Source organism: Cynocephalus volans, chromosome 1, assembly GCF_027409185.1.
Source record: "Cynocephalus volans isolate mCynVol1 chromosome 1, mCynVol1.pri, whole genome shotgun sequence".
NCBI lineage: Eukaryota > Metazoa > Chordata > Mammalia > Dermoptera > Cynocephalidae > Cynocephalus > Cynocephalus volans.
Window position 1 is genome coordinate 95,042,590 of NC_084460.1, and position 138,764 is coordinate 95,181,353.

At 37.8% G+C, this 138,764-nt stretch overlaps 2 protein-coding genes and 1 pseudogene across 6 annotated transcripts; 2 read left to right on the forward strand and 1 right to left on the reverse strand.

Moving 5' to 3' along the window:
* The first annotated feature begins 37,847 nt into the window (after positions 1–37,847).
* GPR160 (G protein-coupled receptor 160) lies at positions 37,848–40,766 on the forward strand. Its single transcript, XM_063115774.1, has 2 exons — positions 37,848–37,916; positions 39,673–40,766. Exon 2 carries the CDS (start codon positions 39,747–39,749, stop codon positions 40,761–40,763), a length of 1,017 nt encoding a protein of 338 aa, XP_062971844.1. The 5' UTR covers positions 37,848–37,916; positions 39,673–39,746; the 3' UTR covers positions 40,764–40,766.
* Positions 40,767–51,437: 10,671 nt separating this feature from the next.
* PHC3 (polyhomeotic homolog 3) lies at positions 51,438–112,791 on the reverse strand. 5 transcript variants are annotated; one of them, XR_010023624.1, is made up of 16 exons: positions 112,598–112,787; positions 110,014–110,179; positions 106,316–106,471; positions 105,093–105,170; positions 94,234–94,392; positions 92,302–92,400; positions 85,030–85,276; positions 78,343–79,211; positions 73,837–73,990; positions 68,173–68,423; positions 65,247–65,406; positions 59,845–59,959; positions 57,305–57,437; positions 56,982–57,213; positions 56,678–56,805; positions 51,823–51,851 (listed from the first exon to the last, which is right to left on the reverse strand). XR_010023624.1 is itself a non-coding variant. In XM_063097270.1 (15 exons), the coding sequence occupies exons 1-15, from the start codon at positions 112,784–112,786 to the stop codon at positions 51,697–51,699; spliced, it is 2,988 nt and encodes a 995-aa protein (XP_062953340.1). In that variant the 5' UTR covers positions 112,787–112,791; the 3' UTR covers positions 51,438–51,696. The 5 variants fall into 5 exon arrangements, 4 of the variants coding, with proteins under 4 accessions (XP_062953340.1, XP_062953334.1, XP_062953349.1 ...); XM_063097270.1 differs by lacking the exon at positions 56,678–56,805 and having other exon boundaries at positions 51,438–51,851; positions 112,773–112,791; XM_063097264.1 differs by lacking the exon at positions 56,678–56,805 and having other exon boundaries at positions 51,438–51,851.
* LOC134385976 (translation machinery-associated protein 7-like) lies at positions 71,090–71,301 on the forward strand (annotated as a pseudogene).
* Positions 112,792–138,764: the final 25,973 nt, after the last annotated feature.

Sequence of the window (138,764 nt, forward strand, 5' to 3'; positions counted from 1 at the left end):
CAAAGATTACTACTCCACATGAGAAGACAGGACACTGCCACATTTCAGAACAAATGCCTTGTTGGGGCATAGAATGTGGAAAGTGTAAGAAATCTTCTTTGGGTTAACAGCAGGAAATCAGCACTACAAAGCTAATAATGGTCAGAAATTTGGGAACTCAGAGGACTGAGATGGGACAGGTTATTCAGGTTTAGGCAACAGGAAAATGTCACCATCAGTGAAGGGCAGCTGCAGAGGTGAATCTGGTAATCTTCAGAAATGGAAAGCTGAGTGAAAATCAGAGCTATCAAGCATCTCAGATCTCTTACCTCCTAGACTGATGACTTGAAGTGATTGCCTTGAAATACAGTAAGGTAATTGAAAAGTGGAGCATTAGCTACCTCTCCAGAAATGTTTGGATAGGAAGAATTTTATTTGAATTGGATTTTGTGTTTTGAATAAATTTAAAGGATTGCGTATCAATTTTAGCCTTTGTAACAATAATGGTGTGTAACAAATCACTCAAATTCAGTGTTTTTTTAAAAACCAGGGTGGACCTCGGATTTGGTGATGAATTTTTATATATAATACCAAAAGCACAGTCCACCAAAGAAAAAACTGATAAGTTGGACTTCATTAATAATTAAAAACGTCTGCTCTGCAAAAGACACTCCAAAAGAGAACGAAAACACAAGCCACAGACTGGGAGAAACATTTGCAAAGCACTTATCTGATAAAGCACTTGAATCCAAAGTATGCAAAGAACTCTTAAAACTCAACAAGAAAAGAAACAGCCCAATTTTAAAATGAGCAAAGAAGATGTACAGATGGCAAATAGCATATGAAAAGATGCTCCACATCATATGTCATTAAAGAACTGCTAATTAAAACAATGAGCTACCACTACACACTTATTACAATAGCCAAAATCCAGAGCACTGACAACACCAAATCCCGGCAAGGAGGTGAAATAACACAAACTCTCATTGATTGCTGGTGGGGATGCAAAATGGTACGGCCACTTTTGAAGACAGCTGAGCAGTTTCTTACCAGATGGAAATATGGATCTACGCAAAGGAATGAAGAACACAAGAAACAGGCAGTAATTCTCAACAGGTGATCTGGGAGTTCCTTGTTCTCCCTTTCCAGGTTATCTACAAGGTCAAATTATTTCCATAGTGATGCTAAGATGTGATTGCCTTTTCACTCTCATTGTCTCATAAGTGCACAGTAGAATTTTCTAGTGTGACATGACAACAGATGGAATGCAGAGACATATATGAGAATCTAGCTTTCTTCTATTAAGCCAGACATTCAATGTATTTCTTTAAAATGTAAAATAGTCCCACTTGTGTCACAAGATTTTTGTTTTGAGAAAGTTACTTTTCATAAAGACGTGTTATTTATGTTAACGTGTAATCTCTTATTCTTTTTAAATTAATATTTTAAATTTTCTTTTTAAATTTTTTAAAAATATCTTTTTTGTTCGTTTGTTTTTGGAGGCTGGCTAGTACGGGGATTGAACCCTGGACCTTGATATTACCAGCACCACGCTCTAACCGGCTGAGCTAACAGGCCAGCCCTCTCATAGTTAATTTCTAATGTAGTAAATATTGATAGAAATAATCCACATAAACAGAACTCTTTGGCATTCTTAATCATTTTTAAGAGTAGTTAAGGGGTCCTGAGACCAAATAGTGTGAGAGGTGCTGTTCTAGAGCCACTTGGCATTGACAGTTCTTTGACAAAGCTGACTGAAAATAAGGAGCATTTGATGACACATAGAACCATGTGGTAGAAATAAAGGATGAAGGAAAGGCTTTCAGAACGAAGGCAGACAGGATAGGACCAGATTACTGCAAAAGGGAGGAGGGGTCAAAGCTTTGAGAAAGTTGTCTCTGGAGTGTAAATCATTTACTTGCTCGCTGCAGACCAGTTGTGCCTGGCAAACATAATTGCCTGGCAACCTCAGTGATTAGTTGTTTGAGGCACAGATATGATTGCAGATTATGGCTGCATTTAATAATAATACCACTTAAATTGCATCTGGCACTTAGGGACACTGTCCAAATCCCTTGTGGCATCTTATTTACAGTTATCTTTCTGCCATCACGTATCCATTTTACTTATAAAGAAATTGCAAACTCATAGAAGAAAGAGTGTGGGGTTTGGGGTTCAGGTAGTACTGGATTCAAAATCCTGCCTAATCCTGTCTTCATCTAGAAATTGCTGTGAGATGATAACCATTTCAAGCCTGCTCTGCTGAAGGGGCTTGCTTCAGAAGCAACAGTGTCCTTGCCAGCCACCTCCTGTGTTGTGACTTTGGCTTTCGGTCTGGCAGTGTGGCTTTCCTTGTTGTTTCCCACAGTTTGGGCTTGATTCTTAGCCTTTCTAATAAATCCTGGGGCCACCCTAACTTGTACAATAAATTCCTTTTCTTTTTACAGCAATGAATGAGGTTGTTTTCCATTTCTCCATGCTCTCACCAACGCTTGTTATTATCCATCTTTTTTATTATAGCCATCTGCTAGGGTTGAATGTGACCCCCAAAAGTTCATGTATTGAAACTTAATCCCACTGTAATAGCGTTAAGGGGGTGGGAAATTCAATTATGTAATTGAAGGGCAGAGCCTTTTAGAGGTGATTAGATTGTGAGGACTGTGCCCTTGTGAATGGATTGATCCATTCATGGAGTGATGGGCATGGTTCAGATGGCTTTAAAAAGAGAGCAAGTGAGGAGGTTAGTTGTCTTGCTCACACCATTCTCACCATGTGATAGCCTGCATCGCTGTGGAGGGTCACCACCAAGAACAAGGCCTTCACCAGATGTCTTCCCTGGTCATTGGACTTCACAGCTTCTGAAACAGTAAGCACTAAATTTTGTTTCTTCACAAATTACCCAGTTTCAGGTATTCTGTTATAAGCAGCAGAAACAAACTAGTACACCATCCTAACCAGGATTGATTGCCACTGTTTGTAGCTAAGTTAAAACTGTAGATAATCTCAGAATGAATTGAATCATAAACACTTCATGAAATGCCCTCATATGTAATGTTTCAATTTTCAAATTTAGTAACTATTTTTGACATTCATGAGGCCAGAGCAGCAAAAAGTCAATACTGTATAACCCCAGAAGGCAAGTAGCTTTTGTCCATGCTCCATAGGGAATGGTCAACACTTTGGGAATGCCAGCACTTCCAAGTCTTTGCCTGAAGGATCTGTCTGGATCCTGAAGTTCACATACAAATCAGGCCACGAGCTCCAGGGAATTGATACATCCTGAGAACAACCTTCAAAATTGACTATTGGAAGGGAGCTAGATAAATACTCCAGCTCCCTCCCCTCTGGCAGGATAATTTTAAATAATATTTTATTGCTCTTATTGTTTTATTGAAATATAGTTCACATACCATTTAAAGTGTACAATTAAGTGCTTTTTAGTATATTCACACAATTGTGCAACCATCACCACTATCTAATTCCATAACATTTTTATCACTCCAAAAAAAACCCTGTACTCATTAGCAATCATTCCCCATTCTACCTTCCCATCAGCCCCTAGCAACCAGTAATCTACTTTCTGTCTCTATGGATTTGCCTTTCTGGAAATTTCATATAAATGGAATCATACAGTACGTGGCCTATTTTTTTTATTTTTAAGTTTATTTATTAATTTTTTTTTTTTTTTTACATTCTAAGATGTTGTTGCAGAACAGTTGTGGGGACAGGGAGAGGAGAAGGGGAAAGGAAATAGAGTGGGAGAAGGAAGAAGGAGGAAGGAGGTGAGGCATGGTTTAGGCCTGTGTCACCCCCCTCATTCTTGCAGGGGAGACAAGGGGGCTTCCATCAGTGGATTGGTCATTACTGGGCTTGATGCAGATGTCGGGGGGTGTGGCTGAAGCACTCTGCCCCTCAGTGCCCTGGCTTGAGAGCCTGGGGTGCTTCCTGCGGTGGCCTGGTGGTCATTGCTGGGCTGGTTGTGGGTGCTGGGAGGGCATGGGCAAGGCCCTCTGCCCCTCACTGCCCTGGCTTGGGGGCCAGGGGTGCTTCTTGCAGCTGGCCGGTGGTTGTCACTGGGCTGGTTGCAGGTGTTGGGGGGGACATGGTCAAGGCCCAAGACCCCCCACCACCCCAGTTCAGGGACCAGGGGCACTTCCTGCAGCTGCCTGATAGTAATCGCTGGGCTGGTTGCAGATGTTGGTGGGCATGGGTGACGCCCCCACCCCTCCCAGCTCCCTGGCTTGGGAGCCTAGGGGGCTTCCAGTCCTTCTAGGTTTTATAGGTATTCTTTGGTGGTGTTAGACCTTTACTAGTTAATATCAAACTTTGTCTCTGATCTGTGGGCATTTTGTTTTTTCTTTCAGTTCTGGGTTGGATTATTTGCTGTTCCCACCACTTAAACTCTGTACTGGAACTAATTGGTTGTCCTTTGCTTACTTCTAAAAGGGAGGAACTTCCTGTGGGGACAAGCATTTGAACCTTGTAGTTGAGCTAAATTGCTGCTTTGCTACTGATTCCCTGAGGAAGGCTTTTTGTGCAGCTCATGTTTTAATTGTTGACTTCTGGGTCTTGTGAGTTCTGGTGCACCTGGGTTGTGTGGAAACTGTGGACTGGGCCTGAGTCTTTTCAGCAAACTGCAACCCCTACAATTCTATATTCCTGACCAGTATCCACTGAGTGGTCCTGTGCTGATTGGGGGGCAGATCAGCTGTCCATGCTGTGCTTCAATATTCCCCTGGTGGGCCTGTCTCCCCAACCCCTGCACTCCAAACACTTCCCATGGGACAAGCCGTGCACCATTCCCTTGCAATGACTCACCAGTCTCTGAGTGGCTCATTTTTTCAGTTGTTGTGGCTCCTTGCTCCAAGTGGGCCCATGGGAACCCCGTTAGTGGTCTCGCTGGCCTGGGAGCCACCAAGGCTCTCCTTCCCCTGCCACATCCTGGCAGCTTCATCTGAAGGACACAGCAGTGGCTTTTGCCAGCTTTTGCCCCATGTACTCACCAGCTCCAGCTGGGATTAGAAATGGTGGGAGCAATCCTTTCTTTTTCTTATCATGGCTTCTCCTGCCTTCATGAACTCTGTAGGTCTCTCCTCCTCTTCCCCTGAGCTCTAGTGGCCCCAGCTTGGCTGTTATTGCTTTTTAATAGTTGTAAATTGGTTGGTTTGTGGCAGACAGTGATGCTGGGGACTGTCTATTCTGCCATCTTGACTGGAAGCCCAATATGTGAACTTTTGTGACTGGCTTCTTTCACTTCACATGTTTTTAAGATTCATTAACATTGTAGAATGTATCAGTACTTCATTCCTTTTTATTGCTAAATAATGTTTCATTGCATGGACATACAGCATTTAGTTTATCCATTTATCAACTGATGGAAACTTGGGTTATTTCCACTTTTGCCTGTTATAAAATAATGCTATTAATATTCATGTACACTTTTTTTGTGTGGACATATTTTCTCTATTCTCTTGGGTATGTAGTACCTAGCTGTGGAATTGCTGGGTCATAGGCAACTCTATGTTTAACTTTCTGAGAAATAGAAAACGGTTTTCCAAATGCAGCTACACAATCTTTCAGTCCTACCAGCAATGAATGAGAGTTCTAATTCCTCCACATTCTCACTAACACTTGCTATCATCTTTTTAATAAAAGCCATCCTAGTGGGCATGAAGTGATATCTCATTGTGGTTTTGATTTTCATTTCCCTAATGATGAATGATGTTGAGCATCTTTTCTTATACTTATTGGTCATTTGTATATTTTCTCTGGAGAAATATTGATTTAAATCTTTGCCCATTTTTAAATTGCATTTCTTGTCTTTTAAAATTTTTTTAGTTAAAATTTTTTATTTATTATTAGCATATTCATTCTTAAGAATCATGATATTTCTTTAAGCCCTTTGCCCAACCTTTCACTTCCCAAACCCTCTCCCTCCCTTCCCCCACCTCTAGTATCCTTAGGTTTGTTCTCTCCTTCTGAAAGTTCAATGTATTGTTGTGGTCTTGTCTTTCTTTCTTTTCTTCATTCCTTCCTTCTTCCCTCCTTCCTAGTAGCCAGTTATGAGTGAGGACATGCAGTATTTCTGTTTCTTTGTCTGGCTTATTTCACTTAACATAATTTTCTCCAGACTCATCCAAGTTGCTGCAAATGGCAGGATTTCATTCTTTTTTATGGCTGAGTAGTATTCCATTTGTGTATATATACCACATTTTCCTGATCCAGTCATCCATCCTTGAACACTTAGGTTGGTTCCATATTCTGGCTATTGTAAATAGAGCTGCAATGAACATGGGAGTGCAGGTATCCCTTTGACAGGATGATTTCCATTACTTTGGATATATACCCAATAGTGGGATTGCTGGATCATGTGGTAGCTCTATCTGTAGTTGTATGAGAAACCTCCATACTGTTTTCCATAATGACTTTGCTCATCCTAAATGGGGAAAAGCTGAAAGTTTTTCCTTTAAGAACAGGAACAAGACAAGGATGCCCACTCTCACCACTCCTGTTTAACATAGTACTGGAAGTATTAGCCAGAGCAATCAGGCAAGAGAAAGAAATAAAGGGCATCCAGATTGGAGAGAATGAAGTCAAACTGTCCTTGTTTGCTGATGATATGATCTTATATACAGAAAAACCTATAGACTCTACCAAAAAACTCTTACAGCTGATTAACAATTTCAGTCATGTTTCAGGATACAAAACCAACACCCCAAAATCAATAGTGTTTTTATACTCCAATAACAAACTAGCAGAAAATGAAATCAAGAAAGCAAGCTCATTTACAATAGTCACCAAAAAAGTAAAATACCTAGGTATCAATTTAACCAAGGAGGAGAAAGATCTCTACAATAAGAACTACAAAACACTACTGAAAGAAATTAAAAAGGACACAAAAAAGTAGAAAGACATACCATGCTCTTAGATGGGAAGAATTAACACTGTGAAAATATCCATTCTATCCAAAGCAATCTACAGATTCAATGCAATCCCCATCAAAATACCAATGACATTCTTCACAGAAATAGAAAAAGCAATCCACATATTCATATGGAACAACCAAAGACCCTGAATAGCCATAGCAATCCTAAGCAAAAGAAAAAAAGTAAGGAAGCCAGAGGCATAATGCTACCCAACTTTAAATTATATTATAAAGTTATTGTAACTCAAAACATCATGGTACTGGCATAAAAACAGACACTCGGAACAATGGAACAGAACAGAAAACCTGGGAATCAACCCACATACTTACAGCCAACTGATCTTTGACAAAGGCAGTAGTAAGAACATACATTGGGGAAAAGACTGCCTCTTCAATAAATGGTGCTGGGAAAATTGGACATCCATATGCAGAAAATCGAAACTGAACCTGTACCTCTCACCATATACCAAAATCAACTCAAAATGGATTAGAGACTTAACTATAAGGCCTGAAACCATAAAATTACTAAAGGAAAATATAGGGGAAACATTCCAGGTAATAGGACTGGGCCAGAGACTTTATGAATAACACCCCAAAAATACAAGCAACAAAAGAAAAAAATAAATAAATGGGATTATATCAAACTAAAAAGCTTCTGCCCAGTAAAAGAAACAATAAATAGAGTGGAAAGACAGCCAATGGAATGGGAGAAAATATTTGCCAACTATACATCCAACAAGGGATTAATATCCAGAATATACAAATAACTCAAACAACTATACAGTAAGAAAACAAATGATCCAATTAAAAAATGGGCAAAGGAGATGAATAGACACTTTTCAAAGGAAGGCATACAAATGGCCAACAGGTACATGAAAAAATGCTCAGCATCACTAGTCATCAGAGAAATGCAAATCAAAACCACATTGAGATATCATGTCACTCCAGTTGGACTGGCCATTATTAATAAAGACCAAGAATAGCAAATGCTGGCGAGGATCTTGGGAAAGGAGAACTCTTCTACATTTCTTGTCTTTTTATTGTTGAGTTGCATCTGGCAGGATAATTTTGAGGTATATGTTCTACACTGTCTGCTAGAGTTCTCCAGTGGGATTAAGATCTATTTGCTTACACTAGTAACTTGCTTGATAACACATTCTTTATTGTTACTTCTCCTTCTGTATTAGTTTGCTAAGAACTGCCTTAACAAAGTACCACATACCAGATGGCTTAAACCACAGAAATTTATTGTCTAATAGTTCTAGAGTCCAGTAATGAGATCAAGGTATCAGCTGAGTAGGCTCCTTCTGAGACCTGTGAGGGAAGGCACTGTCCCATGCCTCTCACCTAGCTTATGGTGGTTTTCTGGCAACCTGTGGCATTCCTTGTCTTGTAGGAGCATCACCCCAATTTCTGCCTTCATCTTCACATGGTATTTTCCTTGTGTGCATGTCCGTGTCCAAATTTCCCCTTTTTAGAAGGACACCAGTCATATTGGATTGGGACCCATCCTACTCTAGTGTGTCCTCACCCTAACTTAACTAATTACATCTGCAATGACACTATTTCCAAATAAGATCACATTCTGAAGTACTAGGGCTTAGAACTTATGAATTTGGGGGGACACAATTCAACCCATAACACCTTCGTTGTCTCACTTCCTTACTACCCAACCAGTGATTCCTGAGATCACTGCCCAGTAAACTACAGGCACTCAAATCCATCTTTTGGGGCCTGCTTCCAGGAAGCCAAAGTCAAAACAAACAGAAACCATCAGGGCCTTGTAAGGGTTAAAGGGCATCATCACCCCCTCTGATTGTTGTCTTCTGACAGCTTGGGGACTTCCAGTAACACTCACCCTTCTTAAAAGGACCAGGAGGTTTGGGCTGGAAATATTAACTCCTTAGCTACTTTTCTTAAGAACTTAATACAACTTGGTAATTCTGGGGTGGGGGTCTCTGTCAATCAAGTTTTTGCAGTTTATGTAGTGACATATTCAATATATAAAAGGAATCACAAATGAGGTAGGTAAATTAGAAGGAAAGATTTTAAACAAAATTACGTAGATTGGGTATGGATGCTTTCTAAAATTTTGGATGAAAATCAGACACTTCACTATTCACCACCTCCAATGCCCACCACACATGCCTCTGATGAATCGGAGTTTTGGACTTCCCCAAACATGCCAAGCTCTCGCATATCTTTATGTCTTTACCCCAGCTGTTCTCTCTGTCCTGCCACCCATTCACAAATTCTCATGCTTCCTTTAAGTTCCAGCTCAAATATCACTTCTTGTTTTATGTAATTCCCAAATAAATCTAATCAGAGTGAATTCCAGGGCCTGTGTAGAGCTATCAGTTCAAATCAGCAGGAAGCCTGTAGCTGGCAGCCATCTTGCCACCATGTGGAGCCTGAGAATGAAGCCAAACAGAGAAGCCAAGTTCTGGGGACATCACGTGAATATCTGAATCAATCTATGCCAAGCCCTGCTAATACCTTGATAGTTCAGTGTCATATGAAGAGACAACAGGATTGTCCTAAAGCATATTCTAAACACTTTTGGTAGAGTCTCCTATGCCTTGGTTTGTAATGTTTTCATCACGTACCTTGCAAAGAAACTAAGTCAAGACTGCCCAAACTCTGTTACTTTGTGGTTGCTGTAACAAATTACTACCAATTCAATGGCTTAAATCAACACATATTTATCATCTTACAGTTCTGGAAGTCAGAAGTCTGAAATGCATATTGAAGGACTAAAACCAAGGTGTCAGCAGAGCTGGTTTCTGGAGACTCTAGAGAAGAATCTGTTTCCTTGCCTTTCCCAACTTCTAGTGGCTGCCACCTTGCCTGGCTCACAACCCCTTCCTCCATCTTCAAAGCCAGCCCTAGCATCACTCCAACTCCTGCTTCCATCACCACATCTCCTTCTCTGACTCTCTTTCCTCCCTCTTTCATTTACAAGGACCCTTGTAATCACATTGAGCTCATCTGGATAATTCAAGATATCTCTCCATCTCAAGATTTTTAACTTTTTTACATCTGCACAGATCCTTTTGCCATGTGTATTAGTTCATTTTTGTTGCTTATGGCAAAATACTTGGAACTGGGTAATTTATAAAGAAAAACAACATTTATTGCTTACAGTTTCTGAGGCTGGGAAGTCCAAAGTCCATCTGGTGGTGGCAACAGTGACCCAGGGGTCTCACATTGCAAGATAGTGGAAGCAGAGAGAGCAAAGAGAGAGAGAAAGACAAGCTCTCCTCTTCATTTAAAGCCCTCAGACCCACACCCCTGACCACCATTTTTAATCCATTCACTACTGCATGGTCCTACAATCCAATCACCTCTTTAAGGCTCCACCTTTCAATTACTATAATAGGATTTCCCACCCTCTTAACACAGTGGGGGCTGTTTCTAATACATAAAACTTGGGGGACACAATTCAAGCTTCAATGAGTTTTGGGGGGCATAATTCAATCTACTGCACCATGTTAAGTAAGATATTCACAGGTTCTGGGGATTAGAACGTGGACATCTTTGTGGGGGAGCATTATTCTGCCTCTTCGTAGATTTTTTTTCTTGCTGTCTTGTTTGTTGTCACATTTAACCATTTCTAAAACTCTGGCATTCTTTCAATTAGTTATTCCTTCTTTTCCTCCTTTCTTTATCCAACAACCATTTTCTTTTCTTTCTTTCTTTTTCTTTTTCTTTTCTTTTTTTTTTTTTGTCCTTTTTGTGACCGGTAAGGGGATTGCAACCCTTGGCTTGTTGTCGCCCTCACCGCGCTCAACCAGTGAGCGCACAGGCCATCCCTATACAGGATCCGAACCCGCGGTGGGAGTTCCGCTGCGCTCCCAAGCGCTGCACTCTCCCGAGTGCACCACGGGGCCGGCCCCAACAACCATTTTCTGAGCACCTACTATAGCTAAGCTCTGTACCAGGTATTGTGTGGGTACAACCATGTATCTAGACTCTACCCTCAAGGGATTTATAGTCAGTTTCCTGGATGGCTTTGTTACTGGTCCAAATTAAAATGAGCTAGACTTCATGAAAGTTTACTGCAAACAGAGTGGGCACAAAAGGTAGGTACCACCTCTGCTGATCTTCTGCGCTGGGGTCATTAAAGCACCATCTGAGACTCAGCAGGAAGCATCAATAGGTTCACCAAATACGGACATAGCTGACAACAAAGAGTGTGGTCCAAGATTTGAAGACCCGGTTTTCACAAAGCATAGGACTGACTTTACCTAAGTGGGCACTGGTGCCGTGGAGGCTGTTCATACCCTCACCCAAAGGCTTTCATGGTCAACCTCACCATCACCTCCGACCCTGCTCCCTGCCCCTCCAAGGAGAAATGCAAAACATGTGAGCCACTTCTTGGCAAATGTTCCCACAAACCAGTCTCAGGAAAATGCTTGACAAAACACTTGGCCCCCAAAGAGTCCTTATCTTTTAGAGATACACACTGAAATATTTACAGGTGAAATGATATGATGTCTGATATCTGGGATTTGCTTCAGAACAAAACATGTGGGAGGAAGCAGGTGGGGTACAGATGAAACAAGACTGGCCATGCCATGAGTTAATAATTGTTGAAGCTGGATGATGGGAACACGGGGCTCATTATACCATCCTTTTTTTTTTTTTTTTTTTTTACGTTTAAAATTTTCCATAGTAAAAGAAGTTAAGGGGGAAAGTGTCCCTACATTTCACCTTGTGTCATTAAAACAAAATTATTTGGGTATATTTTGCTGCATAAACATTTGCCTAGATTTCTTTTTAAAATGAAGATTTATGAATATTTGACAAAAGAGTCATTTTCTATGGTCACTCAAGTCACAGCAGGGAAGAGAAAGTGCTAGATGTCTTGTCTGCTGCTCTCCTTGAAACAATTATGGTTCTGTCCTCCAGAGAAGACACACATAAAACTCTTGAACATCATTCCAGTAATTGGAGTTAAAGGGCTAAAGATATCATCTGGGAAAGACAGTTTAACTTGATTAAGAGATAATTGTGGCTCTTTATAATAGAGGTGATGAACTGGCTTGAGCTGTCTCAGAATTTTCATATATTAGTTTCCAGGCAGCCTATTAGCATTAGCTTGGGATCAAGAAACTGTGGTTTTCAGCCTCAGTACAAATCTGAGAAAAAAACTGTGAAATGGATAGAATTTTCTTTGGAACTTCTTCATTTGCCTTTTTGGCACTGCCTTGAGTTGGCATTGTATAGTAGAAAGACCACAAGCATTAGAGCCAAAAATTTGATTTGACATCCATCTCAGACCTCAGGCAAATTCCACAACCTCTCCAAACCTCAGTTTTCTCATCCATAAAATACAAAATGGTGTCTACTTTGCAGAGTTGCTGTGAGGGTTCTGGGTAAGAAATGCAATTAATGGAGCTTATTGTATTTATAACTGCAGATTCCTCTTCACTGTACCCCACATCTCCAATACAGCGTTCAGCACATGACAAAAATTCAACAAACGTTTGTTGAATTAAATTAAAGCTGAAATGGTAGATAGAAGGAGTTAGTGGGAGGAAGTATTAAGACTATACCAGAATCCTCCCGTGGCTGGTTACTCGTCCTCACGACAGCTTCTCCACCTAACTGCTTAAGCCAGAACATGAGAACCCCCTCATGACATCTCCCTCTTCCTCTTCCTCACATCTAATCAGTCACCAAGTTCAATCTGCTCAAGTTTCCAGCATCCCTAGAATCTATTCACTTCCCTTAAATCCTTCTGCTACCACTTTAGTTCAAGACTTTTTCTTCTCTCTCACCTGGTCAGCAGAGGCTGGTCTCCTCATGTTTGTTCTCACTCTTCTACAGCCCTTTCTCTTCACTGTAGCTGGAGGGATTTTCTTTCCTTTTTTTTTTTAGAACTATGGAAACTTTTAAAAATTCACAAAAACAAAGAATATAATAAACTCCCCTGTACCTATCACCCAGATTCAATAATTATCAATGAGTGGCCAATTTTGTTTCACACATACCCCACCCACTTTCCCCAATGTTGTTGGATTCTTTGAAACAAATTCCAGAAGTCATAGCTTTGGGAGTGGGGGGGTGGATCTTTTCACGCATTCAGAAGAAAATTCTAAACACGTCACATCACTTGCAAGGCCCACGTGATCTGATCCTTGTTGACTTCTCCAACTACAGATTACAATTTTCTATTTCCCCTCCCTGATCCAGTCAAACCAGCCCTCTCTCAGTTTCTCCAACATTTTATGTTGTTTCATTCCAGTCCTGAAGCCTTCATGCTGTTTTCGGTGCCCAGAAAGCCATCCTTTATCGTCTTTTTTCCCTCTTGCTCAGGTTTAGCTACCCACACTCCTGCCATCTGTGTGTCACTTCCTCAGAGGCCCCCAGGTGCAGGCTAGGTGCCCCTTGCCTGCTCTCTCAATACCCTCTGCTCCTCCTGCAATTATTAATACTTAATTTTGTAATTAATCATGTAAAGCTGTCTCCCCTATTAAGAATAAGTTCCATGGACATAGGAACTGTGTTTTTTTCCCAACACGCATCTCAATACCTTCCCTAAAGGAGGCACTTAATAAATATTGGTTGAATGAGGTCCCCAAGAAAGCTAAACTCAAAAGCCATATCCATTTCATGTTATAAATTATTTACATATTGAGACCAGTGTCTTAAACCTTTTTAACCACAAGAACAATGCTCAGACCTTTAAGTGTATTTTGTTATAGTCAATATGACTTAAAAAATATTATGAGCTGCATATTATGCCTAGACACTGAGAATTCAAAGGTATTAATATACAGACCCTGTGGAATATACTAAAAAGCATATGTACTTCACAGGGTCTGGTTTTCCAAAGTCTGTCAGTTTCAAATATTGACCTTGCAAGGACAGGAAATTTTCCTCAGGCTATAAGTCTCTGGTGTGAGATAAAGACTTGTGGCACAGCAGGTTGCTGGCTCAAAGACAGACTAGTTACTGATTGTTATGTAAAGATACTGAGAAACTGTTGGAGGGAGAAGGAATGTTTGCTAAGATCAAACTGTTGTTGATAAGATCACTTAATTGCCTACTGGAATGTCATCTGGCTTGTTTCTCTGAAAGTTAGCAGCCTATATTGTTAAACTATAACCCCACCTTTGTTCTTTTCCTGTAACTTCCTGGTCTGGAAAATAAATGCAGGAAGAGAACCCCAATTCGGCATTAATTTTCCCAAGGAAGGGATGCCTCTTGCTGGAGGGTCCTGGGAAAGTTAACCACTTCTCAGGCTTAACTAGCCTCTCACTGCTCAGAAGAGATGGGCTTTGAGTAATCCTTTGCGTCTCCGTCACCCAGGAGAAGTGGGGTGACAAATCCATGGGGGGCGAAGCAACACAAAGCAACAAGACCCTGCCCTCAAGAGTTGCGTTTAAAGGAAAAAACAGTCATTTAATAATCTGAAAATTGGTCATTTGTCATGCTATATGTAGAATCCAGAAGGCTTAATTAGCCAGAAAATCTGTAAAGTGTCAAAAAAACTAAGAATAAACAGGAGTTTGCTATAAAAAACAGCTAACATTTACTGGGTTCTTCTTTTGGGCCAGGTATGGTGCAAAGGTTTTTTCTCACGTGATTTCTTTAACCGACAACACCCTTTGAAATATGCCTTATTATTTCCATTTTACAGTTTAAAACAAAACAAAAAACCTACAAAAGCATTAAACACTTATGCAATTCTAAGTGACCTAGGATTTGAAACTAGGGAGTTTGACCCCAGAACTGTTACCCTCTGGGCTGCATCTGATAAGTAATCTTTCCGTACTGCTGCAAGAAAAAAAATAAATAAAGGACACTTTTCAATTCATCAGTGCTTCCCGCTCAGTGTCCTGGTTTCAGAGCTATGTGTGCACACTTTCCTAGGAAAACAGCAGATACTGAGAAACCTGTTCCTGTGTGCCCAAGGCACTTAGACTTGAATTTGGACTTTGTACCACATCTTTCCCATAGAGAGAAATAAACTAAAAACTCTCAAGCTGTGAAGCTACTACCTACCATGAGCTTAGCCTGTCTTGGCCAAATTAAAAGCTCTACACTCGTTTTTCTTATTGTCCAGGGTATCTTGTCTGCTTACCTCCTACAGATGGGTTCTAACCAAGGGGAAATTATATATATATATTTTTTTCATAACTGATATTTTATTGGTTGTACTGAGGGTCATTACACAGACATTTCAATTTGTACACAATTCTTAACATACATACCGAAACTCTAAAAAGCCACGTATCATGATTTTTTTAAAAAGTTTTTCCAATGACCTTCCAGCTTCAAATTTGGAGGCAAATTTTCCTTAAGAAGATATCAAGTACCAGTATCTCCAGATGTTGGTAAGCTGTTACATAAGTCCCACCAATTCACAATATCATATACACTACATATTCAAATTTTCAATCATTCACAACACATTCACAAAATTATTAGGAAAACTGGACTACCATGATCAAAGATGTTACAGAGTGCACACAATTCTGACCGGAAGAGCAATGACTAAAGAGTGGTTTTCTTTAAGAAACAATTCTGCTAAAAAAAAAATGGGAATTTTAAATGTTCAGGACACATTAAGCGTACGACTGTGACTCCAAATTGCCATTTAGTATGCTTTGTATTACAGGATATAAAAACTACCCCCCATCTATGGAATGTTAAGCCAACACCCAAGACAGTCAAAGCCTCCCAGAATTCAATATTCCACTATTTTCTGATTGTACCAAAAAATAAACAACCAGCAAATGATTTAACCTCTTAAAAAAAAAAAAAAAAAGCATTTACACTTAAAAAATGGGATGAGGTGGGACTCCCTCCTTCTTAAAAATGTTTCTAGAACTTCTAAAAAATTTTAATTTGCAAACTAGTTGAGAAAAATATTCCTTCGGATTATACAAAGGTGACAGGGACCACTGGTAAGGCTGGACTCTCCTCATTTTTAGTTTCTCCATTTTCTGCAGGTAAATCTTTTGTTTCTTGGTTTGTCACTGTAGCCTGTTTTTCTTTTTGACCCTCTTTTCCCTTTGGTTTGCACTTTTTTGTCTGAGGATTTATCCTTTGCTGCTGCCTTTTTTGGCTTCGTTTCTAGTTTTGCAGGAGCAGGTTTAGCTGTCTACCTCACCGATCTCCACTTGGGCCCTTCCTTTGCTGCCCCTGGGGCTGAGCTGACCTTCCTCTTGGGCATCTTGGCAGCAGGGAGGACACATGCCAGGTGCCTGGGGGCTGTGGCCTGCCCAGAGCCTTTGCAAAGCTGGGCTGTCTGGCTGCTGCCACTCCTCCCCCAAATTTATTATATTTTAAAAGGGAGAAATTGTTACAGTAAGTTACCTGTGTGAAATTTAAATGATGAAAAAAGGTTCTGTGTAAATTATGCATATTTGGGAGTTTGGTTTTAACTTTTTATTAAGGAAGTTTTCAGTCATATACAAAAGTAGATTGAATCAACCACCATGTACCTATCATCCTGCTCCAACAATGATCAACTCATGGCTGATCTGTTTTATTTACATTGCCATCAACTTCTACCCTTGTTTTATTTTGAAGCAAACATGTTGGGAATAATTTAAATGTTATGTTCTATTGGTAAAAAAGTAGAATATATGGAATCAATAAATAAGCATGACTTCATCAGCAAGATACTGAGGGAAACAGAAACAAGAAAGAGGATGGACTGTGATTTTGGCTACAGAAAAGACAGGACTGGGGTGAATTATTGGAGGCATTTGCACAGGCAGAAAATAACGTATAGTTTTCAATGAAACTCTCTGAGTTTCATTATTAACTTCATTGGTGTAGTCGGCAGGATTGCAATAGCAGCTTGGTCACTACAATCCTAGTCAGTGTCTGTCTACTGCAACTGGCTTACTGACTTTCTGTGTCAGACAGCCCAGTGAGTCCGAGATGGTGTGACTGCTTGCTGTCGTTTGATCTTGCTGCTTTGTACCACTGTGTACTGCTGCTGGTGAGTGTTACCTTGGGGAGTCTCCTGAAATTGCAGCAGCTGTAGACAGCTGAGCAGGGAAACCTAGCATGTCCACATGTAAGGAGGGTGTATCTTCCTGTGCAGCCTTCCTGAGATTGTGGTGACCCTAAGCAGCAGGCCACTATTCAAGGGTGTGTTGCCTTGAGCCAGGTATACTGTTCCAGTGATCTGGGATCTTGGGAGTGGTCAAGGCTGTATTGGCTATAAATGGTGAAATCCTGGTGTCGAGCCAGAGTGAACTGGACAGGACAGTGGAACTGTACCTCCATCTCACAGGTGATAGAGACTCAGGCTACGAGGCTCTAGCGGAGCATAGATTCCCCTCTAGTATGGTCAGAGAGCGTGATTTGACATTGGGCTTCACTGTGTCAGTGCAGTGGTAAAAGTATCGAATCGCCTACCCCTAACCCGTGAAGGAACTGACTTCACAAGAGTAAGTGGAGCTGAGGCCAGCACCTGCTTTGTTACTGCATTCCTTGCTCCTATTACTCCTGTCTTCCAACTTCTTAGGGGTCCTCTGGGACACCCTGGAAAGGGAAGTGGCTGCTTGCAAGGCCGATACACACAGAGGTCCTCCCAAATTTTTCCCAGCTACAATTTGTAAGATCAAAACAACAAAGGGCTACTCAACATCACCAAGAACTTGTCAGGCAAACAGCCCAAAAGAGAGGAAAGAAGAAAAAGTGTTTTAGCCATGTAGAAATACAAGCCATTCTAAAGATTTTACTTAAAGAAAAGAAAGAAAGAAATGGACTGATTATTTCACTATGAGGGGCTGACCCAGAGAGAGAGAGGCTACTGCCTAGAGGAAAGAGGCCTCTTTTTCCTCCCTCTTTTTTCCTCTTATCAACAGACAGAAATTAAGAACCTCAGCTGCAGGTGACTAAAAGCCTGAAATAGAAAAAGGAGACAGAGAGCAAAAGAAAAAAAAGAGTGAGAGAGAAAGGCTGCCACCTTAGGTATTTACAAGTCCAAGGGGAAAAGAAAAAAAGAAACTTTAAACTTTAAGTACTGAGCGAACTCTGGGTCTAGCAAACATAATGCTGCTGGCCCTACATTACTTATTGACTTCTGCACAAATCCCTAATACAGGAGAGAAATAAAAAGTAATTAAATTATATATAACATTTTAATATAATATGTAATCAATAGATAAATTGTGTATATAATTACATTCATTTTCCATAATTTGACTCAATTGGAAATTCAAAATTTATATACTAAAGATTTTATATAGCAAAAAGATAAAAGGGGCACTGATTGGCTTTTGTGCCTCTACAACATTTATAGGCTCTAATTCAAGTTTAACATCTAAAATGCACTGATTAACAAAAATTCATGGACTTAACCAATATTGGGGCTCAAGTTATAGTTATACCTGGGGACTCCACTAAATTTAAACACTCTGCCCTTATAATCTTGAGAAAGTAACTACTTTTTAAAAATGAGTATGCCTGATGAACTATAGCCTTGCCTCTATTTCCCATAGTCATATACCCATGCTGTAAAATATTCTATGCTGGACATAGATGCTCAGATACAATAAGTAATAAATTAAAATTAAAGTAAGTTTTTGGCACTCACAAACTGGCCCAATGCAATTTAAGGCAAGGCCTTAAGTATTAAAATTTGTTATAGAAAAACTAATTAATAAAGTAATGATTATCCCCACTGCTTTTCTATTTAAACAGCCCAGTTTTTCCCTGTTGCCAAATCAGGGAGTGGGGAGGAACAACATATAGTGAATGCCTTATGATGAGTTACCGCAACCTTAATGCTGTGGTCTCACCCATCAGGGTACCCACACCCAATACCTGATATTATTAAGATTACTGATTCTATTCAATCAACAACTGGTAAATATTTTGCCCTTATAGATTTGGCTAACATGTTCAGCTTAGTGTCTATTTCAGTAAACTTTCAGCTGTAGTTTGCCTCTAACTTTGAAGGGACACAGTGTCCCTTTCCATGCCCCTTGTGGGGAACTTCACAGCTCCATCATCACAATCTTTGCAAACAAGATCTTAATGACATCCACCTTCTCCAGGAGCACAGGTGTGACATTACACTGAGAATATCTTCCTCTGAGAAGATTTGATACACTCATTAAGGACATTTATTTTATTTATTTATATCTTTTAATTATTTAATTAATTAATTATTTATTTTTAATTTTATTTTGTCGATATACATTGTGGTTGATTATTGTTGCCCCTTACCCAAACCTCCCTCCCTCCTCCCTCTCCTCCCTCCCCCCCAACAATGTCCTTTCTGTTTGCTTGTCGTATCAATTTCAAGTAATTGTGGTTGTTATATCTTCTTCCCACCCCCACCCCCGGTTTTTTTTGTGTGTGTGTGTGAATTTATATATTAATTTTTAGCTCCCACCAATAAGTGAGAACATGTGCTATTTCTCTTTCTGTGCCTGACTCGTTTCACTTAATATAATTCTCTCTAGGTCCATCCATGTTGTTGCAAATGGCAGTATTTCATTTGTTTTTATAGCTGAGTAGTATCCCAGAGGAATGGAAATCATCAAGTCGAAGGTATACCTCTTCCCCAATGTTCACTGCAGCACTCTTTACAATAGCCAAGAGTTGGAACCAGCCCAAATGTCCATCATCGGATGAGTGGATACGGAAACTGTGGTATAACATTAAGGACATTTAAATCCAGTATTTCTTAATACTTTTGGGTTTTCCTCGTTTACAAGTTTTGCTTCTAAATTAAAATCAACAGGCACCCCTGTTAGTACTCTCGAAAAACTTCTTCACTGTAGAGGCTTTAACAACCCTTGCAGTGCCTCCTGGAGTCTCTGGCCATTTATGATGGCCATTGTTTGCCGCAGGGCTTCTGATGCAACATTAAAACAACAAATGACTGGCTACCCTCTGGGCTCTCTTGGAAATAGAGGCTCTCACAGACCCTGAGTCTGTGACCCTCCATACCCAGCTGCCTGTTATGCTTTGTGTCATGGAAACAGCAGCCCACAAGCGCAGCATGGCTGCCAAGGCCTCCCTGAGACAGGATGGAGCCAAACCTGGGCCCTCTGGTACATTCCACCTGCAGGAGTGGGTGTTTCCCCTGTCCTCAGTCAGTCTCTTGCTACATACCGGGGTCTGAAGGAGGTCATTCCTCCCCTAGATCTCTTAACTACCTGGGAGGCCCATTGGGAATAACTGAGTGAACAGTAATGGGAGTTTGTAGACTATGAGAATAGCACTGCCTACCGTCATGTGCGATGGAGATTAGTGGAACGTGCTGTTTTCCATTCCTTAGCCAGGATGTCCCTAGGAAAGGATGGTGCCCAAAAAACAACACACTTGGTCAAAACTTCAAGAACTTATCTTAGCACTGTATACCCTGGTCAACAAATGACCCCATCTTCATGTTTATTATAAACTATTAGGCCATTACCTAAAAATTATCCCCTTCAAGGTTAAAAAAAACAAAACAAAACAAAAAACAACTCTGGGAATCTCTTGCCTCTCAGACACCCAAAGTATAAATCTAAACCACACATCTCCACATTTCCTGAGGCCCCAGTGCAAGACCTCGATAGGACACTCAGAGTTAGACATTACTAGTAGTAACCAAGGCACACATTTCACTTCTTAGAACATGCAATGCTGGGCTCTTGAAAGAGACATGCAATAGAACTTTCATGTCCCTGATAGGTCCCAAATAACTCGTTTAATTGAGAGACATAATGAAGTCTGCAAACAATTCCCTTTCAAATCCCAATACCACAAATAAAGTCCTAAAGTACTCTAGTTTGCTCCAGGCCTTAACCCATTTCTCATAAATTTTCAGTCTTGCACCCAATCCCCTAAAGGCAGGAGGCCAGATGGAGGAGGCATACTCTCCTGGGACTCATTAACCATAGATTGTCTCACAGGCCAGGCAGCTGCTGGTCTGATATGGAACCCATCTGAACCTGAACTTCCATCCAAAACAAAGCCCTGTCAGGTGCAGCTGCATACTATCCTGTTGATTGTTGGTCTTATTACTACTGGTTTCGGTCTTTCACTGGTTTACAATCAGGCAAACCCTGATGGTTTCAACCAATTATGAAAAATGCTGAGGCTCACGTCAAGTCAAGTGGGAGCCACTTGAAAAAGATATCTAATCTCACATTCCAGATGAAATCTATCCTTAGCCAAAAATCTCACCACTGGAGATGACATTGCCTCAGTCAAAATCACCCCAAGACCTCAATGGTGGAAATGACTTTGCCCCTTATCTCTACGCAGTATCCTCCACCCAGTAACGCCCACGGACTGCCTCTCCTAAGGCAGAAAATGGACACAGGACAGTTGTTTTTCCCCCTGAACTCACTGAATTCCTCTTATTCTCTGCTACCCTCACACTTCCTTGCCTAAAGGGAACCCTGATAAAGGTTACTAAAATTAATGAAGAGGGGCTGGCCAGTTTGCTCAGCTGGTTAGAATGGGGTGCTGACAACACCAAGAGTGAGAGTTTGATACCTGTACTGACCAGCTGCCAAAGGAAAAAAAAAAAAGAAGATTATTGCTGTCCCCAGAAGTCACCAGGCCCATGTCAATCAACTGTTTGACCCCCTGGGGAAAGGACCACTGTATAGCTACGCGACTATGCCAATTGTTGGGTTATAACAATAGCTATGCTAAAGCCAAAATGTTTCATTATTTTAGTTATACTAAGTTTCCATTTGTATTGTCAGGGCTAGGGCTCAAACCCTTCAAACCCATTGTACAGAATAGGTCACCAGACCCCTCACACTCAGGTCCACGCTAGGTAATTGGGAAAGATCCCAGGAGCCGTTGGCAGATGACACGAGTTCAGTCCTCAGCTTCTTCAGCAGCCTCCAGCAGCAGCCGCAGTGGCCTCTGAGGGTCCCAGGGGCACTAGCAGCAACAGCCTCCAGCAACCATAGCGACCTCCCCATGGTCCCCCAGGGATGGACGGCCCTGTATATCAGGGCCACTCATCCTTTATACTTAAGTCCATAACCCAGGACACCTGGGTGCACATGTGCAATTACATTAGACAATAACCAACAGACACCTGGGTGCACGTGCATATTTACGTCACATGCTCAGCAAGATTCTGAACATCTGAGGGGCCCTGACCATTTTCCTTCACTTTCCCTACCCATTCCCTGATGTCTTTCCTACTATCTCCCTCCAGCTTTCTACCACAATTTCTCTTTCCACTTACAGTCAACAGATCTCCACACTCAACTGCCTTACTTTTGAATATGATGCCCAGGCACCAAGGGGTGAATTATAGTGAATGCTTATAATTTTATGTTGCCTCGGCATCTGTTTTGAATAGAAGTTTCACTTTCTTATATCAGAAGCAGGGCTCAGTCACCCTTGTCAGTTTCCGATACTATACCCCACCCAAATGGCTCTAGCCAGTGGCCAGAGATAAAGACAAAGAGGCATCTCCCCTACCTAGCAGACTCAGCTCCCCACTTTCCCCCAGCTTCCTTCAAATGGACCAATCAGGCATTTGCCCATGAACTTAATGTGAGCCAGACCCTATTCCCTTACTTTAAGGGGTTCATGGAAAGATTCGTATTATCTGTCACTTCTGTTTTTCCACAAACTTTTTGAAGTACCCTTGTATATGCTTCTAGTTGTCATATGCTCTCTCTCTTTGCCTGTGCTCCCTGATCTGTGTGTGTGGGTGTCCATCCTCAGGGAGTGCCTTGTATCCTCTAAGTGTGAAAAACTCTTATTAAACTTTGCCATTGTGGTTGTGTCATTCAAACTGTGCTAGCAATTGACTTCTGACCCATGCAGGTGGATCCCCTGCTGGTGCTCTTTTGTCTGGGCCTGCTGGGGACAGTATTTACCAGCTAAGTTGATAGAATTTCATCCAGAACACATTCCATATGGGGAGAGTTTTGACTGCAGACAAGGGTGGTTCTACAGGTCAGCGTCTTGAACATACCATCTTTGTCTAGTGTTCTTTCCACTGCACATTCACCGCCAATGTAAAGTCCCTCGTTTGTGCATCCTTATTGCCTGCGCTGTCTTAACTAAGCCATTGCCGCATGAAAAGAGACCTTAGAGCAGCACTGTCCAAGCAAAATATAATGTGAGCCACATATTTTACATTTCTAATAGCCACGTTTAAAAAAGATACAAGTAAAATTTTAATAATATATTTTATTTAACCTAGTATATCCAAAATATTATTCCAATGATCAATATAAAAAATTGAGTTTACTTCCTTTTATTTGTACTGTCTTTGAAATGCAGTGCACATTTAACAGTTACAGCATATCTCAATTTGGATCAGCAATATTTTAAGGGTTTAATAGCCGTATGTGATTAGTGGCTACTATATCAGACACAACAGCCCTAGTGTGCCCAGGCTTCGGGGGGTTGACATCTACTTTGCAATTTATCTGAAAATAATCCTGTTAGAGACTTCTGGCAAAAGTTGAAGTACAGTGTACACATACTTGGCTTCTCCAGGAAATCCACCGACATGAACAAAAGAAAACAGCAAGGTTAGACAAGTCCGTCTACAAACAAGGAAATAACTACAACCTCTAGAACCAGGCCATACAGAAATGTGGCTCTTCAGATCTTGAGTAAGTCTATTTACAGCCAGTAGAAAGTCTATTGGCAGGCAGCTCCTGAGAAGTTCTTGACTCACAGTGAGCATGGTGGAGTCAAAGGCTGTAGACACCCAAGCCCTGGTTCTGAGTCAAGGCTGTGTGGCTTGGGCAAGTTATTCGGTCTCTCTGTACCTCAGGTCCCTCATCTATAAAATGGGAATCATAAAATCTAAGAAGGTTTTGAGGATTAAATGAGGCAATACATGTAAAATACTTAGAACCATGCCTGGCCCATGTTAACCCTTCATAAGTGTTAGTCGTTAATAACAAAAGGAAAACAAAACTAACAGCAACAGAATTCTGCGGGCAGACCAAGAGGAGAGCAGGGACTGCGGATGGGATTGCTTGAAGGTGGGAGTGAGAAGAAAAGAGAAAACCAAATCTGGTTCCTACTCGGCAACTTGCTCACCTGGAAGAAAAAAGGACAACATAGGTAACTGGGGGAGAGCGTTCCGAGGTCGCTGTGGGCAGCGGTTAAGATTCCTAGGTAACAGATGCTTTGTCTAGTGATTTTGTGCTTCACTCTGCTTAAGGGACTCTGGTCAGCACCTGCAAAGCCAGTTTTGGTGAGTCCTGCAGTCCTTCCCGATTCGGCCGGTCTCCCCCTTCTCCAGGAAGTGCTCTGTGACTTCCCCAGGCTGGGTGAAGCCGCTCCTCCGCTTTCTGGCAGCCCACACGACTCCTGTCACGGCTCGTACCGCACCCGCGGGCGTTTACTGAGCGCCTCGCGGGGCCAGTCCCGACCCTGGGAGGTTACGAGGCCCAGGCCACGCCCCTTGCTCCACGTTCTGCGCGGGGAGGAGACAACTGCCAAAGTCTAGATTTGCGGGCGGCGGTTAGGAAGAGAGGCTGTGACCCAGAGGTCCCCTGCCCGCCCTGCCTCCTGGGGAGACGGGGAGCTGTAAAGCTAGGGCTTACGGACCCCTCGAGTCTGCTGCACATATTGGGTCACGAACCCTCCACACGCAGATCTCTGAGCGAGGTAATAGAAGAAAAAGGTTCTGGGAGCTGTGGGTATAGAAAAAGGAATGGGTTTTAATTCAGATCTTGGAGCAACTGTCCTACTGGCTTCTCTGAGAGTTCTGAGAGGCACTGTGGATCAGAGCTGTTAGTCTTTTATACTTAAGTCCACAGCCCTGGACACCTGGGTGCCCATAAACAATTTACATTAAGCAGTGACAAGAAACATCTGAGGATATTTACAGCAAATGCTGGGCAAGACTCTGAACATCCGAGGGGCCCTGACATTTTCCTATTTTCCCAACAGGAGCTCCTGGGGCTGGGGCTCGGTCCTGAAGGCGCGGCACGAGGAAGGGTGTCTCACTAAGATCCCAGTGGCCCCCGCACCCACGGTGCGTTCCTCTGCCCGCCTCAACCCCTGCCCCTTTCCGGCCTGCCAGGGGTGGCTACCTCCGTCGCACGTCGCCGCCCCGCCGGCAGGCGGCGCCCTCCCGCCCGTCTCCCGCCGGCGCCCAGAAGGGGCGTGCGCTCTGGAAGGCTGCCCGGCGTGGGCGACCGCATTTCCTGGTAGGGACCGGGTAGTAGTCGCCGCGGGGTCCGAGGAAGCGTGGTCCCGCCGTTCCCGGGAGCGCAGGGGGAGGCGCCGGGCGGGCGCGGGGGGGAGGTGGCTCCCGCCACACTTCGGGCAGTCACCTGGGGCCGGGCGCGGCAGGTGCCGGACGGCGCCCTCGCCGCGAGTGTGGTGGGGCCCCGGAGCCCGGTGCGCTGAGCGCTGGCCTCCAGCCGCCGACCCGCGGGTGAGTGCGGGGACCGTGGGACGTGCCCGGCGTGCTCGCCGCTCGCCACCCCGCCCCGGGGGGCTTCCCGGGCGGGGCGCTCAGCGCGTCTGGAAGGGGAAGGAACGTCCCTGGCGGGAACTCAGGGGCTGTGGGGCCACCGACGCCCGAGCCTTCCTGTTTGGGGGTGGGGGTGACTGAGCAGCCTTAGTGACTGGGGTCTGTCGTGGGTTTGGGGGCAGCGGGTCTGGGTAATGGGCGAATACCCACACCCGGACACTCACTACCTTTGGCTTCCAGGGGAGACGGTTTTAAAACCGGCAGTGTTACAGATGGGTGTGCAGTTCTTCACTCTCCGCCTGGCACACACAGGTGTGTGTACACAGTCACGTACACGCGCACCTGTATTCGTTGGGGCCGACTTTGTGTCCCCTGCTCTGGCCTCGGGCGCTGGGGACGGCGCCCCCGCGGGCGCCGGCACTGGGATTAAGCCTCGGGCTTTGCAGAGGTGTTTGTTCTCGGAGACCGTAGCGTCCGGGTTGGTTCCTCGACGATGAGCCTGGCTGGCTCAAAATTCCCTGTGCATAACTTCGGACCGCTCTCGGGAACTCGGCGGCTTAAGCTGCTTTTCTCACCTGCGCAGGTGGCCTCGGCAAGTGGCGGCTGGACCTCTCCCCCCTGCTTTCTGGAGGCGACCGCGCGGACCCGGCCTCCGGAGGAACGTTCACCTGGGAGGAAATCCGCTGGCTTCGTCCCACACTCGTGCAGATAACTTGGGTAAGGCGGGTGATTGCTCAAATTCCAGAAATAACCCACAGCGAGAATTGCCAAAGACACGCGAATGATTGGCTTTCGGGATGAATTGCTGCGGTTGAAATGGTTTCGCGTGTGCTTTATGTTTATAAACTTATATGTAACATAAATACAAATATATATATGTATAAACAAGCTCTAAATATATAGAGACAGACAAGACCGGCGTTTCTTTGTAGTATCCCCAGAATAGTTATTGGAGTTACTGGGAATTGGTAGTGGCGATCAGCCTGGCTGCTGTGAGAATCACGGGAACCGGGAACCTGTGGTTTAAAAAGGATTTGAGAGACACAGCTCAGCGATACAACGCGTGGACCTTCGTTGCATTCTGATTTGACGAAAGAACGTTTTTTAAAACTTGAGACGATGGAGGAAATTTGTAATTATTTGATGGGATTAAGGATATTTTTTGTTACTTTGGGTAATGGTATGATTATGGTTTTTAGAAACCCTTCTTTTGGGCTGGCCAGTTAGCTCACTAGAGAGAGCTGGTGCTGATACCAGGGTCAAGGGTTTGGATGCTTGTACCGGCCAGGCACCAAAAAAAACCAAAAAAACAAAAAAACCAAAAAACCCCCACAAAACAAGAAACCCCCTATTTTTTGGAGGTTCAGACTGAAGTTGAAATATAGGTTGGGGATTTGCTTCAAAATAATCCAGTGTTGGAGAGCGCTGCTAGCAGAGAAGTAGGGAGAAGATGAGAGGAGATTGGCCATTAATCGTTAATAGTTGAAGCTGAATAAGGGATATGGCAGTCCTTACTCTCTTGTTTCTATTTTGTGTGTGTGTTTGGCATTTTCCTTTAAAAGTACCAGGACACCACCTGTGAAGTTTTTTTGCGGTGGTTTTTGGGGGTTTTTTGGGGGTTTTTTTGGTTTTTTTTTTTTTGCAGAAGGTAGGTTTCACACTGCAGGTAATTCTAGATTCAAGGCCCTTCACAGTCCTTCATCCTTTATACATTGGGTATCAAGGCTGCCTCTCTAGACTGGAGTCATAAAAAGTCCTCTTTTTTCCCTCCTGAGGGTGTCGATTTATTTTGCTCAGAAGGCAGAGGGTGTTTGCTGAGCATGACAAAGCTGAGCGGATCAAGTTGATGCAGGTGGATGCTGGGTCAGCTTTTTTTTTATGCAAAGGGTATTAGCAAGCCTGGGGGCTGAGTTGCCTCCAGTCCGGCAGATTGTATAAAATATGTTAGCAGTTTTTCCAAATTGCCCAAATCCCTTCCAAGTTATGCTCATCAGAAAACAGAGTTCAGGGTAGTGAACACACCCAGTATACACTTAGGATTTTCATACACTTCTGGGAGCATTGTATACATTAATGAAAGGTTTACATTAGAAAAACAAAGCACAAGATGAGTGGAGATGAGCTCTACTTATTACTTGAAAGAGGTAACTGTTCTTTTTTCATATCATTACCTTGTTTGCTTCCGGGATCATGACATGTAAATACTTAGCAAAGAACTGACTCCTAAAAATTAAGAATGGTGTTAACACCAATCTTTTCCTTTTCAAGAACGCTGCTGGGGTTAGGGAGAGGGCAGAGAGTATCTATCCTCGGATATTCATCCAGCTTGCTCTTCTGTTATTTTTTTCCCTCCGGATCTATAATTCCTACTCATCCTATCCTGCTTAATTCATAATTTGGAAAAGTGGTGATTCTAAGAGGGAGGAAGGGAGGCATACTTCTGAAAGGTAAACCCACAGTTTTTAGTAGCTTCAGTGCACCTGAATTTAATGCCTCTGATTTAATGAGAAAATAAACCACAATAAATGATATCTGTAACAGTTAAAAGTTGAAGTTTTGGATGAATCCCCTCAGCCTAGACCTTGCCCATGTAGATTCACTAGTGTAAGGGAAGTTGGAAAGATGTTTTAAGATTCGGTTGAGGAATGCCGAAGCATGTCCTGGTTTCACTGCAATGTGTGGGGAAAATAATGAGAGAACCGGTAACAGTCCAACTGAAAGTTGGGAAATAAAGGGAATTCATGCTGGTACTTAAGTGAAGGTGTTTGGCTTGCGGTTCAGTTTTCTTTGAATGAATAAAGGAAATATGCAACTATTCAGTGACTTTATTTTCTACTTCAGCTTCCTCTCTAGTCTCTAAAACGACAGCATGGAGAGAGAGAAACTTGCTGGGCCTTTCGGTGACCAGGCGGTGACCTAATGTTTACTCTCCTCTGTAGAAGGATGGTGGGATTGGACTCTGGAGAGTTGATTGCTAATAGCCGTTTTAAGGAATTACCGCAAATGTGGCACTATCTCCCCCCCCTCCCCCCGTTGTTGAGGGTGTAAACACATTAGGAAACAAATTGCTCCTTGCTGGGCTAGAAGTGAGAGGGAAGGGTGTTGGCAGTCAGGTGAGCAGTGTTCTGCATTTGCAAGCACTCTGCTTTCACCCACATCACCTCATCCTGTCCTGGGAGGTGGGGCAGGGGTGATGGAGGCTTGATTTTGGTTTTTAACAGATGAGAACATTGAAATCTAAAGAAGCTAAGACTTGCCTTGAGTTGTTTCTTTTAGGAGCCTGGGGGGAAGGAAATTTAGCTTTTATTGAGTGCTCATGGTAGTCTTCATACATGTTTTTAATTCTCACAGATCTCTCTAAGTTGGGTATTAGCTCGTTTTCCATATGGAAATTGTAGCTGGAGATAGTTTGCTTGAGGTCTTGCAGCTAGTAAAAGAAAAGCCAAGATTCAAACTCACACTGTCAGACTTGTCTGTGTTATTTCTGTCCTCTCTGCAGTCCCACACTATCTTTAGCAGACAGCAGAGCTACAAACCCAAGAGCTGACTGGTATAGGCAAATTGTCTTTTTTGCCACACCCGACTGCCCTAGTGAAACAGGGCATGGGCCACATCCAACCATCAGAGGTGTTTTATCAGGCCAGCATTAGAGTTAAACAGAAAAAACTGAGCCAGCATTGAAAATTGCGAAACGTCAAATATTCGCCCCCAAAGATGCCTGAAGGCAGTACTACCAGAGCAGCCTCCTCTTTAGGGAAGGGTGGCATTCCAGTTCCCCCTGGACTCCAGTCCCTGAAGTGTACCCCATCTTTGAGGTTGCACTGTTATTTCTCTTACAGTAAGAGATCTGTGTGTGTTTCTATCCAAAATGAGATAACAAAAGATATGTTGAGAGGCTCTTGTCCCAAGAAAAATTGGAAAGAGTACATTCCTTTGAGGAAACGTTTACTGTGCAGTGCTTTTGTGACAGAAGGATACAAGTTATCATCATTTTTCTCACACCCTGACTGCTTTTCTCATTTACAGACAACTTCTGAGTTTGCTACCCCTGCAGCACAGAAATGGAATAGATGTGTGGGCAGGCCTCAGTAGGGAAGAGAAATGCCTCCAGAGTCCCACACCATTCATTCTTTGTGAGTAGTAGGTGGGTCTTGTGCACCTTGGGGGTTCCCCAGGTGTCCTGCAGGGGTGGGGCACCAAGAAATCCTCCCTCCTTACACAGCCTGACTTTGGGATCCAGTGGACCCAGAGGTTGTGGTCAGCTCTCTGTAGCAGCCCTGAGCAGGATCCTAGACACTCTGAGGGTTTCCTAGGACATAGGAGGGTCCCCTCTCCTCTCTCCTTCTCTGTCCACTGCCCTCCTGCTGATAAGTCTGTCCTACACTGCTTTGGCACGGTCCCCTCAGAAAGCTCTGCAGGTATGAGGAGCTGAGGCACCTATGCATAGGCCAGCCTTCTAGAGGTTTTGGTGATGCAAGTCCAGAGTGGCTTAATTTCCTCCGGTTGAGGGTCATGGGACAGATGGTCTCACTTCCCGCCATACCTGGAGTTTCATTACAGCCGAAGCTTCTGTTTAGATCTTTGTTTCCTTCGCCTGAGTTCTGAATGTTCACAGCCCTGTGTGCCGGGGTGGGGAGAAGGAGAAGAGGAAATACCACAAAAATGAACCTTGTGGAGTGGTTTCAAGGAAATTCTGGTGCTGTTTTGAGGACTTTGTCACTAGAACTGTCAGTCTAGGCTTGTCTGTACCCCACTGTGGTAAGAAGGGTAGAACAAACACGGCTGCCAGTGGAACCCCTTGTTTTGGCCCAGAGAAGGAGGCTTAGAGGCTGAGGTGTTTTGTAAATGCCAGGCCACCTGGTTGAGGGCTCCTTGCGGGAGAACTCAGGGATTCAGGTTTGTGGATTTGTGCTCCTTCAGGTGATTATTAACAAGGAAAAGTGAGTTGATTGATTATTAGCCAGAGCAAACAAAGGCCAGGCAGAGTGATCCTAAGTGTGGGTTTGATATCCGGCTCTCCCGCCACCTGACTCTGTGACTTGGATGTATGTTTAACCTCTCTGCACCTCAGTTTCTTCCTGTGTAAAATGGAAGTAGTGAGGATTAAACGGCCCACCAAATGCTCATAACAGTGCCTGGCATGGAATAAGAGGTTCACTGTAGGTTAGCTATTATTGTTGTTGTTAGAGCCCAGCATCCTTTACTTTCACTTTTATTTGAGAGACTTTGCCCCCATGAATATCGCAAGGAGGACTACTGGGTAGAGATGTTTCCAGCTCTGGCCTCTCTCTTTTCAGAGTGAGCAGTGGGCTGCCCATCTGGGCTGGCATGCAGCCTTAGGGAAACATTCTCCATGACAAATGCTAACAGCGTGTTTGGTGCAGCAGCAGCTTTGGGATTGACGAGAGCTGGGCCAGAGCGTGTGGCTTTGAACTCAGCGCTTTGGCTCCATTGTATGGGGATTAAAATCCTCACTGACTATGGAAAGGAGATGGAATCCTCTGGCATTCATGTGGGTATAAAGCCCACCCTATTGTGGAGGGGCAGATTGGTGTCAGTGTGGAATAGGGGTCTGGCACAGGAGTCCCAGCCCTAAGTACGCCACCACCTGGCAGGGTTGTGTGGCTCCTGAATCAGAGTCCGTCTGTTAACAAGATCCACAGTCAAGTTTGAGAAGTATTGGTCTACACGGCTGTGACCTTACCAACCACAGGTGGCCTGGCATTAATTACTTCTGATCTGTGTAGATACATACGTTTTTCCTCCTTACCTGCTAGTGGGATGATACTGTGTGTGCCACTGGTTTTCATCCTCCCGTCCCCCTGACTGTAGGACTGTCTGAGGACAACAGCAGGCTCCCCTCGGTAACACTGATTCGGGGATCAGCAGGATCCCTGGGAGGCTGGGGAATTCCATCATGCTCCCCTGTAAGAAGCCCTGGTATATGCAGCGTTATCTTCTGTCATTGAACATTATATTTTCAGCATTTTCTCCTTATTTAATTTTTTTCAAAAGCATGTCTTTCATGGCTGCAGGTAATAGTCCATCTTAATGACTGTAATTCATTTGAGTAGTTCCCTGTTGTTAGACATTAAATTGTTTTGATTTCTTTTGTGGGGGAGGGCGTTCTGTGGGCTATTGTAAGTATGCTGAAGTGAGCTGCTTATGCAGTAATATTTCCTTCAACTCTGATTATTTCCTTATGATAAATTCCTGCAGTGCAGATACAGAGTCAAAGACATGAACATTTTAAACACTCCTTAAAATGCCCAGCAGTGTAGGAAGTGCCCTGGCACCACTCTTCCAGGCACTGCGTAGTGGTCCATAGACAAACTGTGGGAAGCAGGGCCATGCCTCATCCATCGTCCCACCTCCCGGCCTGGCTTAGGGCAGACTTTGAGATGTCACTCTAAGAGGTACCAGGGGAGTGGAAGGGAAGTGGCGGAAGGGCAGACAGCTAGCTGCCTGTGGTGGTGGTGGCACTCCTTTCCTCCCAGCCTGAGTCCTAGTAGATGCCGCTGACCAGGCAGCAGCCTCCCTTGGGGAGGGTCCCCACAGTTCAGCCTCTCCTCCCAGGGCCCATCTTCCAGTGGCTCTGGGACATGGGAGGTGGAGTAGATGGGCCTGCAGTTCCTGAAGGCCTGAAATGACCACCCAGAAAGACCTGACTCTGCTGGACCTGATTGGCACCAAACTTGTTTTTGCTTCTGAAGTCTGAGACTGTTAGGTTACCCAATACTTTCTTCCTCCTATAAACAGACCAGGAACCTCATGTTAACTTTATTTTGAAAGGTACTCTCAGATTCTTACATTTAGAAAAAATGGAATATGTGCACTGTATTTGTGATTGAGTCACAATTTGAACTGGGATGCCTAGAATATATTTTTGGCCCTCCATAAATATTTTTGGAGTAAATGAGTGAATGAATGTACGGTGAGTTTATGTTTCATAACTTACATATAGTTAAGTATATTTTTGTGTGTCTCATGGTATAATTAAAACATTTAAAAATGAGAATTAAATCATTAGCCACCTGTACATTAACTACCTACATGTTATGGTGACCAAATAGAGACAGAGACAGACAACACACACACACACACACACACACACACACACACACACACACACACACACACACACACACACACACACACACACACACACACACACACACACACACACACACACACACACACACACACACACACATCTGTGGCTTCTGAATATATGTGTAAATTAATCAGTGTGTTGGGGGGGGCATTTTTTAAGCATTTAAAAATTTTATCAAGGTACATACAGTAAAATGCACAGATCTTAAATGCTGAGTTTTGATAAATGTATGCACTGTAAACAACAATCAAGATCCAAAGATCCAGAACGTTTTCATACTCCAGAAGTTTCTCTCATGAGCATTTACAGTCACTCTCTCTACCCCAGAGGCACTTTTTTGTGTGTTATTGACCATTTGTACATATTCTTTTTGAAGTGTCTTTTCAAGTACTTTGCCCATTTTTGTTTGAGTAGTTTGACTTTTTACTATGCATTTGTAGGCTTTTTTTTTTATATATGTATAGTCTGGTGGTCTGGACCCAAGTCTTTTGTTAGATGTATGTGTTGTAAAGATTTTCTCCCAGTCAGTTTCTTGCCATTTTCTTATGATGTGCAGAAGATTCTAATTTTAATGAGTCCACTTTATCAATTTCTTTCTTTTATGTTTGGTGCTTTCTGTGTTTTGCTTAAGAATTCTTTATTCTAATGTTGCAAAGATACTCTCCTTTGTTTTCCATCTAGAGTCTTAGCTTTTATGTTTAGGCCTGTGACTGATCCTGAATTAATTTGTATTTACGATGTGAGGTGGGACTGAGGTCCTTTTTCTTCATACAGTTAAGTTGCATTGGTAGTTTCTTGTAAATCAAGTGGATTGGTTTGAACTCTCTACTCTGTTCTGTCGATCAATTTGTGTTTTTAAGCCAACAGCTCATTGTCTTGCGTTTTATAATTTGTAAGTCTTGAACTCAGAAAAGTCCTTGAACTTTGGCTTTTTCTTTCCAAAATTTTTTGACTATTCTGGCCCTTTTTGTTTCCATATACATTTCAGAATCAGCTTGAAAATTTTTTTTTTTTTTTTCCAAAAGATGACCAGTAAGGGGATCTTAACCCTTGACTTGGTGGTGTTAGCACCTCGCTCTCCCAAGTGAGCTAACTGGCCATCCCTATATAGGGATCTGAACCCTGGCCTTGGTGTTATCAGCACCGCACTCTCCCAAGTGAGCCACAGGTCAGCCCTATTTAATGGTTTCCTATTGATGGATATTTAAGTTCATAATAACTTGTTTAAGTTATAAGTTTTCCAATCTTTTATTATTATAAATAATGCTTGTATGAATACTCTTATAAACACTTAATTTTTCATGCATGCAAGTAAATCTATGGGATAAATCCTGAGGAGCAGTGTTGTTGGCTCACAGGAACCGCATTACACATTTGTAATTTTAATATTGTCAGATTGCCTTTCTCAGGAGTTACACCAGTTATACTCCTCAGTCTTACTAGTGGTTGAGAGTACCCATTTATTCCACAGCCTCACCAAAGACATTTTGTTGACAAATTTTGGGGTTTTGCCTATCTTTTAAGAGCAAACAGTAGAGTTTAAATTTCCACTTTTCATTTTATGAGTGATGCTCACCCTCCTTTCATATGTTTAATAGCCCATTTATCCTTTCTTATGAATCGTCTCTTCAAATCCTTTGCTCATTTTACTATTTCACTAATGGGCTTTTGGTCTTTTTTTTTGTTTGATTTCCAAGAACCCTTTCTAAATGAGGGAGATTAGTATTTTGTCATTTTTTCCTCCAGTTTGTTTTTTGATTTTGCCTACGGTTTTTATGCCAAGCATTATTTTGATTTAGTTGAACTTATCAATCCCTTAGAATTGAAGACCTCTCTGGCTTCCAGTGTTGCTGAGAAGCCTGACACCATTCTGATTCTTTTTTCTTAAATTTTTTTCTCAAAAAATAATGACTTTAAAAATTACCGTATGTATTTGTTTTCTAGGGCTGTCATAACAAAATACCACACACTGGGTGGTTTAAAGAACAAATTTGTTTTCTCACAGTTCTGGAGGGTAGAAGTCTGAGATCAAGGCATCAGCTGGACCAGTTTCTCCCAAGGCCTCTCTGCTTGGCTTACAGACAGCAGCCTTCTCTCTCTGTCCTCACATGGCCTTTCCTCTGTGCTTGAGCATCCCTGGTGTCTCTTTTTGTGTGTTTATATTTCTTCTTGTAAGGACACCAGTCAGATTGGATTAGGGCCCACCCATATGACTTCATTTAATCTTAATTACCTGTTTAAAAGCTCTATCTCCAAATATAGTCACATTCTGAAATACTGGGGGTCAGGGCTTCAATGTATGAATTTGGGGGGAACACTATTCAGCCCATCACACCATAATACTGTTGTCATACCAATTCCATAATGTCCTAAATCTTGTCAGTGTTCAAATTTCTAGCTGTCTTATGTTATTCTTTGTTTCATTGAATTCAAATAAGTTCTACACATTGCACTTGTTGACATTAATTTTTTGTGGGGTTTTTTTTTTTTTTTTTTTTTTTTGTGACTGGTAAGGGGATAGCAACCCTTGGCGTGGTGTCGCCCGCACCACGCTCAGCCAGTGAGCGCACCGGCCATCCCTATATAGGATCCGAACCCGCGGCCTCGGAGCTCCCAGCGCCGCACTCTCCCGAGTGAGCCACGGGGCCGGCCCAATTTTTTATGGTATTGATACAGTTTATTGAAGAAACAAGTTGTTTGTCCTGTAGAGTTTACCACCATCTGGATTTTGTTTACTTCATCCAGTGGGGTTAACATGTTCTTCTGTCCTGTTTTTCTTGTAAATCAGTAGTTGAATCTACAGGTTCCATCGGGTTTTAATTTTTGGGCAAGACTACTTCATAGGTGGTGGTGTATTCTTCCATCTCTCTCTTTGGGTATCAGAATCCCTTGCTAGTTGCCTTAACCACAAGGAAATTTCAAATTTCTTTTAAAAATCTTGCTTTAGAATATCTCTGGAAAGATATACAAGTTACTGGTTAGAGTGGTTTTATCTAGGGAGGAAAACTGGTCTGGATAGTGATGGGCATGGTGGGGGTACTAGAGAATTATGTAGGACTGGTAATTTTCACTGTATATACTTCTGTAACTCAAGTTTTGTACCATGTAAATTATATAACCTGTTTTTAAAATAAGTTAAATAAAAACCTTTATCCTATGTAAAAGAATGAATATAAAACATCTGTTTCTTAAATTATCAGAGTTAAGTGACATTTTACTTTTTTCACTGAATTTGGTTACATATCAAGCAAGGACCACATATTAAAGAGTTTATATTTACCTTTTAGAAGAATAAAATCACATTATCCAAATGGATCAGTTAGTCATATCTTGTGATTATCTTGGATGTTACTTTTTTAGAGAACTCTTTCACATATATAAATTGGGTCTCTCTACATTCCCAGTTGAGTTGAGCCATAATTGTGGTGTACTGAAGAACATGAGCTTTGAAATCAGACCTGAGGTTGAACTTCAGCTCCAACACTTAACTAGTCATGAGATCCAGGGAAATGTGCTTATTAACCCCAAGCCTGTTTCCTCATGGGGGAAAATAATATATGCCTTTCATGATTGTTGTAAGGATTAGATAAATAGTATGTAAAACCTCTGACAAGCCTCAATATATTATTTCTCCCACAGGCTTTGTCCATTCAACAGGCTCAGCAAATACAGCTGCAGTAATAATTCCATTTTCTTCACAGCAGGAGACCAGAATGTTAATGTTAACAGTGTTCATTTTTCCATTCTGTTTAATACATATACATGGTTTTGTTAAACTTTTCTGAGATTGCATGAGATTATGCAGCACAACTATTTGATTATAATAATACTTGAAGATGTTAACCTTTTTTTTTTTTTTTTTTTTTTTTTTACTCTCCATCTCTCATGAATGTACAGAGGATTTTCCAGAAGCTATATGATGTGTGATATACCAACTGATTTTGAGAACTGCTGGTTTAGCCCATGGGTGAAACTGCAAAGGAAAGCGAGATTTCTTTGCATGGGTACTATGTTATATGCACTCTGAGAGATCTCAGAGTCTTTGGTGTACTTTTAATCTAAGTATCCTCTTTCTTCCTTTTGCTGGGAAGAAACTAAGAATATAAGCAGTTAGTTACTGGCTCCAATCGCATAGAAAGTGATAGTTTTTCTAAGCAGGGATCTGGAGCCAGTTACACTGGACTCCAGTTATTAAGATGGCTATTAATGATGGCTATTTTTGTTTTCTGTCTTTTACACAGAGCTTACTCACATGGCATTTTGGTATAGCAAAATGAAATGCAAGAACCAAAAGTAACATAATTGAAGGCAGTAAAACCCACTGGAGAGTAAGTATGGTGTATTATTAAAAAATCACTGGATTATAAATAGAAAAGCAGAGACTGAGTCAGTGAAAAGAAATCATGGTTTGTTTCCCTGAGGCTCTGCTTATACTTCCAAACTGGGCTGGATCACGAAGGAAGCCCATGGAAGAGACAAGATGCCCTGAAAAGGACTTCCACATTAACTTTTTAGGTTGCATATGAGGCATATAAATTGATTTATAAGTAATTCAAAAAATCATGCAGGAAAAGGACCATAACTTAAAAATATCTGAATTCCTGTAGTTACTGTGAACATTTTTTTAGGGAAAATTTGGAACACACAGCTTATCAAAGGGTTTTTGTCTTGTCCTGAAAGCTGGTTTAAAGAACAAAATATTGGAATTTTAGTGGTTATGGGGGAAGTGGTCTCGTCTAAAAAAGTTTTGATTGGTTTCCATGACCGTGGTACGCAGAAATCATTGCAAAATGACAAATCTTGTTTTCTAGTGTACTTCCTTTCAATTGCTTTTTATTGCTTCAAGTTCCATATCTTCCTTGAGTCTTATTTTTCTTTTAGCTTTATGATTCTCACATATTCCATTTCAGACTTGTCTTCTTTCTTCCAATCCTCTTCTGAAGAGGTTCTTAGTTAGTGCCTTGGTGTCTATGGCTGATCTGCCTCCTCCTCTTCAGACCTTCCTTAGCTCCGAGGAGACACTAGAGTCCTCCTCTAGGCCCGAGTCCTCCTCCAGGGACTAGCCTGCTTTTCTGGCCTTCTAGTTAGTTGGCTCTCCACCTGTGAGAGTCAATGATGAAATGGAAACTTGGAAACCACCCATCAGATATTGCCTACTTAGCTTTATGTATTTAATTTTGGACAGGACTAATAAAACATAAAATCATTTGATAAAGACAATTCTTTTTTATTTCTTTATCCTAAAGATACATTTTTTAAAAATGGCTCTTTATAAATATGAACCCACACTATTTCCCTTCCTTACACTCATTTTAAACCAACATTGGCTGTTTAACAGAAGGACTGTTTTTTTCTTAGCACAAAGAGGACTTCTTATGGTCTTATCTTTCCATCAGGCTTCCTTGTCCAAGCAACACCACTTAAAAGGCCAAGGGCTCTTGTCAAGTTGGCAGCTGTTTCTGTGCCTTTTGTACATCAAATCTGGAGTGGAACTTTTTCAGGTAAGAAAAGTTTTAGAAAAGTGGAACTTTTTCAAGTTAAATTGTAGTATGAGTATAGAAAAAAACTTATGTAGGAAAGTATTTGTTTTACTGGTTCTTTTATACCTATAATTATGGAAATAGTGTATTTTTTATGACTATCTTTACATATAAACGTGTGTGTATAAATAGATACATTACTTGTGTACCTTAATGAGTGAGCTTATGACATAGTAGATTTATGGACATGAAAGTAAGGAAGGGTTCGGTCTGTCAACAGAAATGATAGCCCTCTTTCACACCGATTTATTTTCTTTACCTTCAGACAATCTCCTCACTACTCCCTAATCATCAGTGATCTGTTCTTAGGCAAATTCAGTTTCCTCACTTTTCAGACTCCATGCTCCCTCATTTTTTTCATTAAAGATTGGGAAATACAGAAAAACCTACACATGTAATACTACCATATTGAGAACTTGATGTGTAGCTTTTTAGTCTTTTTCTATGCATGTATAATTTCTTACAAAAAATTAGATGGCATGTTGCTGCATAATTTAGTAACCTGCATTTCACTTAACACATTGTGTAAATTTATCATGACATTTAAAAAATATATTAGAAATTTCCAAGGCTTAAAATTTAACAAGTATAGAAAAGGTAGAGTGAAAACTAAGTCTTCCTCCTGTCCTGAGAAACATTTTCAATGGCTCCATAATAGTAAATCATAAGGATGTACCATATATTTTGTTCCAACCCATCTCCAGTTGTGGACATCTGTGAGTGGGTCTGTTGTCATTGTTTGAGTTAAGTTGCTATTTATAAACACTGTGATTGAACAGTATGCAGAATCAACTTTAGATTAACTTTGATTTTTTTTTTAAGGATAAATTTTTTTTTTAAAGGAAAAATTTCTTAAGTCTCCTTCTTTTCCTTCTATCTTTTCCCGATTTCTTCCTCTCTGACCTCTTTCATCATCTCCTTTTTCCTGCTTCCAGATGCATTTATCACTTAAGTCTCAACTCCTGCTCCTTTGCCTAAAACCAACTGCAGCTTAATTTCTGGGGTATCCATACTTAGTCCCTATTCCTTCCCTGTATTCCCTGTCTCTCCAGGTGATATACCTGAAAGTTCATATCCAGAAGATAAACCGTTATCTTTCCTTCCTTTACCTATGATCCTATTGTTTTCAGCTGAATCATCTGTTTTAAATCTTTGAGCTTCAGAGAAGGATTTAATCTGAATGATTGCAGCTAAAAAGCTTTAAAAAATGCTATGCTGAAGGGCACCATAAACATGGCCTCTAAATTTCACTGACAAAAAGACAAAAAAGCAGGTTAGGGTAATGTCTGCAGTCAGAGTGGGACTGGATTAAAGGCTATCGGTAATTTTTTTTTGAGTATTACTATCATTCTGCTATTTTAGGCATGAGTTTTGGCTCTAGTAGATAAATGTATTTCTCTGTCTCTTTTATAAGTTATTAAATCCTATACTTATATAGAAGTTAAGTAGTTTATATGTAACATTTTGGTTTAAAAATCTGAGAGTTCTGGACCATCTGGGTCTCAAAAAATGACCTAAATATATAATTAATTCCTTTTCATTATGTTCTATAGTCTATAAGAATTATGAGAAATACATTCCTATTTATATATTTAATCATTTGGGGAAAGAATTGAATTAAATTAGATTCTTGAGAACATAAGTACTTGCTTTGTAGTTTTAAAATGGAGATAGCATCAAGATGACATCAAGGTTTTCTTTTCATTTTTTTTTGCAGGGAGGGATGGAAAATAAAGTGAAGCAGTGTTTTATATGTATTTCAGCAGGGCTTCTTGAAATTTAACTAAAAATATGACTGCTCTTTCTTCAGAGAACTGCTCTTTTCAGTCCCAGTTACATCAAACAAACCAGCCCCTAGATGTTAACTGTCTGCTGTTCTTGATCATACTTGGGAAAATATTGTTAAATATCTTCACGCTAGGAATGAGAAGAAAAAACATCTGTCAAAATTTTATGGAATGTTTTTGCATTTCACTAGCATTTGTTGATCTTTTACTTTTGGTAAATATTTCCATTATATCCTATTTCAGGGATTTTGTACTTTTAGGCTTTAGGTTTACTAAATACCATATCTGCCTGTTTACTCAAATTATTTCCTTTACTTATGGCTTTTTGCATTATCCAGTTTTCCTGATAGCTTGTATAGATTATTGCCTGAATTTCTCTAAAACCACCATGCTTTCATTTAAGTGTCAAAAATTATTATATTTCTTCACGGTCATTTTAATTTGGATTTCAGTTCTTGTTTATGTTTTGGGAGATCCAGCTATCTACCAAAGCCTAAAGGCACAGAATGTTTATTCTTATCAATGCCCTTTCTATATCAGCATTCAGACTTATTGGCTGTCATTTTTCATGATGGTGATTTTATTTGTGGCTTTTGTAACCTCCTGGTCAGAAGTTATTACCTTGGTACAGGCTATTAGGATAACTTCCTATATGAATGAGACTATCCTATATTTTCCGTTTTCATCCCACTCTAGTTATACTGTGAGCTCTAAAAAAATACTCTTGTCCAGGCTCATAGTTTGCTTTTTGGGTACCTGGTTACCATTTGTACTACTTCAAGTAATCGTTCTTTTACTTAAAGTACAGATTCCAGCATATATTGAGATGAACATTCCCTGGTTGTACTTTGTCAATAGTTTTCTCATTGCCATAGTTTACTGGTTTAATTGTCACAAGCTTAATTTAAGAGACATTGCATTACCTGTGGATCCATTTGTCAACTGGAAATACTGCTTCATTCCACTTACAATTCATAATCTTGAGCAAACTGAGAAGCCTATATCAATAATAATTTGTTAATATGTTGCCATGTTAAAACTAAAACTTACAACTATAATAAGCATCATTAATTTTACAAACAGGAAAGAATGGCAACTTAAGATATACAAAAAAAAAACAAACAAAAAAACAAGCTTTTTCTCCCTCACCTTCAAATCTTTTCAGAATGTGTCTTTTGGGGCTATATTATTTATTAAATAGTGTTTTCTTTTAAAAACAAAATAATTACAAGAAGTTTTTATTCTTGTTCAGGAACACTGTATGTTACAATATTACTTTATTAATACAGAGGTGAAATGAATTGTTTGGCCATACTGATGTTTTTGTTACCCAGAAAACTGCTGGATGTAATCTGTTATGTAAATCTGAGATCTCACTGCCAACTTTAAGATATGAACTTCAATAAACATTTTAATCAAATTCAGAGCAAGAACGTCAAGACCCTTCTCTTTAAGTGATTTGGTATAAACAATGTATCACACCAGATGTCAGTAGCACCTCCTTCCCCAGCACTGATCATCAGAACTATCTCCAGACATTGTCAAATGTCCCCTGGTGAGTAGGCACCACTGCCCATGGTCAAGAACCAATGAAGTAAAGCAATATGAGTGGCAGAGTAATCTGAGGTCACTTTATGAATTAAGCTACATACTTTGGTCAACAAATACTAATATATGTTGCATGAATCTAAACCTAGCGTTTCCTAAATTGGTAGCTTCTAATTTTTTTGACACTTATAGTAAGATGTATTTTTTTCATCATGTCCCATATATGTATGTAAGTGTATGTCATAATAATTCTTACCTTTACATGTTATGCAGACACTTTTTGTGTCATTTTTTAAAAATGCTGGTTGAGACCCACTAAATTGAGTTCATGATCCACAAATAGATTACTTTCCATTATTTGAAAAATGCTCTAAAACAAATGTTACAGAACACTAAGAATAGCAAAGATTTAGGAAGTCCTTTCAGGTGCCAGGCATTGTTTTAAGTGTTTTACATGCAGCAGCTGATTTAATCCTCACAACTCTCTGGGTGCTATTACTATCCCCTTCTTATAAGTGAGGAAATTAAAACAAAATCGAGAAGCTCACTTAAGGTTATACAGCTAGCAATTGGGGGATCTGGGATTCAAACGCAGAAGTCTGGCTCCAGAGTTTGTGCTCTTTACCACTGCGCTACACTGCCTTTCATTAGTCTCACTGTTTCTCAAAAGAATTCATTTCAAAAGGTTCATTTCAGTTAGATGTGAAGAATGTTGTACCCACGAACATTTTAAGGCTTTGAATTCCTATAATGAAGAAACCCATTTATTGAGACTAGTAACTCTTTAACACTAGCCATCTAGAAAGACAAGTTGGGAAATGCTACTGGATAAATTAGTCAGAATTCTTTGGGTTGCAAGTAATACAAACCCAATCTGAGCCATTATAAGAAGAAGCTGGATATTGGAAAGACAACATGGTAAACTACTAGGAGATCTCTCTGGGATGTCAATTTCCATTTTGTTTGTCCACGTGGTGGGCATTCTGGCTGCCAAGCTCAGGACTTGTTATTCCAACTTAAAGCATCTTCTAACTTCAAATATAAAATCTCAGGGAATGACTGAGTAGTCTGACGAATCATAAGCCCACCCCTGTGTCAGGGTCTGTTAAGACACTGCAGGAAAGAGAAATAACCACTATACTGGGTGCTACAATATTTTAAAATACTTGAGAAAATACGAATAAAAATCACATTGTTCTATAAAACCAAATGCATAGAGAGGGCCAACTGCATCCACAGTTCAGTAAAAATCCTGTGTTCAAGGGAACAGGACGTGTTTAAACAGTTTAGAACGTCTAAACCTGGTCCCTTTTACTTCTCTGTGTTATTACATTTTCCTCTGAATGCTTCGCCTTCTAATTGGCCACAATATGGGACTAAAATATTTTTAAATATGTTGGATTTAGTTAAAGATTTATACTCTTTGCAGATTTTAAATCAGGAGACTTTATTTCAAACCCCTCATTAAAGCTTTGTTTTTGTTACAAAGGATTCCCTATGTCTCAGAAGCTTAAAGAAAAACAATTATTCAATAGGCCAACTAAATGGAAGAGGCTTTTATTTGTAAAGAAATGAACTTACAAGTGGTCTACAATATATTATTGTAATATAAACAATATAAATAAATGATCCTGCAGGCCCAATAACCTTCCATCCAGACCCACATGAAGCAATGTTACAATATATGTGGAAATGTGCAGGTAACAAAGGTGCAATTACAAGCAAGTTTAAGCAGCAGAGTATAAGGTGCTTTAATTTAATAGTTAATGTTGCCATCAATAAACATTTGAATGCTCAATTTTACTTCACTGAATACAGACACAACAAATATGAAAATCTAAAATTCATACACATGCTACTTGTTAATATGAAAGTGCTTTCTCTTTTTAAAAAAATACACCAATGGACACTTTTTACATAGATCAGGTGTGCTCTTATAATGCAAAATTAACTTCATTTTCAGGTTATGCATTTTAAAACTGTAGCTATAGACACCAGTCTAGGAACTCTAATGCTAAGAGTACTAAAACTATTTCATTTCCTGTAAGGAGGACTCTAATACAATATCCAATGTAAATAATACATCTACATATAATCTTAACATTTGTTTTCTGTAAAGATAAAAAGTTTTCTTTCCCCTTGGTGATGCTTTGTTCATCTGGGGTGGATCATCTTTTGTGGTTTTAATAATACTGAAGTCCTACTTTAGAACAATGGGAGGAAACAAAATGAGGAATTAAAAAAATCAGTTAACATGCCCTTAATGCATCAAAAATTAAAAACCAACAAGACAAAAAAAGTTTATTACAACAGTTTGCCTTTGTTAAAAAAAAAATAAGCAAGAAGACAAAAAGCACTAATAAAGGGACCACCACTGTCACAATCCATTGCTGTATGCTGCTGTCTCCAGCCTTCAACTTCCACTACAAGCATAATCTTTTACTTACTTTGAGGATAGTCTTTGGAACTTACTTTGACTTTTTTCCCCCTCATGGGAAAAACAAAATGACCAAGCTTTTGAATGAGGTGACTGGAAATCTAGTTAAACTACTTAGAAATTACACATCCAAAATTATACCACCTTTGCACAGTCAACTGCTTAAAATTTAAGAATACATATACAAAAAGTATTTATGCAATAGATAATAGCATAAAATATTTGAAAAATTAGGTATACTTTAAAAATTAAAACACTTTAAAAGTAATTTTTAACCAGTACCATGGAACAATTTTTTAAAACCCAGACTATCTGGCTACTTAGATGTTAGTGTTTCTGTTTTCAATATGTTTGAAAGATTGAAATATAGATTCTAATCCAACACTTATTTGAACATTTTCCTGCCTTAAAAAGCTGTAGCTATAATGCACAAAAGATTTTCTTAATATTATGTATTTTCATTTTGTATCTTTACAGAGAATGTTAGTATCAACATATAAACATTTAAAGCCGTGTCAGTGGGAATTGCAACGTGATTCACGGAATCCCAGAGTGATAAGGGACTTTAACCCAATTAATAATCTATTATCAATTCTCTCATTCAACATTTCTTCCCCAAATACTTGTTAATCAAGCGTGGAACTGTTTTATGTTTTCTAGTTATTTTAAAGGACATCCTTTTACTATGCAATACACATTCTTTCTATTACTGATTCTTATGCATCTTTAAGAGGTGGGTATTTTTAATAACCTTAAAATACAACACAATTTATTCTGTGTAACCTTTCTTGCTTTAAAAACAAACAAAAAATAAGCCTGCTCCAGCGATCTCCTTTGAAATTTTTCAGTTTGGAAAGTTGCTACACTCAATACTGGGTAAAAAGCTTTTGTAGTTAAAAAATGTATAGTAAGTCAACACCAGCTTCTTTTGTTCTGCCATACACCCAGTATAGGAACAGATTCAAGTGTCAAAATAATGCTGTGAAATATGGGCTGTGACGACAGTCTCAAAATGTAAATCCTTAATGTTAGGTACCCTTAATTTTGTAGCCTGGTCAGGTAAATGGTCAATTGATGTTTAGTATGTGAAATGTGTTATAGGAATTGTGATGTGATTCACTCAGCCCCCTTAGATGTCTGTCATCTAGCCTAATCCTCTATCTGTAAAAAAAAAAAAAAAAACTCCCTTTCATTTCCAACTTTACAATCAGCACATTAAGTACTAATAATTATGATTGTTTATTTAAGCCACAATGAATTTTGTTTGGGAAGATTTTACTTATTACTAGTTCCTTAAGTCATGTATACCACACATTGCACATATCAGGTATTCAAATGTTTTGCTAAATGAATGTATAAGTGCATGAGTGACAATATTCACGTGTTCTTATGTTCAGTGGTTAACCAATAAGTAGCATTTATAAAACTGTCCTCATTTGCTTGTGTGTATGAATTTTCTAACTTAATCCTTAGGAGAACAAAGACTGTATATAGGTGACCCATGAAATGGATGCTTAATAAATAATTATCTTTTAGCAAAAGCTCTTAAGTATAAAATAAACCATTATAAAGGAAAGGAGGGCCCACTGGTTAGCTCAGTTGGTTGGAGCGTGGTGTTATAACACCAAGGTTCAGGGTTCGGATCTCCGTCCCGGCCAGCCACCAAGAACAATTTAAAAACAACAACAAAAAACATGGAAGGAGAACTAAGTAGGAGAAACTTTAAATATACTCCACAATGGGGCCTAGAATCATAGTTTTAGAGCTAAGAGATACCTTAAAGATGATTTAAGCCAAAATCAACATTTTGAGTAGTGTAGGCACCATACTGTATATTCAAAAGAGATGAAAAACAAAGTAATTGCCCAAGATGTCACAACAGCTAATTAACCAAGTGGAAGTAAAACCCATCTCCAGACCACTGTGTTTTATCTTCACTCATCATGTTAATGAATGTATTCATCTGTTATTCACTATTGAAGTAGATTATTTACTTATTATTTAATACTACCCAAAACAAAAAGAATACTTATAAGCATTCCAAACAAAGATTTTAAACACTGGACACTTCTGGTTTACTTATTTTAGAAGAAAATTCTTTCTAAAATAGATTGATGTTTATTTCACTGCCCCACCAGTTATTTATAAACACCAGCTTTTTCACCACCATCAATTAAAGCTTCACAAAATATGGATTTAACACTGACAGTATTCCATAAAGTATAACTTTTAAGCTGATAAATGATGGCTACTATTACTCCTTAAGATAATAACTGGAGTCAATTTAAATAGGTGGTCTAAAATGGCATGTTTTAATTAACTATATTGATTTTTTTAAAAATTAAAATGCATCCATTACTTATTTTTAAACAACATAAATTGTCTTCTTTCTTCTATGTCTTCTTTCTATGGATTCATACTGAACACCACCAATATCACTGAGAGCAACAGTTATACTTTTGAAAGGCAGTAGAAAAAAATACTTTTCTAAAGTATAAAGCTTTAGTCAGAACCTCACTTTGTACCTCTTCTCCAAAATCTCAGATTAAAATTGTCACCTTGAAATAAAATTAAATGTCTGCAAGCTACAGGAAGGTAAAAAATAAAACATTTGTGGAAAACATTTCCCCAAAGTTTCCATAAATACAATACTTGCGAGGGGCATGGGCATGATGTGCATGTGTCTGAGTAGACTGGAAGTTTGCATTAGAGAAGCTGGGCTTCAGATCTAAAAAACAGGGCATGGACTCTAAAACTTATGACTGTATGTTTACTAAAGTGAAACTTCAGAAAAAGCCAAACATTATCTCTGGAGTATGAAGGTAATAATTATGTTTGTATTAGCATTTTACAACTTTCAAAAAAAGCTTTCTCATAGAATAATTTTTAAATAGATTAAATAAGCTCTAAAAAGTAATATGCAAAACTTTGAAAATTTTTTAAATTTAGGAAACTTTTTTCCTAAAGAAGTTAATATAATTTTAAACATTTTTTTATTGAAGAAATAGCTTATGTTGTTGCTATGAAGGAAACTATATTGTGATACATTTTATAAACTTCTAACAAGAGGAATATCTTCCCAAACAATTAAGATGTACAGCTTAACAGGTTGAAATTAGATTTTAGTAAGACTGCATATTTACTTTTCCTTACATTTGTGCTTATCTAAATTGAATCACAATCTTCAAGATGAAATCAAATGTTCTAAATAGATTTACAAAATACTAATATTGATGAATGTGGGTTAAACAGTTAATTTTGTGATACACACTGCTGTCTAGCAAAGAGATATAGAGGTAGGCTTGTGGTGTTCACTGAAATCCAGACTAGCAAAGAGAAACCTATCACTCTAAGTCACGCAATTCTTAGATACAACCTAACAAATAAAATACTATCTTAAAATGCCTTTCTTCATAACAGTGTACAAGGTTGATTTAACTATGGTATCTGAAAATGGAAACTCTCCTCTGTACTTTTGACAACTCAGTTATAACTGTTAACCTTTGAATCTTTGACAAATATTCTCCAACTATAATAGTTGTCATCTTTTTTCAGAAATCAAAAATTACTAACTTGTATCATTGCAACTATTAATATCCATGCTCATAAGGGCAGGGTCACTTGATAAAGAGGGAAAACGTGAGTTTGACTGCAGGAAAATCTTGACATATAAAAACTATAACTTGTTTATTGCTTTAACTGGAATCCAACAGTTATAATTTATTATTTTGAACTGTTGATGAAGGGCATATCTACACTAAATTACTTCACTTAGTTAACTGTGCTATCCTCTTGGCTCTGGAATGCTTTTCTTCCTATTAGTCTCATCCACTTCCCCCCTGAGAAAACCTTCCTCTGAGCCCAGCTAGTTACATACCTGGTACACAAGAAACAGACTGAGCAAAGTTTGCGTAGGTTTCACTGTTAGGAATTATAAAGTCCTGCCCCAGCTGCCTCCCTTCCTAAAATTAGCCTCATTACAAAATCCTCTCTAAGAATTTTCAGGCAAAGGTCTAACAAGAAAATTTTCATGCCATTTTCTTAGGGCTGGAGGAGGACTTTAGGGGATGTAGCGAGGTAAGGCCCTTTCATGCCATTAGCTAATGCTCAGTGTCAGTAAGCAGCATGCATTTCCACCATTCACCAAGGGTGAGAGTCTTCAAACCACAACATATAAGCAGGCTGTTCTAGATGAAAAAATATTTTAAAAACGTTCTGTGTGTCCGGTCAGGGATTTCATCCACTGTGAGGTCAGCATCATTCACATACATCTATAACAGTTTATTTTTTCAAAATTGTTTATACACATGCAATATAGGTATATAGCCTCAGACTATTCATGTATATGGCCTCCCTACCATATTTGTGCCACTATGGTACCAAAACCCCACAAATGGCAATAATAGGCTTTAGGACATTTAATTGAACAAGCCAGAGAGACAGAGCACTACGACAGATTTCAGTCTAAGACCTGTATTTGTGAATAGATGTCTGACTATAATTTTGCACTTGCTATATGAAGATTAGCTATACCAAAAATTATTCAAAGGCATAGTCACAATAATGCTTGTTTCATATGGTTCTAAATATTTCAACATACCGAGAAACAAAAATAGAAGAGTGGGATACCTAAAAAAAACAAAAAAGAATTTCTATTTTAAACTAGGTAGAATACTTCAAAAGTGCAGAAATTTGTTCAGTGTTGTAGGCTAAACTCACAAAAATGGCAGGTCTCCTTGCTGCCTCTTTGCATTCTCAAGCTTTTTCACTAACATTTCATTCCTTCCATTCCTCTTTCTCTACCCCTAGGTGACAACCCTTAAACCAGGACTAAAAAAATGTTCTGTTTAGAGGATTCCATAGCAAATCAAAAGTATCATCATGCCACTAAAAAAGTGACAGGTTTTGGGACAGCACTCTGATACTGTATCATATCAAAGCTGCATAGCTGTGTCTTACACATGCTTACACAAGGTTTGATGAATATTAATATACAAAAATAATTTTTACAAGCAAGCTCACTCAGTTTGTTTACTTTCCTAGGAACATAAGGCTTAAAGCAAATAAAATTTCAAACTTTCAGGTTTTTTTCCCCCAACAGGAAAAGAGTGCAACAGCTTAAAGAAGTCAGAAAATGCAAACTTAAGTAGCAAAAATAGGAAGACCCTCCCAGGTTCCCTTTCTGCTTGTCATTACCTCTCCCCAATCAAAATCCTAAAACAATTGATAATACAAAATGAAATGAAAAAATCACACTCTGTTCCCTACCTGAAACTGTGCTTAAAGCTAAGGAGAGAGGTGGACACCCAGTGTTATTTATATATTCGTTATATAATTGATGCTTTGAAATTAAGATGATTAAGTCATCTAGAAAGAAATAGCTGCATCAACAGAAGAACTACCAGTTGACAGCAAATGAGCCACTTCTAAATAAAACTTACTTGAAAAAAGCAAGTGTATTTTCTGGGTACGTTTTGAGTCAGTCGAACAGAAGATATGGACTAGTTTTAAGCTTATAAGATTTAAGATTAGAGAAGGCATTCTCCAATAGAAACCACTCTTGTAAGCCCTTGTAAGCCCCTCCTGGATACTTAAGACAGTACTAGCACAGGAGTTTGGATTAAGTACAGAATGACTTAGGAAAGAGATTAATAAAGGGAGAGCCTACGATACAGTTCAAAGTAAACGCCTTAAAGGCCAAAGATGATATAGTTATGAGAGGTAATCTTTATTGCTAGGGGAGTTTATCCCTGAATAGTCTATTTTATATTAATTGTGGATTATCTATTATAAAGTTTTAATTTGCAGGGAGATTTTCCTTTGCACCTTCCTCCCTCATAAAGTGGGACATCTTTTACTAATGCTTAGCCTATATTTGTGTTCTGAAACTGCAAGAAGAGTGGAAAAGTCAAAGCATATGACACCTGTCACAGTGATTAACTGATAGTATAAGAAAATTGATTATAGAGTACCTACCTTTCCTTGAAACTTGAACCCAATAATTAAAAATGTGATATAAAGAAATATGTAACATAGACTACAAGCTATTGTAGGTCTGGAACATGAGCCTTACATTATATCACACATTCTAATCCTACACATAACTATCAGTAAACATCTTGTTTTAAAACATTACTACACGAAGGATCTCACAAAGCATACATTCAAACAAGAGGCATCTAAAGATTAAAAAAATTACCCGCTGTATTTTTGTATAAAAATAATCAACATTCTCTAATGTACACAAAGCCAAAAGATAAATATCTGTGATGCCTTTAGGGACATCTTCAGTCTTCTACTAGCTCAACACAATCTTTTTGAAAAGAGCAGTGAAAATGACTGAAACTCATGGACTTTTTTCCCACTTACTGAATATCCGTGTATGTTCCTTCAATTATTAAAATATCTCAGTCATGTGGTAAAGATATAAAATTAAAGAAAAAAACATTCATGATCTCAAATAAAATCTTTGCTGTCCAGGACCATAAAGTTTTAGGGCTCCAACAAACGAATTTTGTTTTGACGTCATAATTTTATAGAACACTAACTGTTTAGTGAAAAATTTTGCTTTAAAATTTTTTGCCCTAAAACATATATATACACAAGTAGATCTGATCATCCAAGAGAAACCACCTGGTAAGTGCTTTGCAGGAAGCATGCAAGGGTTTAGTAAAAGGGAAAAAGGAATGTGCATTCTAGCTAGACCCAGCATGTTTAACATTAGAGAAAATCCAAAGAGCAACCACATATCCACTATCAACTATTTCCTTGCCAAAAAAGGTTGTGCACTGGTTCATAGGTATAATCATATTATGCCTTCATCAGTGCAGAGGAATACAGAGATATGAAAGACAATTAATATGAATCAGTATTTTCTGAAAATCAAATTATTTGTATGTTAGTCCTTATTTTATAGGACAATTTTTTCCTTTTCTATTATGCATAAAACTGGAAAGAATACTTCAGCAGAACATTAATGCTAACTGAATAATACTTCCATTGTATATGTATTCCTTATTATGCCCATCTTTTAAAAATATCCCTTTGGATGAAAAAAGTAACATTTAATCACTCCTATATCAGGTTTCTCAACCTTGGCACTAGTGATGTTTTGGACCAGATAATTCTTTGTGGTGGAAGATATTTAGCATTAATGTGCATTGTAGAATATTTAGCAACATCTCTGTCCTCCACCTACTAGAGATACCAGTAGCAACCCTCTTCCAAACCCAAGCCCAAGCTGTGACAACCAAAATGTCTCTAGATGTTGCCAAATGTGCAATGGGGAGCAAAACTGACCTCCACTGAGAACCACTGTTCTAAACATACAAAAACTGAGAGGAAAACTAACTTTCTCAGTCAAACCAAATTCTTGGTCAAGCCTAAAACAGAAACCAACTCTTCTGACTTCCAGTTCAGTATTATTCATGCTAGAATGCAATCCTTTTTTACAGACAAAACATTTGTCAAAAGACATGTTTTTTAAAATGCACACTATTTCATTACATATGATTCCATCATATTGGACTCCTAAATTATTCCATAACATATCTCTTATGACAACCTTTAGAAAACTAATAGGGTAGAAAAATGTATAAGAAAACCAAATCAAAAGAAGAAAAATGTAAATCATTAAATTACTCTTAAAAGGATTCTTTATATTAATGATAAACATCACCTTTAAAAAAATTATCTAGTATAATGCTTTTCTTTGAAAAATATTATGGCCCTCTATAACAGATCTTTCAATGTTGTATGTAAAGTTAATTTCACCAATGTTGGCTAATTATGAAAATGTACAATGAATTATTATATCTGTAGAAGAAATACCAGCATCCGATGCGAAGATCCCAATGTGCTTGGCTATCCATCATAATAAGTGTAACGCTCTAGGTCAACTTAGATCTTTACCTTACAAGTCTGTTTGAGAAGAGTAAAACTGCTGTTATATTAGAGCTTCATGTTCCTGTTAGGATTCCTTCAGAGAGTTGATGCGTGCACAGATCTTTAATGCTGGGCCTAGCTTGATATTCATTGCACTCATGAGATGGTCTTCTTTTAGCAAGAGAAGGGCCTGTCCATCAATCTCCTGTGCTCTGAACTCATCTGCAATATCTTGGCAGCCTGGAATTTGATCGGAGAAAGGAAGTTAGAATTAAATACACAACAATTAGATATTACTCCTAATAGTCACAGTTATGGTCTCACTGTGTCTGAGAATCTGAAATACAGGCTGAGAAACAAATGAAATTTATTTATTGTAGTCTTGGGTTCACCCTTGAAGAACATCATATTTGTTGGCAATCTGAAAATCAGAATTAATTCAAAATCCAGGTAAAGCAATTTACTTGGAATTCTTGCTCTAAAACAATATGATAGAAATAATTAGTAGGAGGTATAAATGTACAAAGTGATCCATTTAGGATATAATATTTCTTTCAGAAAAAGGTCTATGGTATTGCCTCAAAGCATGCCATACATATAACAGGTCTGGATTAACTACTTATTATATCTCATGAACTTATCTTTGTACCACATATCCTTCACATAAAGGTACAGAAGAATAAAATGCAAGGTTATAAATGTTACAAATCCCTCAAGATTGTATTATCAATCTATTGTAATGCTGCTAAAATGTAGTACACTGCTCGACTTGTAATTTCAACTTCAAATCTTAATATCACTGGACTCATCTCCACTTTTGATAAGAAAACAAATTCTCATTGAAATTAATGAGCCTGCTGGTTAATCTCCTGCCAAATAACCAATATTTTAGTGCTCAATATAAACCAGGTGTTTTAGCAGGTGATACTAATTACCCACCTGAACCTCAAACAATTTTACTGTCTACCAAATTCTGCACATCCAGGTTACTCAATTTAAGTTCCGCATTAAGGGTAAAGGAAACCAGTAATTCCGGTAATGAATTCCAGTAATTAATTCTGGTAATGAATTAAGGAGCCAAGAGAGGAGAGAATGCAAAAATATGGAAGCTTCCTATTTATAAGAGACAGTAAATTACAAAAATGAATTTAAGAATAAAAACTAACAGCTTAAATTCTTTCTATTTTATTCAAATCAGCATTCTAAGGGAAAACAGAGAAAAAGATAATGAAAAATGGAAATGGTTACATTACACCTTTGGATACCACAATTTTGCTAGAATGATTATCCTTTCTATTGCAAATGTATCATCCTCTTGTGTATATAAGATAATGATGTTTCTCTTATAACCCCAGCACACCTATATTTATGAGTAAGTGAAGGACTGAATGAGTAAATAAACAATGAACAAAAATATGATCTCCTACGGAGAGTAATCCATAAGAGTAACACAGTACAAACACCTTTTCCTGTCTTTAGCTGTGTGGCCACCTTTTCTCTTGATTCTTTTCCCATGTCCTCTGTTAATTGTATCTTTACTGTTTCCTATGTAGCAGCCAGCTTTTCAATTTCTCTATTTTAATAATGTCTCAGACTTTTAAAACTTGACATTTCATTACCCTTTACAAGATTTTTATGTTTTTGCCCATTTACCATATAAAAGAAACTATATAGCTGAAATGGTATTATTACTCACCATAGAAAAGCCCCTTTTCTTTTCCCAGAGGTAGCTCTCAACAGAACTGGGCAGACAAAACTGACTAATCTTGCATCTAGTTGTGACTTCATCCTTCTTTTTATGAAAGAACTGTTCTTCTCTCTTCAGTCTTATTTACAAGAACACAGGAAAGAAAAGAAGAGAGAGAAAGATAGGGTGGGACTTACTTAGATTGAGAAAACAGGAGCAATAAGAAGTAATGAGGACCATAAGAGCTACATTTGGGAATAGAAACAAGGAGTTCTCCATGAGGAAAATATATAGCATGTTCTTGTTCCTCTGTATTGTGAGATTCCTTTTCAAATGTCTTCTGGTAGGTAGACAGTAAATGTATTAGCAAAAAAATAAAGAACAAAAAGTGTTTTGTAAAAAAGCATGATCAAATAGGAATAGAATTTTTTTTTTTTTGGAAGCTGGCAGGTTAAGGAGATCTGAACCCTTCATGTTGGTGTTAGAACAGCAGTCTAAACCTATCTTCAGAATTTTAAATTGCAACTTTCTTAAGCCAACCACAAAAAAGTGTAGTTACGTTAGTACAGAAATGAGAAAAAGAGTAACTTAAAAAGGAAAAAGAAAAAAAAAAAAAAAAAACTGAAGCAAGTATGCTTCCAGAAACTCATTAAGAGAAAAACAAATCTTGAAAGAAAACTTTAGGTATACTGAGCTAAAGTTCTGTGAGTTTCTGACACTAACATCTATTTCCGTAAAATGGCTAGAGCCCAGGGATGTGTACAAAACCTACATCCACTGAAGCAACCAGTCAGCTCAGCTAGCTGCACCTCACCAGAAGCAAGTGCAGTGCAGCTCTAAGGATGGGCATGGACCTATGCACGAGGGTCCCAACCAAACTCAGCAAGAGTCCACAGTCATTTTCCCAGCTATACCCAAAACAAGAACACCCTACACAAAAACTGACCTCAGTAAGGCTGGTGAGAAGATATCACTTACCACTCAATAGTACACAATAAACAAGTCCCAATACTGGTATTGCAAAAACCAACAGTCACATTTTAAAAAATGATTCCTACTTGATATACCTACAGAGAAACCAAATCCATTGTGGACTCCCAGATCAGTAAATACAGAATAAACTTGTCTTTGCAAAAGGCAGTTTATTATATCAAGGAAGAGTTAAGGAGGATAAACAGAAGTTAACTGAAAATAAGAACTGTTTCTGTAGAGAATTTTTTAACACACAAAAAATTCTAAGATAATTTTTCACTCTGGTAACAGCTCTGAGATTTTGGTGTACTGCATATGCTCTCTAGCATAGTCCCAACAGGATGTTTAACAAGATGTTATACAAAGAGAAGAGAAAACTGTAGGAGTAAATCAGTAAACTGATTAAAGAGGGAAGGAAGCCTGTCCTCAACTGGAAAGAAACAAAATACAAAAGAGTACAAAATTTACAAGCTTCTTCATTCAATGAGAAAAGCTTGAGAGTAGACTACTCATGCAAAAAAAAAGCCCTGGATGAGCTGAAAGAGGCTCAAAAGGAAATTTACAAAGGCCAGAGGAGCAGAAAGAAAGGAAGATAAGGCCTTTTCTGGTAAGAGATTTACCTTAAGTACAAGCATTATTCAGAGAGAAACTTTAAGAAAGAATATACTGATCACACAAATAAGCTTATTATTTGGCCTGTCAAAAGCAGTTTGGAAATACTCCCATTTCATCAGTAAAGGAAAAGAGTTATATTAAGCAGACTCTAAAACAGTACCAAGCAATTCCAATTTATAAAGCAGTCTCCTTTTAGGGATCTGTAATCACTAAACTGGCAACAAAATTAAGTGTCTAGATAAACTCGACAAGCATCTCAAGTTATGAGCAAAATGTTGTGTTTTTTGTCTGTTTTTAACTCAAATGAAGCAAGAATGTTAGTAGTCAAGACTAGCCACATAGCAAATGGATGCTGGGGAAAATCAGCCCTAAAAAGAAAAAAAAAAAAATTAAGTGATAGAAGAATCAGCAGTGTTTATTATTTGTTAATTATTTGAGCAACTACTTTCCTCCAGATATACACCTACTCTCCTCCCCAAAGGAAAAGAAATAATTTCCCTAAATGAGAAATCAGGCTCACAATCACACATGCTTCACTTGGAAGACTGACACTACTACTGAAGATGACAGAATCAAAGTCCAGCCCCAGGTGATCAGTAAAGACTCCAATGTTAACTCTCAAGATAGCCATACTGGTCTAAAAACTAAAATTTATTTCATTAAATACTAAAACCACGACCTGTGAAGACTCACCATACTCTAATATATCACATTTAAACCAGATTCTAAACCCACATGGTCAGCAATTAACTTGGACCTAAGTTTTCTTAGATTTTTAGACTTAAAAATCTTCCCATGAAGAAAGTATACCCCTTTTAAACCATTATCTTTCTTTAAAAGTGACCATACCTTTTATAAAAACTTATTTAGCATTTCTAAAACAAGCTGTCGATAAAATAATTTAATAAAATTTCATAGAGTTATGTATATGAGGTAAAATGGATCACAGATTTTTTAAAAAAACAGGTATTTCTGAATATATTTTCCTGCACAGCACATTAGCTGTTACAGTGCTTCTGAGACTTTGGTCACCTTCATAGAAAGATTAATTACCAACGATAATTAATTAGCTTAGTTTATATAAGTCTGGTAGACAAATTCAAATGGGATATATTCTTCTGAAAAGCTTATCTCAAGAGAAATGACATTAATACACAATAAAACCAAAAGGGAACAAATTTTTTTTTATTCTCATTTTCCATATTCATAAGGTCAAAGTGAATGATAAGATTTGCTGACTTAAAAAAATATATTGTCTTAACAAATGTAACCATTGTGGGTCTCATCATGAACAAAGGTGTAGTGTCTTTAGGAGCCAGCCCCTTGGAGAAAATGGAAAGTGGATTGTTCATAAAAGAAAAAAGACAGGGACTTAAGTTTGATGGAAAGAGTATCAAAATGAGAGTTAGAACAGGAAAACAAATAGGAAAGTTACCCTCAATATCAGAATGATTATCATAACTGAATTTCAGCTGTCTAATTGAAAAGTAAAATTTCAGAAGTGATCTTGATGTTTATTTATTGAAAAGAATCAAAGAGAATGCAGCTTCCTTTAAAAGAACCAGCTTGATTTTTTAAAAAGAAACCAAAATTTTACCATATTCTAAAAGGTTTTGATTAGCTTCCAAAAATGTAAAAAAAAAAAAAAAAAAAAAAAAAAATATATATATATATATATATAGTCTCTCTTACTTCAATTTTAAAAAGGTTAATTTAGGAAATAAGGAGGAAACAGAATAGAAAAATAGAAGAGCAGAAGGGAAGAAGTGTCTGACTCAATCTCTCTACTGACCTCTCGAGAGAAATCAGACTGAAGAGAAGAGAGCACCTTTAAAATCTTCACCGGCTGAGGTGTCACAGCAGAAGCAGGACTAGTCAGTTTTTATCGACTTGGGGGGTATGAGAAAATACCCAGTTGTGCTGAGGGAATAAGCAAGAGGAAAGAGATCACATTTCAATAGCAAATGCCATTTAATTTATACATATACACAGTACTTCTCTAGCCCTTTCGTGCAAAAGATGAGGATGGATCTAACATCATTCTTGTCTGTGAATGCACAAGAAAAATATTAAGGCCAAAGTGGTAAATTACATACCAGGTAAAGAATGAATGAAGGCCCACACATCATCAACTGTCCATATAGATGGCTCTGTTTGTGCAACTGGTAGTAAGTCACTGTTCTCAGGCATTTTCCTAATTCTCACATCCCGAAGCTCACGTTCTCTTTCTCGCTCACTCTGCCTGCGCAGACGAGTTGTCATAGCAGATGGCACAGAATCTTCATGAGAAGCCAAGTCTTCTTCTGCAGATGGATAAGTAATTGGAAGCTGGAAAATGTAGTACAAGTAAAATACAGCACTGCACTTTCCTTGCATTTCTGAAAAGGGCATTGTACATTGAAGCAAAGTTTCTACAGACCTGCCTAAGGATATGTTCTCTTGCTGTCCCATCAGGGCCACTTGGACGACGACCACGATGCCCAAGACTTTGATTATCAGGCTTACGATTCCAACGACTAAGTGCAAATTTTTTAGAACAGCTAACATTGTACCTAAGAAATTCAAGTAAGAAAAAATATTAAATGATATAAGGGACACTCCATTTAGTATTCAATTATGACTTTAAAGTGCAATTGAATCAGTAAGTAGTATTTTACTTCATTAAAGATTGTAACACCTCATAAAGTACACCATGTAGGTCAATAGATTTACTTATGCTAAAGGCCAAAAAAAAGCCTCTGTTTATCTTATCTCTCAATACAATACTGAACATCTATAACAAGATATTGGTATTTTCTTCTGATTACAGCATGATAGTGGGAAACTTTCTGCAAAATACAGAAAATACCCAATTTTTACAACAGCAAAAATATTCAAGGTTCCAGGAGAAAAAGTTACACAGTATCTATTAGCTGTTTATTATTTAAACTGATATTTTCCCAAGTAATAATTTCTGAAGAGAGATGAATAAAAAGAGGTTAATAGAGTAGGGGGAGGATTTCAAACAGCTAGTAAAAGATTTTTCAAATATTACTGAAATCAAAGAGTGAAAATGTAAAGTTGAGATTTCAAAGTTCCACAGGGAATTCATTGCTCCCACTATCCAGGAAATTCAGAAATACATACTTCTTTAAGATTGGCTAAAATATTACTTTTATCAAAACAGACTGTCTAAAATTTTGAACACAGACTCTCAGAAGGGATGAAAACACCTTAAAAAGAGTCCTAATGCCATTTAATGAGTTGCAAAGTCCTAGAACAAGGGCTAGCAAACTTCTTCTATTTAGGGACAGATAGTAAATATTTCAGTTTTTGTAGGCCATATGAGTCTTTGTCACATATACTCAGCCCTGCCAGTGCAGCATGAAAGCAGCTGTAGAAAAATGAATAAGCATGGCTATGTTCCAATAAAACTTTCAGTATTAATGAAATTTGAATCTCACATAATTTCTATGTGTCAAAAAATATTCTTTTGGTTTTTTTTTTTCCCAACCACATAAAAATTTAAAAACTGGCTCATGGGTCATAAAAAAATAAGTGGCAGGGAGGACTTGGCCTGGGCAAGTCTGCCAACCCTTCCCTAGAAAGAACAGTGAGAGGAAATAATCTAAGAAAAAAATTTCTGAAAAGTTATGGAAAGGATGAGAAAACATATATATAGTTTGTCTCTTTTTACACACATGAAACTGCTTCTATAATTAATTTTCAAAACACTTGTTGTAAGAAAATTGCAAAAATAAATTCCAATTAACTTAAAATATTTTGAAAGGCAGTCTTTTCCCAAGTTTTCAGAGTTTTTAGCCACTGTTCGTTCTTGTGATATATGCAGATGAGAAAATACAAGTTAAAACATGAATTATATAATTTGATTATGGGTCCTGAAAAACACAGATTGACAACTGAAACAATGAACCCATTTTTGGAGGAAAATACTTCTAATACTGATTTAACTTAAGTTTTACTAAGTACATTTTGGCGGTATCCATACAAAATAAAATGTTCAAGTAAGAAATTCTGTGGATGTAAACATTTAAGATCTTAAAAATCTCTTTTTAAACAGAGAACAAATTTCAAAATAATCAACTTGTGCATACACTTCAACTTTTGTAGTAAATATCTGCACCATTAGGATTTGTTATCAGAATCAGAGTGGGTTGTTTTTTTTTTAATGTAAAGCAAATTTGGGAATTATAAAATTAATGGAGAATAAACATTTCTTTTGCTATTAATACTATTTACCTCTAATAATTAGTATTGAAAATAATAATTTAGAAAAAGATATTTTACTATGATAATGTTAACAATGTGGGGAACTTATGCTATAGCTGTCCCACTTAGAAACCTAAAATAGGACATGCTTCGAACAAGAACACTTTATTTTTATTTTTATTTTTTGCCTTTTTTGTGACCGGCCGCACCGCGCTCAGCCAGTGAGCGTACCGGCCATCCCTATACAGGATCTGAACCCGCGGCGGGAGCGCTGCTGCGCTCCCAGCGCCACACTCTCCCGAGTGCGCCACGGGGTCAGCCCCCGAACAAGAACACTTTAAAACAAAACAAATTAAATCCAATATTGATAAAACAACTAGTTGATAAATATTGTTTTGATACCTTAAGAACTAGTATTCTATAATATCTTGATCATTCCATAGGAGGGATTGTCCTAAACATATTCTTATCACCAGGAGACTGCTAATTCAATACTAGATTATTTTATAGAACTGAGTGTAAGTGTTATGAATATGTAGTTTTCACAGAAAAAAATCTAATAACTAAATAATAATACTTTTCTAATAATACTTTGGGAGCTGGAGCTACCAAAAGTAGCTCCAGCCTATCTATATTATTCATCTGTATTATGATATCTAGGTTTGACTAGTGGTATACTATACAAGGGTTTTGCATTTTGTTGCAGTGGTTGTTGGTATGTCCTTAGAAAATTCAAAAACATAGAAATACCTTTTGGCACATGACATAGTGCAGAACCGTTTTGACCGTAAAAATTCATTAGCATATCCCATTTTTCCACAGAATTCACACTTAAGCAACTCACTGTCCATTTCTTCTAATGTCTCTAAAAAAGAAGGAAACAAAGGAAAAAAATTCCAAAAATTTAATCGTGGAATATTTTTTTTGGCCTCTACTCTGGTTGAATACAATATCCTTCAGCTTTTCAATCCATGGTCACTTTGGCAGGGCAAAAGCCTTCAATACCACCACCTCCAAAATTCCCTTTTGCTTCTACATACAAATTATATGGAGTTTTTTTCCTACATAAATGAGCACAATGCTTTTAAAGGTTAATTTTGCTAAGAACCCACCATGTCTAAAATATGCAAACAAGTTTATGAACACTGTGAGAGAAATGAAGATGAATAATATACAGTCACCGCCCTCCAGGAGGAACACTTTCAAAAAGCAGAGTGTGGGATACGAATTTTGGTACACCGTGCTCTGCAGATATACAAGGGCACTTCAAAAATTTCATCGAAAGATTCATATTATCTTTTAATTCTATTTTCCATGAACTTTTTGAAGTATTTTTGTATAGCAAAGAACCTAATTCTAACTGGAAAGAATGACTTCAAAAAGGTGAAATTTTGATATGTCTGATTTTAGAGGAGCATGGAAAATAACTCTCTCAAAGATCTTCAGTGTAGACTGAATGTATAAAGATGTATATATCTAATTATAAAACAGTTCCTTTCATTTATATCGTATTAAAACAAAAATAATTTAGATTAGTCTTAAAATCACAAATAGTTTTGTAATTTCCAACTGCTAATGCTTTTTGTCACGGTATTCACTATTGAGTTAGAATGTCTTTCTCCTACCCCCACATTCCTAACTTTCTTCAGACTACAGCACAGGACCCAAAGAAACTTCCAACCTACATCCTCAAGTTCTCAGTAGCAGTCACCTATAGGATTAATCTTAATCTTCACAATCCACAGTTTTCTCATCTGTAAAAACCTTTCTCCCAAAGAACTGAAGTGGTGATTAAATGAGTGCCCAACAGGTTGTAGGCATAAAAAAGTGACAGTTCCATTTCTTATTTTCCACTAAAAGAACTAAAAAGTACTAAGATGTGTAAGAAGTGCTCAAGAAATACTTCCGTAAAACCTGTTAAATCCACCCTATTTTGCCATTTTCTTGCATCATCATAATTCCTGTACCAAGTCATATCAAATATGCAACAAATGCACTCTACTAACAAGCTTTTAGCTGTGAGCTCTGTATGTGCTCTATGTTACTAACTTAACAAAGACTTGTGAAGATGAAGATAGGGAATATGAAATGTAGACATGGATGGCATATACTCAGTAAGCTCAGGCACTCCCATTATCCCAGTTTTATGGGAGAAGCAGATGAAAAAGTGCTAAATCAAGTGAAAGTAGCAAAAACTACTGAAAAACATACTGTGAAGTAATATTGACATTGGTGGGACATCTAAATATATTACCTTGACTAATGAAATCATGAACCATTTTAAGGAAATTCTCAGGACTACCTTCATAAGCAAAAGTCATCAATTTAGTAGCAATGAGGAAGAAATAGTCTCAAAACAAGCAAAATAAAAATTGTTTCTTCCAATGACCTAAGGATGGCCTTCACACAGCTCTGATCTAGTCTGAACATCTACCAACACATTCCTGGGACCCAATGTCATGACTCCCAGGAGTATTGTTTTTACTCTGTCATGCTTATAACCTGATGTGACCTTGAAAAGCCTGTACAGGAGACAAAACCCCTCTTACTCAACCACCACTGCCACCAGTCCAGCCCTGAAGAGTCCATTCCTCAAGTTGTTCCAGAAACAGGATATACTAAAAGTTTTGTTTCAAAGGTTTTTTCTTTTAATTAATTAACATACTGTACAACACGTGATAGGTCAGACTGCCTTATGAAGGAGAAGGAAATATTTTTGCTGGTGAGAGAGGATAAATACCAAAGAGATGGGGTTTAAGGTTAACAACCTAACAAAAATTTCTCATAAAGAAGTGAGGGACATTAACAGATCCAAAAATTCATATTCTAATGTTCGGTCAGATTTTTAACAAATCTGGTAATGTTACCAAGGTTACTTTTTCACATTTGTAAATAAAAAATTGCAGAGCCAAATGAGTTCAAACTGAAATCAAAATCTGCTGATTTAGCTAATAAAAATGAGATTCTATGGCAGAAACAGCTGATAATTCTCCAGCATCCACATTTCACTTTTTTCTCCTAGTAACAAAACTCTAAGAACACGACCACCCAGAATGAAAACTAGTTTCTGCCCCAGATGTGACTGATTTCTGACTAACGGGATGTGAATGGAAATGCTCGCTAATTCCAGATGGTGCCCTTTCCCCCATCTCATTGGTTAGAACGTGACCATGAAGATCAGCCATCTTGGAAATAAGAGCAACATTCTGGGGATGGCAGAGACATAGACACCAGAGCTTAGGTGCCCAACACCAAGGAGCTACCATGTAAGCCCTGGACTGCTGACTTTTGGACTACATCAGAGAAAATTAAACTTGTATCTTATTTAATCAAACATTATTCTGGGTCTCCATGAGAGTAGCCAAACCTATATCCTAACAAATACAGGTCCCCAATTTTTGTGTGTGAGGAGGAGTTACTGTTTAATTTCCCTGAGGACCTGAAATCACATAAGGATTGGCAGCAAAGAGAGGCAATGAGATAGAAACCATGGCTAATGTGATGATTTACTGGGGAAGACAATAAGATATTTTGATAGATCACAATTTTGTGGCTGGAGATTCTTGCTATAGAACCAGTCCAAATATAACCATAGTTTATCCTTTAAAAAAAGAATAATCCTTACCATGAAGTTTTAAACCAAAGCCACTAAATAAGTGTCTCACCATTTCATTCTATTGTACTTCCCCATAAACAATGAAGTACCCAGTAACAATGAAATAAAATTACTTTGAGAAATTAAATTATGAAGCACTTAAAATTCTAGCACATTTTATAGAAATATTTCCCTACTATGAAATGTACTAATTATCTTTAAATCCTCCTTTCCTTATTCTAGTATCTTATCCTGTTGAATTACCCCTTGCCTTGTCTCCCATCAGTCCTTTCCTTATTCTTCCCATCATGACTACGGGTGTCAATTACATGCCAAGCCCCTACATACATCCTACAGATGACCAGCAAAGTTCCCAAAACTACTCTTTTGTTCATGTCACCTACCTAAATATCTACAGTAACCATCCCCTCAACAGCAAAATAACTCCTAATAACTCCTAATTCCTTTGTCTAATATGCAAGGAACTCCAGAAAATGAGTCTGCTAGTCTTACTTCCCACTACTCCTCTAGTCCAACTCTCTACTCTTCACTGCACCCTCCTAAAGTTACCTAAGCATTTAGACATCCTTTGTGCATTTATTCATAGTGTTCTAACCTGAAATGTTCTTCCTGTTTGTTATGTTAAATCTATGTATTATTATCCAAGACCCAGTTCCAATCTCATCTTTATAAGAAACTCACCAATCTGGGAATAATCTCAGCCAGTTTTAAAATCCTAAATTCGTACTGTCTATATAATTCATTAAAAACTTACCATTTGTTGCCTTTTAGTTATCTTTCTGTTATGAAGATTCCCTAGTTCCCTAATTCCCATGAACTTTTTGAAGTACCCTCGTAGGCAAGAAAAACAATATCTGAAATTAATCTTTACTACTTTTCATCTCAAATGGGAAATTTTCTCAAATAAAATAGTATGTGTAAATAAAAGCAAGTATTTGAGAATTAAATAAAAGTAAATTCATAACAACAAAAGGCACAATGTAGACCTTGTTTGGATCCCCATTCAAACCAAATAACTATTAAAGGACATGTTTTAAAAATTGGGGAGATCTAAATATGGACCAGGTATTAGATGATTCTAAAGAATTACTACTACTATTACGTGTGATATGGAATTATAGTTATATAAGAAAATGTATATATTTTTAGAGATGCACATTGATATGTGTAGCAGTGAAATAAAATAAGGACGATGATTTTCCCTAAAATAGAAAGAAAGAAAGGGGGGGAAATGATGGGAGGGAGGGAAACGAAAGGGATAGATGAAGCTAGTGTGACAAAATAATGCTGAAATTGGATGATGATGTTGGGTCTGGGTGATTGGACATTTATTATACAATTCTAATTGCATGTTTGAAATTCTTCATGGTTAACATTTTTTAAAATTAAAACAAACAAACCTGAATTCAGTATGTTAGCACTAAAAGTCAAATTTTACATGACTAAACTTTCTGCTGTTCAAATAATAAGTAAAACAGTGATGAATACATTATGACAGTTTATAAAGTACCAATAATGTCAGAGGTGCCATCCTTTTAAGAGGTACAAAAATTGTGGGCAAAGACAATATCTATTTTGTTTGGCTGCATGCCATTTTGCTTAATTTAGCAAAGTCTATAGGAACATAGTACAGGCTCAAGAAATACCTGCAAAATAAATTAATTTCAGATGAAATTTACTCCCATATTGAAGATAATTACTTAGACAAAGATGTTAATTAATCACTACTTTAGAGCCCTGACTATACTAAATGCTATTGCATTAAACTGAACTATATCAATTGCAGGGCCATGACCAGAACAAATCAGGGATAGTTTCACAAATTCTCACGAAGATGCTCCTATACCTAGTTTTTTTTTTTTTTTAAATCAGAAACTCAGAACCTCATCCAAAATAACAGTACAAGAATTTGCTGATTTTAAATAGCAAACTCAAAGTACAAAATATATCATTTTCATGTTTTTTTCCTTCAGTCATTTTGTATACCATTTTCACTTCTACACAGTATTCATTTTACCATAAAGTCTACAAAAAAGGATTCTTTGACATAAAGGAGATTTGGTGACATTTTCCTCTTTGAACAAATGTAATCACTGTTGGTTGAAGAATACATACCTAACATAACTGTAATACCCAGAAGATAGCAAACCTCAGAATGTGGAAAGTCTAAAACCAAACACAGAAGCTCTAAATTTTTAAGCAGACTCAGTAAAATAGTCATTGGTTACTTACGTCTGCTTTAAAAAAGGAACAGAATTGTTTTGATGCTAAAATTCTGAATTACTTTCTCTCACATATGATGGAAGTTTTCCCACCCGAACTCCTTCAAAAATCAAAGTGACATTGTACAAATTAGCATCAGTCTCATTAATTTAGTTATTTAGTCACTAAGAATCTGATTAGCTTTCCATTATTTTAGTCAAACAATGCATTGTATGAAAATACAAAAAAAAATATAATACTGTGAAAGAATAAAAATTCATGTCCTGAAGTAAAAGTCAGAGTTAAAGGGGTTTCTTCAGTGAAATCCACAAACCTTCAGCAATCATGTCTTCCATCTCTGTGTCAGATGAATTATCTGCATGCTTTGTATTATTCTGTAGCTCTGGCTGAACACACACAGAATTTATCACTTGATTATCCAAAAGAGGCCTTTTTTTCACAGGCTGTTCTATTAGCAAAGATGAACGACTCACCTTTAAAAGGGAGAGAGAATAAAATGAAATAATCTCTAAAAGGACATTCAGAAATAACTTAGTTAAAAAACCTCTTGAAATGAATGCTATCTGTGATAATTTACTGTTCAATTGATCAGATCCATTCATGAAGTGCTTTATTACTTGAGAAAAGATTAGGCAATCTGGACATAAATGCTTTATTTCTAGTCATCAGCAGTATGGCTGCTTCAAAGTCTCTGTGAAATGGAACCTAGTGTCCTAAGTTAGGCAAGTTGTTCTTTAAAAAAAAAAAAAAAAAGTCTTAAAATTTAGAAATTCCTTATGCTCAGAATTAATACTAATCACCAAGTTATCCTGCACTATGAATATTTTGGTAGCTTAGCCAATATTGAAAAACAAAGGCAATAACTATCAGTATATTTAAGAGTTTTGGGGTTTTTTTAATTTTTAAAAATTCTACTCAAACAATTCCCTCTCAAGTTCTATGTGGTGACTAATTTTTTCCTTCAGAAACTTTCGTGTTTTCCATATGAATGTAACGCAAATAAAAGATCAGCAATAAATTTTGATTAGCCAGTATCTTCAATTAATAATTTTTTTCCCTACAATGTTCGAGATTTTTCACGCACAAAGCTTTTTATTTGTAGGTTTAATAATCAAGATAGACCATTACTGTATGTATTTTATTATAGATAAGAATGTTACAGATAACATTCAAAGTGTTTAGGTGATTTCTTTACAAAAGCAGAATCAGGACTAGAACTCAAGTCTGACTCCTAGTTCAGCAACTTAATCCACTGTAATCACAAAAGAAATGGAAAATCTTCAAACATTATCATCAACAACAACAAAATGTTCACTTAGGTTCAGTATACTTGGTTAAGTTATGCATACCACTTATTTTAGTAATATTTTCAACAAAAACAATTCAGACCAAAAATAATTATGGACTCACTAGTGAGCCCTTAGCTAATCTGAAAAACACAACAACTAGAACATCTTATCCTCATAAATGCTGGCTAAGTCTCTAATATCTGCCACACAAGGGAAACAACAGCTTACTGGAAACTTCTACATTTAACCTTAGAGTATAATCACCAATAAACTTTTTAATTTTGTTCATTTTAATTAGATATTTAATATGCCTCAAGTAAAATTAATGGAAGTTATTGCTAGAAAAAACTATAATATCCAATGTTGCTAAGGGCATACACTTCTGGTGGATGAATAATTTAAATAATCCAGAAAATAATTTGGCACTACATATCAAGGATCTTATAAATGTATATGTAATGTGATACAATAACTCTACTAGGAATTTATGCTAAGAAAATTATTAAAAATGTGGACAATGATTTATATACAAAGTCATTCCATTCAGAACTATTTGGTGAAAAAATGGGAAACTAAATGTCCAACAATAATGGATTACATATATTATGATTGTCCATAAATTGGAATATTATGTAACCTTTCAAAATGTTACCAAAGTACTATTAATGATATGGTTAAACAAATGCTCAAATTTACTAAGTAAAAGAAGCAGAACTGTATATACAATAATAATCTTGATTATATGAAAAAATGTATATAAATATACACATTAAGGTATTATTGGGGATTATCTGTTCTGCACATCTCCCAAATTTTCAATTTAGAACATGTATTACTCTTTTAATTTGAAAAACAAAAGTTACAATTGTTATTAGTGATAATGGGTAATAACAGCTATAGCCATTAAGTGCCAGGTACTACACCGAATAATTTATACACAATTAATTCTCACAACAACCTTAACAGCAAAGTATCATCTCCATCTGCCAGATGAGCAAAATGAAGACCAGAAAGGCTGAGTAACCTGACAAAAGTTACACAGTGAGTATGTGGCAGAGCCAGGATCCAAACACCTTTAGTCACACATACTATTTTATCTGAGTAGGGAGAAAAGACTGTTCTTCCATCCACTGTATTGGAATTCTTACAGGAGATATAAGTTTAACACACATACATAGGAAACAACACAAAGACAATTGACTGGGTAATCAACTATCACATTGCAAGATTTTCACCCATGAATCTAAAAATTCAGATGATTCAAAGGCTTTCAAAAGAAATATTTCACTTTTTTATGTCTGTCTTTGATTTATTTTCAAAGGAAAATACTCATCTCTAGGTATTAGCACATAAATTATGTACAGCTAGTCTCAAATTGTAAGATTTGTAGTGATAGAACACCTCCATTTTAAGGAGACCATTTTAAAGCATTTTAAAAATCTGATTAAAAGTTGAAATTTAGGAAAATGAGAAAATCTATTTACTAATTATAAACCACCAATTGGGTAAATTAAGATGTATTAGGTCATTGGGAAGTTAATATTTTCTGCACTTAAGTGAAAACTCACAAAGTATCACAAATTAAAAACGCTATTTTTAAAATAATACACTTGAGGTGTCATTTCAGTCCCCTTAAAAAGAAAAAACAGTAAAATTTATTTCATTGGAGTAAAATTCTAACTACTTTTCTCTAAAAATTATAAAATTGGTACCCCCATATCTGAAATTTTTTTCATTTTTCCTTAATTTATACATCTAAATTGCTAGTATAAAATTCTAGAAATATATTTGGAAACATACAAAGGACACAGAGATAAATTCTAGATAAAAATTAACAGCTTTTTAAAAATAAAATTACAAACTTTTTATTACAGAACAATAATAGGGCATTTTAAAAACAATGTTATGTGAATAATTTTAAAAACACACATAAACATGCTTGCTACTTACAGGAAATGGCTCCAATCCCTCCTGAATCACAAAGCCTTCAATAACATGGGTCAAGATCTGTGGTTTAACAATAGCCTGTGGAGGTTTGTTTTCTATGTTGGGAATGCTACTGGGCATAGATGTACTATTACTCCTTGTGGTAGCAGCTGGAAGTAAGAGTGGAGGTGGAGGAACAGAAACATGTGAGGGATCTGATGGGGATTTAATTACTGAAGCACTGACTGATGCCACAGCAGGTAATTCCACTTGCTCTGGGGGGGAAAAAAAAAAGTAATTTTTTGATCTTTAGCACTTTGCCCAGGCAAATATGAAAAAGAATTCAAGAATAAACATGAACAACGAAATCTGATACTTTCAAAAACCATCCTAAGAACTTTATTATCTCATTCAATCTACAAAACTACCTTAAGAGATAGAAACTACCATTATCTCCATTTTACAGAAGAAGAGAATAGCTTGCTCAAAGTTATCATTCAAACCTTGGTTTAAAAAATTGTCCCATAAGACATGAAAATGTTTGTGAATATCAAATTAAGAATAATTACTAAGATAGTTGCTTGGTTGTTTTGTTTTTTACATTTTAAGCTATACAGATATGAAATTCCAAATGGTATGAGCAGGACAGGGGAGTATTTAAAAGTTAAATAAAACAGCATCATGAAATCCACAGAATAAGTAGGAATATTAATGAGTCACACAGGTCATCACATTTAACTTTAAGCAGTAAGACTTTCCTCCAACTACTCACACAAATGTTCTTTGTTTTTTAACTCTTCAATGGCACAGTATATGTTGATTTGGGGGAACACAGTAGCACCAGGCAAGTGCAAAATGTTGGACTGGATCACTGTGATTCCTCCCTTCAAACTCTAAGAACCACAGTAAGATATATCTAATCTGGAGACTTTACCCATTCAGTAGTACCAACCCTCTACTGCCTGTATGAAAGTGGAAAGATGAAACCAGCTCATATCTAGGAATATCAATGAGTACAGATGTCTGCAGGGAAAAAAAAGCACATGTTTAAAGGTAATAATAATACTTACTGAGTACTCATATACCAGGTACTATGTTCAATGCCTTACATGTTGTAACTCATTTAATCCTTACAACTAGCCTATGGTTAGGTACTGTTATTATCTCTGTTTCACAGAGGAGGAAACCAAGACAGTGAGAGATTAGATAATTTGCCTAAGGGCACACAGCAAATAAGTAGTAAAGCTGGTATCCTAACCCAGACAGTTTGGTTCTGGAGACTATGCTCTTAAATGCTGTATTAATTCCTCTCCATCATCAGTATGAAAATGATTGACACCACCTATCAAATATGCTCAAAATATAGTCCAATTAGGTGGAGGAGAAAGAATAGGAATCACTAAAGAATAGAAAACTCAGCCAATAAAATAGTGTTAATAACCTTCTATATAGTCTCAGAAATGGAAATGCTAACAGTTAACCATTAGTAACTCCAATATAATCAATATCATCATGTAGCTTTTGTCAGCACTACTATAGCCATACATTAATCTAGTTCTACCAAATAATCAACCAAGATAAAAATGCACTGGAAAACCTGTTTAAAATGACACAATCTGTAATAAGCTAAAAAAGTAGAATCAGCAGTAAAATTTGATGACTTCTGGGAATAAATACACAGTTGTACACATGTATTATCAAACTGAGGAATGCCACAAAAATCCTACCCGCATGCCAAATCTTCATATATACTTCTAGAGGACAAAGAATAAAAGATATAAAATTCTTAAGTAAGGCTAAAAGGCATTTTTCTGTTGGAAGTGAAAAATAAATCTATGGGAAACTAAAACAAAAAATAAAATTTTAATATGCCTTACAGATTTATAGATACTTTGTTACTTTAGAAATATAAAGCTGCATTAAGCATAATATGGTTTGTTCAGAAAATACTTGGTGTATGTTCTAATTAATTTTTAGATTATATGTACAAATGTGCCAATATTATTATTTCTAAGTTTTGTTAAAAACAGAGCTGTAAGTTACTGACTTTTTTTTTTTTTTTTTGTCTTTTGTGGTGACCGGCACTCAGCCAGTGAGTGCACCGGCCATTCCTATATAGGATCCGAACCCGCGGCGGGAGCGTCTCTGCGCTCCCAGCACCGCACTCTCCCGAGTGCGCCACGGGCTCGGCCCCAGTTACTGACTTTGAACAAGCCAACAGCCATTATTTACCAGTTTATAATAAGTTGTTGAAATCAAAAACATGAGAAAAACTGAGCAGAAACACAATTATTACGCCATGTAGATTTAAAACAAGTGTGAGAGAAAACCCGTTAACTGATATGACTTTGCCACAGGTTACTCTGTCTAGTCACAGTCTCATTTTCTGAGCAAAAGCTATGAGGTTTTTCTCCCTTTCTTCATGAATGCTTTTTTACTTTTAAAGAATTTTTACAGATTTATAAAAAAATCTGAATCCTGGATGGAAACAAGTCTATTTTTGCAAGTTACAGTTTATTTCATGTTTTGATGAGAGTAATTCTAAAAAAAAAAATCAACCCATGCTTTTTACCCTCTCATATACTATAGAACAGTGGTAAGTACAAAGTAAATTATAAGATACAAAAAGCCTACACTGTACTTAGATAATTTAGCCAAAGAGATGCAATTGGCAGGATCTCAGACTATATTCCTGAGGAAAAAATGTAAAGATATTCCTGTGTTCCAGTATTTCAAAAATGTTCAAATTTCCTTTGAGTGCCATTAGGAATGGGTTTGTAATTAAATCAGTCACAGTGCAAATTTAGTATACAATTAAACTTGTATTGCTGCCTTTAAATCAAAACTCCAGGAAATCTGCAGCAACATAAATCCACTTTCAGTGTAAAGAAACCACAGGCAGTTTCTGGTGGCAGGGTCTGGGGAAGCGGCAGCAGGCACCATGTCTGGCAGTGAAGGTGGCAACAAGAAGCCCCTAAAACAGCCCAAGAAGAAGGCCAAGGAGATGGATGAAGAAGATAAGGCTTTCAAGCAGAAACAAAAAGAGGAGCAGAAGAAACTCGAGGAACTGAAAGTGAAGGCCACAGGGGAGCACCCCTGCCCACAGGTGGAATTAAGAAATCCGGCAAAAAGCAAGCTGTTCCTTGTACTTGAGGTGACAGTGACCCTTGATTTCATTCCCATTTAAACATCTAGATTCCCTGCTATAACATCTCTTGCCACCTACAGCCAGTGTTGTGTTGTCTTGGAGCCTGTTGTATATTTCAGAATAACCTTTTGTTTAAAAAAAAAAAAGAAAGAAACCACAAAGATTTGATACTATAGTTAGATTTAAGACTACCTTTTGAGGTATTATTTTGAATAAACAAAGTCAATAATATTAAACTTGTCTTAAATATTTTAAGTAATTTAATTGACTAAACACTTTCTATTTTTCAGGAGGGGGAAAAAGAAGAAAATTAATTTTCCCCTTCTATGCTTTCCAGAGATTGAAATTAATAGTAAGGGAATAAAAGCTGGAGGGAAGGGAAGGGGAGGGAAGGAAAAGGAAGGAAAGGGGAGGAGGGGGGGGAGGGAATGTGGAATGCTGAAGAATATAGAATAGAGGTCAAGGGTTGCTCTGCTAACAGACATGGTCAGTGTCCCATTACAATTTGTTTCCATACGTATTACAGTGGTTCTTCTTAACTGAAAATGGTCATGAGGGCCATGAGATATTCAATAGAACAGAATACTTACAACAAAGCCTGAACCAAAATTAGTATTATTTATATCAGGGATCAGCAAACTTTCTGTAAAGGAATATGTAGTCTCTGGAACTACTCAACTTCGTGGTTATTAACACAAAAGGTATCCATAGGTAATATTTGAACAGATGAGCATGGTTATGTTCCACAAAACTTTATTTATGGCAATGAAATTTCAATTTTGCATAATTTTCACATGACATGAATTATTACTTTTATTTTTTTCAACCATTCAAAAATTTTATTTTATTTTATTTTATTTATTTATTTATTTATTGTGACCAGTAAGGGGATCGTAACCCTTGGCTTGGTGTCACCTGCACCGCGCTCAGTCAGTGAGCAAACCGGCCATCCCTATATAGGATCTGAACCTGCAGCCGTGGCGCTACCAGCGCTGCTGTGCTCCCAGCGCTGCTGTGCTCCCAGTGCCACACTCTTCCGAATGAGCCACGGGTCGGCCCCAACCATTCAAAAATTTTAAAACTATCCTTAGCTTGAACCATACAAAAATAGGCAGCTGGAAAGATTTGAACAGTAAGATATAGTTTACAAACCCCATCTAAATAAGATAGTCATAAATTTTAAAAGATAATATGGAACATCTTTTTTTTAGGACCTAGACACTGGGCAATAGGTTATACTAATGTTTTAGTAAAATACCTAGAGTTCACAGTAACCTTGATATTATGAGGAAGAGAATACAGAAGATACACTTGAACTCATAAGCAGCACTAAGGTAATGAATTAGAATTTGAAGCTTAAGCTCAAGAATTTTTTTTAATCCATGTCTCTTGTAAGACTTAGTGAGGCTTAACTTCAGTAGTATAGTGTTAAAGAACACTTTTTAAAGTATTTCCTTAGTCTGGATCACAAGTAATTGTAGGAATATCAGATATGACTTAGAATGCTCTGTGATTTTTGAAAAGTATAATTTAAATCTTTTCATAGAATTTCAATTTATTCTAATTTTTAAGCTAGAAGTAGCTTAACACTTGAATCTGAATGGGCATATGAAACACATCTGTATAGATCACTAAAAATTAGAAGACTGAAATGACATATTTTTCATTTGGGTGGTATTGAACAATTTATAAACTACTGAGTTTCTCTGCTACTAAAGAATTTTCCAAGAAGGCAAATAGTTCTTATTTACTCTTTACTAAACTACAGTTGACCCTTGAAGAATGTGAGTTAGGGGTGCTAACCCCTAACCAGTCAGAAATCCATAGATAACCTATTTCTCTGTGTACCCTGCAGCCCCTTGTGGGGTGGGGGGGAATGCCTCACTACTCAACTACTAAACTACTAATAGCCTACTGTTAGGTAGGCTACGTAATGAATGCATACCATACCTAACCAAAAATTTTCCAACATATTTATTGAAAAAAAAAATCCACGTATGCGTGGATCTGCACAGTTCAAACCCAGATGTTCAAGGGTTTGTTGTAATCGTTCTTCATCAAAAAAAAAATTTTTTTAATTCTATTTTTTGCTGCAACTAACCACAATAACAAATTAGTTTAATACCATCTCTAGTGAAAAAATAAATGTCTCCCATCACAGTCGTCCCTCCAAATCCATGGGTTTTGCATTCGTGGATTCAGAAAGTTCTGAAAATATATGAAAAAAAATTCCAAAACGTTCCAAAAAGCAAAACAAATTTGCTGCATGACAAGTACAACGCTGAATCCACATGAATGATGTATGGGCATTTTATAAGTTATTATAAGTAATCTAGAGATGATTTAAAGTAAACGAGGGGGGGGATGTGTATAGGTCAGATGCAAATAAATATTACACCACTTTATATAAAGGACTTGACCATCCATGGATTTTGACATCCACAGGGCAGTATGGATGTCAATCCCTGATAGATACCAAGGGACGAGTGTACAAACATTTAATGAATAGAGAAATCCCCTAAATGCTCGTGTTTCCTTACCTAACAAAGGATGTTCAGAAGTCAAATCTTCTCCTCTCCCTACAGTTATAGCTGCTGGAGACAAAGTGGGTGGTGGTGGGGTTCTATCCATCCGGACACAGTCATCTGACTCTTCTGGCATTTCTTCTTCACACACATCTTCTACTTGATAAACCTGCAGTGACAAACCACATGGCCTTAAAATGTTTCAAAAAATATATTTAACTTTATAAAATTAAATTTTAAGTATTAAATTTAAAAAGAAGGCAAAATGACTGTTCTGACAGGATGAAAGGAAAACTTTAAGTTGCTCAGATGAAGTTTTTCATAATACTTAATATTTCATTGAATGCAGCTGTGGATCAGTATCTAAGCTAAAAACTGTTGTTTCCAAAAAGATAATAGTCAAGTCTGGACACAGTTTTAATTTTGAGAATTAAAAAAAAAGTTTTGATTTTATACACTCAAATACTTCAGGAATAATACTATTTCTGTTAACTTCTAATTGTCAGAAATCAAAATAGATACTATTTTTCGCAGGCACACTAAGTAAATCTCCAAAATGACACACAATATATCAAGAAATGTACTGCCAAGAGGACTATATCTCAGGCTCTTCTTCATTATTATGTGAATTAAAGATTAAATTAAGACAAGTAATGTCCAAATATCTACAAAAAAGGCATGCAATTATATACTTTCTTTCCTTTTCTGTTCTACTCAAGAATCTAACAAATCTAACAAATTCTGTTTATATGATAAGTTAATATCATATGAACAGAAAATAGATTTCCTTGAAATAACACACACACACACCCCACACACACCCTAAGCCATTTGACACATTATTTTTTAGTTCTTTAATATTATTCCATACTTATGGGGGAAAGTTTTAAAGTCTTTAACTTAACTACCTTATTACCCAATTGTAAAGGTTATACTTAAGAAGGAAGATGGAATCAAAAGCACTCTGAGGAGGAGCTATATAAGTAGAAGTAACTAACTTATTAATGTTTCATAAAACTTAAGGCTTAATTTTCAAAGTGCAATTCTAGAGACTGACACAGGTATATCAATTTATTTAATCATTTATTATTTATTTAACCATTATTTATGAAAAATTTTAGGTTACTAAAAACAAAGCCACAGAACAGTTCACCCCCTTCTTTTATATATGAAGCTTATTACTTAAATTTACAAAGGTTTTGAAATTTTTAAGATTACTTAACTAAACTGATTAATATCCCAATAAATGTTAACAAAGAAAAACTTTTAACGACATTCACAAAAAAACTTTAAGTAACATCAAATATTGCATGTATTTTTAATCAAATTATTGAAAAATTTGATGATTTGAAGTATATAAAATTAAATATGTGATCAAGATTTCAGAAACTAGCATGAGCCATGTGTTATAAAAGGGACTATGAAGTTTCATCTATAAAAGTACATCTAACAAGTAATTAAGCTTAAAAAAATTAAATAAAAATCTTTCCAACCCTCTACTAAGAATAAAACATCTTTTTTTTTGCCTTTTTTAAAACTTAAAAATCCTACTGTTCCTGATAGTTTTATATTAAATATAATATCCAGAACTGTGATCTGAATCAGCTACAAAGTAGGCAACATTTTTAAAAGTTATTTGCTCACAATCCCTGCATTTGGAAACCTGTTTCACCAAATGAGATTTTTTGCCTCCTGTCTGGATCTCAGAAATGAAAGCAGTCATTTGTTAGTTTGTTACTATATAGTACAACCATAACAGCTGCTAGTATCGGGTCCTGATAATAACAGTTTTTAAAATGATGATAATACCCAATATAGGGAAAATCATCCAAAACAAATGTCTGGGGGTTAAAAAAAAAAAAAAAAATTCTCGTGCACAGGGGTATCTGCTGTAGTAGTGATTATTTTATTTGCCTGAGTGGTAGGGATGTTAATTAAGAGGTAGGTAGACCATTATGATTTTATCAACCAGTTCAATTTTACCTATGTAGCATTCCTTCAGTAGATATTACTTTTCTTCCAAAGAACATTATCTTTTCTTAAAATGCTTAAACTCTTTAATCTTACATGTTATTCAAACATCTGTTACAGTATCTTTTAAGGACTCAAAGATTGATCATACATAGAATTCTGATTTTTAAAAAATAATGAAAGAGTTTTAAAAGATGAAAAGAGTCATAACACAAATAGCATATTTTGAAATAATCTATTAAAGAGTACTGTAAAATACTTTTCATTCTTTATAGTTAAGGCTGACTATACACACTTTCTTCCAAATCTTACACGTAAGGCAAAGTAAGATAATGAATAAAAGAAGTAGGCAAAAACAAATGTTACAGTGCAACAACTAAAATATTGAAAAAAGCAAAGAAGTGGAGGTTGTATTCACAAGACCATCAGGAAACTGCATATCACAATTTCTGTTTAGCTCATAACTACAACTATTCTAAAAATAGCAAAGACTTACCTCAATAAAGTCCATTATTCCCATCTGTCTCCCTTTCCTAAATAAACTGAGGAACATTTGTTTATTAGTTCTAAATTATCTACCCTCAATATATCTTATTTATATCCAAATGTCAGTTAAAAACTTTCTTTTATAAATATATCTTTTAAAAACATACTCATTTTACTTTGATAATTCAACCTTATCTTTCAAAATTTCACATCTCTTTAAGAAATAAATCTCTCTCTCTACCCTTAAATATTTAAAACTACCAGGAAAATGTAATTTATGAAGAAATGTGTTTTGATGGAAAAAATAATACATTTGGAGAAAGATAGTAAGAGAAAAATACAGGAATTTAATAAATAGAGCTGTGTTACTCAAAGGTAAAAGATTAAAAAAAAAAAAGTTAACATAAGGACAACTATAACATGCATAATGACCACATTAGTGATATCAGAGAACGTTATTAATTTCACGGGGAAAAAGGTTTCAAAAATGAAATAACATAATTTTTTTCTTAATTTCAAAAGAGAGGAAGGCAGGAAGCAACAAAATAAGACCTTATTATTTTAGCTTTAATTTAATTCATTCTTAAAGTGTTATATTTTTGATATTTCTATCCCAAATATGTTCCTCCAAAGTTTCCCCTAACAGAAACAATTTTTAAAATATAAGGAGCATAAGGAAATTTTATTTTCTACTTATTACAAAAACAAATCACGGAACTAGATAGAGAGAAAATAAATTTAAGTTAAATTTGATTTCCTTGAAGGTACTGTATAGTTGCTAAGCCTGTATTTTTGTTACAATATCCATTGTAAACTCTTCAAAAACCCACTAAAAGAAAATACAGACATGAGTAACTGAATGACAAACTCATTTCTAGATGTCCACTTGTTTTTGTCAAGTTCTGTTTTTTAATAAAATTGAATAGGAAATGGAATTCAATCTCTTTATGCCTGTTAAGATCAGTCAGAATGACAAGGATTAAAAAAATAAAAAAATGTGCATCCTAAGAACCAAGATATTTCCCATTAAAGAACAGACTCTGAGACTAACAAATAGCCATTAAGTGATAAAATCTCTTCAATGAGGTTTAACATGAAACCTCTCTTTAGGAAAATTCATCTCCTCGGTTAGAAATTATGAACGTGATCATTCTGACTAAACATTTAGAGAGTTTATTTCAATTTTACTATAAATTACTTTACAAATTCAAAAAAATCTTTTAGAGTATTTTTAAAGAAAAATATTTTTCAAGATAATTTTCGTTTCTAGGCAACACTTAAAAGTTTTAGAGATTCATTGATAAATCTCACTATAATCTCTATTATTCAAAACTTTTACTCCTCTCAATGGATTTTTTCACCCTCAGTATTAAATTCATCCACTGAGATTTTTTAACTTTTTAAATGAGAATTATTTTAAGTACATATTTTCCCTTAGTAGAAATAAAAAAACAGAAGTTTAATAATTCTATAAGGCAGTGTACACATAATATTTTTACATAGTTGGACTCTTTCCTAGAATAAAATATTTTATAAGATTTTAATTACAAAATACAATTTAACCAAAAAATTACATCATACAAGCATACCTCCACCTTGAAACAAAAGTCCCTAAAGGCCAAGGACTTCAGAATGTATACAACCCGAAAGGGTTAGCTAGATAAACCATACGTTTAAGAACATACAAGCCAACAGAAGGGATCTATGAAGGATAATCACCTTAAGAGAAAAAACTTTGTGCAGATGACACTGGTTCAAATGCATTCCCTTGGGGAAAAAAAATCAACTCTGTAAAGATAGCAGATGGATTTATTTAAATAGTAATAAAATTAACGAGGGACTTTAATAACCATCACAAATTATCAAGCATGCAACCATACTACAACAAACGGCATTTTTTTTTTTTTTTTGCCCATACAGCATGTTTGTCAGAATACTGACATACAAAAATTTCAAGCTTTTTAAATTCATAGGCATTTAGATCTAGCAGTAAAACATAGTGTGGGAGAAAATAGTTTTTACTTTCAGTTCAGCAAGAAAGTCAAAGAGCTTCCAAGGGCTTACCACTGGTGGATCAACAGGTGCTGGTGGTTGTACTTGTAGGTTTACCGCAACAGTCTGTGGAGGAGGAAGAGTCTGAAATGGCAACTGGACCAAAGCTTCTGCAGCTGGAAGATCCTCTTCTGACACCAAAGCATTCTGCACCAAAACCTGGCCCTGGGATAGAATTTCAGGCTGCACTTGTAAAGACTGCATGGACTGCAAGGGCAGTGGTGGAATCTGAGCTGGAGGAGATGTTGACATCTGTGGAGGGGTTGCAATTGGGATTGGAGAGGACTGCAAGGTTGAGTATTGCTGGTGTGATGCTGGAGATACAATCTGTTGACCTGGGGACACCAAGGCAGACTGCTGAACTGGGCCAATGTGTACAACAGGGGAAGCTGAAAGTGGAAGATGGGATTGAAGATTCAGCTGTGCTGTAGGTTGCACCTGATTAGCAGTGGACTGCTGCAAATTTGATCCTGGCTGGAGAGCTGATGACACAAGAGGGTGTGGCTGAATAAGTGCTTGTGGATGAATAATTATAGTAGGAGACTGACTTGGTGAATGAGGTGGTGGAGGTGACACCACTACAGACTGCTGTGCTGACTGTGACTGACTAGGAGACATTGTTAGAGGGGGATGACTCTGAATCGGTGAACAATGCTGTGACTGGGCATTATTGGGGGCTGGAGGAAGGCCATGGTTTTGGAGTGGAATACAGTGCTGGGATGGAGGTGGGTCTTGAGTTGGATTCTGAAGTGTGATTGGCTGAATTTGCTGTTGCTGCTGTTGTAGTATCAGTTGATGATGGGAAACCTTGGGAGGTGGTGAATGAAGAGGAATCTGCTGATGTTTTATTAGAGAATGAGGCTGAATTGGAGAATATGAAGCTGTGAGAGAAAAAAATGACAATCAGTATTGATTTCAAAAATATCACAGAAATTTTAAAATAAATCTAAAAGAAGAAAGTTTTCACATCAGAAGATCATAATCATCAGAATTCTATTAAAAGTCTTTCAAACAAGAATGATTTGAAAATTTAATGACAAATAGCTTTTCCTTGGAAAATCATAAAAGTTGCATGAAATAAGCTATACTGTCATAAGTTCCAAAAGAAAACTGCCTAAAAAAATAAATCTGAATCTATACAGGATTTATTCTTATTACATTTTACAGGTCATCAAAATATCTGCATTAACTTTTAGCAAAGTTTACACACTTGAATTTCTTCTTTGGGGAAAGAGTATCATTACTTAACAAGTATAATACATAAAAGATAACTTCAAAATCATAAAAATGGTATATTAAGATTCGTAAAATAAAGGTCTCATCCTTTCTAACCTATGTCTAAACATGCTTCCAACTAACAGTCACATTACTTATAAAGCTTGCCAAATGAGTTTCCAAATTTGAGCTGAGATGAATAGTCAGTGTTATTTGACCCAAGAAGAGAAAATGTTTTGTATAAAAATTTAATTCAATTAAGCAAAGCACAGGTGTGAATACTGTAGCACAGTTAAATAATCACTGTAATTAAGAAATTCCTTTTTTGGGGGGTGGAGGGCTATAACGAGACCCACTGCACCAGAAACTCTGGGGCTGGAACCTTTTATTTTAATTGAAACATAACTAAATGTATGTATCTGTAGGGTACAGCATTGAATATTAATACTTGTATGCAATATGTGCTGCTCAAATCAGGATAATTAATATATTCAACATTACACAATGTAATCATTTTTTGTGGCCCTTTACCAATTTCTCACTAACCCCTCCTCTCTCCCTTTCCTACCTCTGGTGGCCTCAAAGAACTGAAATTCCAAATCTAGAAGAGCACTAGTTTTGCTCGCATAGAATGTGGCAATCAGAAGCCAATGCTATCTAAATAAAGGTTCTCTCCCCCACCAAAAAAAATCCTACAGTAATTTCTATGTGATACTATCAGGTTTTCTCCACAGAGGAGCCACTCAACAACAGGGATAAATATACATAATAATTAGCAACCAAGTTGTAAATGGTTCCTCCATCATTATGACTGATCTGTATACTGTTAACACAGAGGGAGATGCTCGTAAAACCCTCTCTATCTAAATAAGAATGGAAATTGGATTCAACAGAATATAAACTGAAATTATTGCTTAATATTAATATCACATAAAATTAAAAACATTGAAAACAGATCTAAAGGCAGGGCAAATTTCTTTTTAAATCTCAAAATGTCAAGATACAGACTATATAACACCTTGTATCTATTTCTGTATTCAACTACATGGGACAATAGCCTTATAAAAACTTTCAACTTTTTTAAAAAAATATTTTTACATTTGGTTATTATTTAAAATTTGGGAGATCCTTTAATGCAATTAACATATGATTAATATCTCAAGAAAGTGGGGTTCAGAAGGTTCAATAGATATCCACTAATTGTAAGAAAAAAAAAAACAAAAACATTAGGTCTAAAATTCCATCTAACAAAATAATTTTCACATAATAACTAGCCTAGCACTTCAAGTTACACTGAAATTTTATGCCATCCCTTTATAAATGTGTTGATATAGACTATGTTGTAGAGTATGCAAAAAAGATGAATTAACAAAATCTTGAATTGCTATAGATTGCCTTTCCTCGGGGGCTCAAGGTGCTTTCACATCTCTCATTTGTACTCATAAAATGCATACAAGTAGATGGGTATTATCATCTCCCTCTTAAAAATAAGGAAATAGATTTTTTGCAAGCATAACAACAAAAGCATGCTTTAATTCAATTTTTAAATTATAATTTTTTTTTACTTTTTATTTTTTAATAACTAAAGTCCATACAAGTTATGATTTAAATTTACCATATTCTTGAAGTACAATGGATATTATATCCACTAGAATAACAATTTTTTCTGTGCTCTAGCAAGTATGCAATCTCTTATATTGTAGAGCTGATAACTCAATAGGTTAATAGTCTATCCTTGCACCTAAATTAAACTTTTCTTGGATAAGAAATCAAAATGAGTTTACATATTTTATATTAATCCATAACTCCAATTGACAAGCACACATATTACAAAATAATTATGAAGATATTTGAAACAATACCACTAAATAAGAAAAGCCCTAGTGTTCTGGAGAATCATGTCGTGAGTTAATTTCTCTGATTTTAATAAACACTTTATTATTGTCAGGGTGGCCTTACACTTGAAGGATTAATAACTAGCATCATCTCTCACACAGATATAACTCTTCATTATTTACAATAATATTTTATTCAATAAATAAAATAATTACAATTATTGCAATTACTGTAATTATTTGTTACAATTATAAATAAAATAATTGTTACAACAACCCCATGAGACAGACAGGGTACTATAGTATACCTGTTGGTATACCAATCCAACATATTACAGATGAAGAAATTCTGAGTAGTTAAGTAACTTGCCTGAAATCATCTGGCTATCAAGGGACAGCACTGGGTCTAAAATCCTAACTGGGTCTAAGGCTCTGTTATGGATTGAATGTTTGTGTCCTCACAAAATTCACATGTTGAAGCCCTAACCCCCACTGTGACTGTATCTGGAAATTGGGACTCTAAGGAAGTAATTAAGGTTAAATGAGGTCGTAAGGACAGGGTCCTGACATGGTAGGATTCATGTGCTCATAAAAGAACTCGTGTGCACACACTTCCACCACGACCAACACTACCACCACAAGAGGACGTCTGCAAGCCAGAAAGAAAGCCCTCACTAGAAACTGAACACTGCTGGACCTTGATCTTGGGCTTTCTAGCCTCCAGAACTGGGAGAAAATAAATTTCTGTTGTTTAAGCCACCCAGTCTATGACATTTTCTTATGACAGAGCAGACTAATAAAGGACCTTTCCACTACACATTACATTAATGTCTGCAAAAAACAGCACATATTTTTTCCCAATTAGAATAGTTTTATAAAAGCTCTAAAAACTGCCATAAGAAAATTTCAGCTCTAATAACAGTTCATGATTATCTCCAAACATCTGGTTGAGGTTCACCTTTATTTTATGTATAGAATTACTACCAAGTGGAAACTCCACCTTCAAGGAGAAATGATTTTTAAAAGCCCCAAATTAATATAGCACCCTAAAAATGCAATAAGGAAACAACAGCCGTGTCCATTTTAACAATTATTAGACTACACTACATCAGAATACATGTAGATTTTTTTATATTTAAAATGACCTATAGGAACAGGCATTGTTTTAATTGAGGAAAAGCACAAATGATCAATTCTAGAATCTCCCAAAATATCGTAGCTTCATATTAACTTCCCACCAATAAGAGCAGAAAAACTAAAAGGGTGAGAAAGATAGCTGTTGACTTGCTTTAAATAAGTGCAGTGTAAGGCTTAACAAACGTTTAAGTTTGGTAGTTGCAAAGATTTATATTTATATGCTCCACGTGGTTTTGTTTCTAATCAACACCATCACAGAAAACTGGAGTCTGGTAATACATGTACGATCTGAATTTGGAATTGAAATTGACCTGTGACTTTTTGGTGGTTTTGGCTTAGTGGTCCCTTCCAAACCTACATAAAATATTGGCCATCAGAGTAAGGCAAACTATAAGGATATTACCACACTATCAACAACAGTGGGAGGAGTAAGGTCAAACTTGGAAACACGTATTGGAAATTAAGGGAGACTAAAAATCTAAAAGCAGATCTACTCGCTTGAACTAACCCTAAATAAATTCCCAGCTTTCTCTGAAGGTAGCATTCTGCTGTGAGAAAACTAACCTATCCATTATAATCCAGCAAAACCACATTAGAAACTGTCCCCTAAGCAGTCGTTCCAAGCAATGGGTCACTGCTGCTCCATGATGACTCACTCTGTCAACACTGGGCAGATGCTGGTTTGAGGCTAAGAATGCTCTGGACAGTGCAGTGCAAAACCCAGTTATCAAGCCACATACAGAACAGAGCCTGGCACACAGATGCTTATAAAAAAGAATTCACATGTAACTATACCATGAATAGATTTTTTATTTATACATTATATCAAAGCCTATACTTATCTAAGATTCAGATTTGGCAATTCTAAGTAGAGTGATAACTAATTATTGCTAATGAGAAAGACTGTACCATAATTTTCAAAATTCAAGTATAAAAAACTATGAATCCAATAAATATGTACTGTCCACCTATTATCAGTAAGTACATATAAGGCACAAATCTGTGCTGTCAAGATATAAGAATTAAAAGATGAATCTGAAAAAGGATTTAAAGAATTAATAAATGTAAAGTGCTAAAACAGGGCCTGATATGTAAGTGCTCAATATTATTATCTTAACATCAAGGAGCTCACTGTTTAATAGAGAAGTGTAAGTATATAAGCACTTATAAGATCAATAAGTATATAAGTAACTATAAAAAGTTAATTATAAAGATCAATAAGCATATAAATAACTATAAAAGAAAAAGAACCATAATGGAACATAAAATGCTACCGAAGTTCAGAGTGAGGAAAAATTTCTAACTAAGGGAATCAGACAATGTCAAGATTTTGAGATTCAGTGATGCAGAAAACGTTGGCTGTATTAACACAGAGGAAATACGAAAAGAGAAACAGGTTTAGGTGGAAAAAAGCACACTTCAGTAATGTAAAATAAATCTTTAAAAAGTAAAGCAGAGTTATAGAAGGAAAGGAGATGCTTATTTGATGAGGTTGTAACAAAGGAAAATTTTCAAAAAATGAAGTGTACGTGAGGTGTCTAGACCAGTACATTACTTTCTTTCCCTCCCTCCCTAACTCTCTCTCTCACACGCACACACACTCTCTCTCTCCCCACCTCTCTTGTTGAATAAACAATAGTTATACTGATATAAAAATATATACAGATATAGTAAGAATAGGAGAAACCTAAGTATGCTTGAGAAGTAAAGGAAAGGATCTGGCATGGGAAGACAAAAGATGCTGTGATAAGTATATACTGAGGAAGACCAGGAGCAGGTAAAAAAAGATGGGATCATATATGCAAATGGTGCTGACTTTTAGGAGAAAGCAGATAACTCTTTATCTTATTAGAAATGAAGAAAGCTCAATCTTGAAAAATTCTGAGATAAATAAGACACAGTACAGATGTTCACGCGAGATGGTCCGAACATGTTCAGTATGAAAACCATGAGGCAAGGTTATCTGGGATTCCAAACTTGATGAGAATAAAAACAACTTAGTTGATTCCCTGACATCTTCCTCTCAGAAATAAAATTAGAGATGGAATAAAACAACATCATAAGGAAAATAATTATACATAATCCTTATGTCTGGAAAGAGACAAATTCCTCCCACTGATGATAACCTTAAACAAAATAATACACTGTACTTACTTCATAAGCTTTTAAATTTGTTCCACTAAAGCACATTAAACTATAGGCAAATCTTTTTTTAAAGCTAAAAGGTTTTATCGACATAAGGAGAGACCAGCACATAACAAAGATGTCAATCAAATATTGATTGACCAAAAAAACCTATTTTATTGTTAAATTTGTTTTAGCTGTTGGGCTTTCTAAATTTCTCTTTTTTCAAGCTACGTATGATATTGAGATGTTCTTTTTTTAACTTACGAAATTTACATTTAAAAATATTTTAAAGAGTATCTTTCTTGTTCAAGTAATGGATGTCCTTTGTTTTACTCTGCTAAGAAAATGAATAATGCAACTATTTTCAACAAAAATTTTATCCTACCTGGTGCTATTAACTGGTGAATACTTGATGTCCGGGTGACAGCTGTGCTTCGTGATTCCAGACCTGGACTTTCTCCTTTCTTATTACTTTCTGGAGAAGGATCTCGTTGGCTCACTTTAGAACTGGTCACTGTTGTTTTGTTATGACAAATTGTCAATGACTGAGTTTGATTAGTGCTTTTTGGAGGCCCATTCTGTGAGCTAGATAATACACCCAACTTCTGGCTGCGTAATGTTAAATTCTGAACCTAAGAACCACATAACAGAAAATAAGGGTGAAAACAGATAGTTTTAATTGATGTGGTAATCATTACCATTATAACAATAATGATGACACATTTATATTAAGCTTTTCATACATAAAATTCCAAATACTTGAAACAACTGGTTAATCCTGAAAGAAAGGAGAGTTATTATTCTGAGTAATTACATCTTAAATATTAAGTGGTAATTCTTTTAAAAAGACATTAAAGGGAAGGAGGGAAGGAAGAGAGGCAGGGGAGGAAAGGAAAGAGAGAAGGTAAGAAGGAGGGAGACATAAGGAAAGAAAGAAAGAAAAGGAAGAAAGGATGGATCATGAAAAACTAAATGAAAACCGAATATATACATATGAAGGGTCTTCAAAAAGTTCATGGAAAGATTCATGTTATCTTTTAATTCCATTATTATATTAATTTTGTATTCTGTGTGTGTGTGTGTGTGTGTGTGTGTGTGTGTGTGTGTGAGAGAGAGAGAGAGAGAGAGAGAGAGAGAGAGAGAGAGAGAGAGAGCGCTATGAATATGAGGAAATTGCTATGCATTTAAAAGTTACCAGCTCTAACTATAGATATTATAAGGGGACATTAATCTTGTAAGTAAGAAAATTAATTAACCTACTCCAAGTCACCTATTCCATTGTGATAATTATGAAAAGCATTTTTTAATAAATTTTGCTGTTGTTATTGAACACTCACTGCTTTTGAGAACTAGATCTCATGAACTGAAAAGACTGTGCATGGGCCTGAAATGGGTATATGTGGTAGCTCGTCTATACCCAGGGCTATTCTAAACATACAGCCAGTCAGAATGGTGGCAAGGATTATCCCAATTTCTACCATATGAGATTTATAACATTGCCAAATAGCAAGGCAGAAAATACCTCTCTAAAAGTTACCTAATTTCTTGCCTGTCTGGAATGAATGCAACAAATACATTTATGCTAGCACTGGCCCCAGGAGGAAATTTGAAGTAAAAGAGATTCCAAAGTGACAAAGCAAATGATATATTGCTGCTTTATAAATGTTTTTCAGTTTCATATGTGTTCTGTCTCTACAACTTCATCATTCATTGATGCTCAAAGGCTATACTTTCTCTGTCCAAGTGCCAAATGTAGTGTTCAGCCAATAGCGGGTACTAAATAAATGTTCACTTCAGGCCTGATGAAGTTTTAATCAATTCTATTCTAATCTACTGAAAGAATTTTCTAAGTGAGACCATATGGAGCATCTTCTCTGCTTTTTCTCAAATATTTCATATCCGTGTAAACATAAACAGACTAATAACCACTATATTATTAAAGCTTAATACAAAAATAAAATAAAATAAAATAAAATCCAGATTTCTCAGATTGCCACTCAAAGCCCTCCACAATCTAGGCCCAAAGCACTTAGAGCCGCTTTCTACTCCTCCAGCCCACAATTCTCTATTCTAGCCAAACTGTTCTGCTCACCATTCTCTAAACATACCATGTACATCCTTCATTTGGAGTCTTTGCTCAGGCTCCTCTTGCCTCAATGCCATCCTTTCTCAAGGCTGTCTCCTGAAGCTCAACACATTCTTCCAAGCCCAGTAAAATCCCACTCTCCCTCCCCCCAAAATATTCCCAAAGTCCCCGGTTAGAAAATAACTTTACCCTCCCCTCTAGAACAATTTTTCCATAGAATTTCGGTCATATTGGCTTGTAACACTGACAAATGTCTAGCTTGCTTTAGAATTACTAATGTCTGTGTCTGTGAAATACTGAGATTCTGTCTGTTAGACTACCATCACTAACATTTTGTACTCCCCACAGCTCAGTGCTGCAGATATAATAGAAACTCCAAAAGTATGAGGTATTCTCCTATGTCTGATTTTGAAAAATGTTACATGTCTATTTTTCTAGTAGGTATTTAGTTCTATTTATAGTTTCCTTAGACTAACATTAAAATCTGCTCATATTTACCCCCCAAAGATCTCAACAAATATCTGTTGGAAGCACATTAAAATACCCCAGGAAGTGCCGACCCCGTGGCGCACTCGGGAGAGTGCGGCGCTGGGAGCGCGGGTTCGGATCCTATATAGGAATGGTCGGTGCACTCACTGGCTGAGTGCCGGTCACGAAAAAGGCAAAAAAAAAAAAAAAAAAAAAATACCCCAGGAAGACAACATAAAAGTTAACATTTGCCACAAATGATCTGTAAAGTTAACCACATAATAATGACAACTAAAGGGTAAATAACAATCTGAAAAACTTGAAAGAGTTCCTTCGAATGAAAAGCATATTCACAGAAAATGAGTATTTGACACAATGAACCCCTAAAAGCTGAAGCACATTTCTACAGAATAATACACTTTTTTCTTCTAATTTTCCTTTTTTTCTTGAATTCTAAAAGAAAATATGTATTTATACATAGTATGTTATATATATTGTGTATTATTTATATGAATATATAAATTTTAGAATATGGCTATAATATCTACAGTCATCTTGGCTTAAATTTTGACATGGTTTAAATAAATTCCAAACATGTAAACTTTACTGCTAAAGTATATTACAAAGATAATTTAGCTTTTAATAAAAAGACCACACATTCAGATTTCCTTGAGAGAACTTTAATTTTGAGAGAAAACCCACCCTTTCTAATATAAAGGCACTATACTAGGGCACTCTAATGTCCAACTTTCATTTCATCTGAACCTTTCTTATGATAGAATTATGAAAACTTTTCTGACTTCTGAAAAAGTCTTTATTTTGCTGAGCTATTTTTGCTAATTTCACTCCTTACATTTTTATAGTAGGTTCCTCCTGCCAAAATACTCTCATATCAATTATTTAACTTCAATATGACAAATACTGTGGAAATTATCATAGCATCCCTTCTTTGTAGATGGGGAAACTAAAAGTGAATGTCACATTGCTTGTGAGTAAAGCTGAGTTTCTACCTTTCAAATCCAAAGGGCTGTTTTTCCTCAGTTCTAACAGCATTCCTCAGATAGCCTTGGGAGAATTTCTTACTCTTCTATAAATATACTTTTTGTCCTATGATATCTTTCTGAAAAAAAAAATTTTTTTTTCTTTGCATGGTAAAGAGAAGGGATAGAGCATTTAATATAGTAAATAAGGGTAAGACATTCCAGATTTCTTTTTTTTTTTACAGTATGCTATAAAAAATGTTTATACTAAGGAAAAATGAACTGTTAAACTGACTTCTATAGCTTAAATACCATTAAAATAAAACTTCAAATTAGTTATTTCTTGATTACAAGCAAATTATTATTTTTTTGAAACTGCAAATATAATTTTAAAAAATCAACAAAGTGGAGTAGAAATTTTTTAAAACTAACAATCCTGAACCTGAGGAAAGTTACCACTTGAGTGTACAAAGCATTAGCATCACCTACCACTAGCTTTATTCACTACCATTTTAAAAGCACAGCAAAGAAAAACAACATTCACAGACAAATTTCTAAAAGGTCAATCCATTCCTCTAGTTCCTCAAAAGTCCACCCTTAATTAAGTCAGATCATCACAGAGCCACATACCCAGAACATATCAAACTGGACCCCGAAGACCACTTTCATAAATTACTTTGACTACACTCATGTTAAGGATGCTATTAAAGATATTTTCTTCATGAGAACCCTCAAGACAAATTGTGTTCTAGAGAGCCTGTTAGAAAGAGTTGTATGTTCCTAAGCAACTGCTTTGTTTTACCTTGGAAGCTGTAAATCCTTTAAATGGTGTGTTTCTCTCTTCACTATTAGCTACTTCAAAGCTAAGAACTGACTTTGTGACTCATCTTCAGACAATGTATAACAAAAATAGTAATTAGTAGCATGTAATCTTATGTGGCAGGCACTACGCTAAATGCTTTATGATTATTGCCTCATTTATTTCTTATAACAACTCTGAGCTATTACTTGCAGTTTACAGCAAAGAAACTGAGGCTTAGGAAGGATAATATTAACAGCTACCATTTGGTGAGTGCTGACTGTGTATCAGACACTGTTTTGTTTTACACTTATTAATATATTTAATCATTACAACAACCCTTTATTTTATAACAGTTTATTTTATTTTATATTGTTAAAACTGAGGTGAGCAGTTAAGAGTATATAATAAGATGGTAGAGCAAGTATTTGAACCCAGTGAGTCTGGCTCCAAAGTTGATACCTATGACAAATATTATACTATGACCTTGTCCAAAATCAATCAGCTGGCAGATAACAAAGCTGGCAATTGTTGTTGCTGAAGTCAGAATTTGAACCCAGGTCTTCCTATCCCCCCACCTCTACAAAAAAAGTACTACTTACTTAGTGCCTATGATGTTCTAAATACTAAACACACATTACTCATCTTTCAACTTCCCCTAAAAGTAGGAATGAGTATTAGAGATGTTTGGTAACTTGTCTAAAGTCATACATTTAATAAATGAATGAAGTGGGAGTTGAACTTAAGTCTATACAGAACTTCATGCACGTAAGTTGAGTAGCAATCTCACTTCTAGCTCCATGCTACTTTCCTACTCTTATCTGTGCTTTTCTTCTTACATGCTTTCAATTTATTTTATCATGTTTTATTTTATGTACCATGTAAATTAATTAAAATCTTAGTTGGAACAAAGTCAAATATAAATGAAAAACTAAAATTTAAAATATTCTGGATGTTGACAATGGTCTAGCTCTAATAGGTTTTATAAAACCAAAACAAAGAGAACAGGAAGATCATTACTTCAACAAATTCATTCTACAAGAAGACATTGTAAATAAGTTTAGAGCTGAAAAAAATCTTAAAGTTAACAAAGACAATGGTCTCATTCTGTAAATGTGGAAAGAAAAGTCCAACAAAGTTAAGGAATTGTGGAGAGTCACAGAGCAAGTTAGGAGAAACCTAAGTTTAACTGACCACCATCTTTATATATATAGTAGTATATGAAAATTATGAAAAATCCCACAGAATATTATTACTATCTCATTTCTTACTTTTTAACAGAAGTTTGAGATTATTAGTTTAAAAACAAGAAGCCAAGGATGACCCAAAGATACACTACCTTCTGCCATATGTAGCCTAAGACATTTATTATGGAAAAATACCAAAACAGTATCATACAAAGTAACATTCTACTCAATTGTTTTAATTTAAAATTTACTCAATCTAATTCATTTTTATCAAATTTATTGAGGTATAACTTACATACAATAAAATGAACAAACCAATTCAATGAGTTCTGACATATGTACGGACCATGTAACCAATGCCCCAATCAAGATATAAAACATTTCCATCATCCTAAAAGTTCATTCATGCCCCTTCCCAATCAATCTCTCCCACCTTCTGCCCTAGGAACCACTAATCTGATTTTTGTCACTATAGATAGTTTTACTTGTTCTAAAATTTCATATAAATGGAATCACAGAGTATGTACTTGTGTCTAGCTTCTTTTGCTAAACATGTTTCTGAGATGCATCAGTAGTTTTTTCTTTTTTATTTCTGAGTAGTTCCACTGCATGAACATACCACAATCTGTTTATCCACTCAGCGGTTAAATGACATTTGGTTTTTTCCAGTTTGGGGCTATTCTGAATAGAGCTGCCATGAACATTCATTTAACATGTCTTTATGTGGATGTATGTTTTTAGATATCTTAGAGTAAACACCTAGGAGCAGGATTGCTGGGCCACATGTTAAATGCATACTAAACTTTGTAAGGAACTGCCAAATTGTTTTCCAAAGTGATCGTGCCATTTTACAGTCTTGCCAGCAATGTATGAGAGTCTGGTTGCTCCACATTCTTGCCAATATGTGGTAGTATCAGTCTTTTTCCTTTCAGCCATTCTAATGTCTGTGTGGTGATACTAGTGGTTTTAATTTGCATTTCTATAATGATCAATAATGTTAAGCATTTTTTCATGTGGTTACTGGCCTTTCTTGTACACTGTCTTTTGTGAAGTGTCTGTTCAAGTCTTTTGCCCATTTTTAATTGAGTTGCTTATGATCTTATTATTGACTGTAAGCACACTTTGAACATTCTGGATATAAGTCCTTTGTCAGATCTATGTATTGTGAACATATTCCCTTAGTCTGTGACTTGCTTCTTCCATTTTTGTGGTATCTTTTTTTTTTTTTTTGTCTTTTTCATGACCGGCACTCAGCCAGTGAGTGCACCGGCCATTCCCATATAGGATCTGAACCTGCGGCAGGAGCGTCGCCGCGCTCCCAGCGCCGCACTCTCCCGAGTGCGCCATGGGCTCAGCCCTGTGCTATCTTTTGAAGAAGAGTTTTTAATTTTTATAAAAGCCACTTTGTCATTATTTTCTTTTATGGTTAGTACTTTTTGTTTTGTTTTGCTTTTTGGCGGCTAGCTGGTACAGGGACCTGAACCTGTGACATTGGTGCTATAAGGCTGTGCTCTAACCAACTGAGCTAACCAGCCAGCCCGTTACTGCTTTCTGCATCCTAAGAAAGCATTGCCTACCCTACAGTTGCAAAAATATTCTCCTATGTTTTCCTCTAGAAAATTTACAGTATTAGCTTTTACTTTAAGGTCTACATTGTACTTCTAGCTTATTTTTGTGAATGTTGTGAGGAGAAAGTTAAGGTTCACTTTTTCCACAGTACCAAATAAAGTAATATTCTACTCAATTTTTAAAATTTAAAATTTGCCTAATTTAATTCATTTTTAAACTTAAAATTCATACTGACTAAGTAACTGCTTGCAAAGGAATCTATACAAAAGAATTCATCTCGCATAAGAGAAATAAATCTGTTTTACAATAAAACTAATCATACTATATCATTAGCAAATGTTCTCATTAACATGATTAACATAAAATAACCCATTTAATTGTATTATAATTTCTACAGAACAAAAACATTTTCTTGAATTTCTCATGTATTGTATTAAATTTCAATCTGAAATGCATGACAAAGAGCACTGAAACCATCAGTAACTGAAACACAAATGCAATGTGTATCTTTAACCTGAAGATCCAGACCTCAAGTACTGTACCACATTATGAAGCTAGACAAGCTCACCTGAGTAGCAGCGGACTGACAGGAAGAGGACGATGACGACGAGACAACAGGAATGTCAGACTGTACAGCAGCCACAGTGGTAGCGGGTGTGAAAATCAGCTGTACAGACAGAAAACCAAAAAAATACCCTAAGACAAAAGAACATGTCCCACACACAATGTATAGCAGGCAAGAGAGACTGAAATCTGTGACAGAAAGACAATGCAGTTTAGGATTATCTCCTAAGCAAAAGGTTTTACATGACAAAGAGAAGTTTCTGATAATAGAGAACTCAAAAAAAAAAATCATAAACATTTTTAAAACAGCTCATGACTCTGATGAGTAGAAAAATAAATCAGTGCTTAAAAAAGAAAATATATTTTGGTGACATGAAATCCTCAGACCAAGTTTTATCCCAAATAAACTATTGTACTTAAATTTTTCCCAACTCAAAACTACTGTGATAGGATTCCTAAAATGAAAAGTTAAAATAGACAACTAAAGTCACTATTTTGGGACTCAAATGAAATTTCAGTGAGAAACATGAACAGAAATACAAAAAGTTTTTCCAGTTCTATTTACCACAGGAATAACTATGCCACAGTCTACACTACAAATGTGTCATTCAGCTACAAAGGATCTATAGGACAAACCTAAGTTGCTCTTGATTTTAAAACTATTTGAAAAGAAATATTCATTGTAAACGTAAATGCTACAACATGTCAAAATTCAACAAGAGCCTGCAAAAAAGCTTCACATCAAAAAAAAAAAGGTGGGGGGGAAGACACACTCAATCTATTTACTCATCACTCTCTCTTTAAAAATTTTTTTTCAATATCAAAACAAATGCCATTAATTTCTAAGGCAAACAATCTACTCAGATTATCTAATTCAACTCAGTAAATTAAGACAGTTGTTTCAAAGAATGTGTATATACTCTATTTCAAAACTGTATCAAGAGTTATTCATTGCTGTTTAAATTTAAATGACCAATTAAGTGCTTTTTTAAACTTCAGTTCTTTAGTATACTAAATTTAAGTGAATTCAACAACAAAGTAAAACTTTCACAAAAAAGTAACTTCCAGTATGAACAGCCTGAAGATACTAACTAAAGAGAAGATACTCCATTTAGTCTGAACCATATGAAATTTTAGAGGTCAAAAATGGTCAAGGAGCAACAATTTCAAACAGTTCAAGCTAACTTTAAAGCATATTATTAGTTAAATAAGATGTCATGGGGGAAAAAAATCCAGAAATAGCATAATATTTATTGAATAATCTGAGACTAAAAGGTGGGTTGTGCCATTACTTCCTGTTAGAATTATGACTATAAACTTTCTTTGCAATTTTAGGTGGAGAACTGGGGATCCAGAGATATATTTGCAATGGACAAAAAAATATATAAGTAAATACGTATTAGGGCCAAAACTTTTGTCTAGCCCCCTGTAAAGACATCAAATACAATAAATGTCAACCAATTTCTACATTCCTTAAAGAAGCTCAGAAATTAAACTGGGAAATCAGTAGCTACCCAAATACAGAGTAACCAAATTAATATTTCTATATTTAAGAAAGATCAAAGTGAGCATTAGAACACAAATAATCTTGTAGAATTTGAGATGGGAATAACCAAAGCTAAAAGTCATCTGGGAAATTATCAGGATCTCCAATCCAGATTTCAGAAGATCCCAGGATATAAATTCTAACTTACAGAATTGATACAGAATCTCTTATTAGCTTCCCAATGTTGATAAATATTATTGATACCAAGTAGGCCTACTAATTAAAAGTAGAATTTTTCATGACATAAATGTACAAAAGCTGAGCAAACATACACAAAAAACTGTTAAACATTTCTTAAATATTAAATATGTCTCTTACTGCATAAAATCAGAAAACATTTTGATCTCTCAAGTCCTAAACACTGAAAAAATCTGGTAGCTCATATCTTACCATTTGAGCTCGGAGATACATTTGAGCTTGGCTTGCCGTTAGGGTAGGGGAAGTACTCCCTAGTAACATAGTCTGTTGTGTAATACTGCCGCTGGTAGAACTGGAAGCCTGAGAACGGCTTATTAACTGTGCAGGTGTAGGAGAAGTAGAGAGGTTGATCTAAGGAAGAAAACATATTAGGTCATAGGCTTCCGTTTCTTGCTTTGATGTTAATGAATTTCACCAAGCAGCAGTAAGGCAATCAATGGTATAAACTGTGGCTAAGGAACCTAAAAGAGGAGCCTTCACCTTTGACAGACTCCCTCACTTCTTTAGGCAACTTTTGCTCATATGCAAACAATAGCATGGACTGGTAAGTAATCAGGACAATTTTTAAGGATATCCACAATATGCTTCAACAAGACTTATAGTATCTTAAAATATCATTTCGACTACCTCCCCCAAATTAGAGCTAATGTTCCATTATTTTAATATTCCACATTATAACAAAACAGTCTATCAACAGTTGACACTATTTTGTTGTACTCTTCACATTTTGAGGGGCTTGTGAAGTGAACAAATATTAAAACAGATGATCCATTCATATACATAAAAACACACATGTAACAGATAATTAAAGTTTTGACTCAAAAGCTCTCAGAGCAGAAGAAAATACAATTGCTATCTGTCAAACAGATAAAAATCCAGAATACTGGCTACGAAATTAAATTATAAACACTACTTTAAATTTTAAAATTGTTGTTAAAGAATATACTAATGCATAGTTGATCCTAGAAGGATATATAAAAAACTGGTAACTGGTTGTATCTGTGAAGGGAAACTGGAGTGGGGTAAGTAGGAGAACAGGGCAAGGGAAAACATGTATATCCTTTTTTATCTTTCCAATTTCAGTATTACCCATTTTAGCAATAAATAATATTTTTAAAGAGACAGTAACATAACCCAACCTCAAATCCTTTTTGTGGAACAAAGCAGAGAATAAATTTAAAGAAGTTTATTTAGACTTCTGATTTAAGCAACAAGGCAGACTGGACTAACACATCCATGTGCCCAAATACACTCACTAAATGCTAGATCAATATGAAAAATCAGAATATATAGCTGAGCTCAAAAGGGGAGAGGGGAGAGGGAAATTCCCAGGTGCCAGAAAAGAAGAAACTCAAAGCCAGAGATAAAAGTTCCAGCTGACACCAAGGCAGTCTACATGGGTATAATGGGCCTACAGACACAGAAGACCCAACTTTGAGCCTACTTCAGGGGAGTACTATACCTATTTTGAGCCAAGATCCTGAAAAGAACTGTTCATTATGTGAAAAAAAGAGCTGGAAAAGCTCCACCCATACACTCCGAGAAGCAGCAAGGAAGCTTGCATCTGCCCTGCTCCCACTGGACTGGGAGAGAGGCACCTTTGTGAATCAGAACTCCAGGCTTTTTACTACATAGGGGTATAGAGTCCAAATTTACACTCCCTACATGGTTCCATAATCCATCCCAAGACCCTAGCATTTGAACTAGTTCAGGACATTTGTTCAACTGAATAGTGACTAGAGGAAGCTGAGGTAAGGCCACATAGGAGGAAATCTGTACTATATCTGCAACTTCCTATGAGTCTATAATTATTTAAAAATAAAAAGTTTTTAAAAAACTATAGTGGGTACACAAGAGTTGCTTATCTAATTCACTAATGTATCTGTATCTTTTAAGCATTTCATAATTTTAACAAAATATTTAAATCCTACTACCCAAAGCAGTCTACAAATTCAATGCAATCCCTATCAAAATATCAATGACATTCTTCACAGAAATAGAAAAACCAGTCCTAAAATTCATGTAGAACCACAGAAGACCCCAAACAGCCAGAGCAATCCTGAGCAAAAAGAACAGAGCTGGAGGCATTACACTATCTGATTTCAAAACATACTAAAAAACTATAGTAATCAAAACAGCCTTGTGTTTTCTCTCTCACCCTCTCTTGCCTTCCTGTCTTCTGTCATGGGATGAAACATCAAGAAGGCTCTTGCCAGATACTGGCCCCTCAATCTTAAACCTCTCAGCTTCCGGAACTGTGACCCAATAAATTCCTTTTCATTATAAATTACCCAGTTTCAGGTATTTTGCTATAGCAGCACAAAACAGAGTAAGACAGCCAGCATGAAGAAGATAGAATGGCAAGACAAAGAATTTGTTGCCAACTTTCCCAAGAAGCTTATGGTGTAGAGAAGCTCCACGCTTGCCCTCATGAAATCCTCAGACCATCATGCCCAGTCTAGCTACTACAAGATGAGAGATCACATGAAGAAGAACCCAGTCAACAGCCAAAATAATTTGTGAGGGAAGCCATCTTGAGCCATCCAACTCCAGTCAAGGCATCAGTTATGGCACCCAAGCCAGAGAAAGGGTAAGAAAGAAATACCTGATTTTCCCTATCCTTATCCTTCTACCTTCCCTCAGAGCCTCCAGTTAGTGCCTCCTTTTTCCTCCAGTGCCTCCATTTGGTCTAATCAAATGAAGCTAGCTGATAGAGGACCCTGCAAATGCAGCCTTCAAAATGAAGAACTGGAGAAACAGGCCCAGTATCAGCACAGTTGATTAAGCAAATGAAAAGTAAGCATGAAGTGGGGAGAAAACCAGAAGGTTTAGTCCTCTGCTGTGGCCATGGAAAAGGGAAAGAAGCTTATGAAGAAGATAGACAGATCAGCCAGACAGGTTGGAGTAGCAATAATCCAGTGTTGGTTTGAAATAAAAAATGAGAGGATTAAAGGAAGAAGAAAAAGTCTGATAAATGGTGTAAAATAATGCAGAGACTTCAAAGAGGGCAATTGGCAAGAGACAGTTTTCTTGGGTGGCATGCATTCATTAGTGACCCAAGAGCAGCCTGTAAACATATATTAATTTTTCCTCCCAAACTGTGGTTAGAAAATCCTCAGAGGTTTATGAAAGTGTCACAGGGATTTATCATTAAAAATGGCAATGATACCTGGGGGGGGAGGGGGGGGAAGCCTGGTAAGGCATAAAAACAGACACATGAACCACAGAACTGAATAGAAAACCCAGAAATAAATCCATGTATGCATCTATAGCCAAATGATTTTTATAAAGGAACTAAGAACATACGTTGGGGAAAGGACAGCTCTTCAACAAATGGTGCTGGGAAAACTGGATATCCATATGCAGAAAAAATAAACTAGAACCCTATCTTTCACTATAGACCACAATCAACTCAAAAAGGACTAAACACTTAAATATAAGACCTGAAACTATAAAAATACCAGAAGAAAAACATAGGGGAAACACTCCAAGACATTAGTCTGGGCAGAAATTTTATGGAGACGACTTCTGAAGTACAGGCAACAAAAGCAAAAATAGACAAATAGAACATACATCAAACTAAAAATTTGCTGCACAGCAAAGGAAACAGTCAACAGAGTACAGAGGCAACTGGCAGAATGGGAGAAAATATTTTCAAACTATTCATCTTACAAGTGATTAATATCTAGAATATACAACTTAAACAATGCAACAGCAAAAAAAAAAAAACAAGCCTCTAATAACCTGATTTTAAAATGGGCAAATGACTTGAATAGACATTTCTAAAAAGAAGACATACAAATGGCCAACAGTTACATGAAAAAGTGCTCAGTATCACTAATAATCAGGGTAATGCAAATCAAAATCACAATGAGATATCATCTCACCCCAGTTAGAATGGCTATTATCAAAAAGACAAAAAAAAACCCAAATGCTGAGAGGATGCAGAGAAAAGGGAACTCATACACTGTTGGCAACTAGCACACTGTTGGAAAACAGATATACTTGCTAATTGGCTGCCTGTCCATAACTGGCAACCAAAGAAACTCATCCCTGAGGTCAGGGTTAGACTCTCTTTTATAACCCAATTTCAGGCAATCACAATATATCCTAAAGTGACTCTCTGCATTACAGATAATACACTTGCAGTAATCAGGACTTAACATATATTATGTATTATATATTCTACTTGATGTTTATAACTCCTACCATTCATCTTTCAACAAATATTACATGCCTACTGTGTGATGGGTATGTGTATTATTTGCAATATTTTTTATTTTAATATTTTTATAACTATTTAAGAAACCCTGAAAGAATCTTAGATAAACATCTAAACCACTGATTCTCAAACTTCTTTTTTAATAATACCCTTCCTTCAAGCACAATCTTGTTCAGAACTTGACATTCAAACAGATCACAGAACTGTTACAGCTAGCTAAAGCTTAAGGTAAAGCCCAGAGCCCAAACTGTGTTAGGCTGCCATAACAAAATACCACAAACTGGGTGGCTTAAACAACAGAAATTTATTCCTCACAGTTCTAGAGGATGGGAAGTCCAAAAATTAATGTGCCAGCTGATTCGGTTTCTGGTTAGGGCTCTCTTCCTGGTTAGCCAAGGGCCATCTTCTCACTGTATCCTCACATGGTGGAGCGATCACTGGTGTCTCTTACTCTTTTATAAGGACACCAGTTCTATCCGATCATGGTTCCACACTATAGCCTCATTTAACTTTAATCACCTCCTCAAAGGCCCTATCTCTAACACAGTCATATGGGTTATGGCTTCAACATATGAATTTTGGGAGGACACAATTCAGATTCTTCTCCTTGATCCAGATCCAGAGACATATAGATGAAATGACTAAAAAACATCTGATTAGACAATGTAATTTTATAGAAAATTGGAGTTCAAGGAGGTTAAATGATTTGTCCTAAGTCACATCACTGGTCAGTCACAGAATTTAAGATTAAAACCCAGGTCTCTTATCTCCTCTATTCTACCAAACTTTCTCTCATGATAAACCACAAACAGTAGTGAAGTCATCAGATACTCTTGTGACTTGAATTTTCAATGAGCTGCATGAGACATCCATCATTAATCACCATACCTCTACATTTAACTCCAAACTCATATATCCAGTACCTAATCAACATCTAGAGGTTGGTGTCTAATACACATCACAAACTTAACATGTCCAGAACTGAACTCGTGATTTTCTTCTCCAACACCTGCTTTAGCTATTCCATGCTTCCAGATGTCTGGCTCAAAACATTACGGAGTTGTCCTTTACTCCTCACCTTTCCTCACATCTTTTCTTCAATCCACCAGCATATCCTGTTAGCTCTCCTTTCAAAAGATATCCAAATTTCTAAAATAAAATGCTCAAGAAAAAAACATATTCAGAATCTAGTTAACCACCTTTACCATCACCCTCATAGTCCAAGCCGCAAATATCTTAAACTTTGATTTTTGCAAGAATCCACTTAACTGGTCTCCATGCTTCTGTCTTTCCCCCTAGAGACTACTCTCAACATTGTAGTTAAAGCCTGTGTGAGATCATGCCACTTCCCTACTGAAGTAGTTCTCCAATAGATTCCCAACTGCTGCTGAGTGAAACTCAAAGGTCTTATAATCACCTCATGATTAAGATTACACTTACCTCTCCAACATATCTAATCCACACTCCCACTCTCTCATTCCACACCAGCCACACTGCCCTTTCTGTTCCTGAAGCCTGTCTGCCTCCCTCACCCCCCTTCAAATGCCATCATTATTAACAAGGATTTCCCTGCTCATCCTAACTAAAAGAGCAAATTCCCCAACCCAATTCCCTTCCTTGCTTTACTTTTCTTCTTAGCATATACCACCATCTGACATACTTGTTTACTATCTGTCTATTCCTAGCTCCATGACAACAGAGATTTTTGTTTGTAGTGTTACTGTACCCAGCACCAAAAAGGATGTTTGGCACATAATAAATGCTCAAAGAATATTTGGTGAATGAATAAGTGAATGCATGAATGAAAAGAAATACAACTAACTGGGCTTCAAAAACACATCTTGTCTAGCACGATAACTAGAAAGCTATCAAGAACAAGTTTTTTCCCCTTTTGAGAAAATAGTATAGTGAATTAAAGTCTGAACATCTGGGATTAACGTAGATTCCAGGGCCAAAAAGCAGCCAGAAAAGGGAATGAGGTCCAAGCAGCCCTTGAGTCATTTAGAGACTTATGACCGTAGTTTCTAGCCATATAATCCTTTCCAGCTACAATGCCCAACTACTCAGAAGAGAAAGTACATAAAGAATATGATGGCACTTCACTTATATTAAAACAAACAAAATTAACCATAGGCCTATCTATTTACATTTATGTATAGAAATGCATAGTAATAAGATAAGCTTCACACAAAACTTTGTCAGGGCAAATGGGACTACTGAAGGGGGATGGTCACTTTTACTCTGCACATGTGTATTGTCTATCTCTTAGACAACCAGAGTATATTCATGTTTTATTTAGGCAATATAAAATTTATAAAATAAAGCTCTTCAACTTCCTTCCTCAGAGGTAACCACTGATAACAGTTTGTTGTGCATCATTACAGATTTTCTGCCTAATAATCAGACAAATACATAGATATAACTTTTTAAAAATAAGTTAAATGACAGGAATTCTGTTTCCAGAAAGATGGAATAGATGTACTTTTCCCAATTCCTCCCACTAAGTACAACTAAAAACGCTGGATGTTACATATAAAATAAACATAAGAAGACCCCAAAAACTGGAGAAGAGCAGACTGGCTAGAAACCTCAGAACCCAGTGAACAACATGGTGGTGAGTTCCCTGGGTTTTCTTCTTGTCTCATGTAACCTTAACCTGGAGCTAAAGAAGCCAGTAACCCAGAAACACCAACACGAGCGAGTAAACAGAAAAACCCCAATAAAATCCTGCTCTTTTTAGCCAAAGGACCAGGAAAGGGACAGCTTAGTGACACAGACAATAATTACTCTATTCCAGCCAAACACTACAGAACAAACTGTGGCCCCACCCATGCCTGTAAAAAACTAGACTTCTACCCCATCAGGGTGTAACAAATCACCCTGATCCTTCTGATCCCTCCAATGGGTTAGTGTCAGAGAAGGCCAGATAGAGACCCAAGACTTGTCTCCCACCCAAATAGTAATAAACCATCACCACCATTCCCATGCACCTTGTGGTATCAGTAGAGACCATGCAGGGAGCAGTAACAAGTCATGCCTATTCTTTCCAGCCAGGGAGGCTTTGGTGGAGGCTTAGTGAGGAGCCACAACTTCCACCCCAGCTGAGCAATTGTGAGGAGCATCCCATGGGTGTCAAGGGAGGCCAACTGGGGAACCTGGACTTCTAACCCATATGGCAGTAAGGAGGTAGCACACCCTCTAACTCAGAAGAAACCAGCCAAAACAGAAAATTTAAATAAAATGCACAGTCACACAACATAATACTAAAAATGTCCAGGTTTCAATCAAAAATCACTCATCATACCAAGAACCAGGAAAATCTCAAACTGAATGAAAAAGACAACAGGTGCCATCACTAAGATGACAGAGATATTAAAATTATCTGATAAAGATTATAGAAAGTCTTAGCAAAGAAACAGAAGATACAAAGAAGAACCAAGTGGAAATTTTAGAATTGAAAAATAACCAAAATAAAATAAGTCAAATGAGATCACACTATGCATTCTTGCTTTTTTCACTTAATACATAATGGAAATCTGTGTCTCCTGTAAACAAATATACAGCATTTTTTAGTAGCTATAGTATTCTACTGTATGATTTAAATATCATTCATTTGGGCCGAGCCCGTGGCGCACTCGGGAGAGTGCAGCACTGGGAGCGTGGCGACGCTCCCGCCGCGGGTTCGGATCCTATATAGGAATGTCCGGTGCGCTCACTGGCTGAGTGCCGGTCATGAAAAAAAAGACAAAAAAAAAAATTAATAAATAATAAATAAATAAATAAATAAATATCATTCATTTAACTAACCCACAATTAATGGACACTAACATTGTTTAAATTTTCACTATTGTAAACCATGCCTATGTGCATAATTACCTATGTCATTTTTAATATCACTAAAAGTTAGAGTGCTATGTGAAAGGGCATGAACATTTTAAATTTTCACCCACAATGTCAAATAAACCTCCAGAAAAGTTGTACTGATTTACATTTCCACTACTAGTGTGTGAGTGTACCTACTTTTTCACTTCCTTGCCAACAATGAGTACTATCTAAATGGTTTTCCTTGTTTTCTAATGTGAGGGGTGAAAATGGTACGTCATTGTTATTTTACATACACTTCTTTATTATAAAAATGGCAAATATATTTTCATGTGTTTAAAACACAAAAATAGTTTTTCTTTTAAAAATTACCAATTAAGGTCCTTTGTAAATTATCATTGTTTACCTTACTACTTTAAAAGAGCCTTCGGTATTTTAGAGATACAAGCCATTCAACATATGTGGTGCAAATATATTTTCTCCTATTTTGTTTTTTAACTTTGCTTTATATGTATATATATTTTTTGCAGCAGCAGCAGTTTTTAATTGGTTTAGATTTCATTTTAGAAAATCAAATTTAACTAAATCTTAGCACCATTTAATTGAAGTACTGAAGATATCAACCTAAAGGTTCAGTCCCAACTACTTTTAGAGCCAAACAATCATTAAATTACCACCCTCACTACTGATAATAGTCTAGAAAAGTCATCCTATTCTAATTAGGGGAAAGAAGTGAATGCTAGCACCCACTAGTTACCTATACATTCAATTAACAATAGCCTTCTCTATAAACCATATACATCGTTTCACCATGTTGTATGATTGAACTTTTGACTTGCGTTTTTAATAATATTCCATTTCCCCACTGGGATCCCAGTCCTATTCTAAACCCCAACCTATTTGGCTGGTTACTTGACAGCCTACCTTGTAACCCTTTTTTGTCCTGGGGGCTGGACCGTTCCCCATGGTTTCACTGTTATCTGTAAAGCTACCTCAAAATAACCAAAACACTGAAAACTATTAGACTACCATCTGACAGCTCAAATCACTTTCAAGATATTTGTTACCATGCTCTGCCCCTCTTTTGGATACTGACCTAAATTTACTAAGCTACCTTGGGCATTATAATTTGTACTGTTAATCAACTCACTTAAGTAATAGCTCAACTGGAATAGTAAATAAAACAAATGTAATGTATTATTCCTTTTTTTACTGGGCATCTGCTCTCCCTACTTACTTCTTTCCCCCCCAACCAGCCATTCACAGCTTCTAGCATTTTCATGGTACAATGCTGCCTGGTTTATAAGTAAGATTAACAATGTGATAAAAAGAATAAGTGCAATCACTGGAATTGTAATTTCTGTGAATGTCACATACATAAAAATCATAAGATAAACAGTTTAAAAGTAATCTTTTAATAACATGAAAAAGAAAATCAAGAGCACATATCTATACACATATATCCTAATGTTATTCCAGTAATTCACAGAATAAAGAATTTGTCCATAATTTCTTTAACCCACAAAATGTTTACCTTTTTTCCTTGACTACCATCATATTAATTAAAGACATCTGACATCAATAACCATAACTATAGCATTAATGCTTAGTGCTAGATTTTGTTACTTAATTTTTCATTTTCTTCAGTCTAACATCTTCAAGTCATAAGTAATTTTTTAAATCAAATTTTGTTCATACTCCAGGATACTTCATGCTAAAAAAGAATTTTTTAAATTAGAAATGTCAGACTAATAGCTAGAAAAGTAACTATATGCCAGCCACAATGTGTATTTTGCAAACACCATATCCTTAGCTAAAAAATACAGTGGAAGTTCATCTTCAAATCCTTAACATACTGGAAACCATAGTCTATTGGAGTCCATTTTACAAAGTATTAAAGTACTGCCATCCTGGAACAGGAAAAAATTTCTATAAAGGACATAAATAGGATAACTCAATTCTCAACCACAACCAATTCTGCCCCGAGGAGATATTTTTGGTTGTCACACTTGGAGAAGGAAGAGGGCCATAGCCTGCTGGTATCTAACAGGTAGAGGAAGAGATGCTTCTAAAAATTTTATAATGCACATGACAGCCCCACCAAAACAAAGAATTATCTGGCCCACAATGTCTACAGTAACGACATTGAGAAACCTGGGACAACCAATGAAATTAGAAGATGAACTGTACTGTGTCAATCCTAAATTTTCTGAATTTAATAATTTCCCTATGGCTTCATAAAGGAATGACCTTGTTCTTAGTAAATACATATCAGAGTATTTAGGAATGAAGGAACATGTTTCAACTTACCCACAAATCATTCAGAAAAAAATAATAATGTAGAGAAAAAGAATTCATGATTAAGCAATGGGACAAAATGCTAACAATTGGAGAATCTGAATAGAGGGCAAACAAAATTTTCTTACTAGTCTTGTAACTTTAAATTATACCAAAATAAAAGGTATTACCATGCCTGGAAATTTCTTTTATCCTTGCACAATTTCCCAGTATATTTGTGCAAAACAGCTTTCTTTTATTCCTTTCTCAAAATAAATTACCCTTTCTTGAATGGATACTTGCAAATTTCACCCAGGTAACGCAAGTAAGTTGAAAAGTACAATTTCTAAAATGTGAACCGCACAAAGCTAGAAACATTTAGATGTCTACCTGGAGATGTGACATTACTGTATCATAGTAAATGCATGGCCAATTCTCCTGCACTGTATATTTCAGGCTTTCAATCACACTGAAAACGAAAATCATTTATAATCACATAAGATCTGAACATAGCAATGGAAAAGGATGTATAAGAAATAAGACAAAAAGATTTTTAAAAATCAGATTTTCAGTTCTGAATTCCTGAACCTTATCATTTCTATTTCTACATACTTATTACTTAAATAGCATTCAACCAATATACAATAAGATCTTCATAAATAGTAACAGTTTACTTTTGGAAAGCAATAATTAAAATTTTTAACTCCTGGAAAAAATTTAGGGTACTTACAGATGTCTGGGACATACTTGATTGTTGTGTGACACTTCCTGTGGGGGATGTAGATGGTCTTCCACTGGACAAACTTGCCTAAAATAATAAGACTATTATAATATGCCTGTAAAAACCTGAAGTTAAAAACTTTCTGGTACCAGGATAACAAAACCACAATAAAAGTCGAGAGTTCTACATATGAAACAACTCATTTTACAGTCAATGTGAGTTAAGCTTTCGCCAAACACATTTGAAAAAACAAAAAAAGCAGCAGCTAAATGGTGAAAATAAGGAACCCCAAGAATAATCTTATTTTATTAGCTGCACTCATTGTTAGTTTCACTCTACAGGTCTCTGTCATCACTGAAGTGAAATCGCCACTCCAACGTTATGAAAAAGAAACAGGAGCTACATCACGAGCCAGTGGGTTTCAGTTTCCTAACTGGTATCATGAACATGATGTTATTCAAAATTACACTACTAAGAAGTAGCAACAGCTGAGGATCTGTTGATAACAGAAATAAACCTTTTTCAGGTTCAGTCAACTGAGATCCTCCTCTGGTGAGGAGAGTTAAGATTAAATCTCACAGTTTTATTTAAATAGACAGTACAATAATAATGGAAATCTTTTTTAAGACAGAAGCATTTAATCATAAAATCATCCTGTTATCAGTAGGAATGATACAATTGGATTTTAGAAAGGTACACATACATATTTTTGTACAGAAAATTTCTGGAGAGATACATATTAAACTGTTACAGTGGCCACCTCTGAAGAGTGGCAAACAGTGATAGGCGTGGAAAACGAATACCTCTACTTTATTTACCTCTTTTTAAAAAATTTACTTCTTACAGACAATGTAACACTGATTATTTTTAATGAATATAATTATTTTCATAATACAAACTTTATTTATGGTTAAAATATAATTCATGTAACCCTAAGTATTCACTGTTGTACCTAGAATTTTATACAAAATCATGCCATTAGCATAGCATGTCTCTAATTTGGATAAAAAGTGGTGAGATAAAAGCTATCCACAGAGTACCATATAAAACACATCCATTTTTTTTCCTCAATTAACTTTTATTTGGCAGTTTATCAATGTATTTCCTTCAGGAAAAATAATCACAGTACACCTGAGAACTCTGAAATAATGCCCAATGTATTTATTTTCAGTAATTATCTGCAGATAATGTAAACTTTGGCCTCATAAATTCTTAATTAACTTCAGTCTCACCTGAACGGCAGCAAGGCTCTGAAGCTGGGAGCTGCTTAAATGCTGCTGCTGAAGAGCGGCCGTATGCAGCATTAAGTGCTGCTGTTGAGCTGCATACATTTGCTGAAGGTACTGAGCAGCTGAGCTCGGGGGGCGATGCAACGCCTGTTGAATTACCTGTGATAAGTTAATTGAACCAATGTCAAAACATAATCTCAACCTTTATCTTAACCATAAAAGTATTAAAAAAGTGGCAGTTTAAAATTTCACCACTTTAATACTCAGTGTTATCAAGCTTATTAACATATAACTCTGCTAGTTACAAATCACTAGGGTTCACTAATTTGTACAAATTAAAATTACCCACTAGAGATAATTCACAAAGAAGAAAGGGCCAAATAAGCATTTGAAAAGACCTTCAGTCTCACTAGTCAAAAACTTACAAATTAAAACAAGAGGGCTGGCCAGTTAGCTCACTTGGTTAGAGCAAGGTGCTGATAAAACCAAGGGGTTCAGATCCCCATACCCATACCCACCAAAAAAAAAAAAAAAGATTCTAATAAAACAAGATACTATTTTCCAACTTTCACATGGATAAAGATTTAAAAGACTACTACTACTAACTGGGGAAATAAGATACTCCCATACCGCTGGTAAAAATTTAAGTTGGCATAACCACTTTGCATAAAAGTTGGCAGAATTCAGAGCTTGCGTGTGGAGAGGAATACTTTTACCATGAAGCCATTACAAATGGTAACAGATCAGTGCTGTCCAAAACAGTAGTCACTAGCCACGTGTATCTACTGAGCACTTAAAATGTGGCTAATGCAATTAAGGAATTGAATTTTTAATTTCAACTGAATTTTAATTTTAACATAAATAGCCACATGTAGCTAGTGGCTACTATATTGAACATTACATATATAGACATATATCTATTAACAAAAAATATCCCAAATATAGTACTAGGCAAGAAAAGCAAGCTACAAAATAGCATATAGAGTAAGACACAATTTTTGTATTAAAATATTTGAAAGAATATTCAAGAAAACATTCAAAGACTACTGATGGGTAGCTAGATTAGAGGCAACTTTAGCTTCTGGTTTGTACTTTTCTATAAATGTCTGAAAATCTTACAATGAGTAGGCATTATATTAATAATCATATAAAATTACAAAGCTATTTCTTTTTTAGAAAATTACTCAATTTTTAAAAATATTTTTAAATGTTTTTTAAATGTCAGATTCCTTGTTTTAATTGTTTCAACACAGAACAAAACTATTCTTGGTAAAAAAAATTCCTGCAAAAGTGTTACTATGAATATTTACTGGTAAAATGTAAAATCTGAGCCTGAAACTTCCTAAACGGATAAATGTAGAAAACTCAAGTATTGGGCCGACCCCGTGGCGCACTCGGGAGAGTGCGGCGCTGGGAGCACTGCAGCGCTCCCGCCGCGGGTTCAGATCCTGTATAGGGATGGCCAGCGTGCTTGGTGCGGCCGGTCACAAAAAAAAAAAAAAAAAGAAAAGAAAAAAAAAAGAAAACTCAAGTATTCTAATAAGACCACAGAAAAATCCTGTATCTGTCCAAAAGCTATGTAAGACATCTGCAACCACATCCCAAAGTCACATCATGCCCGCTGTAACTCTGAAACTGCACAGAACCCTAATCTCAGCATTAAACCACAGAGTTTTCAAAAGTTAAGGGAGTAACAGAGCCACAATCCTACAGCTTGAGGGGGTAAGTCATCTTGAATCACAAAGCCATGTATCTTTTATCCAAATTTCAAGAAAGCATATTTCCATGTATTGTTTACCTTCATGTGCTCATATCTCATCTCTCAAACTCTAGACTCCTATTCCTCCTACAAACTCTTGTCACAAAAATCAAAGTCGGCTTTTGACCCCTAGTTGCAGGGGACTGTAGAGCAGCATTAAGTGATTCAGAATTACTTTTTTGGTCAGATAAATCTATACATGTTCTTTTACTTCCATAACAAAATTCTGAAATCAAACTGAAGTAACAAATAAATAATCTATTTGACATGTTTGTCAGAGTGGAGTAATTTTTTCTGTTGTCAGCGCTGTCTTTCATTACCATTCAATGCTACACTCATAGCACTGAGTAAGTGCAAGTTAAAGATACAGCATGCCGCTTGTATTTTTATCCTTTTACAGGAACAAAAGGTAAAGAGAATTCACAGGACTGAAAAAGAAAGCTGAAGATTAAAGAACTGCTTAGGTAGTTCAATAAATACAGACTTGATTACATTTTAACAGTAGCAATTCTACGATAAGCACTAGAGTTAGTTCTATTTGTGAGATATATCTACATTTACAAATCTCCAGTAACACTTTATTTTTTATTAATACATCCAGTTTAAGTGAAAACTAGTGAACAAAATGTCATATTAAAATATCACATCATCTGTATGCTCAAAGATCTAGATACTTCTCTCTCTGTCTCTTGCCTCAGAGAAAGGTGAACAACACTAAAAGCATCCTGCATTCCAGTCTGAATTTCTGCTGAACTGGCTAGGCCTCCACCAATTGATTCCACTCCACAGTGACGTCAAAAAACCAAATCCTAAACCACAGAACAGTTAAATAGCCATTATACTGGTATATCCACCACAGAAAAATGGAGCAGAGGGAGGACTATATCTCAGTTAAGTTGTTTTCAGGGTAGAATGCAATTACAAGGATTCTAGAGAAAGAAAGCAGGTATAAGAAAAAAATCAGAACTCACAGTGTGGTTAAGGGCACAAACTCTGATGTCAGAGAATCTACTAGCTATGTGCTTTAAAAAAAGTTATTTAGTCTATTTAAAACATTGGTTTTCCATCCATAAAATGGCAATAACAAAAGTATCTACTTTATTGAAGTGTGGTGAGAGTTAAACAAGATAATCCATGTAAAGCATTTCTTAAATGCTTGGGACATAACAATTGTTCAATAGATAGTAGCTATTATTATTTATTGGGTACACATGTGCCCACACAGTTCTAGATGCTTCATTTAATCCTCATATAACTAATGAAGCAGGTAGTCTCATACTCATTTTACAGCTTCCTGAGACTCAAGGAGATTATGTCTCTTACCCAAGGCTACATAGCTACTAATGATAATGAAAATCAAAGGTCATATCAGACTGCAATGCCCATGACCTTTTTATACAATACCATACTGCTTCAACCTTCATTATTATAAAGGTTAACTAAGCAAACTTTACTTTCTCTACTAATTGACTGAGCTTAAGATTCTCCCTAGCTAAATATTCCCTTATCCCTCTGCCGCTAAGAGCTTTAGAATGGATCCTGCTGCCTAGGGTTCTTAGGCCACCTGGGTTTAAAATGAACCTCTTAACATATCTACAGACCAGAACAGATCTCCCTAAGTCTATATTTTGGATTCAAACAAAAAATAGCTCAGGAAAAACCTAGAGCTATTCTGCATGTTACGGCTCTAACTTCAGTGTCTTTACTTTGTAACAGTACCTAGAGACCTTCCAATTATAATTTTCCTGACACATAGTCTTATCATCTACATGCTGATAAATGTAAGCCCTGTCAATACTGTGATTATTAAATAACTTTGTTGGCTGTTTCACATATTAATTCTAACTGTACATTTGAGGATGTGAAACAATACTTGCATCTGTCTTAAGCAAAAAGTAACACATCCTAACTCTTAGTCTACTCATTATTATAGCTGAAATACCTGTACAGCATGTCGGTCTGAACCACTGTAGACAGAAATCTGTGGTTGCTGCATTCGAGAGGAGGAAGTAGTGATGGTAGTGGTTGTGGTACTATTGGTTGTTGTCGACACAGAAGATGTTCCAGGGTTTGGTTCACTATCCATAGCTGTACTGTGGTCCTTAAATCTGGCAGGTAACACAAAGGGTTTCTATTGGTAAAATTATTATCTTATGAACTTTAAAGAATATTCATTCCAAAGAAATAATAAGCAATAGTCTAAATTCCTAGGAAGATCCTAATAAAATACAGCTAGCACATAGTCACACCATAAACACTTACAAGGGAAAAATGCTTCACATATATTAAGCATATTTAATAGTTAATACCTACCAAATTTGAATTCAAATGATTCAGGATACGTGACTCAGATAAAGTCTGGCCTAAAGTTTATCTTTACATTATTGAGAGATGATGAGGGTTTGAAACCATAATAGATGATGAGAAAATACTAACTTACGTGGGAAAATCAATTTAAGCAATATCAGAGTACTTTAAAACATTCCTTTACATTCTTTTGACCATACAAATTACAAATTAAATCATTCTTACCTATACATTAAAACAGAATGCCTAAGGACTTATGTTAACTTAATTTTGGTTACCATACATACTTCACTTAAAAAACACATTCTCTTAAAAAGTAAGTTAACTTATAAAAAAATAATTTTAACTCACACTGGCTTTTCCCCTAATTAGTCTACAGCATTGTCCATATTACTTCTAATAACTGAGTGTTACTTATATGCAGGTTACTAGGGAAATAGAGAAGCAGCTGACAGCAACTTCTCATATCTCCACAAAATCTCTTTTTCACAAAGAATTGCTCCAAATTTTGAAAACAGCATCATTATGTCACTTTCCTCACATGTGGACAGTAAAGTACATTTTTGTGCCACGCTGTCTCATCTTTTCCCTCCAATATTACAATCTTTCTTCACTTGTGTTATGGTACAAAATTCCACTAAATACAAAAACCGTATTTGAATAAATTCATACACTTAAGTCAATTCTAAGGGCCTCAATTTTTTTGTTTGTTTGTTTTTGTTTTGGCAGCTGGCAGGTATGGGGATCCAAACCCATGATCTTGGTGTTATAAGCACGGTGCTCTAACCAATTGACCTAACTGGCCCTCCCTAAGGGCCTTAATATTGTTAAAAGCTAAACCTACAATAGTTCTTGTAGGATCAGAAATGCACAATGATGGTAAAAAGCACACTTCACATTATACTGGTTTTCTCTGCCTTTTCTTACCTGTCTCTTCTTCTGAAAAACAAAATCTGACCCACCTCACATTAGCAGCATTGACAAGAATGTAAAAAGAACACTTTTTATTTCACAAAAAAACAAAGGAATTTGGCACTAATTATGTACACAAACATTATTCCCACAGGGTTCGTTTTATGTAAAAATTTTCTTTGTTCTTTGCATCATGTATGTAAACAGTATTTATATGCTCTGAGAAGCCAAATGTAAAAAAATCTCCATTTAGTAAAAGGAAACGTGAAAGGAAAAACGGGGCGGGGAGGTGACCCCTCACTAACTTTTTTTGATTAGTAAATGACTCATACTTCTCTGGTATTTTTTTCCTCCAGCTGCCTTCCAATCATCAAATCACAGCATTTTATGATATTGCTCAACATCACATAGAATTAGTGGTAGATAAGGTAAACGTTTTACCATACAACTGCCTGTCATAATGCTCCTCAATCATGTACCAGTTATATGCAAAAGTCCAGCTTAAATTCTGGTCCTTTTAAAATGTTATTCTGCTCAACCATGCCCTCAAAACCAAACATTATGGTAAGCAGTTCTAACTACTAACCAAACACGGTCACACAGAACCCAAATTCTAGGCATAAGTCTAAATATCGGTGAGTGGCACTGGCCGAACCATCGCATTACATTTCGAGGTCTGGCACAAAAGAACAATTTTGGTAATAACTCCTCCGCCTATGCATATTAATACCTACAAAACGCATCCTGCAGCTGGTGCACAAGAGGCCTACCCAGGAAACAGTAAGTTTGAGAGTCGCTAGCTAGGCATACCATCACACCGCCACACAAGAATGTGGCCCTCCAGGGAGGGATCAACACTGCAGCCAAAGACCGGAGGGAAAGATCTTTTCCTTCCAGGGTGTTTTCAGCCTCACCAGACCTGCAGCAGCCCCCGCCGCACCAAGGCCCGCGCCGGGACACCTCCTTCACGCCTTCCGCGGGAGGGTGGCGCCGGCCCCACGTCTCCGGCTCTCCGAGGAGGAGCGGGGTGGCGCCGCGGCGGGCGGGAGGGGAGCGCGAAGGAGGCCTGGCAGCGCCCGCTCTGCCCTACGCAGCCTCCACGGGCCCCGCGCGCGGTGTAGCCATAACAAGACTGCTCGCGGGGCCCACTTGCAGGGATGACACCGCCTGAAGAGCCCACCGGGACTCGTTTCCCGGAGGACCCCAGAGGCTGGGATCCCAGGGGTGACCCTGCGTGCAGGGCCCCGCCAATCCCGGACCAGACGGCGGAAGGGGCGCTCCCGCCTGCTGGGTAAGTGAACCCTTACAGTTCGCCTCGGTCCCCCAACACGGACCAAGCCGGCTCCTCCACAGTAAGGCGGCTCTCGAGTCTCTCTTTCTCCGCAATGCCCACGAAAGAGCCCTGAGCTCTCCCCCTGAGGGACATGTCGCTGCTCCCACTCGCCCCCCGGTTACGACATCAGTCACCAGCAAGTCACTCACTCCGCTTCCGCCATCTTCTCTCCTCCATCACTAACACGGGCTGCGCATGCGCCCCCCGGCGGCGGACGGAGGGGCGGGGTCGATTCAACCCCGGGGGCCGTGAGGTCACGTGGGGTCCTCAGCTTCCAATCCCCCTCCCACCTCAGGCAGTGCTGTCTGCGGAGGTGACCAGGTTTCCCCAACTTAGAAGCCAACGTCTCATCTCTACCCTGTCGTCTTCTCTTGTGCAGGATCTTCTTCCTCGTGGGGAGAGGTCTGTAACAAAGATATAGAAAGTTCTGCTTAGACTGTTAAATTAAAATTTTGAACACCAAACATATACCAAAGCCTATACAAACTGCAAAGAGGGGTTTGACAGAAAATACCCACGAGGATTGGATGCTGAGGTCTCAGAAGGCAGGGACATGCTGTGCTGGCTGCAAGGCTTGTTGCCTGAGACGCATTGAAGTTTGGGGATCTGAACCAGCATTCCCTCTCTCCAGCTCAAAGGTATTTTGAGCTACCGGTGAGGTAGGTGGTTAAAAAATCATCCTGATTACCCTAACTAAGCATATTACGTCTTCGACCTGAATTTACTGAGCGCTTAGTAGGGATTGAAAACTTGAATACCGCAGGAAACAAGCAGGAACGACCACCAGTTTGCTAGTGTGGTTTACTATATGCCAACTACTCCGAGGCATGATGAGACAAACATATAAAGGTAAGTAAAACAATAAATATTAAATATAAATGTAAATATAAAAAATAAAGACGAGTTCCTGCCTTCCAAAAAGTCTTAATGTGGAGAGTGAAATGCGTTTTATAGGTATTTGCATGCAGAACAGTAAGTGTTCTGAAACAGATCCATTAAGCCTTTAGAAACCTAAGTTCAAGGAATAATAAATCTTTACTACCCTTCCTAGAAAAAAGCATACTGGCCATAAGGTATGTCTCTTGCATTTCATAAGATAGTGGAGTCACACATATTTCAAGAAATGAGAAATGAAGTATTAATTAATACTTTTTAATACAAATCCATCTTAAAGTGTAATGTGGTCCTGTGAAAAGTATACTTAATCTTAGAAATCTTGTGTTCCAGGATGTGCCTAAGGAAGGGAAAAGAACACTTCCTTTGTGAACTTAAATTATCCCTTTACCTCTTTTTCTCATCTGATAACATTATTTTTTTACCTTATCTTTCTGATAGCAATGCACTTTCTACCACTATTCTTAGAACTCATTTAGAAAGTTTCCTTTGAAAAGTCCCTGTAGATGCTTACAAATAAGATTTTATTATTTTTTCTTTCTTTCTGACTTGCACATGTGATGTCATTGCCATCCAACTCTCAAGAATTAACTGTTCATTGGTATTGCTGAAAAGATTTTGTTTAAAAAAAATGAAAGTGAAGAAAGCACAATCTTAGCCCTAAGGATGAAAAATGCATAATTCAAAGGAGAGTTTGGAATAAATATGCCAGAGTTGGTTTTTTTCATCCTTCTTTCCCTTGACAGTCTATGACCTATATCCCTATTGTCACTTTGTGCAGATTGGCTTTAAAAATGAGCACATATGTTAAGTTAAATCAGATCAGTATTGCTTTTTAGAAACATTTCAAAATTCAGTATTTATTATAAAAACAGCTAACCCTTGTATAGCCTTTAAGTGCAAAGGATTTCCACAAAACTCATTTGTTGATCTTCACAACAACTCTGTGATATACTTATCATTCCTGTTTAGCACAGAAGTAGAGTGAGGCTCAAGGTAATTGAGTGCCTGTGGTGACTGCTAGCATGTACCAGAAGAGGGGTTCTAGTTTAAGCTTTCTGTCTCCAGAACCAAGTTTTCTTCACTGCGTCATTCAGCAAGCCACTGTGTAAAACTTTAGAGGAGAGACAAAGTATGATGAAGAACTATTCTCAAGAAATGTACCATCACTTATCAGACAGAGGAAAGTGTCTTACGTCTTTGTAATTTCCTAAGGAAAGGATTTATATGGCATGCTAGCATGTTGAACTTTCCAAAGTTTGAAAGAACCATTTTTGGAAAAGTGCTAGGAACCTATTTGGTTTTAAAAAATTCCTCTAGCTTTGTGAAGGATGCATTGGAGTAAAATGAGACTGAAGACAGGGAAACTAGTTGGGAAACTGTGCATTACTCCCTAGAGAAAAAGATAAAGGCTACAAGAACAGAAGGGAGCGCTAAATTAGAATTTTAGTTTCTTAGTCACATTTCAAGTGCTCAATAGATGCATATGGCTAGTGGCTACTGTATTGGACAGTGCAGATGCAGAACATTTCCATCATCACAGAAAGTTTTATCAAATAGCATCAGTAGAGACTGTAGATCAGGGGCTGGCAAATGACAGTCTACAGACCAAATCTAGCCTGCAACCTGTTTTTGTACAGCTCACAATCTAAGAATGGTTTTTATATTTTCTAATGATTGAAAAAAAATCAAAAGAATAATATTTTGTGATATGTGAAACTTATGTGAAATTCAGATTTCAGTGTACATAAAGTCTTATTGGAATAAAGTCGTAAAGGAATGAGTCTATGCTCATTCCTTTATGTATTGTCCATGGCTGTTTTGTGCTACAAGAGCAGAGATGAGTAGTTGTGACAAACACTGTGATGGCCCGCAAAGTCTAATGCATTTAGTCTGGCCCTTAACAAAAAAGTTTGCTGACCCCTATTCTAGATCACTGATCACCCTGCGCTGGGCCCTTTCAGAGTAATTAGTACAGCACACACACTGTCCTACATCCCAACTAAACTCTGATCACTCTCATAGGATCTTATGTGATGAGATAAAAAGGACGGCAAACCAGATTTGAACGCTGGACTCACTGCTTTACCAAATGAGCCACCTTGGGCAAGCGATTTTGCTGCTTCAAGTTGTAAAATTTTTTTTTTCTTTTCTTTTTTTTTGTGGCTGGCCACAGGGATTAAACTCTCGACCTTGGTGTTACTAGCACCATGCTGTAACCAACTGAGCTAACTGGTCAGCCTCAAGTTGTATTTTATGATGTGAAAAAAGGGGGACAATCATACCTTCCAAGATTGTTGTAAAGTCTAAAAGAAAAAGACAAATGTAAAGTCTAAAAAAGTCCTCTTTCTTTTTTAAGTTTTTATCAAGGTCTTCCTTCATCTAGATTTGCTCAATAAATGTTATGGAATATGGCTAATACTCAGTAGGATTTAGGTGCGTGTTGAGAGAATAAATACTTGAATATTTAGGTTAATGAGACATAAAATTTCAGTATATCCCATTGGAATGACATAATATATAGACTTGCATTCTCTTTTCCTTGAAAGTAATATTGCTAAAATCAAATACTTTTACTAAACCAAATAGTGTTGAAACTGAAAGCATGACCTCTAGTCCTGCCACCTGACCTACTCTTGCAAGGATCAGTATGTTAATCATATGCTTATCAGTCTTATTTTCCCTTGTATTCCTGTGGGCCGGCACTGTACATAGTCTGATTATCTCTGCAGGTGCTGAGTAGTGGAAACAAAGAGAGTTAAAGCTTGAAGGGACCTTAGAATTTATGTAACCCACGCTGAGGAAGAATTCATGGCAAAAGTAGAATTTGAACTCTGATCTCCTATCCCCCCAGCAGCCCAGATTTTTGCTGTGTGCCACAAGGTCTTACTACAAATGTGTAGGTACTCAATAAACTCTGGAAAATGCTGTGTACTCTCATTTCCATTCTGCTATCATGCTTAGTGTTTGCTTAGCATTGCAGCAGCCTAGAAGAGTTGTTATAAGCAGGGCTTTAGAATCAGACAAACTGAGATTTGAATCCTGGCTCTCCCACTCACTAGCTCTGAGACCTCTTACAATCCTGTAAGATCTACCTTCAAAATATAACCTCATCTCTGGCCACACCACCATAAACATGCTTGTCATCATCAAAATGCAAATCAAACCTGACACTTTTCACCACCTCCACCGTTACCAGAGTAGGCCAAGTCTCCATTATCTCTCTCCTGGGCCACAGCAATAGGCACCTGACAAGTCACCCTGCTTTTGTGCTTATTCCTCTACAGTCTATATTCTCCATGCAGCATCCTAAGTAAGAAATGTAAACCACATGGTGTCACTGTCCTGCTCAAATTCTCTAGTGGTTTCCCATCACACTTAGCACAGCGCCCTGATTTTTACCACGGGACTATGAGGCACTGTGTAATTTTCCCTTGCACGGTCTGCTCCAGCCGCACTGGCCTCCTTACTTTTCCTCCTTACCACTTGCTACTTCCCCAGCCAAGAATGCCTTTCACACCGATCTCATTTCCTCCCTGCATCCAGACCTCTGTTCAAACATCTCCCCAGAGAGCACTCCCTGACCACCTGGCATAGTATGGCTCACTCATCCCTTTCTTTCCCTTATCCCACTGACTTTTCTTCATAGCACTTCAATGCAACACACACTATGTCATATATATTTGAGTTTGTTTATTTACTATTTCCACCAGCCTTCAGGTTATAAGCTCCATGTTTTGTCCACTGCTGTATTCGTAATTATTGAAACATTAAGTGCTCAATAAGTATGCAATAATGAAGTTACTTAGCCTTTCTAATCCCCAGTTTCCTAATCTGAAAAATGGAAATAACTTTTACCACAAAGTTATTATGGAAATTAAATAAAAAATGAAATAATGTATATTTTTAAATAATAAGCATAGCTGTTATTATTGTTCACTGTTTTGTTATTTTGCCACATTATTATGCTGAAGTAAAGGAAACTAATCTTCCTATTCTATTTCCAAAGGGTATGCATTTTTTAAAAAATTATGAGACAGTCCCTACTTTTGAAAGTTAATTAGCATTATACATTTTTTTAGTTTGCATATGCTGTATTTAAAAATATTTGGCTTCAGTATCTGAGAATAATTTTTGCTTATATTCTCCTAATGTATTAAAATAGACATTTTATATCAGTTTCATATCAAATCTTAATTGTAATGTCCATCAGTTGATGAATATACAAAATGTGGTATATCCATACAATGGAATAGTATTTGGCTATAAAAAGCAATTGCTGTGGGTTAAATGTGTCCCCCAAAAGTTCATGTATTGGAAACTTGACCCCCATTGTAACAGTGTTAAGAGGGTGAGGACTCTGATTATGGTATTTGAAAGGTGCGGCCTTTAAGAAGTGATTGGATCATGAAGACTGTGCCCTCGTGAATGGATTAATCCATTCATGGAGTCATGGGTTATCAGGGTGTAGACTGGTGGCTTTATAAGGAAAGCAAGTGAGCACGTTAAAGAGCTTGCCAATCTCACCATGTGATACCCTGTGTTGCCATGGGACTCTCTAGGGAATCCCCACCGAGAAGGCCCTCACCAGATGCACCACCTGGGCTGGAGACTTCCTACCTCCAAAACTGTAAGATAGAAATGTCATTTCCTTATAAATTACTCAGTTTCAGATATTATGTTATAAATAACAGAAAACAGGCTAATACAGAAAATGAAATACTAAAACATACTATAATGTGCATGAACCTCAAAAACATTAAACTAAGTGAAAGAAGCCAGATACAAAAGGCTACACATTGTGTGGTTCCATTTATATTAAATCTTCAGAATAGGCAAATCCATAGAGACAGAAAGCAAATCAGGGTTTGCAGGGAAGGTGGAATGGGGAATGACTGCATAATGGGCACGAGGTTACCTTTGGGGTGGTGGAAATGTTCTGGAATTAGATAGTGGTGATGGTTGCACAACAATGTGAATATACTAAAAACCATTGAATTGTATACTTTAAACAGATTAATTTTATGTCACGTGAGTTATTGCTTACACACTCATACAAAGCATAGTATATACATTGATTTCAGAATGATTTCTGCTATAATGATTTTGTATATTTATATATAGTTTTATTCAAATAATTGTGTAATATTGGCATACTTGTTTTGAGGAAAACTTGTTTTACTTATGTAACTTTACAGAAATAAAACATTAAAAAGCTGACAACTTTCTCTTTGCCGATGCTATACTATTTAATGTACAATAAATTTCCCCTGTCTCAGTATAGTATTTTTAAGAGCCCAGAACAACACCAAGGTCAATTGTTCAGATCCCCTCACTGGCCAGCCACCAAAAAAAAAAAAAGGCCCAGAAGCAATCTACTCTTTATAACAGGAGAAATCAATTGACTGAAATGTGATAGTATATGTTAAAGTGTTCTGTAACTGCGATGCACTAGCTACACGTGATACAAGTTTGCTCTTACTGAATATACCACAGCGACATTTTTTCAGAATAACAATTCTAAAGGGTTGTGGTTTGTAATTATAGAAATGTTCAAGGGCAAGAACAGAGGGGAGTTCTAAAACTTGATTCAGGAAAAGGATAATAATTCACTGTCTATATAGAGGGTACTTTCCATCAATGAACTTCAAAGGGATTTGAAATGTTTATTTATTTTAATAATATTTTGAAGTCAGGTTAAAGTCATCATGTACAAGTACTCTCTGAAAGGGAAATAAATACACGGCAAGTTATATAACCTGCCTGAGGCTGCAGTCAGTGGCAAAGTTAAAATGAGAACCAAGGCTTCCAATTTTGCCACGTGGTGCTCAGACTAGAGATTGAACTGCTCCCTCCAATAAGGATATTTTGCTGGAATCATGTAAGGTTTGCTTTTACCAAAATTCTGGCTGAGGCAAGCAATTAAAATATAGAATAATCCTTAGCAATTCATTATCAGCAAATAGGTCACATCAAGTGCCCCTAAGATGCAGGCATTTGTTTACATTTAAGGAAGCTAAGAATCTGCATCCTCTCCTGAGGTCTCAGAGCTATACCATTCTAGCCCATTCTGGACCACCTTCCCTCTGCTCTCATCTGAAGAATCAATATTTTCATGTTCCTCTACTCCCCAAAACTTCGGCTGATTCCAGGAGCTCATAGGACTAAATCCAAAGGTCCTACCTTGGCTTACTTTCAACTGGGTTTGTACCTTCAGTCTCATTGAATTTCTCACCATACAGTCAGTGCTGTGCCTTTATACTCACCCTTAATTCCATCTAAACTATCAATAAGAAGAGGTTGAGGGAAGAAAGGAAGGCTGCACTTGTTAAATACTTATTGATCTACATACAGAATTTCATCTAATTTGCACAGCAATCTTATTAAGTAGGTATTATTATCCTCCATTTTGTTGAAGAGGATAGTCATGTTAGTGGGATTAAGCAACCTGTCCAAGGTTGCGCAGCACGTAAATGGCAGGACTAGCATTGGAACCAAGGTCCAACTTCAAAATACGTGTTCTGGTTGACTCTCTCTACCCACTGTCTTCATCTGGCATTACTCTTCAGAATCTATTCATCATTTTTCCCCCATGGCTTTCACAGTCCTTCCCAGATGGAGTTAGCTATTCCCGTAGTACTGTGTCTATACTCCTGTAATAATACTTACCAGGTTTTTAAAAATTCAAGTATAATTCACATAACATATAATTCATCTATTTAAAGTGTACTATTCAGTGGTTTTTAGTACATTCACATTGTTGTGCAGTCATCACTACTATGTAATTCCAGAACATTTCCATCACCCCAAAAGTAACCTTGTGCCCATTACGCATTCTCATTCCACCTTCCCCGCAACCCCTGATTTGCTTTCTAAAAGTAACAGTACGATGTGTAGCCTTTTGTATCTGGCTTCTTTCACTTAGTTTAATGTTTTCAGGGTTCGTGCACATTGTAATATGTTTCAATACTTTATTCCTTTTTACAGCTGAATACTATTCCATCGTATGAATATACCACATTTTGTTTATCAGTTGATGGACATTTGGGTTTTTTCCATTCTTTAGCTATTATGAATAATGTTTCTATGAACACTTGTATACAATTTTTTGTATAGAGATGTTTTTAATTTTCTTGGGTATATACCTAGGAGTGGAATTGCTGGATCATACAGTCACTCATTTTATTTCTTGAGGAATTTCCAACTGCATTCCAAAGCAGCTGTACCACTTTATATTCCCACCAGTAGTGTATGAGAATTTTAATTTCTAAACATCAAGTAACACTTGTTATTGTCCATCTTTCTCTCTCTCACCACGGCTTTACTGAGGTATAATCAACAAATAAATATTCATGTTTTGATTATAGTCCAACCCAGAGAGTGTGATGTGGTATCTCACTGTTATTTTTATTTGCATTTCCCTAATGACTCATGAATATCTTTGTGTTTTCATTGCCCATCTGTATGTCTTTTTTGGAGAAATGTATATTTAAATTCTTTCCCCACAAAAAGAAATTGAGTTGTCTTTTTTATTGTTTAGTTCTACGAGTTATTCATGTATTCTGGATACTAGTTCCTTATTAGATATATAATTTGCAAATGTTTTTTCTCATTCTGTGTATTGACTTTTTACTTGCTTACATTTAGGTCTTTGATCCACTTTGAGTTAATTTTTGGAAATGGTTTAGGTAGGGGTCTAACTTCATTCCTTTGTAAGTGGGTATATAATTAACCCAGCATCTTTTGCTAAAAACAACAAAACTATTCTTTCTCCCATTGAATTGACTCTTATCATGTGTTTTTTAAATAAGTGTTACTGTGAGTTCCTTGAGGGCAAGGTTTTTGTTTTCCTACCTCAGTATCAAGCCCGGGACTATAACATAGTAAACCCTCAACAAACATATTCAATGACTGAAACGCTGATTGGAGATTCCTGATGTCTACCAACAAATACCACATGCCAGGGCTAGCTGGTCAGCTCTGTTGGTTAGAGTGTGGTGTTGTAAAACCAAGGTTGAGGGTTTGGATCCCTGTGGCAGCCACCCTGCCAAAAAACAATAGACAAATACCAAATGCCATAGATTCCACTAGGTGCTAGGGACGCTTTAAACATGAAAGTGACAATCTAGCAAATTCTTCAAACTGAAAGTTTCCAAGGGGACCCAGAATTTTACAATCCTAAACTGGGATGGGTCTTAGAGATCATCAACCCTCTCATTTTCCAGTTAGAAAAAGCAGACCTTGAAAGGCTAAATAGGCTCTCTGCTCTCTCTGTTTTCACCGTCTTGCAATGTGAGACCCCTGGGTCACTGTCACCACCACCAGATGGACTTTGGACTTCCCAGCCTCAGAAACTCATCTAGAACAGAACTGGCATGGAGTAAGTGGCTGACATACATTTGAATGTTCATCAGCTTCCTTCTCTTCCACGGCGCTTATCTTCCCCGTGCAAACCAGTGCTCAAAGACTTGCAGACTGCTTTGGATTAATCAAGCCTATCGGACAGATGCTCAACTCTTCTCCCCCTCAACAGCTCCAGAGAACAAGCAAGTGTGAAAAGAACACCCATGGCCAGAAGTTTTCCCAGGGATTTCAACACGTGGGCCACGTCTAGGGTTCAAGTCAAAGCTGGGAGTGATGTGCCAGTTCCTTCCACACAGCCCTACAGCTGGTGCCACCGCTCAGGAGCAAGCTCCACATGTCCTCCATGTTCTGCCGCCCCTTCCTCTCTGATCATTCTCCTGCTCTGCCTCTTCATTCTCAGTACTCATAAGCATGTAGGAAAGAGATGGAAAAGCACCAATTTGGAGGAAGTTTGGATAAGACAGGTGCACAGGGAAAGGACTGCTGACTCAGAACTTGGCAAACTGCACTCATCTAACACCACACACAAATCTAATGGTGAAACGATCCTTTGCCATTCAGCTCTCCGTGAGATTGATTGGCAATGACCTAATGCTGTGTTGTAATCTGGAATGTTCTGTCTTCTGAGGAGAACAGTTTTCAGTTCCACAGAAACACTCATAACATGGTATAATAAAAGTACATTCGAGTGGGGCCGGCCCGTGGCTCACTCGGGAGAGTGCGGTTCTGATAACACCAAGGCCCCGGGTTCGGATCCCATATAGGGATGGCCGGTTAGCTCACTGGCTGAGCGTGGTGCTGACAACACCAAGCCAAGGGTTAGGATCCCCTTACCGGTCATCTTTTATTAAAAAAAAAAAAAAAAAAAAAAAAAGTACATTCGAGTAACATGCCAAAAAAAAGAAAGGCTAAATAGCAGCCTGTTGCCTATCTCATGTAAAATTGCCAGAGGGTCTAGCTCTCTTTAAAATTACATTCTGACTATTACAAGTTAACAAAGGAGCTTTTCAGTTAGTCCTCATAAAAGTCCTTTCTAGATAAAAGACAGCAGCTTCTGTTTCATACCACTTATCTTCTGAGATAACTGCTATCAGAGGTAAAAAAAAAAAAAAAAATTCTCCACACTATCTGTACATAATTACTCCTTTCTCTGAATTTCTATATATCTTACTTGCTCTTCCACAAATTTAGAAATTTCCAGTTTTGTATTGATCTGTTGCTCTACTGTTTTGGGTTGTTATATAATCTTGAACTGTTATTTGGTTTGTCACAGTTTTATGTGTGACCTTTCCAAGTAGACTGCCTCAATTAGACTCAGGAGCAGAAATTAGATTTTACAGCTTATTAAATGAAATATAGAGCCTTGTATCCAGTGGAAATGCAGCAGACATTTCTTGATATTATTTGAGCATTCAGATACAGTTATCCCTTGGTGTCCTTGGGAATTGGTTCCAGGACCCCCCACAGATACCAAAATCCACAGATGCTCAGGTTCCTTATATAAAATGACATAGTATTTGCATATAACCTATGCACATCCTCCTGTATACTTTTATTTTATTTTATTTTAAGACTAGTCAAGTGCAGTAGTGAGAAGGGGGGAAAAAGTAGAGCAAGGAGTTCGATCTGTAACTGACTGAACAATCAATTGGGATAACTCACTACCTTTGGACCAGCCCCTCCTGTATACTTTAAATCATTTCTAGATTACTCATAGTACCTAATACAATGTAAATGCTATGTAAATAGTGGTTATACTGTATTTTTTTAATTTGTATTTTTTTGTGTTTTTTTTTTTAAAGTATTTGTTCAGTGGTTTATTGAATCCATGGATACAGAAGCTGCGGATATGGAGGGTCAACTGTATATTTTTTAAGTGTTTCATAATACTACTATTAAAAGTTAAAAATTCTATTAAAAGGATAAAAAGATTGGCAGAATTCCCCCGTGAACCTAGAAAATTAACTCTTAAGGGAACTCTGAGTTGTAGTTTTAAATTACTGAGTCAGAAAGTAGAGAAAGACATCCTATGCTTCTCTTTTTATCTCAAGCCTGCTTCCTAGTTGTGAGATGGAGGAAGGAGATGGGATAATCTAGCCTCATGTTGAACATTGCCTTGCTGAACATAACCCGAATCTTTGTTATGGCTGAATGAGAAAGAATGAGTACATCATGACATTATACTCAGTGCCCTGTCATGCATCTGTGGAAATACAGTGACCTTGTTAATTGATTGTGATAAGAATAATCAATTCTTGTGGGTTAAAGTGGTCCTCTAATAATAGTGAATCCAGCACACACAGTGTTAGCATGTGGTTAGATCATGTAAAACGAACAAAAAACAAAAAACAAAACTGAGAATTTTGTGAAATTACAGAATTTTTTCCTCATCTAGCAGAAATCAGTCCCTATTTCAGGTTCATGCTATTTTAAAATTAGGCTAAAAGAAAGAAAAAAGAAAAAGAAAAAAACACTGAAACAGTTGAAAAATCACTAAGTCATTTCACTTCTCCGGATCTCATTTGTAAAATGATAGAGATAGCCTAGGTTTTTCTGCTCCTCAAACTGTAATCAATGGACCAGCAACATCAGCTCCACATGGAAATTGGTCTGAAATGCAGAATCTGGGGCCCAATCCTGATCTTCTAAATCAGAATCTGCATTTTAACAAAACCTCCATCTAGTTTGTGTGCATATTAAAGTTTGGAAAGACTGACCTACATAATGTAGTGTAACTTCCAGTAAATGGTAGCATATTCTACCATCTGCGATTCTGGTTGAAAGACTCCATGTTATGTAAAACGAGAGTCACTTAAGTAAAAGTTGTGTTTGTCTTGAGTAAACAGACTGCTCAGCCAGCGGAGCTAACTTCTTAGGTGACAGCTTTAAACTAACAAGGAAGGAGAAAATAAAGACGTGCTCTGCTTCTTTGGTATTCTTGGCTTTCTTCCTTTCATACTAAGATTAATTTTAGTATTTAGGGCCGACCCTGTGGCGCACTCGGGAGAGTGCGGCGCTGGGAGTGCAGCAGCGCTCCCGCCGCGGGTTCGGATCCTATATAGGGATGGCCAGTGCGCTCACTGGGCGGCCGGTCACAAAAATGACAAAAAAAAAAAAAAAAAAAATTTAGTATTTAAGTGTACATGGGCTAATTTAATATTTGTTGAATACCTGCAATTTTCTAAGTGCCAAAAGGAATTTAAAAGGTAAGGTTCCTGTTCTTAAGGCACCTAATGAAGATGGTAGCTTTGCTTGAAAAGTCTGTGTCTGGAGCCCTGAGTTGATTAAATTATAAGCTGCTTCATAATTTGTTGTTACTGTTCAGAATAGGAAGTCCTACCAGTTCAGTAAAATGTCCAATGCTTAGGTCACTGGGTGATAAGCACAGAGTGCAGGTGAACTACCAGGCAGTGTTTTCTCTGGAGTGCTGTTCCCATTGACATTATTTATGTGATAAGCAGCCAGAAATCATTATAGACTATGAGCTCTACTTTTCTCCCTGATTTATCTGTGACCCCCAAAAGGATATGGTTTAGTTTAATTCAAGGTCAGCAGAAATTCAGTATGAAAATACTTGAGTCCAATTGGAAATAAGTGGAGGTGTTGGAGAAAATGAGTTAGTCTTTCGTAGGAGGGGAGGTGTTAGCCACTTTGTGGGGGAGAGTTTACTCGGGAGGCTGTAGGAGAGAACCGCATTACTGAAGGAGGCCAGTGTTGGGTGGGTGAGCCACTGCAGCAGGGAGACTTTATTGGAATAAGTTTACATTTTCAGTGGAATGCCAACCTCAAGAACAGGTTTGCCTTTTCAAATTATAGGGTAGCTTACATTGTATGGTTTATTGGTATTAGTGACAGTATATTTGGTGTGCAAACATCATTAAATAATAATACTTCTAGGTGAAGTTTCTTTATTTTGATGGAGGCTCTTTCAACATGTCATTTTATTAGTTAACTTTGTACCTTTTGGTCTAGCCAGAAACAAGTGGGTTCTTCTGGTTGTGCTGTTGCAATTATTCTTTATCATGTTCTGTCACATAGCAGGCACAATTTTGCATTTTTTCTTTTTATTAGTATGTGTACTGATACCACGTCTGGATTGTAACTTTCTTGAACGGAAGGAGAGGGCATAGTGCCTGGCACCAATTAATCCTATAAGAGTATCTTATCTTTTTTTTTTGGTTTTTTTTACCATTCACTTTTTGTGTTAATGGAACTCTTCTTGTGGTTCATTAAAACAAACCTCTTCTTTCACTTGCTTTTTGTATTCACACTGTGCTACTTTACATTTTAAGAATTAAATAATTAATCCAACCTCAGGAAATCCTTCTCAAGTAAAGAATGTTTGTTACCCTTGTTTTATAGATAAGGAAAATGAAGCAAAGTGGTATTACGTAGTGTCAACAGATATTATTGAGCACCTCTTAAGTGCTCGGTGCAGGGAATACAGAGATGAACAAATCACAGTTCCAGCCTTATAAATGTTCCAACAAGAAGATAAAGTGCTATGATACTGTGCAATATATGCTGTAATTGATACATAAACAGCATAAAGCAGCATCACAGAGGAGGAAGAGTGATGGGAACAGACACCTACCAGCCTATAGAGCACAAGTGAGTTTGTAAGTAGTTTCTAGAGAAGGAGACTGGAAGTCAGATGGGGACTGAGTTAGGACATTTCAGAGTAACCAGAGGGTAATAAAGACAGGGATATGTGTCATTGGCATCAATTAATGAGCTTCCTTTTTTGTGATTATCAGGGAACATATGACATTAATTTTTATATTATTTTATTTTACTCTTTTTTTTGGCAGCTGGCCAGTACGGGAACCTGAACTCTTGACCCTGGTGTTATAACACTGCACTCTCACAAACTGAGCTATCTGGCCAGCCCCTTATATTATTTTAAATTAAAAGTAAAGTGTTTATATTTCAAAGGCAAAATAAGGGCTGGCCCGTGGCTCACTTGGGAAAGCGTGGTACTGACAACACCAAGTCAAGGGTTAAGATCCCCTTACGGGTCATCTTTTTAAAAAAAGAAAAAGAAGCAAAATAGATTAAGTCTCTTACTGCTATATGCCATTATCTGCAGTGCAGGAGTGAGATTGGGGAACTATTGTTGGAAAAACTCAAGATTAAAAATTATTTTGTGCTTATGCAGCACCTCTGTGGCTTACTGTGCTTATCTACCAGGGCCCCCAGAAATCAGCCCAGTTAATAATCAGCTGCCTGCTCAGAGAATTCAGAGAAACTGAAACTTAAAGAGCCCTCCTAATCTGTCTATAAAAAGCCTTGTAAGATTCAGGATGGGGTCCCAGGATTTCAGAACACAAGTTCGCCTGGGTTCCACTAGCATAATAAACTTTCTAACTCTCCAACCCCACCCCACCCCCAAGTGTCTGGAGCTTCCTTGCACATCCGTTCTATAACATTTTCTGGTGCATTGGCCAGGAAGCAAACAGACCGGCTTCTTGAGCCTCTGGCCTGGGCAGAAGTGCCTGGAGGATCAGCAGAGCCATGGGGACTGAGGAGCCACCCGGCCAGCTTGTCAGGACCTCAGAAAATGGGACCTTGCTGATCCAGAAGGCTGCCTGTTCAGCCAGACTCTACAGAGGGACAGACCAGCCAGATCTTTACAGCCTTCAGGACAGGTAGGCCCCTTCAATCCTTTAGTTTAGTTCAGGCTCACCTCTGGGCAGAAGGGGAGCTTGATCACCTCCCAAAAATGTCCCTCTGAGGGCCTGTTTGGGGACGTCCATCTGGGTAAAGGACTTCATACTGAGGTCCATCTGTGTGGGACCTTGTAATAAGGGCCATCTGGTTTGGGATCTTGTCATGAGATCCTTCTCTGTTCTTGGACGTCCATCTGGGTCACTTAGGTCAGGATTGGGAGAGGGAAAGGTGCTTCAACTTCTGTGTGAATATGTGAGTAAGTGTGAAATGTTTGTGGCATCAAGGGATAAATGTGTTGTCTGAGTGGGTCCTAACCTGTGGTTTCATGGCCACATCCTACAGCATAACAGTGATTTCAGTCTGGAAATGGAATGAACCAGGCCCAGGTTTATACGGGTACACCTTAAACCAAGACAGGCCCAAAGGTCCCCATAAGGGATGCGAGCAGATGGACACCTGTGTGGTATTCCTCCTCCTCTAGTAGAAGGGGGACTCCCTACCTTTGTTCGTCTCGCGTCTCTGCTGCAGGGAGGGGAGACACATGTAAACAAAACCTTTGTCCATGTCTGGGCACCTTTGGTGTCCCTGAGGGAGAGGCAGAAGCTTCTTTTCAGACCTGGGGGAGGTATATTTGACTGCTGAGGAGTGGCGCGTACTCTCACGCTGTTTGCTCCCAGAGACCCAGTGTTAATTCTCTCATAAGAATACCCTCCCCGTGTATGGGTACAATTACCAGGAAAGGGATCCAGATTGTGTCCTAGTACAGCCCTTCTGTCACTGTCTGCCTTTCCTTTGCCACCTCTACTCCCCTGAAGAGCAGTGAGCCAGTTTTTAAAAGGGAGGTTTTCGTCTGCAGACCATTGAAGTACTTGCACACCCTGCTGGCTCACCCAACCTTCCAGGAGACAAAGAATCTGAGCTGCCACTTCCCTTTTGCCCAGAAACCCTGCAATGCACCAAGCCAACTAAGAGCTGTTCCCCCCTTGCAATCCCTAGCTGCCAGAAAACTTCTCACACCAGTGTATGAGAAGGCAGTTTGGGAGCTCCAAGCTTTCTTTGGGTGGCAGCACCAATGCTACTTGGGATATGAGCATCTGAGGCAGGAGAGGGAGGCTAAAGTTAAACATGGGAACAAGCAATTCTAAACCTACTGTCCTTGAATGTATGTTAAAAACCTTTCAAAAGGGGTACTCTGGGGAATATGAAGTCGAATTGACCCCTGGAAAGCTCCAGACCTTATGTGAGGTAGAATGGCCCAGTTTCGTTGTTGGATTGCCCTCAGAAGGGATGCTAAGTCTCCAAAAGGTCTAGGCAGTTTAAGAGGTCATCACCGGGGAACCAGGGCTCCCAGACCAGTTTCCATACATAGATTCCTGGTTGACTATAGCTATGACTCTGCCACCCTGGGTCCAATTCTGTGTTCATAAAGGAAAGAGTAACTCTTGGAATTGATAAATGATTTCAGCACAGTAGCAGGATACAAAATCAACACACAAAAATCAGTAGCATTTCTTTTCTCCAATAGTGAACATGCAGAATGAGAAATCAAGAAAGCCTGCCCATTTATAATAGCCACCAAAAAAATAAAATACTTAGGAATTGAGTTAACCAAGGAGGTGAAAAATCTCTATAATGAGAACTACAAAATACTGCTGAGAGAAATTAGAGAGGATACAAGAAGATGGAAAGATATCCCATGCTCTTGGATTGGAAGAATCAACATAGTGAAAATGTCCATACTACCCAAAGTGATATACAAATTCAATGCAATCCCCATCAAAATTCCAAAGACATTTCTCTCAGAAATGGAAAAAACTATCCAGACATTTATATGGAATAATAAAAGACCACACATAGCCAAAGCAATGCTGAGCAAAAAAAATAAAGCTGGAGGCATAAGACTACCTGACTTTAAGCTATACTACAAAGCTATAATAACCCAAACAGTATGGTACTGGCATAAAAACAGACACACTGATCAATGGAATAGAATAGAGAATCCAGAAATCAACCCACACACTTACTGCCATCTCATCTTTGACAAAGGCACCAAGCCTATTCACTGGGGAAGGGACTGCCTCTTCAGCAAATGGTGCTGGGATAACTGGATATCCATATGCAGGAGAATGAAACTAGATCCATACCTCTCACCGTATACTAAAATCAACTCACAATGGATTAAGGATTTAAATATACACCCTGAAACAATAAAACTTCTTAAAGAAAACATAGGAGAAACACTTCAGGAAATAGGACTGGGCACAGACTTCATGAATACGACCCCAAAAGCACGGGCAACCAAAGGAAAAATAAACAAATGGGATTATATCAAACTAAAAAGCTTCTGCACAGCAAAAGAAACAATTAACAGAGTTAAAAGACAACCAACAGAGTGGGAGAAAATATTTGCAAAATATACATCTGAGAAAGGATTAATATCCAGAATATATAAGGAACTCAAACAACTTTACAAGAAGAAAACAAGCAACCCAATTAAAAAATGGGCAAAAGAGCTAAGTAGGCATTTCTCTAAGGAAGATATCCAAATGGCCAACAGACATATGAAAAAATGCTCAACATCACTCAGCATCCGGGAAATGCAAATCAAAACCACATTGAGATACCATCTAACCCCAGTTAGGATGGCTAAAATCCAAAAGACTCTGAACGATAAATGCTGGCGAGGTTGCGGAGAAAAAGGAAAACTCATACATTGTTGGTGGGACTGCAAAATGGTGCAGCCTCTATGGAAAATGGTATGGAGGTTCCTCAGCAATTGCAGATAGATCTACCATACGACCCAGCTATCCCACTGTTGGGAATATACCCAGAGGAATGGAAATCATCAAGTTGAAGGTATACCTGTTCCCCAATGTTCATCCTAGCACTCTTTTCAATAGCCAAGAGTTGGAACCAGCCCAAATGCCCAACATCAGCTGAGTGGATACGGAAAATGTGGTACATCTACACAATGGAATACTACTCAGCTATAAAAACGAATGAAATACTGCCATTTGCAACAACATGGATGGACCTTGAGAGAATTATATTAAGTAAAACAAGTCAGGCACAGAAAGAGAAATACCACATGTTCTCACTTATTGGTGGGAGCTAAAAATTAATATATAATTCACACACACACACACACACACAAAAAAAAAAACGGGGGTGGGAAGAAGATATAACAACCACAGTTACTCGAAGTAGATACGACAAGCAAACAGAAAGGACATTGTTTGGGGGGAGGGGGGAGGGAGGAGGGAGGGAGGTTTTGGTGATGGGCAACAATAATCAGCCACAATGTATATCAACATAATAAAATTTTTAAAAAAAACCTATGTAAATGGTATCATTATAATAAAAAAGCATGCTTTAAAAAAATAAAATAAAAAGAAAAAAAATAAAGGAAAGAGTAAGGTCCTTGTTGCACAAATGGCACAAAAGCCAGAACAAAAACAGGAAAAAACAAAGAAGCCTATATATCAGGGAGACCCAGAAGACGAACTCATGCTACCACCATATCCCATCCCTTCAGGGATGTTTGGCCCTAGATGTCCTTTGCCAGATAGCCCCCCAGCTTTGGTCCCGTTGGCCCCACCAGCATCACTGCTGGAAAGTCCAGAGAGTCCTGAACCAGTGGGGAGCCACTCAGCCCAACAGGTTACAGCCCTACGGATGCCCCTGTGGGAGACCTGACACGCACAACAAATCAATCCAGATGGCAGTGTGCAACCAGGGCACCCCCTCTTCTCTTACCAATCCTTCACAACCACAGATCTTTTGAATTGGAAGCATCATACTCCATCCTATTCAGAAAAACCCCAGACTCACATTGGCCTTCTGGAGTCGATTTTCCTCACTCACCAGCCTACCTGGGAAGACTTCTGTCAGCTACTTCTCACTCTCTTTAGTACAGAAGAAAGGTGATACATTCTGATCAGAGCCAGGCAATGGTTGCAGCAGCAGGCACCCAGTGCCATGATGGACCCCAAGGCCTGGGCGAGAGGTGCTGTACCAGATGCCGCTCCAGATTGGGACTTCAATGAAGAAGAGGGAAGAAACCAGCTCCACTGATATAGTGAAGCTCTTTGCCAAGGGCTGAGAGCTCCAATATGTCCAAAACAACAATTGTAACCCAGAAGCCAGATGAGCCACCCACAGAATCCAGTGAGAGGTTATGTGAGGCCTTCCAAATCTACGCACAGTTTGACCCTGAAGTGGATAAGAATCAATGAATGGTCAGTGCAGCCTTTGTAGCCCAGTCCTGCACTGACATCCACCACAAGCTTCAAAAGCTGGAAGGCTTTGCTAGAATGAATGCAATGCAGCTCCTAGAGGTAGCCAACAAAGCATTTGTCAACCGAGACCAAGAGGCCCAGAAGGAGGCAGATAAATGCCTGAGGCAAAAGGCGGCACTTCTAGCAGTGGCACTTAACCCAGACTGGAGCTCTGCACCAAAGAAAAAGAAGAACCCCCTCCAAGGAGGACAGGTGCCCCTACAGTCTAATCAGTGTGCTTTCTGCAGACAGTTGGGCCATTGGAAGAATAAGTGCCCCCAAAGGGGGATGAAATCCCAATCAACAACACATGACAAGGCACATTCTGGAAGAAAGAAGTATGAGCCTGAACCAGCAAGTCAAGAGCTCCAGGACCTCACTGGCCTTGCAGGGATAGACTCAGATTAGGAAAGACCAGGCTCCTTGCTCCTGGGCCCCCAGAAACCCATAGTTGAGATGATGGTAGGGGGCCAACCTATGACTTTTAAGGTGGACTCCAGGGTGGAACATTCTGTAGTCACCAGCCCAGTGGCCCCATTCTCAGGTTGTAAGTCTACCATTGTTGGTGCTATAGGTACACAAGCAGACCAGCCACTCTGCAAGGCCCGAGCCTGCCACCTCAGGGGGTCACAGGGTGACCCATGAATTGCTATATTTGCCTGACTGTCCGGTACCTCTACTAGGAAGAGATTTACTGAGAAAACTAGGAGTACAAATAACCTTCACACCTAGAGAAGCAGCTTGGTTGACTCTGAGTAATCAGGAGACTCTAATGATGACTGTAATGGTGCCTAGAGAAGAGGAATGGCTCCTATACACCAAGGCTGAAGAAGACTCAAACACAGGACCACTGGAGCTCTTAAGAGATCACTTCTATAGAGACTTTCCATCTGTCTGGGCAGAATTGGGACCCCCAGGTATGGGAAAGAACCATGCCCCGATAATAATGGAGCTGAAGCCAGGGGCCATGCCAGTTAGAGTGAAGCTATCCAGTCCCAAGGGAAGCTCAACTGGTAAGCCAGGAACACATCCACCAGTTGCAAGAAGCAGGAATCTTGGTGGAATGCCAGTCGCCCTGGAACATGCCACTCCTGCTGGTCAAGAAGCCCAATGGGAAGGGGTACCATCCAGTCCAGGATGTGCAAGCCATAAACAAGGCAGCTGTCACCCTCCACTCCATGGTGTCCAATCCTTACACACTCCTGAGTCTGCTCCATGTACAGGCTAGATGGTTCTCTTGTCTCGATCTCAAGGACACCTTCTTCTGCCTCCAACTGGCGCCAAAAAGTCAGCTGCTGTTTGCCTTTGAATGGGAAAATTCCTGAATGAGAAGGAAAGCTCAGCTAACCTGGACTAGGCTGCCACAAGGGTTCAAAGGCTCACCTAAACTCTTTGGAGAGGCAATAGCTTCAGACCTAGCTGTCTTTCCAGGGGACAGGTTGAATTGCACCCTGCTTCAATGTGTGGATGACATCCTCTTAGCCAGCCCCACACAGGAAAACTGCTGGAAGGGAACAAGAGCCCTACTAAGTCTGCTTTCCAACTTAGGATACAAGGTGTCATGGGAAAAGGCACAGATTTGCCAACAGAGAGTTAGGTACCTAAGGTACCACATCTCTGAAAGATGACACTCACTGGGAATAGAAAGGAAATGAGCCATTTGGGCCATACCCCAACCAGACACCAAGAGAAAGGTCCAAGAATTCCTTGGAGCTGCCAGATTCTGTCAAATCTGGATACCAGGATATTCAGAAAAAGCAGCCCCTATATGAGACAATCAAGGGAGCTGAAAAGGAGCCACTAATATGGGGCACAGAACAAGAGCATGCATTCTCAAAAATTAAAACTGCTAACCCAAGCTCCTGCCCTTGGAATTCAAGATATAACTCAGGACTTCAGCCTCTTTGTAAATGAAAGAGATCATGTGGCCATGGGGGTCCTCACCCAGACTATAGGGCCCTGGCAGAGACCGGTGGTGTACTTGTCCAAACAACTGGATACCGTGGCAGCAGGCTGACCACCCTGCCTGTGGGCCCTGGCAGTCACCATTGCTTTAATCCAAGAAGCAGACAAACTTACTTTGGGAAAAAATCTCATTGTGAAGGTCCTGCACACAGTGACCACCCTGACGAACAGTTGGGGGTACAAATGGCTGACCAACTCCAGGATGACTCACTATCAGGGACTCCTCTGTGAAAACCCCCGGGTGCAACTTGAGACAGTGCAGACTCTGAATCTGGCCATGCTCCTGTCTATGGAGTCTGGCTCCCTGGACCATGACTGTGAGGAACTGATAGAGGAAATATACTCCAGCAGGCCTGATATGAAGGACTTGCCTCTGACTGATCCAGACATGGAACTGTTCACAGACTGGAACAGTTACGTTGAGGCAGGACAACAAAGGGCCAGATATGTGGTAACAGCACATAAAGAGATAATAAAGGCAGAGCCCCTACCTCAGAGTTGGTCAGCACAGCAGGCAGAGCTATGGGCACTCATTCAGGCACTCAGACTCTCAAAAGGAAAGCAAGTCAACATTTATACTGACTCAAAATATACGTTTGCAACTTTGCATGTCCATGGAGCCCTATACAAAGAAAGGGGCCTGCTAATGGCAGGAAGGAAAACAATCAAAAAAAGAGAAGAGATTCTTCAGCTTACTGAGGCAGTTTGGGAGCCCACCCAAGTGGCCGTTATACCCTGCAAAGTCCATCAAAAGGGCACTGACAGGATCAGCAAAGGAAATCAACTGGCCAATCAGACAGCCAAGAGAGCAGCTGCCCAAACAGGGCCTCCCAAAAGCCTGGAGGAAACTGCCAAAATCATGCTGGTACCAGAGATGGTGCAACAGATGAGGTATACAAAAGATGAGGCTCAATGAGCAGAAAAGGAAGGTGGGATTAAGACTCCTGAAGGATGGTGGAAGCTCCCAGACCACTGATTGATGGTTCCTCAGTGGCTAGTGCACTGGCTAGTCCTTGAGTATCATGAACTGACACACTGGGGGAAAACGGCTCTGGAAACCATGCTGAGTTGCTACTACTTCATCCCGAAGTTCGTCTCTCTTTGCACCCAGGTCAGCTCATGATGCCTGATCTGCATCCAAAACAATGTCAAGCAAGGACCCTGACCAGCCCCTGGAGTCCAGCCAGTTGGGACATCACTATTCGAGGACCTGGTAGTGGACTTTACTGAAGTAAAGCCCTGCAGAGTCTCTAAGTACTTGCTGATGATGATATGTACTTTCACTGGATGGACTGAGGGATTGCCCACATGGTCTGAACAAGCCCGAGAGGTCACAAAGGCCCTTTTAAGGGAAGTGGTCCCAAGATACAGGCTCCCTTTAACTATAGGGTCTGACAGTTGACAAGCTTTTGTTGCAGAAGTTGTCCAAGGACTGGCCAAAATGCTGGGGATAAAATGGAAACTTCATACAGTGTACAGGCCACAAAGTTCAGGGAAAGTGGAGCGCATGAACTGGACCCTAAGACTACATTAGCTAAGCTCTGCCAGGAGACAGGACTCCCCTGGGTAGTTATGCTTCCCTTAGCCTTGTTACAGGTCCGGTGCATGATGGGACCTACTGGGTATTCCTCTTTTGAGATTATATATGGAAGACCACCCCTGCTCATAGCTAAATTGCAGGGGGACCCTCACCAGCAGGGGGAGATAGAAATGTCATAGTACTTGCAGTCACTGGCTAAGAGTTTCAGGCAAATAACCAAGACAGTTTTAGAACAAGCTCCCATCCCTTTAGGAAGTTAGGCCCATCAGTTTCAACCCAGTGACACAGTGTGGGTAAAAGATTGGAAAAAGACTCTAAAGCCAACCTGGATGGGGCCACACATAATTGTATTAACCACCCCTACTGCAGTTAAGGTTGCAGGTTTGACTCCCTGGATCCAATATATGCAGGTGAAAGAGGCAGCCACCCTAAACAATGACGTTGTTTCATGGTCTGTGAAGTCCGATCCCACCAACTTACTCAAGTTTGGTTCCAGAGATGTTCCCCCACAAATTGCCACCACCCTGCTCTGGTCACACCGGAAGCTGATTGGTCCATGCATAGCTGAAGCCTGAGGATTTTGCCATCATGGGACATGGTAAGTATATGCTACTCCTTGTCCCTAGCCTTTATTATATTGCTTGCTTTGCTACAGGATTGGCAGGAGCTGCCCCAAAGGATTGCAATAATATAGAGAAATTTTTCCTGGAACTCCTTTACCTCTTGTCAATAGGATGCTTCTTAGCAATCTCATTGTGGCAATGTGCCTTTTAGATTAACCCTTTCTTTGCCCCATCTGCTTGCTGAAACTGCTGGATTTTATTCAAAGACTGGTGATATTTTTCCCTGTTTAGCTCACTGACATGTATCACGTTTCTATTCCCCTTTTCTCACAGAAACATGGACTCTAGGCTACTACTGTTCCTGACTTTGACTAGCTGGACATTTATTTTTGGAAAATATGACAAAAGTCTACCCAAATGCCATTGTCAACTACCCACTTATACAATGCTTGAACCACCATCAGAATCATGCTACCAGCCTCAGATGCCCCAAGTGTGTAATAATGACATTTTTGGGGAAGGACGGCCTTTACAGGTCAATATAGCAAAGAAAAGACCAGGATGTGACCACCTTCCCACCCCATACTGTTGGTACAGGGCTTCCCGTGGATGTACAACTATCTATACTGGAAATCCTTTCCTCCCGATTAAGAGGGCATGCACACGCATAGACCCCCAAGGCAGGACTCAAAAGGTCCTGATTAAGCCTACCACCCTGACCACCCAGATTCCCAGAACCACCCCAACTGGCTATCAGGAAGTGGGATTCCTCACCCAACTCAGGGCTTCCTTTGAAAGAACCCTACACATATCCGCAGTCAGTGAGAACTTGTTCATACTACTGGCAGAAAGCATAGCCCAAACTCTAAATATATCAAACTGTTGGCTATGTGGGGGAGCCCTCATGAGTGAGAAATGGCCATGGAAAGGATCGAGTTTAGAGGTTTCCAAAATTCTTCCACGGAACAAAACCATAACCCCATGGGCGCCTGCCCCCCCACCCCCAGTTGGATTTTGTCTTCAGAGATTATAGGATGAAATTGCCTGAGTAGAAAGAGACAAAGATTCACCCAAAAGGTTGGAGAAACTCCCTGCCAGCAGGTATACCCCTTAAATGAAGCAACCTATACCAGATGGCCTAACGCCACCACCTGGTATTTGGTCTGACTTCCAGCCAATAGAGTGACCCACAACCATATTTACACTCCAAATACCAAGTACTCTCAGTTACAGAGTTGTACAGGAAATTGGTCCTTCCAGGGAATTTCAGAAATCAACCACTACTGGGAAAAGTTAAATTCTACTGACCCCACTGTTTGGGGGCACCCGAACAACTGGTTTGGATTTGTGAGAGAAGGGCATTGTTGGAGTTTGGATGTGTTGTCTCCTCCAAAACTCAGGGTGGAAATTTGATCCCCAGTGTGGCAGTGTTGGAAACTGATTGAGTCATAGGGGCAGATCCCTCATGAATGGATTAATGTTCTCTCTGTGGGGTGGGGGTCCTGAGTGAGAGCTCACTCTATTAGTTCCCAAGAGAGCTAGTTGTTTAAAAGACCCTGACACCTCCCCCCCCCCTCTTGCCATGTGATCTGCTTGTACTTGCCACTTTCCGCCATGAATAGAAGCAGCCTGAGGCCCATGCCAGATGCAGCTGTCCCAGAATCATAAGCCAAATAAACCTCTGTTCTTTATAAATTACCTAGTTTCAGGTATTCTGTTATAGCAACACAAAACGAACTGAAACAGGCATATACCCATCCCCTAGAAAAGTAGAATGGATGTTGTACTCTAGGGATTATTCTACTGGGTTTTTTCCTGCTGCCCCAGGAACGGGGCTCACAATTGGGAATTCCCCTGTATGATCACTTGAAATCCAAGCAATATATCAGTACAGCAGACATAGGGGACATAGGGGGAACTCAAATGTGGGGAGAGGATGAATGGCCCCCTCAACGGATAATACAATACTGTGGCTCTGCTACCTGGGCTTAGAATGGTAGTTGGGGGTACAGAACCCCCACCTATATGCTTAACTGCACCATAAAATTACAGGCAGTTTTAAAACTAATTTCCAATAGAACAGACACAGCATTAGAACTCCTGGCCAAATAACAATCTCAAAAGAGGGCAGCCATTTCAAAATTGACTGGCATTAGACTACCTCCTAGCAGAGGAAGGAGGAGTTTGTGGGAAATTCAACTCTTCAGACTGCTGCCTTCAAATAGATGACAATCAGAAGGCAATCACTGACATAGCTGCAGAAATATGAAAATTAGCCCCCATCCATGTACAAAAATGTTCAGGAATGAATCTCAAGGGCACATTCAGTAACTGTTGTGATGTGCTCAGAGGGTTCAAAACATTATTAGGAGCAGTTCTGTTCATTTTAGGCATCTGCCTGATTGTACCTTGTCTACTTCCTTTGTTAATGCACAGCATTCATGCCACCATAGAAACTTTGGTCGAGAAAAGGACAGCCTAGTCTGTTAGTCTTAACAGATCACTCTTCCCTCAGGCCTCTCTTAGACCCCAAAGACAATGTTGAATAAAATGATGCTCACTCCAAAATTTAGAGAGAGCATCAAAGGGGGAAAACGTTGGAAAAACTCAAGATTCACCTCTGTGGCTAACTGTGCTTATCTACCAGGGCCCCCAGAAGTCAGCCCAGTTAATAATCAGTTGCCTGCTCAAGTCATGTGAATTCGGAGAAACCAAAACTTAAAGAGCTCACCCAACCTGTCTATAAAAAGCCTTGTAAGATTCAGGGCAGAGTTCTAGGATTTCCGAATGTGAATTCACCTGGGTCCTGCTAGCATAGTAAACTTTCTGACTCTCCAACCTGCCCCCCACCCCCGAGTGTCTGAGCTT

Coding starts and splice junctions, on each gene's coding strand:
- GPR160 (XM_063115774.1), top strand. CDS start 39,747: ATGACTGCTCTTTCTTCAGAGAACTGCTCTTTTCAGTCCCAGTTACAT.
- PHC3 (XM_063097264.1), bottom strand. CDS start 112,716: ATGTCCCTCAGGGGGAGAGCTCAGGGCTCTTTCGTGGGCATTGCGGAG. Junction 59,960..65,246: donor GGAAGACATGATTGCTGAAG/GTTTGTGGATTT, acceptor CTTCTTTTTTAG/AGACATTAGAAGAAATGGAC. Junction 57,438..59,844: donor ACTATGTCATGTGCCAAAAG/GTATTTCTATGT, acceptor TGAATTTCTTAG/GTACAATGTTAGCTGTTCTA.